General features: G+C 42.7%; 2 protein-coding genes across 3 annotated transcripts; both read right to left on the reverse strand.

Annotated features, from left to right (window-relative positions):
• Nucleotides 1-21,681: 21,681 nt before the first annotated feature.
• THFS (10-formyltetrahydrofolate synthetase) lies at nt 21,682-88,833 on the reverse strand. Of its 2 annotated transcripts, XM_086818212.1 has the most exons (6): nt 88,601-88,833; nt 88,311-88,474; nt 24,048-24,197; nt 22,558-23,733; nt 22,287-22,433; nt 21,682-22,185 (listed from the first exon to the last, which is right to left on the reverse strand). In XM_086818212.1, exons 2-6 carry the CDS (start codon nt 88,467-88,469, stop codon nt 21,910-21,912), a joined length of 1,908 nt encoding a protein of 635 aa, XP_086674338.1. In that variant the 5' UTR covers nt 88,470-88,474; nt 88,601-88,833; the 3' UTR covers nt 21,682-21,909. The 2 variants fall into 2 exon arrangements, with proteins under 2 accessions (XP_086674338.1, XP_086674345.1); XM_086818219.1 differs by lacking the exon at nt 88,601-88,833 and having other exon boundaries at nt 88,311-88,578.
• A 14,693-nt stretch (nt 88,834-103,526) lies between these two features.
• On the reverse strand, nt 103,527-119,369 carry LOC147641112 (uncharacterized). The gene is made up of 5 exons (XM_086818229.1): nt 119,044-119,369; nt 118,246-118,328; nt 117,900-118,112; nt 104,061-104,164; nt 103,527-103,965 (listed from the first exon to the last, which is right to left on the reverse strand). The coding sequence occupies exons 1-5, from the start codon at nt 119,231-119,233 to the stop codon at nt 103,788-103,790; spliced, it is 768 nt and encodes a 255-aa protein (XP_086674355.1). The 5' UTR covers nt 119,234-119,369; the 3' UTR covers nt 103,527-103,787.
• Nucleotides 119,370-144,179: the final 24,810 nt, after the last annotated feature.

Here is a 144,179-nt window from a genome sequence, read left to right on the forward strand (position 1 = left end):
GTCTGCTTCTTCAGTTGTCCCTCTGCATTTTTTTAATCACCTATAGTTAAAGGAATAGGGGGTGGAAAGCTTTTTCTCCTACCTTGTTTCTTGTGTGGCTGGTTTTCTGTGGATGATGTGATGAGTTATCTTCCTCAAGATTTATAACTGTGGATTTTCGACGCCGGCTAACAGTAATGTTATCACCAAAAAAGTTTGGTTGCACGTGCATTGGTGTGCCACTCACTACTTCCCCCACCAATCTGGTAGTGCTTGACGAACTTGGAGCTTTTGATGTTTTGGCCTTCTCCATCAACTTTGTTATCGTAGAGCCTGCTCAGTGATATTTGCCTTGGATGAATGCATACTTCTTTATGGATTGCAAGAGGGCATAGCGAGGTCTGAAACAGCTACATCATATAAAGAGATGATTTTCCTGAAACCCTCTCCTGCTAACCAACTTGCATGCTTCGTTTTTTCTGCTGGATTCGGCATGTGTGACACAAGCATTGTCGACATCCTATAACAAGAAATTAAGTTAATTATATCATCCAACTGCATTCTATAACCAGATAGTTAAGTTGACAATTTAGATTTAAAATACAAGCTATTCTTTTTAAGAACCAAGAAAACAATACTTACCCCTACAAGATTTTTCCTCTAATGGGGATATCTAATATGCCACCAACTAAGCCAACAATCCATGGCTAGTAAATTTGCATGAGCGACTTTACGGTTTATCCACCACGATCTAATGTGTCTGTATTTTAAAAGTGCCTCTGCCTCACTCAATGCACGTCATTGACAACATAGTCGCTTATGTTCTTCCTAAAATTCCTAACTACATATTGTACTGTATGGATGTTTAAGCTTTTTTCCCAATAAAAAAGACACAAATACTCACGACCTTCCAATATATTCTCTGGTCCATTGTTATAGACACTCCTAACTCCAGTTAGCTCCAGCCTCATTAGCCATGAAATAAAAAAATCTGGCTTGGAGAAGCCTTTTTGGACCACAATATTGTTAATCATCTCCCCCCCAGAAAAGCACTTATGCCATTGTGCCCTCCTCTTTCATTTCACAAGCTACAATTGTCATGAGCTTTTGCAGGCTGCATGCCATCATACGACAATTAGAAAAGTACTAAAATCAAGATCATTTTTTTTAAGAACTTAACAAGACCCAACTCTACCTTGGATCATATACATGTGCAGCCATTATTGTCCATCCTTGCACATGCCTGACGTGATTAAAATAAAACCAAGCCTTCCTCAAATCCTCATCTCCTGTTTGGTGCATATGGTTCACCAGATCTAAACCCGATGCAGGCCCTATGGTGGCTGACATTTTAAGCACACAACACTGGTCTGACTCATCCAAAGCTTGCCCAGGAAAACGACTACCATGGAGGAAATCAAAAGCACATTATCTCTTCAATTCTAGGATACTTGACTCTGCTCCTTACACAGAACTGTTGATCCTAGAAGCACGCACCATCCTCCTGAATCTACAAGAGAATTGGACCAATTAACAAACTATGTAAACGTTCATTCACAAGACCAAACAATTAAAATCAATCTGGAAAGAGCATTACCTTCTTTGACATTGAATTAGGGGATGCATGTGTTCTCATAATAGTGAAACTCCATGTTGCTAACAACCTCTGAAACTGCCTCTTCCACATGCTCTCTTATCTTTTGCAATGCCTACCTTGATGTGCCCCTTTTCACCTCATACAAATGTTCCCCTTTACGTATCATCAATCTCGACATATGTGGATCAGCAAGCATACAATAGTACACCGTAGCACTACACATTCTTCTATATACATGTTTGTTCTTATAGTAGAAACAAGCTAGTGATCCATATCCATCCGTTTTGTTAAGCCCAAAGAGGGAAGTTTCTATGTGAGCTTTCCTGTTATGTGAAAAATTACAAAGTTCTAATAAATACTCTTAGAAATCAAAGTTTACTAAAATTAAGCCAAGACAATAAGCTTACCAACCCATGATGTTGTATTCAGTGTGCCGTTCATAGTTCTGCTTCCACACAAGGCATAACTACACTCAAATAAGCCTCCACAAGAACTCTTTTGTAAAACCCCAGGAAACTTCACATGACTCTCTGCAAGTTTCACCCAACAATGGCCATCATGTGCTTGCTCCATTCCTTGCATTGGAGAGGCTGAAGGATCATGTCCATTTGGCAACTCAAAAGCCACATTACCATTATAGATTTGAGGAATCTCTTCTACTTTTTCAATATGTGTGCTTGCTAATAACAATCTACAAAGAACACTAGCATGAGATTCCTTAGTAGATAATAAGTATTTGACCACACTCTTCTGAAGTGGTGTACTTGTGGGAGAATCTCCTATTGTAAGGTCAATAATAACTTCTTTTGGGGTGCTTGCTGTAGTGTTGCGTGACTCTCCTATTATTGGAATAACAAGGTATTATATTGTTAAGTATAAGATGTTCTACACCATCATCTTATGGTTTGATTGCAAAAACTTTCAATCTAGAGTGAGGACATAATATTTCATCAAAATCATCAGTTTTAGTAATATAATAACGACCCTGTACAGTTCTAACAATAGGATCACTCTCCAAACCTCCCACAAAAATGTGAAAAGAAATGCTCTCCATGGCAAGAAAAGCTCTTAGAAAACCACCTCAGAAACACATAAGCTCTCAAAAAACCATCTCACAAACATACAACAAAGTAATGACAACAAATTCAAAGTCTAAACATGAATTCTATGCATATTAGTTTTTTTTTAAAATATACTCATTTTATAAAAATGATCATTATAAATAGTGTCATTAATACACAAAATCTAAAATTTATTTTTAATAATTATAATATACAATAAATGCATGCATAACTACCTCTCATTTAATGATTATTCCATAACTAATTCTTAGATAATGATTATTCCATAACTAACTATCATACAATGATTGCATAACTTTTATATCTTTGCCATGATCCCAATTTAAGTTTTAACCTTTTTATCATCTCTTTTATGATTCCATCCATTTTTATTTCAAATAAAGAGTACATCCTTGTATTGCCCAACAATGAATGGGAGAATTTGAAAAGATTCAAAATGCAACATCTGAGCATGTCTATCATCATCATCATGGTCATTATCATCATTATAATAATAAAGGTCTCTCCTTTAAGTTTAGCCACAATTACAAAGTTATGCTTACAAAGACAACTCATTAAAAGATAGCAAGTGGTAACTCTTCATCATTAGGAATGATGGAAGAAAATAATGTACTGCCTAACCCCCTTAAGTACATGTTAAGTTGGCACACACAAGGAAGGTGGACTACATGTTAAGCTTGCCCACTAAGGATTTAGTGGGCAGGGCAATGGTTGCCCTTATAGTGGATAAGCCTTGCCCACTAAGGGTGACAGTGGGAAAGCTTACCTACTAAAGGCGACCCGATCACCCTTAGTGGGCAAGCCCTACTAAGGGATTTCCCACTAAGGGCGGACGTCACTATTACTTACATATAGATGTATTGAACTTCAGTTTTTTTGAAGGTTTTGTAGATTTTTTAAATTGATCATCAAGAGAATGTAAAGGAGGTCCATAGTTACCACTTGTTTTTTATCAAGATCCCATGGCTACATGGCACCGTGGAACACGTGTTATTTGGAAGGAAGGGAGAGAGCACGTTATTTGGAGAGAGAGAGAGAGAGAGAGAGAGAGAGCATTATTTGGGGGGGTGCCCCACTACGGTTGGGTCTCCCTTAGTGGGGCACCCCCCCAAATAATGCGCTCTCTCTCTTCCTCCCCCAAATAATGCTCTCTCTCTCTCTCTCTCTCTCTCTCTCTCTCAAAATTCAAAACGCGCTCCCCTCCCAAAAAAAAACAAAGTGCTCTCTCCCTCCCCCCCAAAACAAAACGCTTTCCTTCCTTCCCAAAACCCTTCTCTCTCTTTTCAAAATAGCTTTTTCTTTCTTTCCCAAAACCCTTGTCCTCTCTCTCTCAGAGAATCTCTACTTTTCTAAATCCTAAGCTTTCTCTCTCTCACCAACTCTTTCTTCACTCTCTTTTTTCCTCTCTCTCTATACCTTTTTCTCTCTCTCACCAACTCTTTCTTCACTCTCTTTTTTCCTCTCTCTCTATACCTTTTTCTCTCCTCTTTTTTTTTAAAATTTATTTTTTCTCTTCTTCTTTGTTTGTTCCTTCTTTCTCTTCTTTCAAAACCCTAATTTTAACACCTCTATTTATATCTATCCCTCTATTTATATCACCTCTATTTATATCCATTGCTTTTCTGCTCTGTTTTGCTCTTATATCTTTTAGGAATCTTTCTTTCTTGTTTATTCTCCTTTCGTGTTACTACTCATGGCGCCTCCCTAATTCCAAAGAGGGACACAAGTATCCTTGATGTTCAGTGATACCAAGGTAGCTACTGGGACCGTTTTACATGTAGACCCCACCATGGATACTGTCCATGGAATTGCTTTGCCGCATGGTCATGTTGGCGTGTTGATAGAAGATGTTAAAGTGGGAGAAGTTCCTCTTCCTTTTTCCCTCGAAGATGGTGATATCAACAAGTTAAATTAAACCAAAGGATACATCATTGTGTGGCCAGCCAGAGATTGTGTAAGTTATTTTATCTCTCTCCACTTTTTCAATCATGCTCTTTTTAATGATTTTTATGAGAGCAATATGTCTTGTATATGTCGATGTGTTTAGATTGTTACAAACACATCAAATAAAACCCCACATCCAAAGCGTGCAAAACGTGTAAAGAGCACACTTGCTAGGCAAAACAAAGCCAAGAAGTGACAAGTACAAAGAAGACGGAGATGATGATTCCTCGAAGGAATCCAAGTCGAGTTGCTAAGTCTTAGAAGAAAGGTGCTTCTTCAAAAATCATTAAAGAAACTAAGGAAGTAGGAGAGGTGGACGAGGGAATTGAAAAAGAAGGTGAGAATGAAGAGAGTTTCATGGTGATGTCAGCGTGGATATGACTTTTGGGATAGCTTGTTGAACTATCATGTAAAGCAAGGGCAAGTGTTAGTAGAGTTTTATGTTGGATGTGGAGATTGTGCTATGGTAGCAAAAAAATTAGGCATGAACATTGTTTGTATTGACCTCAATCAGGATGTAGTGAAGAGTGTCTTGATGAAGATTTCATTGTAGTGCAGTAAACATATTTATTTGTGAATATTCAAGTGACTGGGTCATGATCTTATTTGTAACAAATGTTTATGATTGTGTCAAGAGAAAGAGGGCGAGATCAACGCATGTTGGGGTTTTGCAATGATGTTTCTATACGTACAAACCAATAAAGAATTGACATTTTTTATATTGTGTGGATGAATAAAGTAGTGAAGCGTTTATAGAATCGAGGATCTGTATGCAAAACATGAGTTAAGTAAGCTTTGTTGGGAAATGAGAAAGAAATATAGAGAGAGTAAGCAAAGAGAAGGATAGAGAGAGAGAGAGAGAGAGAGAGAGAGAGAGAGAGAGAGAGAGAGAGAGAGAAAGAGAGGGAGAATAAAGAGAGTGAGAGAGGTGTAGAGAGGAAGAATAAAGAGAGTGAGAGAGAAGTGTAGAGAGGAAATATAGAGAGAGATCTTGTCTTCTGAGAGGAGGCTCCTGAGCAAGCAAGAACAAAAGAGAGAGAGAGAGAGAGAGAGAGAGAGAGAGAGAGAGAGAGAGAGAGAGAGAGCAAAGAGAAGGGTAGAGAGAGAGAGAGGGGGGAAGCAAGAGTGAGCAAAGAGAAGGACTAGCAAGAGAAGGATAGAGAGGGATAGAGAGAGAGAAGGAGAGCCAAGAGAAGGATAGAGTGAGAGTTAGCAGAGAGAGAGAGAGAGAGAGAGAGAGAGAGAGAGAGAGAGAGAGAGAGAGAGAGAGAGTCAAAAGAAGGTTAGAGAGAGAGGGGAGGATAGAGAGAGAGAGTAAAGAGAAGGATAGAGAGAGTGAGCAACAAGATGTGAGAGAGAGAGAGAGAGAGAGAGAGAGAGAGAGAGAGAGAGTCAAAAGAAGGTTAGAGAGAGGGGGGAGGATAGAGAGAGAGAGTAAAGAGAAGGATAGAGAGAGTGAGCAACAAGATGGATAGAGAGAGAGAGATGAGGATATAGAGAACGAAAGAGGGAAGGAGGATAGGAGGTAAGAGACGGATAGAGAGGGAGATATAGAAGAGAGAAGGATAGAGAGAGTTATCAAAGAGAAGGAGAGAGAGAGAGAGAGAGAGAGAGAGAGAGAGAGAGAGCGAGAGCCAAGAGAAGGATAAAAAGAGGGGGAGAATAGAGAGAGAGAGAGAGAGTAAAGAGAAGAATAGAGAGAGTGAGCAAAGAGACAGATAGAGAGAGAGGGGAGAGGATAGAGAGAGGGATAGTAAAAAGAGAAGGATAGAGAGAGTGAGCAAAGAGATGGATAAAGAGAGAGAGAGGAGGATATAGAGAGCAAGAGAGGGAAGGGGCATAAGAGGTAAGAGAAAGATAGAGAGGGAGAGGAGGAGATAGAGAGCGAGAGAGAGGGAAGGATCAGAGGTAAGATAAGGATAGAGAGGGAGGGTGGGAGGGTGAAAGGGAGGGAGAGAAATGGACGGTGGTAATAGAAGAGAGAGTGTGTTAGCAAAGAGAGACAAGGATAGAGAGAGTGAGAGAGGGAGGGTGGGAGAGGGAAAGGGAGGGAAGAGAAAGATAGAGATGGAGGGTGGGAGAGGGAAAATGCATGAGGTGGAAAGATAGAGAGGGAAAGGAGGAGATAGAGAGTGAGAGAGGGAAGGAGGATAGGAGGTAAGAGAAGGATAGAGAGGGAGGGTGGGAGAGTGAAAGGGAGGGAGAGAAATGGACAGTGGTAATAGAAGAGAGAGAGTGTGTTAGCAAAGAGAGACAAGGATAGAGAGAGTGAGAGAGGGAGGGAGGGAGAGGGAAAGGGAGGGAAGAGAGAGGGGGAGGGAAGAGGGTGGGAGAGGGAAAGGGAGGGAAGAGAGAGGGGGAGGGAAGAGGGTGGGAGAAGGAGAGAGAGGGAGGGTAGGAGAGTGAAAGGGAGGAAGAGAGTGGAGAGAGAGGGAGGGTGGGAGAGTGAAAGGTAGAGAGAGAGAGGGAGGGTGGAGAAGGAGAGAGGAGGATCTCCTAGAGAGAGTGAGGGAAGGAAGAGAGAGAGTGGGGGAGAGAAGAGGGTGGGAGAAGGAGAGACAGAGTGGTGTGGGCTGGGCGGTGGTGGGCGGAGATGGTGGTGGCAATAGTTAGAGAGAGTTTGTTCAAGTAGAGAGAGAGGGAAGGCAAGAAAATCTCCCTCCAAAGATCCCTCCACACCAAGCTCGCTCGGTGACCATCCCCGCCTAGCAACACATGGGGATGCTAAGAAGAAGCGGATGAGGCTTGTTCGAAGCTACATGAATAGTTGGGAGGTCTTAGATAATCTCTTAGATAGAAGTGCTATAATCAAGTCTGCTATTAAAAACAATGACTTGTTTGAAGCTACATGAATAGTTGGGAGGTTTCTTCTTAGATAATCTCTTAGATAGAAGTGCTATAATCAAGTCTGCTATTAAAAACAATGACTTGATTGAAATGCTCAAGCTTCCAGAATGTGCAAGGCTTCGAAAGAGGGTAGTCGAGGAAGTTTGCAATGACTTTCATGACTTGGTCAAGCATGATGAGGTGGTGGAGGCATGTGACAAGGTTTCAATAAATTGGAAGGGATATAGAGCTATATCAAAGCTACTCATCCAAGGTATAGAGCCTTGTCGTCTTCATGTGTTCGGCTTACCCCGATGACATCATGTAGTAGCAAAGACACGGCACCAAAAAAATTTGGCTATTCTAGGGTTCATAGTTAAATACAAACACATGGATGGTTTAATATTTGTAGAGAAGCCAAAAAAAAAAGGAAATCAACATTCAAGTAATGACATGTATAATAATATATTTACATATGTTAGAAGGGTTCCAATCAGCCAACGGTGAAGTTTTATTAGTGCACAATAGAGGACTGTGAGGGTAATCTTATTTTTGTTATCAAGCTTGATGAGGCACAAATCCTTAAACATCATGATGGAGATTAAGATGGTGGTGAATAGCTATGGCGATGCAAATCTTATAAAATTTTTAAGAAAGTCTTGGCTTTGAAATAAGCAGCCCACACTATGTACCGAAAATTATTTTTCGTTAAGATAAACACTGTAATAAATTTTTTTAATACAAGTAGGGAAAATTTTCTTCTTCTTTAAAAAAGTCTTCTTCTTTTCCCCTTCTTCCTCTATTTCTCTTCCTGAAAGAGTTTTCCCTCCTTTTCCGGGTTCTCTTCTTCAGGCAGTTGTTCACCCTCATTTTTAGGACAATCCTCTTTGAATAATTATTTTCCCTCATCTTCAGGATTTTCTTCTTTGGGTAGCTTGCCTCTATGTCTCAATAACCTTTGGTGTTGCTAGCCTCCAAGAGTAGGGGTATTCAAATCAGGAACTGCCTTAGCATAAGCTGCATAACACAAAAATACCATGCCCTCGATACCTGTAACCCTAGACCATATCCAAATATACGTGTAACTTCTTTCTTCTCTACCAATATGATCTTTTCTACATTATGCTATATCTTAGAATATCCCTAAGTATGTTGATAAAACCTTTAAGGCCATTAATGGAATGTGTGGATCATTTGAATACTTCGAATGGTAAATGTGTGGATCATTTGAATACTTCATATGGTAAATGATCAGTTACACATTTGTAGGTATCTTTGAAATATAATGCCGAGCGCTAAATCTTTGCCAACAATAATACTTTTATCTCCACCTCGGCCAATCTATATCTGCTATCTCAAGCTACAAATAGAGGAAAGAAATTTACTCAACAAAAATAGAAACTTAAAGCACATGAATTCTCAATTTATTCTTATAAATACCTATTTGTTTTTATCTTCAACAAGTTGCCTATCCTCCCACAAGTCAATTGGACCTTGTGGAGGGATCTCTCGTTCTAAGCATGGTGTCTTTGGTGGATCTCTTCCCATATTAGAAATTCCCATGCTTTCTTGAATAGCTTCAAACTCTTCTTTTTCTATGTGGGGAGAGTTTTTTCTTGTTCTTCAACTTTTTTAAGACACATTTCTAAAGCCCTTGGTGCATTAATGAAATTGCTTCCTGCTTTTGTTATCAAGCACAAGCATCCCCAAGGCAATAGTCTTCTCTTAAATTCATAAGCTTATGAATATCTGTGAGGAGTACAAAATGTTTACTATCCTTGAGTGGAAAGGATGGTAGGCAAGGGACAGTGATCTCCTTCTCTCACATGTATAGTAACATCATTCTCCTCAGGTACAATTGAGCTTGCCTTGAAATTGCAACATTAAAATCCCTGCTCAATATTTCTTTCTTTTCCTTATCTAGAACCCTTTCTATGTCATTTAGTTCTTCTTGATTTTCAATATCCCCTAGAAATGCTATAGACTATACAGCAAAAGTGTCAGGATTACTCTTTCCAACATCCTCAATGCTGACATAAAATCTTCACTTACATCTAGTTTTCTCATCATTTTTCTATCTTAGACATTCTTATGTTTGATTTTATTAGATGGCTAGAACAAAGAAGACAACAAGGAAGGTTAGACCATGTCCAGGTTTGGCAGAGAAATCTGCAAAACAAGTGAAAGTAAAGTATTAGGGGGAAAGCTGAAGAAGAGGATCAACCAGCATTTGAATGCCCTCAGAGAGATAAGGAAGGCCCAAAAGCATGTTTATCTTCTCATCCCTAGGCTTATATTCACAAGAATTGCTAGATATATTTGTGATGATTTGAAGCTTGGAATGAGATGGGCCTCCAATGCCATATGTGCCATTCAAGAGGATGCAAAAGATTTTACTATAGACTTTTTTATAGACAGTTACATTTGTTCTGCCCATGCCCATAGGATCACATGTAAGGACAAAGACATGCACACATGCAGACTTATAAGATATAGATTTGAAAAGCTCTTACATCCTATACCACTCAGTGATTAGGGCCTTTAATATCTGAAATGTGCCACAAGCCAGGAAGCTCAAGGATGCAAGTATTAAGGTTGAAGATATCACACATGACATGGATACTAGAACTGCAGATCATGCCAAGGCTGAGAAGAATAAAGATAAGATATCTTCTGAGGAAGATAAGAAAATTGAAGAAGAAAGAATAATGGAAGAGGACCTATTGGATCTTGAGAAGAACAACCTTCAAGATTCGAATGATGTACTTGAAAGCCTTGTTGTTCAACTAAAAGATTTTGTTGATGGTTCAGAGAACCTTGATATAGAACCATCAAATATATAAATGTTGGCAGACAGAAACTGAGAAATAAATGATATAGTGATCCTGATATCTCTCAAGTATGTAAGCTATCTTTTTTTGCAAATGTTATTGTAGTTTTTTTTGAAGATAATATATTAATTAATTTAGTGATTTATTTTTTGTAGGCTTCTTCTGGCCACCCTACCCTATTATCCTCTTTTTTTTGTTAGGTCCTATAGTCTTTGTTTATGTAAGAGACACAAGCCCTTACTTTAGTAGGCTCGAAGAATAGTTGATACAACTTTGAAAAGGTGCAAGTAAGTATTTCATTTTTAATTTCTTATTTTATTTTTTATTAAACTACTAATCTATCAATGATCATTTGCTTCTCTTTCTGTTGTGTAGGAGTCATTGGAGTGTGTTTATAATTGATCTAAAGAAAAGAATTTTTAAATTCCATGCTTGGTATGAAAGACTTGTTTCTTAAATTCCATGCTTGGTATGCATGGAGAAGAAAAATTGTAAGTGTTATTAATATGGTGGTTGTGTTTAATTACCTAAATGGTATTAGATTAAATAATGTATGTGTTTGTTTTTTTACAGGGCATCTAAGCAAATAATAAGCACTCCATCAATAATAAAACTCCACATCAGTTTTTCATTTTGCCAATATGTTATCTAAGTATCAATAACAGCTTTTAAAGTTTTAGTAGAGCTTTTGTTGAGAGTTTTAATAAGAACTATTATTGCTATAGGTTCCGTTTACAAACTAATGGAAGCTCATGTGGATGGAGAGTGGTAGCAAATGCATGGAGATACATGCAATCAAAATTTCCAATAGACATATCAAAAAGAGTATTTGTGAGTATACATGCAAACAAAATCTCCAACAGACATATCAAAAAGAGTGGTTGTGAGTAAATATATAAATTTTTCTTAAACTTTCATATCATACTAATGTGTACTAAGATTTATGTCATAATTCTTTGTAGTTTAGAACTTCATGATGTTATATAAACATATACATATGGCGGGTGAGAGGAAAGGCAATTAGATTAATGCTAAAAAATCATGCAGATCTTCCTGTAGATCTATATTTACCACCACCAGTAATCCCACCTAAGATGAAAAAGAAGCCATTGAAAAGGAAAGGATTTCCATCGGTGTCTCAAGTGAGATCTCCATTGAAATTTGGAACATTTTCAAAGAAGGAAATGATAGACACAGAGAAGAAGGGAAAGGCTTCTAGGAAACACAAACAACCTACAAAAAAAGAGGCCAAGCTAAATAAAATTAAGGATTCCAGGCCATTGGATTCCTAGCCAACCAAGGAATCCGATGAGGCCAAAGATTCTATGGACACCAACCAGCCAAAGCAAGAGCTATAGGAGTAGAAAGGATATTTGGTCTCAATGACTTGTATCCAACCAACTCGTATAGATACCATTGTAATAAATATATATATATATATATATATGAAATTAATATTGAGTTCAGTTTCTTGTTTATTAACATTGGTCATCTTTTCTTATATATCCTATATAATATCAATAATGTTGAATACCTATTTTACAAAATGAATCCACAAGAGACAAGATAAATGGGTGATTCACACCGTGGAACACTTAGAACTATCTTACGCCGTGAAACACTTCAAAATGGTTCACATCGTGAACTGACTCTAGCAGTTCATGTCGTGAAACAGTCACAAGTCCTCTCCACCAATCACAAGCAGACACATGGCATATCCATTTAAGCTAGCCGTCAGATGAATGGCTGAATCATAAATACTTCTTCTTTCCCTTTTTGTGCATTTATCCTCGACCTCCTCCATGTGATCATCTTGCATTCGATCTTCATTGCATGTTGGGTTGCGTTCGTGTTGGTGTTTGTCCCTTCCTCCTTGCTTTTTTGTGACCGTCAATAATCAAGCAAGAGCATGTTCTCCACCTTTGTTTGCTTCATTTGTATGAATAAAATCATTGTGGGTAAAGTTTGAATACATTTCAGTACTCCTAATCAGTTATTCAGATCTCCTTAATCTATTTCATATGTTCCTTTCCCTTCTTATTTTTCAAAATCATCAATAAATTGCATGTAAAAATGTAACATATCCCCCCAAATCGCCTCCCTAGGGCATGAGCTCTTAACCCATGAAATAACAGTCTACTATTTCACGAAAACCACACTAATCCCTCGGGTGGGATAACATTGCACCGAGCACTTAAAAATCGTTGTTCATATCACACATACATCACTAACACTCCTCCACTGATAATCATGACACACCCAACTCTGTTGTTTCACGAATTAATAAACTACAACTTCACGTGCTAAGCCTCTCACGACTTAAGCATCTCATGTCTCATGGCTTAAGCATCTCACATGCTAAGCTGCTCATGTAACTAACATTTCACAGATTAACCTCTCAAATGCACTGGCCACCTTCCAAGCATCGATGAATAGAGTATTGGCTCCTTTTCTATTTAAGTTTGTGCTAGTATTCTTCAATGATATATTAAGCAATTCAACTCAGCTAAGAGGGTTTTTGGGATTATCTTCTTTCTATATGAGTTTTATGGAGAACTATGCAGCATCGATAGGCGGCACCTCTTAATACCGATCTTGGACATTTGGTGGGAGAGAACGGCATAATGGCGGATCCAAAGAAAGTGGCATGTGTCAAAGATTGGCTAACACCAAGAAATTCAACTCAACTAAGAGGGTTTTGGGATTATCTTCTTCCTATACGAGATTTATAGAGCTCTACAACAACACCTCTTACCAATCTTCTCAAGATAGAAGCTTTCTTTTGGGATTCCATTGCTAATAAGAGTTTCAATGAACCCAAAGCTTTACTCACTTCAGTCCCCCATTCTTGTGTCTTGCCCCTGACTTTTTAAAGACGTTCTATGTGAGAGAAAATGTAAGTGGAAGGGGACTTGGGACTGTTTTATATCAAGAGCATGGAGTCATTGCATATGAGAGTAGAAAAGCTTACTAACAAGGAGATGGGATTGCATTTTTATGAGCAAGAGATGCTTACTATTCTTCATGCCATCAAGAAGTGGTATCATTATTTTTATGCTGCCCATTTCAAGGTGAGAAGTAGAGTGTTGAAATTTTTCTTATCCTAACCAAACCTCTCTCCCAAGTAAAAGAGGTGGCTAGCCACTCTTCAAAGTTATGATTTTGAGATATCATATACATTAAACGGATTCAAGAGGAATATCTTTTAAATGAGGGTGCTGCCCATATTTACAGGGAATTACAACAAGATGATCATGAAGATATCCCCTATTACAAGCTTCACAACAACCTCTTATGGTACAAGGATAAAGTGTATCTTATTTCCACATCATCCTACATACCTACGGTGCTTCATGAGATGCATTATTATCCACTTGCAAGTCATCTTGGTGTGCTAAATACCTATGACAAAGTGAGCAAGAGTTTATTTTGGCATGTGGAGAGATGTCAAATTTTTTTTGATAGAATGCTCATCATGTCAAAGGAACAAGGATAGTCATCAACTACCTAGGGGTTTACTTTATCCCTTCCCCATTTTGGATGGAAAGTGGACCCACATCTCTATAGATTTTATGATGGTTCTTCCCAAGACTAAGCATGGGTGGGATCAAATATTTATGGTGGTTGATAGGCTTACCAAATCAGCTCACTTCATTGCTTCTAAGACCACGTATGGAGCATCTCAAATTGCCAAACAATTCATAGAGAATGTGTTTAAGATACATGGCTTGCCACTTAACATAGTGTGTGATAGAGACACCAAATTCATGGGAAATTTTTGGAGATCTTTGTATGAGAACATGGGTACACAAATTACTCCATCTACAACCTCTGATCCTCAAATGGATGGTCAGATGAAGTGTACCAACAATGGCTTGAGGTGTATTTAAGGCATTATTATCATGACATATCTTCATGGGATGAATGGCTATATCTTACTAAAATTTATCATAATTTTAGCAAGAATTTGAGCATATGCATCTCCCTTTAAGGCTATTTATGGGTATCAGTGTGTGTGCCATCCATAGCCTTCCAAGAGGACAAGGTGATCAGCCCATTGGCTAAAGAAGAGTTGGAGAGAATGAGGCAACTTCTGCATAGAAGCTTTTCTTATCAAATGGAAGCATTTACCCTTGGATGAAGCTATGTGGCAACCACTTTCTTATGTGCAATGGAAAGGTCTATGTTTCTTAACCATGTGGTAGGATTTCCATCAACTTTTTACCTCTTATATGGGGAGATATACATTCTATAATTTTCTAGACTTTTTGCCTCTTATATGGGGAGATATAAATTCTATAATTTTCTAGGCAAATTCTACAGAGGAAAATTTGAGAGTCTTTTCTCTTTCTTAATGGACTCCAATGGCTATTATGATGAGGGGATGTTTTGAGATTGTACATACTGATTTGTACAACCCATTTCAAGGTGTTTTCAATCAAGGAATTGCAAAGGCTTTTAACTATCACATGGATGTCAAGATAGTCTCCTACATATGAGTTGATGGTTTTTCTTCATCGGATTGTCAAAGCTTGAAGTTTTCTAAGATTGATTGAAGGATTATTCAATCATGTCCTCGGAGACTTTATTCATGGGATCATGTGAAAGACCAAGGACATTTCTTTTCTTATAGTAGTTGGAGGATCTAGTTCTACACCGACTATGTTATTTGCATGGCTACTTTTGGGATCTTTCCATTTGGAGCTTTTATGGTCTTATGGGTGGACATGATGGAAGCTTCACTTCTCATTGATGCATAATCGTATGTATGATAGATTTTGAGAACAAAATTTGTGGGAAGGGATTGTTTGTAATGAAGTAGCAACTTCATTAGTTAGATTTAGGGATTATGGTCATGGGCTCAAGTATAAAAGGGGACTCATGGGCCACTATTCTATCTTTTTTTGGACATTTGATCATTTGGAGCCTTTAGCTTTCAAACTTTGGCTTATGGAAGGCTATTTCCATTCTCTTAGTAAGAAATTAACGCACTTAGGTATTGTGGCTTTTATATGAGATTATCTCCTTAATACATGCATTAATCCATGGTTATTTCTTATATCTGAGCTTCTTAATCTTGCATTAGTGATTATTCACTACAAAAGGAGGTTTATCTTCATATCTCGAACCCAAAGAATATTTGAGAGACTTTTTGTACAACTTTCTTTAGATATAAGTGAAATAGTACCTGAACCTTTTATTAGAAACTTTGCATCATTGTCCACACTGCCACCATAATGTCATCTCCCATAGGATTTAGGGAGGAATATTGAATCCTTACAACTGGTCATGTGCCTAGAAGCCCCACTATCGATGATGCAAGAATCATCATGCTGGAATATTTATTGTCTTAAATATTACACACTTTTTGATGCACACTTCTTCAATGGTAATAAATAGCTCTATTTCTATAGCATGATTGGATTCTTCCTTGGTCTTTAGAGTGCCACTCTTGGCATCTGCTTTCTTTTTCAATCTTTAACTAGAAGCCCCACTCTTGATGACCAAGAATCATCATGTACTCGAATATTAGTTGTCCCATTACACAATTCTTCATGCATTTTTGCAACTATTGCTGCTAGCTTATTTTTCTTGCATTCTTTCACTATGTGCCCTTTCTTATTATTATAATAAAAGCATTTCAAAAAATTTCTTCTTATTTAAAGAGTTAAACTTCTCACCCTTCTTCTTTGTGCTAAACAGAGAAAGCTTTATCTCCACCACTATGATCTCGCATCCTCATCTCGAAGTAATGAACTGAACTCCTCAAATGTGAGAGGAGTAGGCCTGCCAACATTCAAAGGTGTAACAAAACTATCATACTTAGGCAAAAACACCCTTAGAAAGAAATGAGTGAGATTTAGAGAGAGCATAGAGAGCCAGTGTATACGAGACCACAAATCCCTCAAGGATTCAGAATCTCAAAAATAGGCTTCACTAACAAGAGAAGCTAAATGAAGGTGAAACGGTGGAGGTGTTTCTCACCACAGAATCAAAGATCTTTGTGATCAAATGGTTGCAACAATTGACATGAATGTTCCCATGCTTTAGTTGTGGAGACATGGTACACCACCATGGTCGCACACTATCTTCCATACTAGTGATGATGGTGCACAAAGTATATGAATCTCCTTGTCTCGGACACATGCTAAACCTTCATGGTCACTATCTTCCATGCAAGTGACGATGGTGCACACAAAGCATCTGAATCCCTTCATCTCCAAGCTTGGATAAGGTCGACAAATAGGTGGTACACACCTATATCCCTTGTTGGTGGGGGGACACCAATAACAATGAAGTTTTATATTGATTCGGAGCTTTGATACCATATGCAAGAGGATACAACATGTAGTATATAAAGGAGAACACTCACAAGAGGATACAACATGCAGTGTATACAAGAGAACACTCACAAGAAGTGGGATCTTTCACAACATGAAACTTAAAAAAACTCAAATTGCACAATAACAGATATAGAGAAGAATTCTGTATTACTGAAGTGATACAATAGTAGATGGCAAAGCCACATGTCACACCCATGTGCTCCTATGAAGGGAGATTTGATGGCTCATCTAGAACCACTAAGATAGAGGTTGTATGCTAGTATACGCTAGGGAGTAACACTGATGAGACTGATGAATTGTGTGGAAAAGGGGACTATCACTGTATCTATATAGGCATGTATATGATGTGGGGCGGCCATGACATGACCGTGTAGGTCCATGGTCATAGTCGATGTCACCATAAAGATGAACTAGAGACTGCATAGCCATTTTCATGCCTCCCATGGCCTTCTAGGCTCATCTTGGGCCCCTTCGGGCGCAAAATGAGCCTTATAAAGATGAACTAGAGTCTGCATAGCAATTTTCCCACCTCCCCATGACCATCTAAACTCATCTTGGGTTTGGGCCTTTTAATGTCAGGATCGGATGTTTGTCCAATAGTAAAGTCTGCCTACTCCATTCTACCTACTCTACTTATGTGGACCATTATGAGAAAATAGTCCAATGAAGCATCATTTGGCTTTTTTGGTAGTGTCCCAAATTTAATCCACACCGTTGCTAAACCATCTAGCCTCCTAGGCCACCTTCCCATGTGAACAAGGATGTCGGGAGCTTGGGTTGCTTAACCATGGTATACTCGTCATATAAACATGAGCTCACCAATGCTTGGATAATTCAATATGAGGGTGGAGCACTGATATCCAACAGAGGTATTCCATGAAAATACTCTAGGAAAACATTATCATATTCCTCTAATAGCAAATACATGAAATTTGTGTGACACATACCATTATCGTTTCTTAAACATTTGATTCTCATATTCATTTGATCCTCAACCATTACTATAAATTTTTGAAAAATGCCAAACACATCAAATTTTGGCTTCAAAAAATAATCCCATGTATACCTTGTGTAGTCACATAAATTTGAGGGAGTATCTGCTTCTTTGAAGTATTAAGGTCTAAGCTAGTTCCCATACATCTGTGTGAATAAGATCCAATGTTCCTCTTCCTCTTATTTATCGCCTTGGCTATTTTCCCATACATGCCTTACAAACTTTGATGGCAGTAAGTCAAATGTCGAAAACCATGCGAACCGTATACATCATTTTCATCAAAACCAATGAATTAAAGCTTACAAGACCATACTTTTTATTCTCTTATTCTATAATAGGCATTTTTGTGTGATTTACATTCAATGAAACTGATGCAATAGTCAACCTAAAAATCATATCTTTCATGATATAGTTTGATGCTCTCAATATTTTAGTTTCTCCCCCTTTGGACTGTTATGCTTTGAACAAAGTTCTCATGACCTTCCCATGATCCATTCATCACTATTGACACAAGTTCTCTCAAGTCCATTGTTTCTCTTATGGCTATAAATTGATTGTGCAAACCACCAACTTAGAATTTGTTGAATATGATTTATGATAATAAGTGTGTGATTCTTCACTCATATGTGCCTTTATAGTATTCCTAGACATCCCTTTGTGTATTCAAGCCACCTAGTTAACTTAAAATAATGTCCTAAACATTTATTCTACTCCATTTGATTCCTTTTATGGTATCAAAGCTATCCTATTTGGGCATGTGAATCCCTTGCTCAAGGTAGTCTTCTAGGAAAGAGATTGCCTTGGAGCAAGGCAATCTTCTAGGAAAGAAAACTCTTCAAGGTAGTCTGCTAGGAAAGAAGACAAACGGGATTAGAGTTCTTTGAAACTTCTCCATAGACCTCAACTACAACAAAATCCTCTTGTAGCAAGATGGTCTCTTCTTCAACGACAATAAAGCTCAAGGTTTTGAACATGGTATTAGAGCGCATAGGGCTGCATAGAGAGAAAATCAAAGTGGATTTTTTGAAAGAGTGTGTAGACAATTTGAAGGAGGTGGAGAGCCCAACAAAATAATCTTGGTAATAAAGTAAACATCAAAAGGGTAAGAATAAAATCAAAGCTATGGTAAGCTCACATACACAACTTGAAGCTAGTTCTAGAAATGAATGGAAGCAACTATGGATGTGGACGTTTAGAATGGAAGACATCATAATGATGATTGTTGGAAAATAACGGTGGGTAGAGAAAGGAGACATGTGACTAAATTTAGAACACTTGAGTAGGAAAGAAAGCAAAAATTTGCATTGCATCTCATTGGATAGCTAGATTGCCTATCACTCGTGTAACAAATGAAGATAAGAAAATGCAAGTATACACACGAAGAGTGTAGATCACACACATCAAAAATGCATCAATAATAATAAACTACAACATGCTATAGCCATAATACGCCTAATGCATATTTATATACAAATATGGGGAGGCAGAATAGAAAAGCACATGTGTAGAGTAGGTGCCACACCGAGTCAAGATAATCCTATGTCACTATCGAATAAAGTTCTTGAGAAGTTTCACGTAGGTGGGTGGTACAAAGTCAACCAAAAAAAAAACAAATTGGCCAAGTGTGCTACTATGAAAGTCTACTTTGATATGTGCTACTGCTTTCCTAAGTTTCTCAACCTTTGATTTATTGAAATCCCAAATGCTAAGATTATAATCCAATAACTCATCATAAAAACTTCAATATAAAGTTCTTGACCAAATTAAAGATTTGAAATAATGACATACAATTGTTAAAAACATTTTGCAGTGATCAAATCATCTATTACACATGATAAATTAGTTTCCAAACTTGATAATGCATTAAGAGAGGAATGCCACAACTTCAAACATGACTACATCAACAAATCACATTAGTCAGACATAACAAAAACAAAGAACATGCAAAGAGAAAGATGCTTGTAGTACTTCTTGACTCTTCGTCAATAGTTGGATCTACATCATCAATTTGCGTTATTTCGATCTTCATCAACATTAACCTTGACATCAAGAATCGCCCCTGACATTGGAACAAGAGCCATTCCTTACACGTATCTCCGCTCAACTATATTTTACATTTTCAAACTTATCAACTCTTAGAGAGAATGATACTCTGTATATCATTAGAACATTTGAGTGGATACATTTGAGACAAGGAATAAGATAATTCATGATTTATCAAGTTGCCTGCAAGTACAATTGTGTAATTCATGAGGGTTATTAGATTTATGGTTGATTAGATAGAAGATATTAGTTGTGTGGAAGTGGAGTCAATCAAAGAGAAATCACAAGAGAGGGGGAGATATCATGGAAAAGATTATAGGACAAGGGGCATGTCTTTCTATAGTTATAAATATGTATTTACACTTTATTATTTGAAACAAACAGAAACAATCAATACAAAAGTTTTAGTTGTCTCTCCCATGTTTGTTCCAATGGCTTTTGTCATTTGTGTGTATTCATTCTCATGGATATCCCAATCCCCAAAATCTAAGAAGGTTTTGTTTTGTGTAAAATTTTATCAATGCTTTTATTTTAATTACTGTAAGAAGATATTTGTTTGTTCATCATATTGCTAACCTTTGCATTAAGCTGACAACAATTTGGCATCAATAAAGTGTGTAGAAGGTTCTTCATGGAAAAAGAGTATCGAACAGCAAATTCTGCCAAAAAAACTATGCCACAATTTAATTGTTGTGGCACCCATCATTTTGATAATGATTTTTTTTTTTGGCCAATGGAGGATAGAGGGTTGCAAATGGAGCTGCCAAAAAATTATACCTACAATTTCATAGTTGTGACACCCATCATTTTGGTCGATGGAGGATACCAGGTTGCAACAGGAGCTGATTCCATGGTGCTGCTTAGGTGTAGAAGACCACAAGGAATTTAAGCCCAATTTAAATAAACCTAAAAGTTTCGTATATAGCCCAAGGGTGCACCCTAAGTTTCGACTTAGATGTGAAATAAGCAAATATTACAATGAATGGCAGTTTAAATGGTGCCTACATTACATATAAACTAGAATGTTTAGGTTGTGCCTGGTTGTGGATTCTCATAAAATGAGTAATTCCAAAGAAATTTGAAATGAAATCATTTACTCTAGTTGACTTATGAAACCACTTGTATAATGTTTTGAGAACCCGTTGGTCTTTTGCTAATCGATCAGGGTGGGCTTTTGTTAACCAATCAAGGCACTAAACAGGTTGATAATTCACTCTCAGGTTGATGCTCCAACTAAAGTTGTTATAGAAGAAAGAAGCTAGTCACTCTTGCTTTGCAGGATCCATATTACTGATTTTGGTTGTGTTGGCACTAGAATAGGATAGCAGCAGCATGCTGTGGTACATATAAAAGACGTTTAACAGCCTCTAAATTTGTGCAGCAATTAGTATTACATAATTCTTCTTTTAAAGAATAACATATACATGCAAAATTTAATCCTCGTCCCGTTAATACCAATACTCATAAAGTAAGCATCAATCTTCTGGTACCATGGTACCATGTGCGAGTGGGCCTGTTTCAACCCCCACATAAACTACACACCAGCTTACTAAAACTCCTTGTGTCCGTGTTAATGGCTGCTTTTTTCCCCTGACTTCTTGCTCTGCATGCGTAGCTTTCCTCTCCGCAAGCTCCTTTTAGTTGCTGCCTCCATGCCTGCACGACATGCTTGATGCAGGGCTTGATACACTGAGTTTGGGTTCACGTCTCCTGATGTAACCTCTTCGCTATCCTAAACCAAAACAAAACCAACGCTTCTCACTGGGCTTCATGACTCTTTTCTAGACCTTTGAAACTCCGTCTTGCTCTTTCTATTAAGTGCCAGTTAGTTACAGCTTGTAGGAGGTGTTCCTATGCTATCCAAAAGTTCTCTTTGTACAAGGACCACCTGACAAGAGAAAGCTCTCATGAGTCATATACATGAGAAGGCGTTTCTTTCTACAATATAAGTTGCAGAGCTGAGAGGCAGATACACCTTCATACGACCATAAAACGACCATGCTGAGATGCATAGTATTTTGGGAGTGTGTGCCCTCAAAGATAGTTACACGAAGAATATATATTTCCCACATGGATTGTTACATGAGGGAACTAATCTCCACATGGACATAATGTTCTCAGCAATCCAAGACATAACATGATTCGGTCAGTGTCAAATCCCAACTCAAAACCTGTCTCTAATGAGCTTATACACCAAGGATACAGAAATATCAAGGAACCAGAAATTCTTTCAAATCTTTGAATGTCAAATGTCATATTAATGCTGTATCTATGACAGGCCCAGAACGCACCCAGTTTCTAGGTCCAAATCAATGTCATAGAAGCATGGGCGTGTGGGCAAGCCGGGCATAGTGCTCATGGTTCCAACCAATGGATAAATAAATCCAGCACCAATGCTGGCTCTCACATCCCGAATAGGTATTGTGAAACCTGTCGGGGCCCCTTTCAGAGATGCATTATCTGAGAAGGAGTACTGTGTCTTTGCCATACAGATTGGAAGCCCAGAAAAGCCCTGTCTGGTGTAGGTTTCAATCTGCTTTTCGGCCTGCAAAAAAAGAAGGGAAAAGCCAGTACAGTAAAACTTCGCTAATAATTAGCACTAACAACTTGAGAAAAACAATAAACGAACAGCCATAGTGTACTTGCCTCTGCTGAAAACTCCACACCATCTGCACCATATGACTTGGCAATCATCTCTATTTTCTCTTTGATGCTTAAATGAAGCGGGTATAGAAACTTTAGAGGGGTCTGGTGCTGCTCACATGCCTTCTCCACGGCAAGGCCAAGATCCACCTGTAGAGAAAGCTCTAGTTTTAGACCATGCAAGGGCCACAAATGCACAGAAACATGCAAAGGTCATGTTTCTTGTTCACGTGAATGTAATCCAACAACACCAGAACACACAGCAGAGACCCACCGTGCCAGCTCCACCGTGAGCATGATGGGTGCAGACAACAGCCTCAAAAGCTCCAGCATCTAATGCCGCTTCCTTCACAGCTAAAAGCTCAGCTGCTGTATCCGTTGCAAACATGTTAATCGCCACCACAACATTCACACCATAGAACTTGGTGTTCTGTATGTGTCTAGCCAAATTAGAGCAGCCAGCCTTCACTAGATCCACATTCTCTGATTTGTAAGCATGATCCAGAGCTTTTCCAGCCACCACTTCAGGCCCTCCCCCATGCATTTTTAGAGCTCTCACAGTAGCCACAATCACCGCACATTGAGGAGTCAGTCCACTGTATCTGCACTTGATATTCATGAATTTCTCGGTGCCTATGTCAGCCCCAAACCCCGCTTCTGTGACCACAAACCCACGCTCCCCTACCAATTTGAGTGCAATTTTATCTGCCACGACAGAGGAATTCCCATGTGCAATGTTGGCAAAAGGGCCTGCATGAACCAGTACCGGTGTGCCTTCCAATGTTTGCATCAACGTTGGGTTGATTGCATCTTTCATCAATACTGTCAAGGCGCCTCCTACCCCAAGATCATCAGCAGTCACTGGCTCACCTCCCCTACTTGTTCCAATCACCATTCTGCCCAACCTCTCCCGCATGTCTGCAAGCGATGTTGTCAATGCCAGCACTGCCATGATCTCACTGGCCACTGAAATGTCAAAGCCAGTCTCCCGCACCATGCCTTTCTCCTCAGGTCCTTGCCCAACCGAAATTTTCCTCAGAAAGCGATCATTAACATCCATTACTCTCTTCCACGTTATTTGCTCTGGATCAATATCAAGTCGTGCAAATCTCTTCATCTCTGCGGGAGTAAGTTCCCCTGGATTGGTCTTTTCAATCCCAAGATTTTTGAGGCGTTTGAGCATGATGGGAGCAAACGAGCGCTTCCCTCCTTTGTCAGTAGGGCAGAGCCTATTGAAAAGGGCCTTATCAGATTGAGTTGCCTCATGGAAGATGCGGGCGTCTATGGCAGCAGCAAGCAGGTTATTTGAAGCAGTGATAGCATGAATGTCGCCAGTCATATGCAGGTTGAACTCATCCATGGGAATCACCTGACTGTATCCACCTCCAGCTGCTCCACCCTTGATACCAAAAGTAGGCCCTTGGCTCGGTTGCCGAACACAAGTGACCACCTGCACATTGGGTACCCATCCTCACCTCAATTCCTGTCCGATTTCACATGAAGATAATGTGCCAGAAAATCAGGGAGAGCTTGGGCATAACAGAAACTCTAGAGGGGATCTAGTTATTGTTAAAAGACTCTAGAAAGACATACATTAGCTATAGATCTGCAGTGCAATTACAAAAACACAGTGATGATAGATCGCAATACGAGAAGCGGAGATATGAGGGGGTCTAGATTTATGTTCAAGTGATCCTGTCTGTATCAACAAAATGTACCACTAAGGCATTTTGTAGATGTTAAAACCCATACAAAAGAGGTTACCTTTTTACCGAGATGTGCTCCGAGGGCTTGGCAAAGACCAACAGTCGTCGTTGATTTTCCTTCTCCAAGAGGTGTAGGGGTGATACCACCAACAACAACATAGAATCCATCAGGTGAATCTTTGAACTGATCATGAGTAGTGAGAAGAACCTGAAAACAAGAGGGCATTGAAATTTGAGCTACCCTAAGAACAAATCTAAGAGTTCTAGATATAATTACACAGGAAGAAGAAAAATAAAGGAAAGATTTCTATTTTAGAGACTTGGAATTTTTCTTTTGAGGCAGAGCCTTTTCATTATAAACAAAGACACAAGTCTTCCCAAAAACATGGCCCTACATAGCAGAAAATAAGACACACCGCCACCAGACTTCACAATAGTGAAAATTGGAGTGGACTGCAGCTGCGAATGTCCTTGCGACAAAATAGCGACATAGCTCCCAAGTTTACCCTAAGTTGGATAAAGGCGCGTCCCTAAGTTGGAGCAGAAGAGGCCTGTTCCTAAGTTGGGAGCCAGGTAAGTTATCAGTTTTGCACACTTCCCAAGGCAGCCATCAGATGTGCACTGATCACAAAATGGAGGAGGAGGATAGTATGGCCTATAGGTAGCCACACGTGTGGCTTGTAAGACTAGTAGTGCTATGCAAGTGTTATTGGAGAGAGAACAGCAATGGAGAGAGAGAGAGAGAGAGAGAGAGAGAGAGAGAGAGAGAGAGAAATGCTTGGGTCGGAGAGAGAGCAACAGGGTTCGCGCTACTGTTTTTCTGTGCATTTTAGGGTTCACGCTACTGTTTTTCTGTGCTTTTTAGGGTTCGCGCTGCTCAGCCCTCTGGTGCTTGCGGCCAGAAGCTGCCCACTTGCTGCTGCTGCTGCTGTTGAGAGGTGGCGGGGAGAGAGAGAGAGAGAGAGAGAGAGAGAGAGAGAGAGTGTTCAGTGCAGACGGCCTTGCCTGCAGCAGCTGTCCCGCACCTCCGTTGCCCTGCAGCTCTGACGCGCTAGCAGTCTCCTCACCGTTGCTGTCTCCAGCGCGCCACCGTCTTTAGCCCGTCTCTTTCTGTACGTTGCCGTCTGCTTCCCACTGCGAAGGTCTCTGTCTGCAGCTACTTGCAGGTCAACTATTGCAGGGTTTCCGGCTCTAGGGTTTCAGGCAGCAGTGGAAGAAGATTAAAAAATAATAATAATAAATAAAAAATAAAAAAATAAAAATCAGGTTTGCAGGTTTTCTCAAGGGTGCAGCAATGGTTCAAGCAACTATTTAAGGGTTTGCAGGTGCTGAATTAGGGTTTGAGAGAAAGGGTTTTCTTTGCTTTTGTACATGGATTTGGATGACCCGGCTGCTGCTGTTGGTGGCATGGCTGCCAAGAGCCTTAACATGGATCTTATTGAGGAGATGATCGAGAAGGATGTGGGTTATGCTTCAGATGCCTCGGAGCAACAAAAACGTCAAAGGCTTGATGTTGATGCAAGCTACACTCTGGTGAATGTTGGAGAGAATGCAGAGGAAAGTTCTCAGGTACCTTCTCCGGAGTTTGCACGTTTGCTGCAGATCACTGGTAAGCTTCTGCAAGAATATGTGAAGGCAAATAGCGTGCAAATGGCTGCAGTAGATAATGGTGGTGTGGCTGATGTATGCATGGAGACTCCTTTGTTGCTACAACAGCTAGCAGATTTTCATGATCGTGCTGCTATCTTCTTCTGTCACCATTTGGCCACCCGAATGGTTCACTCTTGCTTTCACACTATGTACATATTGGATTGGTGTCCATGGCTTATGGAATGTGCCTATGCATGTGATTGACACGTGTCATGCTGTATAGTTGGATATGATATTCCGCTGGGACTTGATGTTATCATGCCCGGAATATCTGGAGGAGTTGGCTTTCCGCTGGGACTTGTGCCTTTGTGTACATGCCCGGAAACGCCTGGAGGACTTGGCTTTCCACTGGGTCTGGTATCGCATATACTTGCCTGGAAACGCCTGGTATTATATGGTTTCATGAACGGAAATCGCTCATGCCAATGCTGCATTGCATAGCATCTTTATGTGCCTGCCTGCAAATAAAATTGCATGCTGTTTTCATGCGTGCATGACCTATGTGTAGTTCCGGTTAAGGGGACGCCCGCCCGTGAACCGTGCGTGTGAAACTGTCTGTTGACATGGTTGTGTGGCATGTGAATAGGTGGTAAGTATTACCCAATCTAGGCTCAAATAGCCCTTAGGACTTAGCCAATATTTATAAGTGAGTGCGTTCCCATTTCATTAAAGTTTGGGCGCCCAAAAGTCACTTATAAATTATGACCGCTTCCAAGTTCACACTCACTGAAGTCCCGAGGCGGACAAGACTCAATGTCCAGGACCTGATCCTCCCCTTTTACTCATAAATGGGCATCTCCCCATGTCCTCTCACCTGATTGGACCCCAATTCACTTATTAAGAGAAATTCGTGTTTTCTCTTCATGAGGATTTTTGGAGGCTGAAAACTCTGTTTTTTCCACCATTTGTCTCCATTTCCAAGCTCTCCATAGCCATACCCAACTTGCTAGGGTGTTTTCCAAGCTTCCAAGAGTGTTTCTAAGTGCTAATCACTCTCCTACTCACTCCCAATGACTGAAATTCAGCAAAACAGCTCTCATTTTTGCTGTAATTTCTGGTCTTTTTGCTGAAAACCCTAATTTCAGCCTTCCTTTCTCAAGTTGAACCATAGGGGAAGCTTTCCCAGGGTTCCCTTCATCCTCTTGAAGACTTTTGTCGCGAAGGATTGAGTGTGGGAGAGATGGAATTAGGGTTAGGTCATGTGGGAGACATACACAGTGAAGAAGAAGAGAGAGAGAGAGAGAGAGAGAGAGAGAGAGAGAGTTGTGGGGATAAGTCAACTCATGAGGCATGAGTGTGTGACTCCCCTATCACACATGTATATTGCACTAGTACACATAGTGCCTAAGTACATTAAAAGTACTAAGTGTACTATGTACTATAACTTATGGGCTTGTACACACTATAAGGGTGGGCATAACGCCTTTACCCCAACAACCTCCCACTTAAAGGCAAAGTGCCCTTAAATGAAGGAAAAGAAAAATCAGCATGTACATGATAATATACAAGGCCATATCAAGGCTGAAACTGGCCTCATCCAATGCCCATCAAGTGTCTGCAATGAGCAAACCGCTCCGGAGGCAAACTCTTTGTCAACAGATCAGCCGGGTTGTCATCCGTATGAATCTTAACAAGCTGAATTTGCTTGTTCTCTATCACACCTCTGATGAAGTGATACTTCACATCCACATGCTTCGTCTTTGCATGAAAGACAGGGTTCTTTGCCAACTGGATGGCACTCTGACTGTCACAATGCAACAATGGAATATCCCCTGTATAGCCCAAATCAACCACTAACCGAGATAGCCATAATGCCTCCTTGCAAGCCTCTGTGGCTGCAATATACTCGGCCTCTGTAGTAGATAAGGCTGTGCACTTCTGCATCCTGGATATCCATGACACAGCACCTCCTGTGAATGTAAACACATAACCGGTAGTAGACTTCCGGTTATCTGGATGACCGGCATAATCCGAATCCGTGTAACCATGCACTAATGCATCCTGTTTGCCAAAGCAAATGCACAAATCCTGTGTGCCCTTCAGGTATCTCATAACACCTTTCACTGCTTCCCAATGCTTCTTGCCAGGGTTGGCCATGTATCTAGAAACCACTCCCACTGCAAATGCAATGTCCGGCCTAGTAGCAACCATGGCATACATGAGACTGCCACAAGCTGAAGCATACGGAATCTTGGCCATATCAGCCCTGTCTCTATCCGACTGTGGGCTGTCCATAGCACTGAGTTTCACATATGGAGGCAAAGGAGTACTAGTCTTCTTCCCCCCGTCCATATTGAACCTCTGCAAAACTTTGCCAATGTATTCCTTCTGAGACAAATACAACACATGCTGATTTCTGTCCCGAAGTATCCGCATACCCAAGATGTGATTTGCATCACCCAAATCCTTCATATCAAAGGTTTGATGCAGCCTCTGCTTCAAGGTATCCATCTCCTTACGAGATTTCCCGGCAATCAACATATCATCAACATACAAGATGAGGATCAATAGACTGCCATCCAAAGCTTTCTTGGTGTACAAGCAGTGATCTATGTCACTTCTCCTGAATTTTTGAGATTTCATGAATGTATCAAATTTATGATACCATTCCCTTGGTGCCTGTTTGAGGCCATAAAGACTCTTTTTCAGCTTGCATACAAGCTTCTCCTTTCCACTTACTGCATAACCCTCTGGCTGCTGCATATATATCTCCTCATGGAGATCACCGTGAAGAAAAGCAGTCTTCACATCCATCTGAATCAAGTCCAGATCATCATGCGCAACCAAAGCTAACACAGCTCTAAGTGTGGTCATTTTGACCACTGGAGAGAAGATTTCATCAAAGTCCACACCATATTCTTGCTTGAAGCCCTTAGCCACTAACCTGGCTTTGTATTTTGGCTTTGCATCTGGTGCAACTTTGAGCCTGTAAACCCATTTGCATGGCAAAACCTTCTTGCCTGCAGGCAAATGCACCAACTTCCAAGTTCCATTTTTATGCAGAGAATCCATCTCTGACTTCATGGCACGCTCCCATAGAGCCTTGTCTGCCCTCTGTAAAGCCTCTTTATAACATGAGGGCTCCCCACAGTCAGTAAGCATCAAGTAGTCAACCCCTGGAACAAACCTGTCAGGGACTCTGGAGGGTCTAGTGGACCTCCGTACCCAATGACCATCATTTGCAGGTTGCTGTCCAGCCTGCATATCACCCATTGGTGGCTCCTGTTCCATGCCATAAGGCTGAAAAATCATGCCCGGTATCTCCTCTAACTGTGGTATATCCATAGGGATATCTTCTGCCATCTTTGGCTGTCCATTTGGACCATTTTCAGCACCATTTAAGGGCTGGTTTTCCTGCTGTAATGGCTGATTTACAGCCCTTTGTTGTTGTCCATGATGTCCATCATCATCAAAGATGACTCTGCCAGGCTCCTGTTGCCTTGCAGGCTCCTTATACATGCATGTTTCATCAAAAATGACATCATTGCTGCATATAATCTTTCTATTCACGGGATCCCAAAGTCTATACCCCATTTCACCTCTGTCACCATATCCTAGGAATATGCATTTGTGAGACTTAGGATCAAGTTTGGTGCGCATTTCCCTGCGTATGTGCACGTACGCAACGCAACCAAACACTCTCAAGTGCTTGTATGACGGAGGCTTCCCTGTCCATACTTCCTCTGGCACTTTCCCACCAAGCCTCGTGTTAGGTGACCTATTTATAAGGTGAACGGCTGTCATAACAGCTTCAGCCCAAAAACCATGAGATAACGCAGCATGTGACAACATAGAACGGACCTTCTCCTGAATGGTCCTGTTCATCCTCTCTGCTGTCCCGTTTTGTGGAGGATCATAAGGAGTAGAGAGCTCCCTCTTGATGCCTTTAGCATCACAAAAATCCTGAAACTGTTTGGACGTATACTCTCCACCATTGTCAGAACGCAAAGCCTTCAGTGTTTTGCCAGTTTGATTCTCAACAAGAGCAACAAACTTCTCAAACACTGAGAATGTATCACTCTTCAAACGAAGAGGATAAACCCACACCTTGCGTGTGGCATCATCTATAAAAGACACAGTATTTTGCCCCTCCCAAAGAAAGCTGAGGCATCTCACATACATCTGTATGCACAAGCTCTAACTGAGCATCTTTCTGTCCAAGAGCTTTCTTGTGGGGGCACTGTAGTTGCCTACCATATATACAATGCTCACAAAACTGAAAACTTGAAAACTTTAGAGAAGGCAAGTAACCCAAACGAGACAATTGCTCCATTCCTTTGACACTCATGTGTCCCAACCGGCTATGCCACATAGAAATTTCCGGCAGCTCGGTTGCATTTACATTAGCATGGTGACAAACACCTGCATGCATGAAATAAAGAGTGTCCACCTTAGAGCCTCTGGCAACAACCAGTGAACCCTTACTAATTTTCCACTTTCCACGACCAAATGTGGTAACATAATCAGCATCATCAAGCTGTCCAGTAGAAAGCAGATTCTTCTTGATCTCAGGCACATGCCTGACATCATGGAGCATAAGCTGTGAGCCATCTGAAAACACAAGCCTCACATCACCTCTGCTAAGAATCTTGCATGCATGGTTATCACCCAAATAAACCACTCCTTCATTGCCAGCAGTATACCTGACAAACAAGTCTCTGCAACCTGTGACATGAAAAGAGGCACCTGAATCAATGATCCATGAGTGCATACCATGACCACCTGTAAGAAGTGAATGGGCATCAAGTGAAGAAGTAAATAGGACCTCATCCTCACTGCCACCTGCATGCGACACATTGATTTCTTCAATCTTGACTCCACTTTTGCCCTTTGGCTTTACATCTTTGGCTTCATCTTTCTCTTTGTCTTTGCATTTTCCCTTTTCTTTTTGATCATTTTTCCATTTGTAGCATTGCTTTTTAATGTGTCCCTTCTTGCCACAATAATGGCATTCCAAATCCTTTTTGGAGCGAGACTTGCTCCTTCCCCGTTCTTGGCTTTCTTGAAGAAGAGCACCCTCAACATCTGCATATGACAGCATAGCATTCGAATTGCTAGTGGCTGTCCTGAATGTGTCCCAACTCTCTGGCAAAGTGCATAACAAAAAAGTGGCTTTGAACTCATCGTCCATTGCCAACTTTTGATTAATGACCTGGCTGACAATACCATTAAACTCATTTAGATGGGCTGTCATAGACGCCCCTTCCTTCATCTGAAGACCTATGAGTTTCTTCAACCAATACACTTTGCTTGAGGCACTTTGTTGGGCATACAAGTCCTGCAATCTCTGCCACATTCCCCAAGCTGTCTTCTCTTCACGAATGCTGAAAAGTAATGAGTCTGACACAGACAACATGATAGTAGATCTTGCCAGCTCATCCATATCTTCCCACTCTTCAGCCGTAAGAGAAGCGGGCATTACACCCCTTTCTTTGATAGGCTTGTGCTGCTTTTTCTGGAGCAACACATTGTAGCACTGGGTTTGCCAAATATCATAATTATGCGAGCCTTCAAGCTTCTTGATGTGAAGCAATGAAGAGCTCTCACCTGTGGTTGCCATAGCAAAGTGCAACCTGTCAATGCCTGACTCCCTGCAAAATGTGCAAACACTGCACCAAAAGCACACAAAGTGCTCACGGTTTTTCTCCCAAGCTTTATCTCCCACTGCGGAAGCACAAATGCAACTTTTCTCCCACTTTATGCGATGAAATCACCAAAATCTGGTTGCTGCAGATTTTGGACAGCACCTTAAATGTGCTCTGTTGCCCTTCCAAAGTACTGTACAACAGTACCAATTGCTCACAAATGATGTACCAAACCTGTACCGGCAAGTACAGCAGCTGAAATTGAACCTTTTGGTCACTCAAAACAGTGTACAGCCATGCCAAAACTTGCACAAAGCTGTGCCAAATCTGTACCAGCAGGTACAATAGCAATAAATGCTCTCCTGGCTGTCCAAATGAGTGAAAATCAGACTTTTACAGTCCTGTACACTGCATACAACAGTCCCGAACAGAAATTGGGCAAAAGCCCCTTGACTGCAAGCTGATTTTTGAGGATTCAAGGCATAAATGTCTTGCCTGCTGCTTTGCCAAGCTCAACAAGCATACAAACTTGAAAAGCCCCTTGATTTAAGATCAATTTCTGATCATACAAGGTACATTGACGCACATGAAGGCATCCAGAGTGTTCACGATGCTTCCCCCTGGCCACATATACATCAAATACATGAAAGCCCCTTGATTCACAGGCACATTGAGTGCTTGTAAGGCATCAGCACATTATCCACAGCATCAAATGCGATCGCCTGCATGCAAATCAATCCAATCGACACAAAAGCCCCTTGATTTGCACTGCAATTTTGCCCAAATGTGCGATTTCTCACATCATACAGCATGTATGAGTGCTTAATTGCACAATTACATCAAAAGCCCCAAATTTCGACATCCAATTTCCTGCAAATTGATCCTGATTGTGACCAATGTCACCCAATTTTGCCAATTTTGCTCAAAATTGAGCAATTCGGCACCTGTACCTGCTCAATTGATAATTGTACTTGCTCAATTGCAAGTCCCAAAAAAAAAATTGAGGCAAATACCTTGATTTCTGATTTTCTGTTGCAGGAAAGGGGGGTGATGAATTTGGTGCTGCTGTATAGATGATGCTGCTTCACGGCCAGGGCAAGTGTATCGACGAACATGACCTTCTTGCTGGGAAAGTCGACTCGTGGGTGAAGGTGAAAGGAAAGTCGTGGAGGACAGCTCCCATCCTCATCTGCTCTTCATAGCGCTGGCAATCATGCCTGTGCTCGGGCCAGTGCAGACGCTGGTGATAAGGTGAGCAATAGCGAACCGCACCGCATGCGCCACAGTGAATGGAAGGTGGGCTTTGTCGGACTGCACCTTGGGTGACGTGGACCAGCGCTGTCCGCCCTGCCTTCGCTAATGTGTTTCCGCTCGTTGACGTATTCGCCTAGCGCTTGTTGACGTATTCGCCTAGCGCTTACACGATTAGAGTCGCTCACGTAGCCAGCTTGTTGTATTACGCCTTCGCCTAGTAGCGCTTGAACGCTTAGCTACCACAGCCGAACTTGTGTGTAGCCTTCGCTTCACGCAGACAGCCCAGCGTTCAACACTCACACACAGAGAGAAAAAATCAGCGCTTGAACCTTCTTCTCCTCTACAGCAAACTCGACACCACCAGCCTCTACAACAAATTCGACACCACCAGTTGGAAGTTTAGGCTCTGATACCAGTTGTGTGGGAGAGATGGAATTAGGGTTAGGTCATGTGGGAGACATACACAGAGAAGAACAAGAGAGAGAGAGAGAGAGAGAGAGAGTTGTGGGGATAAGTCAACTCATGAGGCATGAGTGTGTGACACCCCTATCACACATGTATATTGCACTAGTACACATAGTGCACTTAGTACATTAAAAGTACTAAGTGTACTATGTACTATAACTTATGAGCTTGTACACACTATAAGGGTGGGCATAACGCCTTTACCCCAACAGATTGCGGCAAATCGAAGATATCAACACTTCTAAAGTTTCCAACGCGAAGGCTTCCGCTTGCAACAACTTCTATGAAGACTGGTAAGCTAATTGGACAATGTGTTGTCATTACTTACTCAGTAGAAGGGCAGGACTCCTTGTTTAGCCGCCCTGTGTAGTATTTCTCTTGTCCTATGTGCTCTTGAAGATGTTGCTACCTTGCTTGGTAGAACATAGAGCCAATGGTAGAGAATATGGGCACTGAAGTCGGGCCCGGGCATCAAGGCAGCTCCTTGGTGATCTACATCGACATACCATTGTTTTCTAAATGCTGAATTTCATATGCATTGGCATGGAGGATTTGGCAATGGATGCCCGTGAAGCTATCTATGTATTGAATTTCTCCAATAGTAATACAATTTACTCAAGGGAGGGGTCGGCCGTTCCGGCTCGTTGCGTCTCTTGTCAATTCAGCAATTTACTTCTTGTATATGAGCAAGTGTCCTTCAAATCTTAGTGTATTTAAGTGTATTGATTAGCATTGTGTTCAACCAAGTTACATTGGTATCAGAGCATACGGTTCTCTTTCACTTCTATCGTGAGAGACGATCACCGTGAACACTAGCTATCTCTACACTTAGAACATTATGGACAGCCATACAATGAATGTTGGAGATGCTAATACAAGAGGCAGGGACAATGAAATGCATGCCTCCAATGCTTTACAAGATGAGCAAACTCATGTGGTGCACAATAGGGAACATGAATATGTGGGACAACCGTCCTGCGGCAAAGAGAAGATGCAAGAAGAAGAGTCGATAGTCTTGAGGACTGAATTTACTCGTATGCAGGCTCTTCTCCATGCACAACAAGAAGAATTGAATCTCTATCGCCGCGAGGATCCATTGGTACATGACCGTTTGAAGGCCAAGAAAGCTGAATCTTATAGGGATCATGCAATGGCAATGATTGCTCAAGAGTTGCACATGCAACCGAGGGATGCAGCACGTGCATACTTGGCTCGTACCGAGGATACCTATGCAGAAAAGGCAACCATCCCACATGTCTTGGAATCCCCACAAGTGCCCGAACAAGAAGTTATGTCTAAGAGGATGAATCTCCATGCTATGGGAGAGGAACGATCAGTGACTTCACGCCATGCAGGAATATCTCATGTAGCCCGTGAAGGATACAATGTTTATGGCAGTGGTCAAAATGTATGTCAAATGCCATTGCCGGCTGAAAATGTACATGCATAACACATGCAACATGGGCTGCAATTTTCTGTTGGTGCAGGTATTCCGCGTATCTCTCATGCCACTCATGCCTTCGAGTGTGCTCGTGAGGGAGAAGCTATGGCTGATAAATGTATCAATGCATGTTGAGGGGCCAGCCATGCCTCATGCTTACAGGGCACATGTATCTATGCCTTATGTATCACCTTTTGGTCCAAAAATGATGCCAGTCACAGGGGCTGTCCCAATGGACAAACATGGGGGAAAACATGTTGAGATACAACATGCATCAAAGTCTCGTGACTTCAAAGCTGGAGACAAATCTGTGAAGTTTGACACATATCATGGAGAATACGATGCATCAAAGGCACTTGCTTTTATTGCCCAGTTTGATATTGCTTTCAGTGATGAGGATTTCACTCAGAAATCCATGATCCGGCATGTAAGCATGTTCATGAAAGGCACTGCTGCCCATTGGTAGCTCACGGAGAAGCTCTCACCGAATCCCGTTAGATCATGGGAAGAGTTCAAGGAGAGGGTTTATGCTCAATTCTTGCCTCCCAATGCATTGAATGAGATAACAATGAAGTGGGATTGGGTAAAGCAAAATGAGGGGAAATCGGTAAATGCATATGTACAAAAGTTTTGGAAAGTGCTCTTGGAGGTGTCTCCATTTATGCATGTCACCGAGGCGGAAAGGAAGAGAAGGTTTCAATCGGGATTGCATCCCGTGTACAAAGCGGGATTACAAATGTATCCTGGTCATACCTTACACCAATTAATCGCAGCCGCCACCGCCACCGAGCAATTGGAACTCAAATTGAGTCGATCCAATAAGGCTAAACCCTCATTTCAAGGCAAAGATAGGGCTGTCCAAAGCCTGCAAAATGATGGACAGCCACCTAAAAGGGACCAAAACCAAGCCAAATCAGATCCAAAAGCTGAAAATAAGTTTGCTAAAAAGCGCTCTTATAAGCCGGCAAACTTTGGTCTTAGTGCTGAGAAGAAGGAGCAATATATGCGTGAAGGCAAATACTTTACTTGTGGCAGCACTGAGCACAGGGCAAGAGCATGCCCAAATAAGAAGAACAAAGCTGAAAATGCTAATGTATTGAAGCCTAATGTGCATATGGTTCCGGATGTGCAGGGCAACACTTCCCATGATAGCAAAGATAGGGTTGTATGTAAAGCTTGGGGACAGCTCAAAGATCAGCCCGCTTTGTTCATGTTTGATGATTGTGCATCTGGAAATTTCATATCCACTCAGATGGCAGCTGCTTTGGGTAGTGAAGTGGAGGACATGGGTCCTCAAATTGAAGCAGGGGCTGCCTTTGTTGGTAGAGAAGTGCAGGTCATGCCTATTTTTGGCAAGTTGCGCATACACATGCAAGGCTATGTGGATCATGAGGATTTTCTTGTGGCGCCTTTGAATGACTGTGATGTATTGCTTGGAAAGCCTTGGCATACACGTATTGATCCGTGCAAGGCTTACAAGACTAACAGGATTACCTTCATGCATAAAGGCCGAGAACATGTAATTGATGCTGGTGAAGGGGTGATACCATTCCCCTTGTATCTCATGTACAAATTAAAAAAGTAATGAAAAAGAGTATTTTTTGCGTACTTGATTTTTGTAGAAATCCTGTTGAGAAAAATAATGTACATGTAAACACTCTTTGTAATGATAGGCTGAAATTTTTGCAAGAGCACAACGATTGTTTTGCTGATGAGTTACCACCTGTACGACCGGAAGATCATCGCATTGATCTTGTGCCGGGTAGCTCACCACCTAATAGGCCAGCCTATCGTATAAGTGCATCCCAAAAAGAGGAGATCATGAAGCAAGTGAATGAGCTTCTTGAGAAGGGTTTGGTTCAGCCAAGCTCTTCTCCATATTGTTCACCCGTCCTCTTGGTTCAAAAGAAGGATGGATCCTTTCGTATGTGTGTGGATTATAGAGCTTTGAATAAGCTTACCATCAAGAATAGGTTTCCGATTCCACGCGTAGACGACATCCTTGACAAGTTGGATGGATCGGCATGCTTTAGCCGAATTGATCTCAAGAGTGGATATCATCAAGTGCGTGTAGTGCCTGAGGATGTACACAAAACTGCTTTCAGGACAGCATTTGGGCTTTATGAGTATCTTGTTATGCCTTTTGGTCTTACAAATGCCCCGGCTACATTCAATAGAATGATGGATCACATATTCCGTGGGTACAGGAAATTTACAGGTGTCTTCTTTGATGACATACTAGTCTTCTCGAAGACCGAAGAAGAGCATAAAGCTCATTTGGCTATTGTTTTTGAAGAGCTCCATAAGCATAAACTCTTCATAAATGCAAAGAAGAGTGAGTTCTTCTTGTCAGAGATACATTATCTTGGGCATATTGTGTCCAAAGATGGAGTGCGGATGGATCCTGCAAAGATTGATGCAATTCGGAATTGGCCCGAATTGAGTTCCGTGCATGAGATCCGCAGTTTTCTTGGATTATGCTCTTACTACCGCAGGTTCATTCGGCACTTTGCATGGATTGCTTCTCCTTTGCATGATTTGACAAAGAAGAAGGCCGTGTTCAAATGGACTAATGTAGAGAGAGATGCATTCCTCAAATTGAAAGATGCAACTACTCATGGTCCAGTGTTGATCGTTCCCGATTTGCAAAAGCCTTTTTGTGTGGAATGTGATGCATCTGGAAATTGCATAGGGACTGTCCTTAATCAAGAGGGACATGCCGTGGCTTATGAGAGTCGTAGATTGCATGATGCAGAGCTATCTCTTGGCATTTATGAGAAAGAGCTCTTGGCTGTAATTCATGCACTTACTATATGGAAACATTACCTTCTTGGGGCTGATTTCACTGTGAAGACAGATCACCAGAGTTTGAGGTATTTTCTTACTCAAACTAAGTTGTCAGAGAAGCATATGAGGATGGCCAATTTCCTCTCTATGTTTCATTTTCAGATCTTGCACACCCCAGGAAAGAAGAATGTAGTGGCCGATGCATTGTCACGAAAGCCGTATGTAGCAGCTATCTTGGTTGCCTCTCATGGGGACTTGTCTACCATGCATGATTTGTATCACACGGATGCTAATTTTGCCACTATTTGGGCTGATTTGATGGCTGGTCATGCACATGCCTCATATGTGATCAAAGAGAGTTATCTCATGAAAGATAATTGCCTATGTGTGGTGTCTGACATGAGGCAAAAGGTTGTGAATGAGTGCCATGCTCCTCCATATGCTGGTCATAGAGGCATAATGCCTACTACGCACATGATTGAGCGGTATTTCTTTTGGCCAGGTATGCAGAAAGACATAGAGGCACATGTACGTGCATGTATCACCTGTCAAAAGGTCAAATTTGATAGGCAAAAGACACCAGGTTTGCTTCAGCCATTGCCTATTCCCACGCAGCCATGGGAAAGTATTACAATGGATTTCATTATGGACTTGCCACGTACCCAACAGGGTAATGATGCAATTTGGACAATTGTGGACAGGTTTAGCAAGCAAGCTCATTTCTTGCCGGTCAAAAAGACCATCAAAGCTGAGCATATGGTTAAAATATATCTTACACAAGTGTTCAAATATCATGGAATGCCGAAGTCCATTGTGGGGGATAGAGATCCCAGGACTACAAGTCTCTTTTGGCGGGCCTTATTTCATAATATGAGCACCAAATTGGACTTCTCATCAGCTTATCACCCTCAAATGGATGGGCAAAGTGAAGCTGCGAATTCAGCTGTGTTGGATCTCTTGAAATGTTATGTGGCGGATCAGAAGTCTTCTTGGGAGAAGTACTTACCGCTTGTGGAATTTGCATACAACAACACGGTGCATGCATCTACAAGGAAAGGCCCCGTTTGAGATTGTTTATGGTAAGGTGGTTTTGCCACCCATCCTTCGCACAAAGGATGAGATATTTGCAGCTGATGAGTATGTAAGAGACTTGGATATTGCTTTTGCTCAGGTGCGGACAGCCATTGCAAGGTCACAAGACAAGCATAAAAAGGCTACCGACAAGCGTAGAAGGCAATTGGATGTTAAAGAGAATGATTGGGTATTGCTGAAATTTGAGAAAGCAAGACTTGCAAAGAGGCCTGGCAAAGAGGGTGCATATCCTAAGCTTGCAACCAGGTACTATGGGCCTTTTCGAGTGATCGAGAAGATCAATGAAGTGGCTTTCAGATTGGCATTACCTAGTCATTGGCACATACATAATGCTTTTCATGTGAGTCTCCTTCGAAAGTATGTAGGGCCGGAGCCCACTGAAATGGTCATTGAGGATCCACCAGAAGTGGATGAGCTTGAGGAGATCTTGCAGCCAGAGCAGATTGTGTATCACAAGGAACGCAAGCTTGCTGCAGGCAAAGTTGTGAGGCGTTACCTTGTGAAGTTTAAGAACTATCTTCCCATTGATGCTAAATGGGTAGATGAAGAGTTCTTCAAAGATTGCCCGCATGTGCTTCAGACATACTTGGATGCATTTCAGTTGCGGACAACTGTTTAGAAGCGGGGGGGAATGTCACCATTTGGCCACCCGAATGGTTCACTCTTGCTTTCACACTATGTACATATTGGATTGGTGTCCATGGCTTATGGAATGTGCCTATGCATGTGATTGACACGTGTCATGCTGTATAGTTGGATATGATATTCCGCTGGAACTTGATGTTATCATGCCCGGAATATCTGGAGGACTTGGCTTTCCACTGGGACTTGTGCCCTTGTGTACATGCCCGGAAACGCCTGGAGGACTTGGCTTTCCGCTGGGACTTGTGCCTTTGTGTACATGCCCGGAGACGCCTGGAGGATTGGCTTTCCACTGGGTCTGGTATCGCATATACTTGCCTGGAAACGCCTGGTATTATATGGTTTCATGAACGGAAATCGCTCATGCCAATGCTGCATTGCATAGCATCTTTATGTGCATGCCTGCAAATAAAATTGCATGCTGTTTTCATGCGTGCATGACCTATGTGTAGTTCCGGTTAAGGGGACGCCCGCCCGTGAACCGTGCGTGTGAAACTGTCTGCTGACATGGTTGTGTGGCATGTGAACAGGTGGTAAGTATTACCCAATCTAGGCTCAAATAGCCCTTAGGACTTGGCCAATATTTATAAGTGAGTGCATTCCCATTTCATTAAAGTTTGGGCGCCCAAAAGTCACTTATAAATTATGACCACTTCCAAGTTCACACTCACTGAAGTCCCGAGGCGGACAAGACTCTATGTCCAGGACCTGATCCTCCCCTTTTACTCATAAATGGGCATCTCCCCATGTCCTCTCACCTGATTGGACCCCAATTCACTTACTTATTAAGAGAAATTCGTGTTTTCTCTTCATGAGGATTTTTGGAGGCTGAAAACTCTGTTTTTTCCACCATTTCTTTCCATTTCCAAGCTCTCCATAGCCATACCCAACTTGCTAGGGTGTTTTCCAAGCTTCCAAGAGTGTTTCTAAGTGCTAATCACTCTCCTACTCACTCCCAATGACTGAAATTCAGCAAAACAGCTCTCATTTTTGCTGTAATTTCTGGTCTTTTTACTGAAAACCCTAATTTCAGCCTTCCTTTCTCAAGTTGAACCATAGGGGAAGCTTTCCCAGGGTTCCCTTCATCCTCTTGAAGACTTTTGTCGCGAAGGATTGCGGCAAATCGAAGATATCAACACTTCTAAAGCTTCCAACGCGAAGGCTTCCGCTTGCAACAACTTCTATGAAGACTGGTAAGCTAATTGGACAATGTGTTGTCATTACTTACTCAGTAGAAGGACAGGACTCCTTGTTTAGCCGCCCTGTGTAGTATTTCTCTTGTCCTATGTGCTCTTGAAGATGTTGCTACCTTGCTTGGTAGAACATAGAGCCAATGGTAGAGAATATGGGCACTGAAGTCGGGCCGGGCATCAAGGCAGCTCCTTGGTGATCTACATCGACATACCATTGTTTTCTAAATGCTGAATTTCATATGCATTGGCATGGAGGATTTGGCAATGGATGCCCGTGAAGCTATGTATTGAATTTCTCCAATAGTAATACAATTTACTCAAGGGAGGGGTCGGCCGTTCCGGCTCATTGCGTGTCTTGTCAATTCAGCAATTTACTTCTTGTATATGAGCAAGTGTCCTTCAAATCTTAGTGTATTTAAGTGTATTGATTAGCATTGTGTTCAACCAAGTTACATCTTCTTTACTGGGCGTATTCCGTTGTTGCCTCGTCTTAGAGCATGGTTGGGCCGCTTGGTGTCGCCTGAGGCACTTGAGGAGATTTATGATGGTCCGAGAGGCTTTTATGAAATACTTTTTCGCACTTAGGAAGCCCGTAGGGCAGTCTTGGAGCAGGTGCCACTCTTTTTGGATGGGCAGTTGGTTCATGTGGTTCCGTGGAAGCCTATGGCAGAGTACCAAGATATGTTGCGCCAGGCTTGCCCAGTTTGGGTTGAAGTGAAACAATTCCCACCAATGTTTTGGCGTGTAAAACAGATCTCATGCGAGGTATCGGTGATGTCTTGGTGGTGCCTCGAATGACATCTAGAAACCGAAATCGTCTATGCATGTTATGGGATACTGGGAGACCTAGGCCGACACATTTGCGTGTCAATATGGCTGGGCTGCAACCTTTAATGTATGAATTGGTGGGATACATTTGCTGGCCACTGTTTCAAATGTGGTAAGATGGGCCACTTTTTCTCCGAATGTCCTAAGAAAGAACAAGTTGTTGTTACCAAGGATATCGTTGATGGACAGTTGCCCGTGGAAGATGAGCATGATGCTCCTGTACATGATGCCCAGCACATGGATGTACATGTGGATGTTCAGAATGAGGTTGAGCAGCCATGGGTGGAAGTACGTGGTAAAAAGACACGATTTGTTTCCCCGCGGGGGGATTTCTCAGATGCTGTTTAGCGGGGGCCTTTGCGTACTCATCAAGGACCCTTACATGCATATGCTCGTCGCCCTTTGGGTTCAGGTGCCCAAAAACAAACCAGGATTGAGAGGCCGGGAGGCCAACTTTCTCAGGGTACAGGGACTCTTGGGGTGGATAGAGTAGAACGCTATCCTATTAGAAGTCGCCTAACAAAAGAAGCACAACAACAATTGCCTCTTATGTTTGGTTCGAAGGGTGAGGTCATCTCGCCATGGGATGGTCATTACCCTTTGGCACGTGCTCGGGAACTCCAAGGGCAGTCTGAGATCACAAATACCATGTCTAAAAATGCAATGCTTCAAAAGGTTCGTGATTTGGCAGATTGTCCTGGGCCTAGTACACGGCCTTGTTGATTCCTTTTCCGGGAACGCTTATGAAAATTGTACAATGGAATGTAAAGGGTATTTCTTCGCGCCAAAAGCAGTTCAGGCTTTGGCGTACAATTTTTTATCATGATTGGGATGTTTTGTGTGCAGTTGAACATAAGCAGCATAAGTTGGCTGTCACCATTTGGCCACCCAAATGGTTCACTCTTGCTTTCACACTATGTACATATTGGATTAGTGTCCATGGCTTATGGAATATGCCTATGCAGGTGATTGACACGTGTCATGCTGTATAGTTGGATATGATATTCCGCTGGGACTTGATGTTATCATGCCCGGAATATCTGGAGGACTTGGCTTTCCGCTGGGACTTGTGCCTTTGTGTACATGCCCGGAAACGCCTGGAGGACTTGGCTTTCCGCTGGGACTTGTGCCTTTGTGTACATGCCCGGAAACGCCTGGAGGATTGGCTTTCCACTGGGTCTGGTATCGCATATACTTGCCTGGAAACGCCTGGTCTTATATGGTTTCATGAACGGAAATTGCTCATGCCAATGCTGCATTGCATAGCATCTTTACGTGCTTGCCTGCAAATGAAATTGCATGCTGTTTTCATGCCTGCATGACCTATGTGTAGTTCCGGGTAAGGGGACGCCCGCCCGTGAACCGTGCGTGTGAAACTGTCTGCTGACATGGTTGTGTGGCATGTGAACAGGTGGTAAGTATTACCCAATCTAGGCTCAAATAGCCCTTAGGACTTAGCCAATATTTATAAGTGAGTGCGTTCCCACTTTATTAAAGTTTGGGCGCCCAAAAGTCACTTATAAATTATGACCTCTTCCAAGTTCACACTCACTGAAGTCCCGAGGCGGACAAGACTCAATGTCCAGGACCTGATCCTCCCCTTTTACTCATAAATGGGCATCTCCCCATGTCCTTTCACCTGATTGGACCCCAATTCACTTACTTATTAAGAGAAATTCGTGTTTTCTCTTCATGAGGATTTTTGGAGGCTGAAAACTCTGTTTTTCCACCATTTCTCTCCATTTCCAAGCTCTCCATAGCCATACCCAACTTGCTAGGGTGTTTTCCAAGCTTCCAAGAGTGTTTCCAAGTGCTAATCACTCTCCTACTCACTCCTAATGACTGAAATTCAGCAAAACAGCTCTCATTTTTGCTGTAATTTCTGGTCTTTTTGCTGAAAACCCTAATTTCAGCCTTCCTTTCTCAAGTTGAACCATAGGGGAAGCTTTCCCAAGGTTCCCTTCATCCTCTTGAAGACTTTTGTCGCGAAGGATTGCGGCAAATCGAAGATATCAACACTTCTAAAGCTTCCAACGCGAAGGCTTCCGCTTGCAACAACTTCTATGAAGACTAGTAAGGTAATTGGACAATGTATTGTCATTACTTACTCAGTAGAAGGGCAGGACTCCTTGTTTAGCCGCCCTGTGTAGTATTTCTCTTGTCCTATGTGCTCTTGAAGATGTTGCTACCTTGCTTGGTAGAACATAGAGCCAATGGTAGAGAATATGGGCACTGAAGTCGGGCCGGGCATCAAGGCAGCTCCTTGGTGATCTACATCGACATACCATTGTTTTCTAAATGCTGAATTTCATATGCATTGGCATGGAGGATTTGGCAATGGATGCCCGTGAAACTATGTATTGAATTTCTCCAATAGTAATACAATTTACTCAAGGGAGGGGTCGGCCGTTCCGGCTCATTGTGTGCCTCTTGTCAAATTCAGCAATTTACTTCTTGTATTTGAGCAAGTGTCCTTCAAATCTTAGTGTATTTAAGTGTATTGATTAGCATTGTGTTCAACCAAGTTACATTGGTATCAGAGCATACGGTTCTCTTTCACTTCTATCGTGAGAGACGATCACCGTGAACACTAGCTATCTCTACACTTAGAACATTATGGACAGCCATACAATGAATGTTGGAGATGCTAATACAAGTGGCAGGGACAATGAAATGCATGCCTCCAATGCTTTACAGGATGAGCAAACTCATGTGGTGCACAATAGGGAACATGAATATGTGGGACAGCCGTCTCGTGGCAAAGAGAAGATGCAAGAAGAAGAGTCCATAGTCTTGAGAGCTGAACTTACTCGTATGCAGGCTCTTCTCCATGCACAACAAGAAGAATTGAATCTCTATCGCCGCGAGGATCCATTGGTACATGATCGTTTGAAGGCCAAGAAAGCTGAATCTTATATGGATCATGCAATGGCAATGATTGCTCAAGAGTTGCACATGCAACCGAGGGATGCAGCACGTGCATACTTGGCTCGTACCGAGGATGCCTATGCAGAAAAGGCAACCATCCCACATGTCTTGGAATCCCCACAAGTGCCCGAACAAGAAGTTATGTCTAAGAGGATGAATCTCCATGCTATGGGAGAGGAACAATCAGTGACTTCACGCCATGCAGGAATACCTCATGTAGCCCGTGAAGGATACAATGTTTATGGCAGTGGTCAAAATGTATGTCAAATGCCATTGCCGGCTGAAAATGTACATGCACAACACATGCAACATGGGCTGCAATTTTCTGTTGGTGCAGGTATTCCGCGTATCTCTCATGCCACTCATGCCTTCGAGTGTGCTCGTGAGGGAGAAGCTATGGCTGAAAATGTATCAATGCATGTTGAGGGGCCAGCCATGCCTCATGCTTACAGGGCACATGTATCTAGATTCTATGCCTTATGCATCACCTTTTGGTCCAAAAATGATGCCAATCACAGGAGTTGTCCCAATGGACAAACATGGGGGAAAACATGTTGAGATGCACACACATGCATCAAAGTCTCGTGACTTCAAAGCCGGAGACAAATCTGTGAAGTTTGACACATATCATGGAGAGTATGATGCATCAAAGGCACTTGCTTTTATTGCCCAGTTTGATATTGCTTTCAGTGATGAGGATTTCACTCAGAAATCCATGATCCGGCATGTAAGCATGTTCATGAAAGACACTGCTGCCCATTGGTGGCTCACGGAGAAGCTCTCACTGAATCCCGTTAGATCATGGGAAGAGTTCAAGGAGAGGTTTTATGCTCAATTCTTGCCTCCCAATGCATTGAATGAGATAACAATGAAGTGGGATTGGGTAAAGCAAAATGAGGGGGAATCGGTAAATGCATATGTACAAAAGTTTTGGAAAGTGCTTTTGGAGGTGTCTCCATTTATGCACGTCACCGAGGCGGAAAGGAAGAGAAGGTTTCAATCGGGATTGCAACCCGTGTACAAAGCGGGATTACAAATGTATCCTGGTCGTACCTTACACCAATTAATCGCAGCCGCCACCGCCACCGAGCAATTGGAACTCAAATTGAGTCGATCCAATAAGGCTAAACCCTCATTTCAAGGCAAAGAGAGGGCTGTCCAAAACCTGCAAAATGATGGACAGCCACCTAAAAGGGACCAAAACCAAGCCAAATCAGGTCCAAAAGCTGAAAATAAGTTTGCTAACAAGCGCCCTTATAAGCCGGCAAACTTTGGTCTTAGTGCTGAGAAGAAGGAGCAATATATGCGTGAAGGCAAATGCTTTACTTGTGGCAGCACTGAGCACATGGCAAGAGCATGCCCAAATAAGAAGAACAAAGCTGAAAATGCTAACGTACAGAAGCCTAATGTGCATATGGTTCCGGATGTGCAGGGCAACACTTCACATGATAGCAAAGATAGGGTTGTATGCAAAGCTTGGGGACAACTCAAGGATCAGCCCGCTTTGTTCATGTTTGATGATTGTGCATCTGAAAATTTCATATCCACTCAGATGGCAGCTGCTTTGGGTATTGAAGTGGAGGACATGGGTCCTCAAATTGAAGCAGGGGCTGCCTTTGTTGGTAGAGAAGTGCAGGTCATGCCTATTTTTGGCAAGTTGCGCATACACATTCAAGGCTATGTGGATCATGAGGATTTTCTTGTGGCGCCTTTGAATGGCTGTGATGTATTGCTTGGAAAGCCTTGGCATACACGTATTGATCCGTGCAAGGCTTACAAGACTAACAGGATCACCTTCATGCATAAAGGCCGAGAACATGTAATTGATGCTGGTGAAGAGGGTGATACCATTCCCCTTGTATCTCATGTACAAATTAAGAAAGTAATGAAAAAGAGTATTTTTGCGTACTTGATTTTTGTACGAGATCCTATTGAGAAAACTAATGTACATGTAAACACTCTTTGTAATGATAGGCTGAAATTTTTGCAAGAGCACAATGATTGTTTTGCTGATGAGTTACCAAATGAGTTACCACCTGTACGACCGGAAGATCATCGCATTGATCTTGTGCCGGGTAGCTCACCACCTAATAGGCCAGCCTATCGTGTAAGTGCATCCCAAAAAGAGGAGATCATGAAGCAAGTGAATGAGCTTCTTGAGAAGGGTTTGGTTCAGCCAAGCTCTTCTCCATATTGTTCACCCGTCCTCTTGGTTCAAAAGAAGGATAGATCCTTTCGTATGTGTGTGGATTATAGAGCTTTGAATAAGCTTACCATCAAGAATCGGTTTCCGATTCCACGCATAGACGACATCCTTGACAAGTTGGATGGATCGGCATGCTTTAGCCGAATTGATCTCAAGAGTGGATATCATCAAGTGCGTGTAGTGCCTGAGGATGTACACAAAACTGCTTTCAGGACAGCATTTGGGCTTTATGAGTATCTTGTTATGCCTTTTGGTCTTACAAATGCCCCGGCTACATTCAATAGAATGATGGATCGCATATTCCGTGGATACAGGAAATTTACAGGTGTCTTCTTTGATGACATCCTAGTCTTCTCGAAGACCGAACAAGAGCATAAAGCTCATTTGGCTATTGTTTTTGAAGAGCTCCATAAGCATAAACTCTTCATAAATGCAAAGAAGAGTGAGTTTTTCTTGTCAGAGATACATTATCTTGGGCATATTGTGTCCAAAGATGGAGTGCGGATGGATCCTGCAAAGATTGATGCAATTCGGAATTGGCCCGAATTGAGTTCCGTGCATGAGATCCGCAGTTTTCTTGGATTATGCTCTTACTACCGCAGGTTCATTCGGCACTTTGCATGGATTGCTTCTCCTTTGCATGATTTGACAAAGAAGAAGGCCGTGTTCAAATGGACTAATGTAGAGAGAGATGCATTCCTCGCATTGAAAGATGCAACTACTCATGGTCCAGTGTTGATCGTTCCGGATTTGCAAAAGCCTTTTTGTGTGGAATGTGATGCATCTGGAAATTGCATAGGGACTGTCCTTAATCAAGAGGGACATGCCGTGGCTTATGAGAGTCGTAGATTGCATGATGCAGAGCTATCTCTTGGCATTTATGAGAAAGAGCTCTTGGCTGTAATTCATGCACTTACTATATGGAAACATTACCTTCTTGGGGCTGATTTCACTGTGAAGCCAGATCACCAGAGTTTGAGGTATTTTCTTACTCAAACTAAGTTGTCAGAGAAGCATATGAGGATGGCCAATTTCCTCTCTATGTTTCATTTTCAGATCTTGCACACCCCAGGAAAGAAGAATGTAGTGGCCGATGCATTGTCACGAAAGCCGTATGTAGCAGCTATCTTGGTTGCCTCTCATGGGGACTTGTCTACCATGCATGATTTGTATCACACGGATGCTAATTTTGCCACTATTTGGGCTGATTTGATGGCTGGTCATGCACATGCCTCATATGTGATCAAAGAGAGTTATCTCATGAAAGATAATTGCCTATGTGTGGTGTCTGACATGAGGCAAAAGGTTGTGAATGAGTGCCATGCTCCTCCATATGCTGGTCATAGAGGCATAATGCCTACTACGCACATGATTGAGCGGTATTTCTTTTGGCCAGGTATGCAGAAGGACATAGAGGCACATGTACGTGCATGTATCACCTGTCAAAAGGTCAAATTTGATAGGCAAAAGACACCAGGTTTGCTTCAGCCATTGCCTATTCCCACGCAGCCATGGGAAAGTATTACAATGGATTTCATTATGGACTTGCCACGTACCCAACAGGGTAATGATGCAATTTGGACAATTGTGGACAGGTTTAGCAAGCAAGCTCATTTCTTGCCGGTCAAAAAGACCATCAAAGCTGAGCATATGGTTAAAATATATCTTACACAAGTGTTCAAATATCATGGAATGCCGAAGTCCATTGTGGGGGATAGAGATCCCAGGACTACAAGTCTCTTTTGGCGGGCCTTATTTCATAATATGAGCACCAAATTGGACTTCTCATCAGCTTATCACCCTCAAATGGATGGGCAAAGTGAAGCTGCGAATTCAGCTGTGTTGGATCTCTTGAAATGTTATGTGGCGGATCAGAAGTCTTCTTGGGAGAAGTACTTACCGCTTGTGGAATTTGCATACAACAACACGGTGCATGCATCTACAAGGAAAGGCCCCGTTTGAGATTGTTTATGGTAAGGTGGTTTTGCCACCCATCCTTCGCACAAAGGATGAGATATTTGCAGCTGATGAGTATGTAAGAGACTTGGATATTGCTTTTGCTCAGGTGCGGACAGCCATTGCAAGGTCACAAGACAAGCATAAAAAGGCTACCGACAAGCGTAGAAGGCAATTGGATGTTAAAGAGAATGATTGGGTATTGCTGAAATTTGAGAAAGCAAGACTTGCAAAGAGGCCTGGCAAAGAGGGTGCATATCCTAAGCTTGCAACCAGGTACTATGGGCCTTTTCGAGTGATCGAGAAGATCAATGAAGTGGCTTTCAGATTGGCATTACCTAGTCATTGGCACATACATAATGCTTTTCATGTGAGTCTCCTTCGAAAGTATGTAGGGCCGGAGCCCACTGAAATGGTCATTGAGGATCCACCAGAAGTGGATGAGCTTGAGGAGATCTTGCAGCCAGAGCAGATTGTGTATCACAAGGAACGCAAGCTTGCTGCAGGCAAAGTTGTGAGGCGTTACCTTGTGAAGTTTAAGAACTATCTTCCCATTGATGCTAAATGGGTAGATGAAGAGTTCTTCAAAGATTGCCCGCATGTGCTTCAGACATACTTGGATGCATTTCAGTTGCGGACAACTGTTTAGAAGCGGGGGGGAATGTCACCATTTGGCCACCCGAATGGTTCACTCTTGCTTTCACACTATGTACATATTGGATTGGTGTCCATGGCTTATGGAATGTGCCTATGCATGTGATTGACACGTGTCATGCTGTATAGTTGGATATGATATTCCGCTGGAACTTGATGTTATCATGCCCGGAATATCTGGAGGACTTGGCTTTCCACTGGGACTTGTGCCCTTGTGTACATGCCCGGAAACGCCTGGAGGACTTGGCTTTCCGCTGGGACTTGTGCCTTTGTGTACATGCCCGGAGACGCCTGGAGGATTGGCTTTCCACTGGGTCTGGTATCGCATATACTTGCCTGGAAACGCCTGGTATTATATGGTTTCATGAACGGAAATCGCTCATGCCAATGCTGCATTGCATAGCATCTTTATGTGCATGCCTGCAAATAAAATTGCATGCTGTTTTCATGCGTGCATGACCTATGTGTAGTTCCGGTTAAGGGGACGCCCGCCCGTGAACCGTGCGTGTGAAACTGTCTGCTGACATGGTTGTGTGGCATGTGAACAGGTGGTAAGTATTACCCAATCTAGGCTCAAATAGCCCTTAGGACTTGGCCAATATTTATAAGTGAGTGCATTCCCATTTCATTAAAGTTTGGGCGCCCAAAAGTCACTTATAAATTATGACCACTTCCAAGTTCACACTCACTGAAGTCCCGAGGCGGACAAGACTCTATGTCCAGGACCTGATCCTCCCCTTTTACTCATAAATGGGCATCTCCCCATGTCCTCTCACCTGATTGGACCCCAATTCACTTACTTATTAAGAGAAATTCGTGTTTTCTCTTCATGAGGATTTTTGGAGGCTGAAAACTCTGTTTTTTCCACCATTTCTTTCCATTTCCAAGCTCTCCATAGCCATACCCAACTTGCTAGGGTGTTTTCCAAGCTTCCAAGAGTGTTTCTAAGTGCTAATCACTCTCCTACTCACTCCCAATGACTGAAATTCAGCAAAACAGCTCTCATTTTTGCTGTAATTTCTGGTCTTTTTGCTGAAAACCCTAATTTCAGCCTTCCTTTCTCAAGTTGAACCATAGGGGAAGCTTTCCCAGGGTTCCCTTCATCCTCTTGAAGACTTTTGTCGCGAAGGATTGCGGCAAATCGAAGATATCAACACTTCTAAAGCTTCCAACGCGAAGGCTTCCGCTTGCAACAACTTCTATGAAGACTGGTAAGCTAATTGGACAATGTGTTGTCATTACTTACTCAGTAGAAGGACAAGACTCCTTGTTTAGCCGCCCTGTGTAGTATTTCTCTTGTCCTATGTGCTCTTGAAGATGTTGCTACCTTGCTTGGTAGAACATAGAGCCAATGGTAGAGAATATGGGCACTGAAGTCGGGCCGGGCATCAAGGCAGCTCCTTGGTGATCTACATCGACATACCATTGTTTTCTAAATGCTGAATTTCATATGCATTGGCATGGAGGATTTGGCAATGGATGCCCGTGAAGCTATGTATTGAATTTCTCCAATAGTAATACAATTTACTCAAGGGAGGGGTCGGCCGTTCCGGCTCATTGCGTGTCTTGTCAATTCAGCAATTTACTTCTTGTATATGAGCAAGTGTCCTTCAAATCTTAGTGTATTTAAGTGTATTGATTAGCATTGTGTTCAACCAAGTTACATCTTCTTTACTGGGCGTATTCCGTTGTTGCCTCGTCTTAAGAGCATGGTTGGGCCGCTTGGTGTCGCCTGAGGCACTTGAGGAGATTTATGATGGTCCGAGAGGCTTTTATGAAATACTTTTTCGCACTTAGGAAGCCCGTAGGGCAGTCTTGGAGCAGGTGCCACTCTTTTTGGATGGGCAGTTGGTTCATGTGGTTCCGTGGAAGCCTATGGCAGAGTACCAAGATATGTTGCGCCAGGCTTGCCCAGTTTGGGTTGAAGTGAAACAATTCCCACCAATGTTTTGGCGTGTAAAACAGATCTCATGCGAGGTATCGGTGATGTCTTGGTGGTGCCTCGAATGACATCTAGAAACCGAAATCGTCTATGCATGTTATGGGATACTGGGAGACCTAGGCCGACACATTTGCGTGTCAATATGGCTGGGCTGCAACCTTTAATGTATGAATTGGTGGGATACATTTGCTGGCCACTGTTTCAAATGTGGTAAGATGGGCCACTTTTTCTCCGAATGTCCTAAGAAAGAACAAGTTGTTGTTACCAAGGATATCGTTGATGGACAGTTGCCCGTGGAAGATGAGCATGATGCTCCTGTACATGATGCCCAGCACATGGATGTACATGTGGATGTTCAGAATGAGGTTGAGCAGCCATGGGTGGAAGTACGTGGTAAAAAGACACGATTTGTTTCCCCGCGGGGGGATTTCTCAGATGTTGTTTAGCGGGGGCCTTTGCGTACTCATCAAGGACCCTTACATACATATGCTCGTCGCCCTTTGGGTTCAGGTGCCCAAAAACAAACCAGGATTGAGAGGCCGGGAGGCCAACTTTCTCAGGGTACAGGGACTCTTGGGGTGGATAGAGTAGAACGCTATCCTATTAGAAGTCGCCTAACAAAAGAAGCACAACAACAATTGCCTCTTATGTTTGGTTCGAAGGGTGAGGTCATCTCGCCATGGGATGGTCATTACCCTTTGGCACGTGCTCGGGAACTCCAAGGGCAGTCTGAGATCACAAATACCATGTCTAAAAATGCAATGCTTCAAAAGGTTCGTGATTTGGCAGATTGTCCTGGGCCTAGTACACGGCCTTGTTGATTCCTTTTCCGGGAACGCTTATGAAAATTGTACAATGGAATGTAAAGGGTATTTCTTCGCGCCAAAAGCAGTTCAGGCTTTGGCGTACAATTTTTTATCATGATTGGGATGTTTTGTGTGCAGTTGAACATAAGCAGCATAAGTTGGCTGTCACCATTTGGCCACCCAAATGGTTCACTCTTGCTTTCACACTATGTACATATTGGATTAGTGTCCATGGCTTATGGAATATGCCTATGCAGGTGATTGACACGTGTCATGCTGTATAGTTGGATATGATATTCCGCTGGGACTTGATGTTATCATGCCCGGAATATCTGGAGGACTTGGCTTTCCGCTGGGACTTGTGCCTTTGTGTACATGCCCGGAAACGCCTGGAGGACTTGGCTTTCCGCTGGGACTTGTGCCTTTGTGTACATGCCCGGAAACGCCTGGAGGATTGGCTTTCCACTGGGTCTGGTATCGCATATACTTGCCTGGAAACGCCTGGTCTTATATGGTTTCATGAACGGAAATTGCTCATGCCAATGCTGCATTGCATAGCATCTTTACGTGCTTGCCTGCAAATGAAATTGCATGCTGTTTTCATGCCTGCATGACCTATGTGTAGTTCCGGGTAAGGGGACGCCCGCCCGTGAACCGTGCGTGTGAAACTGTCTGCTGACATGGTTGTGTGGCATGTGAACAGGTGGTAAGTATTACCCAATCTAGGCTCAAATAGCCCTTAGGACTTAGCCAATATTTATAAGTGAGTGCGTTCCCACTTTATTAAAGTTTGGGCGCCCAAAAGTCACTTATAAATTATGACCTCTTCCAAGTTCACACTCACTGAAGTCCCGAGGCGGACAAGACTCAATGTCCAGGACCTGATCCTCCCCTTTTACTCATAAATGGGCATCTCCCCATGTCCTTTCACCTGATTGGACCCCAATTCACTTACTTATTAAGAGAAATTCGTGTTTTCTCTTCATGAGGATTTTTGGAGGCTGAAAACTCTGTTTTTCCACCATTTCTCTCCATTTCCAAGCTCTCCATAGCCATACCCAACTTGCTAGGGTGTTTTCCAAGCTTCCAAGAGTGTTTCCAAGTGCTAATCACTCTCCTACTCACTCCTAATGACTGAAATTCAGCAAAACAGCTCTCATTTTTGCTGTAATTTCTGGTCTTTTTGCTGAAAACCCTAATTTCAGCCTTCCTTTCTCAAGTTGAACCATAGGGGAAGCTTTCCCAAGGTTCCCTTCATCCTCTTGAAGACTTTTGTCGCGAAGGATTGCGGCAAATCGAAGATATCAACACTTCTAAAGCTTCCAACGCGAAGGCTTCCGCTTGCAACAACTTCTATGAAGACTAGTAAGGTAATTGGACAATGTATTGTCATTACTTACTCAGTAGAAGGGCAGGACTCCTTGTTTAGCCGCCCTGTGTAGTATTTCTCTTGTCCTATGTGCTCTTGAAGATGTTGCTACCTTGCTTGGTAGAACATAGAGCCAATGGTAGAGAATATGGGCACTGAAGTCGGGCCGGGCATCAAGGCAGCTCCTTGGTGATCTACATCGACATACCATTGTTTTCTAAATGCTGAATTTCATATGCATTGGCATGGAGGATTTGGCAATGGATGCCCGTGAAACTATGTATTGAATTTCTCCAATAGTAATACAATTTACTCAAGGGAGGGGTCGGCCGTTCCGGCTCATTGTGTGCCTCTTGTCAAATTCAGCAATTTACTTCTTGTATTTGAGCAAGTGTCCTTCAAATCTTAGTGTATTTAAGTGTATTGATTAGCATTGTGTTCAACCAAGTTACATTGGCTAGCAAAGCCTATGTATATAAGGGGTTTCATGTTTTCTACAGCGGACATCCTGCTTCGCAGTCAGGTGTTATGTTTGCTGTTCGTTCGCAGTTTCAGCCTTCTCTTGTGATTCAAGATGTTCATGGAAGATTTCTAGTGATACAGATTGTTTGGGATGATTCGCCTTTATGGTTGTTAGGGGTGTATGGTCCAAATAATGCTCGTGCACGCCGTTTGCTGTGGAATGACTTGTGTGCTCTTTCAATCTCTCATCCTGGCTTTGTGATGGGAAACTTTACTATGTGTGTCTCCGGGGAGCAAGCCACGTCGCCTCATTCGGTAATGGATGGCCCGGAGAGAATGGCGTGGGAAGCTTTTGCAGCAAGGTCGCTAAAACAAGACATGTGGTCTTGGTTGCATCCAGATGAAAGGGGTTACACTTATGCCTCACAACAGTTTCGGGGCACTTATGCTAGATTGGATAGGATGTATATTTTACATCAAGATCTCTTTTTGCCAGAGGTTCTTACTATGATGGTTGATCAACAGGTTTTGTCGGATCATTGGCTGCTTGTGTTTGAAATGGTCTATCATCCTGTGGATGCATATAAAGGCTTGTTGGGACGCTTGCCTTTGCGCTTAAATCACACTTTTTTGGAGCATGAAGTTTTTGATGTTTATATACGTCAGTTGATACGACATTTCTCCACAAGAGTGTCCATGGCTGATTATCATGCTTGGCCAGTGTTCCTTACCAACACTCGGAAATTGACGCGGCATTATGGTCTTGCTAATGCCTCTATACAAAAACAGCATGTGGCTCTTCTTGAGTCGCTTTTAAAGGGCTTGCAGGCGTTCATGTTTACTGACTCTATGGATGCTGAAGTTATGGATGCCATAGAATGGCTGAAAAAGGAGCTATCTAGGGTGCAGGAAGCACAATATGTTCGCTTTAAACTACTTGCACGTCTTGATGCTTTGCGGGATGCTAACTGTCAATCTCATTGCCCGCTTCTATGATAAGTTGCATCAAAAACATATGCGTGAGAATATTGTTAGGCTGATGGATGCCCAAGGCAACCTTGTTACTCAACCTTCTGAGGTTATTCAGCATTGCATCAGGTTTTATGAAGATTTGCTTGCCCCTCGAGAGGATGTCTCGCCGGCTGTCCTGGCTGCAAGGGAGTCATTGTTTGCTGAAGTACGATATCAAGTTGACCCTGATGTAGCGGTTCAACTTGATGCTCCTGTTACTCAAGGGGAAGTGGAAGCTGTTCTCTCCAAACTTCCCATGGGAAAGAGCCCTGGTTGGGATGGTTTGACAAATGAGTTTTTCCGAAAATATGCTGATCAGCTTGCAGAGCCTTTGACGCTAATTTGTCAAAGGGTTTGGGATGAGGGATATATGCCTGCCGATTGGAAGTTGGGCATACTTCGTTTGTTGCCCAAAGTCCCTTCGCCTACTTCTTTGGCTCAATGGCGCCCAATCTCCCAATCGCTTGCAGAAGGTGCTTCCTACTCTTATTCATCCATATCAATATGGATTTGTGCATGGCAGGAATATTTTGCATAATATTCTTAATGTTCAAATTGGAGTGGATTATGCCAAGGCAAAGAAGCAAGAGATTGTGATGGTGCAGTTGGATCTTGAAAAAGCTTTTGATCATGTCAGCTGGTCTTTCCTTTCTCAGTTAATGACAGCCATGGGCTTTGGTCCCAAAATGGCTAATTTGGTGTATTTACTTGGCTCTGGCTCTATCACGCGGATTATGCTCAATGGAGGACTTTCGGATGGCATTTCTTGTAATATGCGGAAGCTTCGGAGAAGGATCGGTACTTCAAAACTCAGAAAACAGCACTCTTTTCGCGACGGAATTAACGCACAAACTGAAAGACGATGTGCAGAAAATAGAGAGAGAAGGGGGAGATGGAGAGGACACAGTATTGGGTCCCAATTACCCTCTGTAGGGCCCCCACCACGGATGGTGTATTTGATTTATTAGAATGATGTAAATCTGGAAACAAATACAAAGTACTTGACCTTTTCTTGGCTGGAAAACCTGCCCTTGACCTTCAGTCCTTCACCCCTTAGCTTTAGCAAACCCTTGGCTGTCCTGGCCCTTGAATGCTTGAGGCTCTTGGTGAATTATGAGATGGATGAAATGAATTATGACTTGGGCTTTTATACCCCTCATATCATGCAGTCGGCCTGCTCATAACAGCCCCACGACTGAGTCTTGAAATAAATAGTGTTCAAACTTTAATAAAGTGCTTTCACACCTGTTTAGAGCCTGTCCAGCCTGCGCAGCCTTCTGGGACAGCACTCTGGCTGCTGGGCATTCAACGCAGAGGTGTGGGACTGCCCCCCACACCTGGCCGCCTGCTGTCTAGGGCTTTACCCTCTGTCGGCTGCCTGTCCAGAGGCTCTGGAGCTGGCCGACTGCCCCTCCAGCCCTTGCCTTGGCTGGTGGGCAAAGTCTTGGGCTCTCCTGGCCCCTTGGGGGTGGTTCTACACCTCCCCCATGCCCATCTAAGTATGCACATGCAAACCCTAGTCCTGGGGTAGCCCTATGGGCTGACCCCATCTCTACATGCAAACTACATGCCTACAGATGCCTGGCATCCAGTCGCAAACCAGATACTCAGCACATCTGACATCATTCCAGAGGGAGACTCACAGCGCGGACTGGCACTGCTTCATGTGCAGGACAATGCACACCTGACCTTGGACTCATGTGCAGGACAATGCACACCTGACCTCGGACGACTGAGATGGATCCCTGGCTGACTCGTCCCGGACTGGGCTCACATGGGACCAGTTCACCATCCCAGGTCCTGCACCTTCTGTACAGAATGTCCACGTGGCATCCAAGTGCGGGATGCACGTGACATCCCCTTCTGCTTAACTTGACGGAAGCTGCATAGCCTCCAAATAATCCGTCAATAAAGCCGGATAGTCTTCGAAGAATTCCTTGTCGAGCCATACCGCTTCATGAGTTCCTCGGTCTTGAAACTTCGTGAGGAACTGTCGTAGTCTTCGGCCTGAGCCATGCTTGAAACGGTGCAGAAGGATCTGTTCTGGAACCATTACTTCTGCTTCATCAATGATGTCTGGTTCCGCTTCGTCTTTGACCTCTGAAGGGGGTGGACCTGCATATGGCTTTAACCAACTGACATGAAATACATCGTGCATAGTCCAACTCGGAGGTAGCTTTAACTGCATAGACACCTCATTAATCTTTTTCCGGATGGGGAATGGTCCGAAGCTCCTGAAAGACAACTTTGGGCATCGCTTGCCCACTTGCTTTAATCTTTGCTTCATAATCCGAAGATATACCCAATCTCCTTCCGAAAACTTCATGTCCCTTCGGTCTTTATTGGCCTGTCGAGTGTAGGCCTCTAGCCAATCTGTCTTTGACGGACTCTAAGATCTCCTGGTAAGACTCCGTCACTCTGTTCGCCTCCGGTACTGAAGACGACGTCCTGGTTAACAACGATTGGAAAGGCCTTCCAAACGCTGCCTCATATGGAGTCCTGCCAATAGCTGAAGAAAAAGAGTCATTCAGAACAGCTTGAACTAAAGGCAAAAACGATTCCCACTTACCTTGCTGATCGTGGACATAACACTTCAGCACATCAAAGGCCAACTGGTTGTATATCTCTGTCTGGCCATCTGTCTGTGGGTGGAATGCACTGGAAAAATTCAACTTAGTACCAAAATTATCAAACAATGCCCTCCAAAAATGACTGGTAAACTTGGCATCTCGGTCTGACACTATGGTCCTAGGAATCCCACCAATCGGGTACCAATGCCGAATGAATAGCTGGGCAACATCCTCGGCGGTCACATTGGCCCTGCAAGGAATAAGCATCACAAATTTGCTGAACCTGTCAACAATAGTCAAACACTGTGTATTACGCTTACTCGGACTGGGAGGCAGATTTGTGACAAAGTCCATCGAAATGTCTTGGAAAGGACTCTCAGGAATTGGCAAAGGCTGTAACAACCCTATCTTCTTTCCACGAGGAGCTTTCACCTTTTGACAAATGTCACAGCGTTGTACATATGTAAACACATCACGCCTCATCTTTGGCCAATAGTATTGCCGTTCTAACTTCTCCAGAGTCGAATTCATGCCCCTATGACCACCTGTAATGGCGTCATGGGCATCATGGAGAAGAGCTGCCCGGAATGATTTCATGACACACAGTCGGCCTTTGTAGTAAAGCCAACCATCGCGTATCAGAAAATGGCATGGTCCTGTGGCATCCAACGCCTGTTCCCACTGCGTACCGAATTCCTCGGAATCCGCGTACGTGTGCTTCATGTCTTCTAGTCCTGTACCAACAAGGTCCAGTCTAGTGGTCTGAATCGCAGAAACTTGTCCCTTCCTGCTTAAAGCATCGGCCACTGGATTGGCCTTTCCTGGAAGGTACTCAATCATACCACCGAACTGCTGGAATATCTGACTCCAGCGGTGTTGTCGATCACTCCACTGTGCACTTGGCATCGTCTGAATCCAGCGCAATGCCTGATGGTCAGTGCGAACCTCGAACTCACGGCCATACAAGAAATGTTTCCAATGTTTCAAGGCCTGAATGACTGCTAGGAGCTCACGATCGTAGACTGAGTAATTCTTTTCAGCGGGCAGTAACTTACGAGACATGTAAGCTACTGGATGACCATTCTGTTGCAATACACCTCCAATTGCGATGTTACTCGCATCGGTGATCACCTGAAATGGTTCGTCCCATGAGGCAAGGGCTAAACAAGGCGCTTCTGACAAAGCCACCTTGAGGTTCTGGAATGCCTCCAGCGCTCGTGGAGTCATTCGAATCTTTTGCCTCCTTGTTTTCACTCCCTTTAGCAGATCGGTGAGGTCTGCCGAGAGATCACAAAACTTGTCAATGTGGGTGGAATATGCCTGGCATATACCCACAAATGATCTAATGTCATAAGCAGTCTGAGGTACTTCCCAGTTAACAATCTCGGCCACTTTAGCCGGATCAAGTCGAATGCCTTCGGCACTGATTATATATCCCAAGTAATGTACCTGGAACAGATAAAATTCTGACTTCTTTTCATTGACATAGAGCTCGTTGCTTTCCAGCAACTTAAGGACTTTCTCCACATCAATGTCATGCTGCTCAACTGTAGCTGAAAATATGAGTATGTCGTCCAGAAATATGAACACACACACTCCAATCAACTCCCGGAAAATACGCATCATCATGCGGTTAAATGTGGCTGGGGCGTTCGTCAAACCAAATGGCATGACCACAAATTCATAGTGGGCCCGTTCTGTACGGAAAGCTGTCTTGGGGATGTCCCCCTCAACAATCCGAACCTGGTGGTACCCACTCTTTAAATCCAATTTAGAGAACACCTTAGCTCCATTCAGCCTCTCGAGAATATAGTCAATTCGAGGCATCGGGAATCTGCTCTTGATAGTCAGCTTGTTGAGTGCACGATAATCGACACACAACCGAGAAGACCCATCTTTCTTCTTGACAAATAAGATCGGTGCTGCAAATGGCGACACGCTGGGGCGGATGAAGCCAGCTTGCAACAATTCTTGGAGTTGGCGGTCCAACTCCGATTCCATTGCCTTAGAAAGGCGATACGGGAACTTGCTCGGGGGTTCCGATGTCACGTGCATCCCGCACTTGGATGCCACGTGGACATTCTGTACAGTAGGTGCAGGACCTGGGATGGTGAACTGGTCCCATGTGAGCCCAGTCCGGGACGAGTCAGCCAGGGATCTATCTCAGTCGTCCGAGGTCAGGTGTGCATTGTCCTGCACATGAGTCCAAGGTCAGGTGTGCATTGTCCTGCACATGAAGCAGTGCCAGTCCGCGCTGTGAGTCTCCCTCTGGAATGATGTCAGATGTGCTGAGTATCTGGTTTGCAACTGGATGCCAGACATCTGTAGGCATGTAGTTTGCATGTAGAGATGGGGCCAGCCCATAGGGCTACCCCAGTGTAGGTATTTGCATGTGCATACCTAGATGGGCATGGGGGAGGTGTAGAACCACCCCCAAGGGGCCAGGAGGGCCCAAGACTTTGCCCACCAGCCAAGGCAAGGGCTGGAGGGGCAGTCGGCCAGCTCCAGAGCCTCTGGACAGGCAGCCGACAGAGGGGTAAAGCCCTAGACAGTAGGCAGCCAGGTGTAGGGGCAGTCCCCACACCTATGCACAGCCTGCCCAGCAGCCAGGAGGCTGTCCCAGAGTCAGGCGCAGGCTGGACAGCCATCAGACAAGTGTGAAAACACTTTATTAAAGTGTGACCACAATTATTACAAGACTCAGTCGTGGGCTGTCCTGAAGCCAGCCGACTGCATGCTGTGAAGGGTATAAATACCCCAGCCCATAATCCCATTATTCATCTCACAATTCACCAAGAGCTCCAAGCATTCAAGGGCCAGGACAGCCAAGGGTTTGCTAAAGCTAAGGGGTGAAGGACTGAAGGTCAAGGGCAGGTTTTCCAGCCAAGAAAAGGTCAAGTACTTTGTATTTGTTTCAGATTTACATCATTCTAATAAAGCAAATACACCATCCGTGGTGGGGGCCCTACAGAGGGTAATTGGGACCCAATACTGTGTCCTTCTCCATCTCCCCCTTCTCTCTCTATTTTCTGCACATCGTCTTTCAGTTTTGTGCGTTAATTCCGTCGCGAAAAGAGTGCTGTTTTCTGAGTTTTGAAGTACCGATCCTTCTCCGAAGCTTCCGCATATTACAGTGGTATCAGAGCCTACTTCAAGGACGAAGATTCAGCAAAGAAAACCAGAAAATTTTTCGCTCGTGTGGTTGGTTTTTAGACGCCGGTGGACTACCCTTTTCGGAGTGACTCCTGTCCCTCGAAGGACGGTTGGTTTTTAGCCTCCGGAAGCCTCCGGAAGTCTCCCACACAGATAGTGGATGGTCAGATTGCGTTCCGGAAAGGAACTGCATATTCCCGCTATGGCGAGCTTTGGCGACGAGAGAGAACCAGAACCATGGGACCAGAGTGCACCAGGCAGCCCAGCTCGAGCACCCGGCTTGAGTGTACAAGACATGTTCCAGCAGATGATGCGAGCAATCGCAGACCAGACAACCAAGTTGGACGAGCAGAAGGCGCGGATTTTGGCTCTGGAGGAGCGTTCTCGCTCTCCAGCGTCGCGTTTTCCATCTCCTCCTCCCTCTCCTTCCATACCCCAGATACCAGATCCTCGTCACAGGGACCCTCTCGAGGGGTCACAGCCGCAGTCAAGCTCCTTGCTTGAGAGGCAGATACGGGCATTGGAGATTCGACAACGAGAAGACGAAGCCATGCGACGAGTGGAACACGAGCGTTACCTCCGAGCTTTGGACGCCAGATTGACACCGGCGGCGCCCTCGAATCATTTTCCCGAGAAAATGAACTTCAGTAAGTATAATGGTAAACTCGATCCCACTACTCTGTATTCATGGTTACATCAATTTGAAGCTTACTTTGCCGCAGTTAGGAAATCAGATATTGACAAAGTGATCTTAGCCAGTTGGTATTTGGAAGGTGAGGCCATTCCTTGGTGGACTCAGTGGGCTCATGCCCACACCAGATCAGGTATGGCAGCTTATGGGTGGGACGAGTTCGTCCGTGACCTTAAGCAGCGGTTTTTACCGCCCCACTACCTTGAGCGACTCGAAGACGAGTTCAGGGGTGCGCGTCAGAATGCGCAACCAGTCCTTCAGTTTGCCAATAGAATTTCGACCTTGTGTCTACAATTAGGCTTATCTGATGCGGACAAGAAAGGGCAGTTTTTGTATGGCCTGGACACGCAAATCCAATGGGAGGTGCGTATGTTTAGGCCAGCCACCTTTGAGGACGCACTCTCGCTTGCGCAGAGTGCAGAAATGAAACACAATGGTGGCAAGCCCAAGACTTCCCAGCCGGCTTCTCCCAAGGCTAACACCTCGGGGGGCAAAAGCCAGAACCAGACGGGGTCTTCCCCAGGACAGAGCCCGGGAGCCTCTGGCTCCAAGAACTCGAACAATGCGTCTAAGCTTACTCCAGACCAGAAAGCGGAGGCAGGCAAGACAGGTGGCAAGTTGAGTGCTGAGGAGCTTGCTCAGTACAGGAAGGAGGGTAGATGTTACTTTTGTCACACAAAAGGACATACTTCTCGGGATTGTCCGAAGAAGCCTCCAAAGCCCGCCGCCGCCTCCACAGCTTCCGTGGTGAGCACAGCTCCCACACAGACCCCAGCGGCGACCCCTAGTTCTTCAAACCCCGGTGCTTCAGTTGGAGCAATTATTAGCCGGGAGCTCGAAGATAAGCAGAAGGGCGCCCATGACCAGGAGTATGAGCGCAACGAATTGCTCAAGTCCTTTGGCTACATAGGTGGCTAGAGAGTCGTTGTCTTGTTTGACAGCGGCAGTACGGAGGATGTGATCACGGAAGAGGCCGCTAGGCGTGCCCGTTTCGAGCTGACTCCGGTGGACAAACAAGTTGAGGGTTTTAGCACAGGTATGACTACGAGCGTCAAGTATGAAGCTTTAGGTGCTAAATTAGTCATTCAGGGCATAGAGTTTGTGCGTGATTTTATGGTTGCCCCTCTTGTAGGAGCAGACATAATTTTGGGTATCCAGTGGTTTCACAAGTTCCTTCCTGATGTCAAGTGGGACAAGCACACGTTCCAGATTGATCGGAATGTGTCCAACACCCCTGTGACCATTAAGTGTGAGCCAGGTATTCCAAACTTTCCGCTCATAAGCCACTTGCAGGCTAAGCGAGCAGTCAGGAAAGGCGCACAGTGTGCGATGATTTACGTCCAGACAGCCCAGACGGTGGCCAGTGCTTCCGAGAAGTACTCGGTTCTCCATGAAAAGTTCCAGAAGATTTTTCTTCGGGACAGTCTCCCTCCCCAGCTTCCCCCGTCCAGACCGGAGGATCACAAGATTGACCTCCTCCCAGGCTCGGAACCCCCGAGCAAGTTTCCGTATCGCCTTTCTAAGGCAATGGAATCGGAGTTGGACCGCCAACTCCAAGAATTGTTGCAAGCTGGCTTCATCCGCCCCAGCGTGTCGCCATTTGCAGCACCGATCTTATTTGTCAAGAAGAAAGATGGGTCTTCTCGGTTGTGTGTCGATTATCGTGCACTCAACAAGCTGACTATCAAGAGCAGATTCCCGATGCCTCGAATTGACTATATTCTCGAGAGGCTGAATGGAGCTAAGGTATTCTCTAAATTGGATTTAAAGAGTGGGTACCACCAGGTTCGGATTGTTGAGGGGGACATCCCCAAGACAGCTTTCCGTACAGAACGGGCCCACTATGAATTTGTGGTCATGCCATTTGGTTTGACGAACGCCCCCGCTACATTTAACCGCATGATGATGCGTATTTTCCGGGAGTTGATTGGAGTGTGTGTGTTCATATTTCTGGACGACATACTCATATTTTCAGCTACAGTTGAGCAGCATGACATTGATGTGGAGAAAGTCCTTAGGTTGCTGGAAAGCAACGAGCTCTATGTCAATGAAAAGAAGTCAAAATTTTATCTGTTCCAGGTACATTACTTGGGATATATAATCAGTGCCGAAGGCATTCGACTTGATCCGGCTAAAGTGGCCGAGATTGTTAACTGGGAAGTACCTCAGACTGCTTATGACATTAGATCATTTGTGGGTATATGCCACGCATATTCCACCCACATTGATAAGTTTTCTGATCTCTCGGCAGACCTCACCGATCTGCTAAAGGGAGTGAAAACAAGGAGGCAAAAGATTCGAATGACTCCACAAGCGTTGGAGGCATTCCAGAACCTCAAGGTGGCTTTGTCAGAAGCGCCTTGTCTAGCCCTTGCCTCATGGGACGAACCATTTCAGGTGATCACCGATGCGAGTAACATCGCAATTGGCGGTGTATTGCAACAGAATGGTCATCCAGTAGCTTACATGTCTCGTAAGTTACTGCCCGCCGAAAAGAATTACTCAGTCTACGATCGTGAGCTCCTAGCAGTCATTCAGGCCTTGAAACATTGGAAACATTTCCTGTATGGCCGTGACTTCGAGGTCCGCACTGACCATCAGGCATTGCGCTGGATTCAGACCATGCCAAGTGCACAGTGGAGTGATCGACAACACCGCAGGAGTCAGATATTCCAGCAGTTCGGTGGAATGATTGAGTACCTTCCAGGAAAGGCCAATCCAGTGGCCGATGCTTTGAGCAGGAAGGGACAAGCAGCTGCGATTCAGACCACTAGACTGGACCTTGTTGGTACAGGACTAGAAGACATGAAGCACACGTACGCGGATTCCGAGGAATTCGGTACGCAGTGGGAACAGGCATTGGATGCCACAGGACCATGCCATTTTCTGATACGCGATGGTTGGCTTTACTACAAAGGCCGACTGTGTGTCATGAAATCATTCCGGGCAGCTCTTCTCCATGATGCCCATGACGCCATTACAGGTGGTCATAGGGGCATGAATTCGACTCTGGAGAAGTTAGAACGGCAATACTATTGGCCAAAGATGAGGCGTGATGTGTTTACATATGTACAACGCTGTGACATTTGTCAAAAGGTGAAAGCTCCTCGTGGAAAGAAGATAGGGTTGTTACAGCCTTTGCCAATTCCTGAGGGTCCTTTCCAAGACATTTCAATGGACTTTGTCACAAATCTGCCTCCCAGTCCGAGTAAGCGTAATACACAGTGTTTGACTATTGTTGACAGGTTCAGCAAATTTGTGATGCTTATTCCTTGCAGGGCCAATGTGACCGCCGAGGACGTTGCCCAGCTTTTCATTCGGCATTGGTACCCGATTGGTGGGATTCCTAGGACCATAGTGTCAGACCGAGATGCCAAGTTTACCAGTCATTTTTGGAGGGCATTGTTTGATAATTTTGGTACTAAGTTGAATTTTTCCAGTGCATTCCACCCACAGACAGATGGCCAGACAGAGATATACAACCAGTTGGCCTTTGATGTGCTGAAGTGTTATGTCCACGATCAGCAAGGTAAGTGGGAATCGTTTCTGCCTTTAGTTCAAGCTGTTTTGAATGACTCTTTTTCTTCAGCTATTGGCAGGACTCCATATGAGGCAGCGTTTGGAAGGCCTTTCCAGTCGTTGTTAACCAGGACGTCGTCTTCAGTACCGGAGGCGAACAGAGTGACGGAGTCTTACCAGGAGATACTAGAGTCCGTCAAAGACAGATTGGCTAAAGCGCCAGAGGCCTACACTCGACAGGCCAATAAAGACCGAAGGGACATGAAGTTTTCGGAAGGAGATTGGGTATATCTTCGGATTATGAAGCAAAGATTAAAGCAAGTGGGCAAGCGATGCCCAAAGTTGTCTTTCAGGAGCTTCGGACCATTCCCCATCCGGAAAAAGATTAATGAGGTGTCTATGCAGTTAAAGCTACCTCCGAGTTGGACTATGCAAGATGTATTTCATGTCAGTTGGTTAAAGCCATATGCAGGTCCACCCCCTTCAGAGGTCAAAGACGAAGCGGAACCAGACATCATTGATGAAGCAGAAGTAATGGTTCCAGAACAGATCCTTCTGCACCGTTTCAAGCATGGCTCAGGCCGAAGACTACGACAGTTCCTCACGAAGTTTCAGGACCGAGGAACTCATGAAGCGGTATGGCTCGACAAAGAATTTTTCGAAGACTATCCGGCTTTATTGACGGATTATTTGGAGGCTATGCAGCTTCCGTCAAGTTAAGCAGAAGGGGATGTCACGTGCATCCCGCACTTGGATGCCACGTGGACATTCTGTACAGTAGGTGCAGGACCTGGGATGGTGAACTGGTCCCATGTGAGCCCAGTCCGGGACGAGTCAGCCAGGGATCTATCTCAGTCGTCCGAGGTCAGGTGTGCATTGTCCTGCACATGAGTCCAAGGTCAGGTGTGCATTGTCCTGCACATGAAGCAGTGCCAGTCCGCGCTGTGAGTCTCCCTCTGGAATGATGTCAGATGTGCTGAGTATCTGGTTTGCAACTGGATGCCAGACATCTGTAGGCATGTAGTTTGCATGTAGAGATGGGGCCAGCCCATAGGGCTACCCCAGTGTAGGTATTTGCATGTGCATACCTAGATGGGCATGGGGGAGGTGTAGAACCACCCCCAAGGGGCCAGGAGGGCCCAAGACTTTGCCCACCAGCCAAGGCAAGGGCTGGAGGGGCAGTCGGCCAGCTCCAGAGCCTCTGGACAGGCAGCCGACAGAGGGGTAAAGCCCTAGACAGTAGGCAGCCAGGTGTAGGGGCAGTCCCCACACCTATGCGCAGCCTGCCCAGCAGCCAGGAGGCTGTCCCAGAGTCAGGCGCAGGCTGGACAGCCATCAGACAAGTGTGAAAACACTTTATTAAAGTGTGACCACAATTATTACAAGACTCAGTCGTGGGCTGTCCTGAAGCCAGCCGACTGCATGCTGTGAAGGGTATAAATACCCCAGCCCATAATCCCATTATTCATCTCACAATTCACCAAGAGCTCCAAGCATTCAAGGGCCAGGACAGCCAAGGGTTTGCTAAAGCTAAGGGGTGAAGGACTGAAGGTCAAGGGCAGGTTTTCCAGCCAAGAAAAGGTCAAGTACTTTGTATTTGTTTCAGATTTACATCATTCTAATAAAGCAAATACACCATCCGTGGTGGGGGCCCTACAGAGGGTAATTGGGACCCAATACTGTGTCCTTCTCCATCTCCCCCTTCTCTCTCTATTTTCTGCACATCGTCTTTCAGTTTTGTGCGTTAATTCCGTCGCGAAAAGAGTGCTGTTTTCTGAGTTTTGAAGTACCGATCCTTCTCCGAAGCTTCCGCATATTACATCCGAGCCTGGGAGGAGGTCAATCTTGTGATCCTCCGGTCTGGACGGGGGAAGCTGGGGAGGGAGACTGTCCCGAAGAAAAATCTTCTGGAACTTTTCATGGAGAACCGAGTACTTCTCGGAAGCACTGGCCACCGTCTGGGCTGTCTGGATGTAAATCATCGCACACTGTGCGCCTTTCCTGACTGCTCGCTTAGCCTGCAAGTGGCTTATGAGCGGAAAGTTTGGAATACCTGGCTCACACTTAATGGTCACAGGGGTGTTTGACACATTCCGATCAATCTGGAACGTGTGCTTGTCCCACTTGACATCAGGGAGAAACTTGTGAAACCACTGGATCCCTAAAATTATGTCTGCTCCTACAAGAGGGGCAACCATAAAATCACGCACAAACTCTATGCCCTGAATGACTAATTTAGCACCGAGAGCTTCATACTTGACGCTCGTAGTCATACCTGTGCTAAAACCCTCAACTTGTTTGTCCACCGGAGTGAGCTCGAAACGGGCACGCCGAGCGGCCTCTTCCGTGATCACATCCTCCGTGCTGCCGCTGTCAAACAAGACAACGACTCTCTGGCCACCTATGTAGCCAAAGGACTTGAGCAATTCGTTGCGCTCATACTCCTGGTCATGGGCGCCCTTCTGCTTATCTTCGAGCTCCCGGCTAATAATTGCTCCTACTGAAGCACCGGGGTTTGAAGAACTAGGGGTAGCCGCTGGGGTCTGTGTGGGAGCTGTGCTCACCACGGAAGCTGTGGAGGCGGCGGCGGGCTTTGGAGGCTTCTTCGGACAATCCCGAGAAGTATGTCCTTTTGTGTGACAAAAGTAACATCTACCCTCCTTCCTGTACTGAGCAAGCTCCTCAGCACTCAACTTGCCACCTGTCTTGCCTGCCTCCGCTTTCTGGTCTGGAGTAAGCTTAGACGCATTGTTCGAGTTCTTGGAGCCAGAGGCTCCCGGGCTCTGTCCTGGGGAAGACCCCGTCTGGTTCTGGCTTTTGCCCCCCGAGGCGTTAGCCTTGGGAGAAGCCGGCTGGGAAGTCTTGGGCTTGCCACCATTGTGTTTCATTTCTGCACTCTGCGCAAGCGAGAGTGCGTCCTCAAAGGTGGCTGGTCTAAACATACGCACCTCCCATTGGATATGCGTGTCCAGGCCATACAAAAACTGCCCTTTCTTGTCCGCATCAGATAAGCCTAATTGTAGACACAAGGTCGAAATTCTATTGGCAAACTGAAGGACTGGTTGCGCGTTCTGACGCGCTCCCCTGAACTCGTCTTCGAGTCGCTCAAGGTAGTGGGGCGGTAAAAACCGCTGCTTAAGGTCACGGACGAACTCGTCCCACCCATAAGCTGCCATACCTGATCTGGTGTGGGCATGAGCCCACTGAGTCCACCAAGGAATGGCCTCACCTTCCAAATACCAACTGGCTAAGATCACTTTGTCAATATCTGTTTTCCTAACTGCGGCAAAGTAAGCTTCAAATTGATGTAACCATGAATACAGAGTAGTGGGATCGAGTTTACCATTATACTTACTGAAGTTCATTTTCTCGGGAAAATGATTCGAGGGCGCCGCCGGTGTCAATCTGGCGTCCAAAGCTCGGAGGTAACGCTCGTGTTCCACTCGTCGCATGGCTTCGTCTTCTCGTTGTCGAATCTCCAATGCCCGTATCTGCCTCTCAAGCAAGGAGCTTGACTGCGGCTGTGACCCCTCGAGAGGGTCCCTGTGACGAGGATCTGGTATCTGGGGTACGGAAGGAGAGGGAGGAGGAGATGGAAAACGCGACGCTGGAGAGCGAGAACGCTCCTCCAGAGCCAAAATCCGCGCCTTCTGCTCGTCCAACTTGGTTGTCTGGTCTGCGATTGCTCGCATCATCTGCTGGAACATGTCTTGTACACTCAAGCCGGGTGCCCTAGCTGGGCTGCCTGGTGCACTCTGGTCCCATGGTTCTGGTTCTCTCTCGTCGCCGAAGTTCGCCATAGCGGGAATATGCAGTTCCTTTCCGGAACGCAATCTGACCATCCACTATCTGTGTGGGAGACTTCCGGAGGCTTCCGGAGGCTAAAAACCAACCGTCCTTCGAGGGACAGGAGTCACTCCGAAAGGGGTAGTCCACCGGCGTCTAAAAACCAACCACACGAGCGAAAAATTTTCTGGTTTTCTTTGCTGAATCTTCGTCCTTGAAGTAGGCTCTGATACCACTGTAATATGCGGAAGCTTCGGAGAAGGATCGGTACTTCAAAACTCAGAAAACAGCACTCTTTTCGCGACGGAATTAACGCACAAACTGAAAGACGATGTGCAGAAAATAGAGAGAGAAGGGGGAGATGGAGAGGACACAGTATTGGGTCCCAATTACCCTCTGTAGGGCCCCCACCACGGATGGTGTATTTGCTTTATTAGAATGATGTAAATCTGGAAACAAATACAAAGTACTTGACCTTTTCTTGGCTGGAAAACCTGCCCTTGACCTTCAGTCCTTCACCCCTTAGCTTTAGCAAACCCTTGGCTGTCCTGGCCCTTGAATGCTTGAGGCTCTTGGTGAATTATGAGATGGATGAAATGAATTATGACTTGGGCTTTTATACCCCTCATATCATGCAGTCGGCCTGCTCATAACAGCCCCACGACTGAGTCTTGAAATAAAAGGTGTTCACACTTTAATAAAGTGCTTTCACACCTGTTTAGAGCCTGTCCAGCCTGCGCAGCCTTCTGGGACAGCACTCTGGCTGCTGGGCATTCAACGCAGAGGTGTGGGACTGCCCCCCACACCTGGCCGCCTGCTGTCTAGGGCTTTTACCCTCTGTCGGCTGCCTGTCCAGAGGCTCTGGAGCTGGCCGACTGCCCCTCCAGCCCTTGCCTTGGCTGGTGGGCAAAATCTTGGGCTCTCCTGGCCCCTTGGGGGTGGTTCTACACCTCCCCCATGCCCATCTAAGTATGCACATGCAAACCCTAGTCCTGGGGTAGCCCTATGGGCTGACCCCATCTCTACATGCAAACTACATGCCTACAGATGCCTGGCATCCAGTCGCAAACCAGATACTCAGCACATCTGACATCATTCCAGAGGGAGACTCACAGCGCGGACTGGCACTGCTTCATGTGCAGGACAATGCACACCTGACCTTGGACTCATGTGCAGGACAATGCACACCTGACCTCGGACGACTGAGATGGATCCCTGGCTGACTCGTCCCGGACTGGGCTCACATGGGACCAGTTCACCATCCCAGGTCCTGCACCTTCTGTACAGAATGTCCACGTGGCATCCAAGTGCGGGATGCACGTGACATTTCTCTCACCCAATCTCTCCGACAGGGCTGTCCTCTTAGCCCTCTTTTCTTTGCCATTGCCACTCATCCTATGTTATCTCGCCTAGATGCTATGGCATCGCACGGTGAAGTGGTTGGTTTGCATCTCCCTCATGGCAAGCAATTGGTTGCTCAAGCCCTTGCGGATGACACTTTTATGTTTCTCAGGGCCGAAAAAGCCAATATAGATCGAGCAATGGAAGCTTGGAATAATTTTGCATTGGCTTCTGGGCTGAAAATAAATTCAACAAAATCAGCCCTCATTGTATGCACGGAATTTGATCTTGATGCATTAGGGTGGCAAGGCCGTGTGGTGCATACAGGAGACATTGTTCGTCATCTTGGGTATCCGGTGGGTGTGGATGTGGACCCCCAAGCGCTTCTTGCTTGGATTTCTGCTCAGATCTCGGATAAATTTGTGTATTGGAAAGCTCAAGGGTGGCCTATGCACGTGAGGGTTAAGGTAGCTCAGGTTATTATGCTTAGCATGATTTCCTATTTTTTGCCTTTGCTACCTTGGACGCACAAATCTCTTCTCCGTTTGGTTGCTCCCATTCGGTTTATGCTGTGAAAGAGGCAAGGAAATATTATGGGTCAAACATGGATAGCTTGGAATCACATTACGACGCCCAAAAGAATGGGTGGGGCTGCTTTACTGGATGTCTGCTTGCATATGGTGGCGCGTAGGTGGGCGCTTTTTCAGGATATGTGTTTGCAAGAGCAGCCTTGGGTATTCATGGCTCGTGACTTGATTGAGTTGGAGGGATTGTCACATGGACGGACACGTGTGCAGGCTTCATGGTGGGACATTGTGAATGCGGCTCATCCTGTCCGTATTCGCTCATCTCACATTTTATCGCATATTCTCCTTTCTTGGCATGAAGTTCTACTATTGGCTCGGTGGGATCCTGGTCATGAAAGATCACTTTTGAACTCTTTGCAGTTCGAAACTTTTGTGGAGTCGCGTGTCATTGTTTGGCCAGACAGAGATGCTTCACGCATACGACTCAACCGCATGGTCAGGTTAGGCTTGGTTAGAATCCGAGATGCTGTGATACCTGGTCGTGACAGGCTATATTCGTTTCGTCGTATTCGGCAGCACTTTAGGGTTCCTCGGACATTTCAGCCACTATGGGTTGACATCATGCATGCAGTTGAGCCTGTTACTCGATCAGCCTTGGCTTGATTGGGCACTATGTAAATCTGGTGACTTGATATCACTTTCAGCTAACCAGGTCTATCATAAGCTCGTATCAGAGAAAGATTGGGTTTCAGCCAAGGCCAATAAGGTGTGGGGATTGCACAAGTCTAAATCATGGTGGCAGAAAACTCTTATGCGTGGTTGGCAGTCTAAACTCCCTTACCAAGGTAAGGTTTTCATTTGGAGGATGTTGGTGGGAGGGTTACCTACACGGGATCAGCTCAGCCGTCGTAAAATTACATTGGCCTCTTGCTTCTTCTGCACGACATGCACTGAAACAGTTATGCATCTGTTCATGAGTTGTCCAGTGGCTCGTCAGATTTGGTCTTTTGTCTCTCGCGTTTGGGAGGCAGTAGAGAGGTCTACTGTTTCGGCTCATCAGTGGATATTTGGGATTTGTCCTCAAGTCATTACTTCGGACAGTCACCTTGTGATATTCCATTTCCTTAGATGAACAAGACTTTGGCATATTTGGACTACACGGAATGGGTTCATCTTTGATTCCTTGTCTGGAATACATGGGCACATTCTACGTATCCGTGGTTTGCTGCTTTGGCAGTTTTCTTCTCTTCTCTCGGCTCAGCTACTACTGGATACAGATGTTATTTCGTTATGGTCTTGGCTCGCTCATCTTTGATGCTTTTATCTGGGATGCTTATTTGGCTAGGAGGCTTTCTTATTAGTGTACAGGTTTGCATGGTCATGATCCTTTAGAGGATCTTTTGTGGGGGTTTTTTTTGGGGCCATAGGTTCTGTGTGAGCCATGTGGCTGATGTACTTTTTTACATATAATATAAAACACCATTTCACGAAAAAAAAAGAGAACAGCAATGGAATAGATTCAAGCACAAGCGCACACAAATTGTGTCCAATGAATGAGGACTAAAATGTTCTGAAAATACAAAAGATAATCAAAACCTAATCTCCCTAGTTATTGTAAGGTCTCCATAGACCTAATCAAGGATGATCTGACCTAGAACCACATACGGCTAGGGCTAGACGCACAAACCTAAGTTTCGTAGACCTGACCTAGTACGCATCGCATGACCACAAGGGATAGTGACTCGTTACCCAACCGTAGGTTCAGCACCTCAACCCACCCCCGACCTGGAGATCCAACTGCTGCGAGTGCGCCAGACCAAATGACCCCAACCTAGAGTCCCATACTGCAAGGCTGAGCCATCTACTACAGCTCCATGGCCCAACCGTCCGATTCCCCCTAGTCCTACCCGTGTCCTGACACTACTCCCCCCTTTTGGAAGAGTTTTGGTCTTCGAAAACAAAGGTAGGATATCGCATCTTGAGAGTACTAACGTCCTCCCAAGTTGAACCTTCATCCGGTCTATCCTTCCACTTAACTAGAAACTGTTGTCTAATTCTATGATGAGTTCGCTTCCCTTGAAAATCGAAGTGCGCTTTGGCTCGTGTGGTAAAACCGGAGGCTCAATTAAATCTACAAGAACACCTGTATCCACCACATTGGCATCTTCGCCTAGTCGTTTCCGCAGACATCTAACATGAAAAACTAGGTGAACCTTGGAATGTTTTGGCAGAGCTAACTTGTAGGCAGCTTCACCTACATGCTTAAGTATTGTGGAAGGTCCACAATACCTAGGCGACAACTTTGGCACTTTGCCCGTCTTCAAAGTTTCTGAACTCAGGGAAACTTTGAGAAATACTTGGTCACGTTTTTCAAATGTGACCACTTTGCGGTCTTTATCCGCATAATGCTTGTAACGATATTGGGCCCGTTAACATTTTCCTTAGTGATCTTCAACATATCATGATGATCTTACAGAAAATCTTTTGAATTCTTTCAGTAGCTAATCCCACAGCTACTGGAGATCGGGGTTAAAACCCATACATAAGCATGAAAGGACTAAAGCCTGTAGCAACATGCTTCACACTATTATAGGCAAATTCTAAAATTAGTAAGTAATCTTCCCGATTCGTTTGCCGTTTACTCACATATGTCCTTAGAATATCCTCGAGTACTTGGTTGACCCTTTTTGTCTGAGCTTATACTGAGCAGTGTGTCCAACCTTTTGAACACTGCTCGCCAAAAAAGACTATTAAACTTCCAATCTCTATCACTGACTATATTGGCTGGCAGCCCATAGAGTTGATAGATATTCTCAATAAAAAGCCAAGCTAACTCTGGCGTTTTCACCGTGGTTTTAGTCCAAATAAACTGAGACATCTTGGTCAACCTATCTACTACAACCCAAATGGCATCATGGCCTCTGCTAGTTGTAGGTAGACACCTACAATAAAATCCATAGAGATGCTTTCCCACTTACTATCAAGGATCTCTAAGGGTTGTAATAGCCCGCTTATCTTAAGACGCTCAGCCTTATTGACCTGGCATTTTTGACAATGCAAAACATATTCTTGGATGTCCCTGTGAAGTCCAAGCCAACAGAATTACCTTCTCACTAAGACATAGGTCTTCCTAATTCCAAGATGACTTGCACTTGGACTATCATGAGACTCATAAAGTATTTGGCGCCTAGTGTCAGAGTCTGAGGGTACACACACTCTTCCTTTGTGTAACAACTACCCATTATCAATGGAAAAATGCTTCCAACGATTAAGCTCGTCCCTAGAAAGAGAAGAGCTGGTTGTGGAACCATCATCTACACTCGCTACTACGGAGTGGGAGGGATCCCTGCGTGTAACAACTTTCCTATGCATATGACTCATCATGTTCGCACTTACCTTTGAGGGAATCTAAAAATTCACTTTTCAACTCCGTGAAACTCAACAAGTTAACTTGAGGCATACGACTTAAAGCATCAGCCACGACATTGTATCGGCCCTTGCGATACCTTAATTGAAAGTCGAATTCTTGGAGGATTTCTGCCCACCGAGCTTTACGACCTTTGAAATCAATTTAAGTTGTCAACCATTTGACGCTCATATGATCAAAGACAATCTCAAACTTAGCACCATAGAGATAATGTCTCCACTTCCCTAGAGCATAAATGATGGCATAAAGCTCACGCTCATACGCAGAATAATTCCACTGAGCTCTATCCAACTTCTTGCTCTCAAAAGCTGCTGGTCTTCCTCCTTGAAGAAGCACAGCACCAACTGCATGGTCACTAGCATCCGTTTCAACCACAAACAGTTGATTAGATCCACTATTACCAACACACGTGCGGTAGCTATGGCAACCTTAAGACAATCGAAACTTTGTTGTTGGTCAATATCCCAAACAAAGTTGTGACCCTTAGATTTTAATCGGTCCATCATAGGAACCGCTAGCTTAGTATAAGCTCGGATGAAGGAATATCTGTAATTCCTCCAGATTGGTTGGATGAGGCCACTTAAGAATTGCCTCTACTTTCGCAGGATCCATCTGAATTCCCTCTACCGAGATTATGTGACCCAAATAATGGATCTCTGAGGCAAAGAACTCATACTTGCTCTCTTTAGCATAAAGTGCGTTTTGCCTTAGCAAGTCAAACACTAATCATAAGTGTTGCAATGCAACTAAAGATTGAAATATCATCAAGAAAGACTACAATGAATCGATCAAGATACGGGCGTAAGACGCTATCCATAAGCGTCATAAACGTAGTTGGAGCATTAGTTAGACCAAACGGCATAACTAAAAACTCGTAATGTCCAAATCTGGTACGAAAAGCTGTCTTAGGCACATCCTCCATGAGGATGCGGAGTTGATGATAGTCCAATCTTAAGTCAATCTTGCTAAAGTATCGCACACCTTGCAGTTGATCAAAAAGCTCATCAACTCACACTTTTGTGTGTTGGCCACTTAGTCCTAGGCTTTTTTAGTACTCTCATTGTACTTTCATATTATTCATTCATCGAGTACATCTTTTCACCTCTCTCACGTTTTTTGTGTGCGCTTGAGCTTGTGTGTGTGTCTGTGTACAGGGCTAGCTTCCTCCATTCCCAACATTGGTATCAGAGCCTGGTTAGGGTTAGGGTTGCACCCTGCTGCCTACTGTACTGAGGATTGAACACGCACGCTCTCTCTGGTGAGCTCTTCTCTCGCTGGTGCACCTACAATACCTACTACCTGACATGTCCTGTGCCACCCCTTTGAAGCCCGACTCAGCCTGCTGTGCGCCACCCTGCTACGGCCTTGTGTGCCGACTGGAGCTGCTCGACTATCCCTGGCGAATCTGCGCTTGCCATGTGTCAACTTCTACCCAGCACCGACCTCCATCTTCTGCAAAGTTTTGACTTGCGCCCCTTTGCTGCCGCCCAACTGCAGATCTGTTTCTATGCGCACTGCACCTCCTCGAAATCTGTGCCGACTACAACAGTTCAGTATTTTACTGTTATTTCTATAATTTTTTCACAAATTCAAAAATTGCTAAAACAATTAGCAAATTGGCTGCATTAATTTTGGGGCCTTTCACCATTGAGCTTGAAATTGCAATATTGGGCACATATTGGCATTGATTTCCTCAGCTCTGGTGCATCGATGCACTAGAAATTTGGGGTTTTTGCAAAAATTGACAGGCACATTTACTTAGCATTGGGACATTTCTCCCAATTTTTTGGGCATTACAACATTTGGCATAGGTGACAATTGCACATTTGGACACTTTAGCAGATTTACAAGTGCAGGCTCAGATTTGGTCTAATTGGCTGCCTTAAAATTGGAGCTTTTCTGCATTGAGCCCATTTTTGCAGCATTCGATCCAATTACCTTTGATTTTATCAGGATTTCAGTACTTGCAACTCTTACAGGTGTCAGTTGATCATGTTTTTCACGGCACATCTATACATTTGTGGTTTGTTGCAATATATGTATGCCATTGTGGACACTTTGACAGATTTGCATTATTGTGCAGTACACTTCAAAATTTGGGACATGCATATGTATTTCTTGTGGTGAAGGAGTTCCCTTTCAATCCATTGACTATCCTGCTATTTATCTCCCGCATTCTTACAGTTTTGTTGGACATTGCCTACTCTTGTGGTGACCTATGATGACAGATTTGATGTGTTGTCATGGCCAACAATAACAATTACCTCTTTGGCATACTATCTCAAGAGGACAAGCTCAATGGGGATAACTACCCCTATGTGGGCTTATATGATGCGTCATGTATTGGTTACCAAGAATGTATGGCTATATATGGATGGCATCGAGAAGTGTCCTCTCACACCTGCTCCAGCCGAAGGTGAAGGGATTCCTGCTCACCCTCCTGCAAGTCCACCTCCTTGTCCTCCTCCTACCCAATAGCAGCGTACTTGGGATGCCCAGGATGCTCAGGCCCATGCGTTGATTGCTCTCTCGTGCCGCAAGCATATCATTCCGCACATTCGTTCCTGCACCACCGCAAAGGGTGCTTGGGATTCCTTGGTGGCGTTGTATTCAGGTCGCAATGAGACTCGTGTAGCTTACCTTCGGGACAAGCTTGAGACTGACTCCATGCTTGAAGGTGACTCTATCGATCAGTACCTTATGCATATGAAAGACCTTCGAGAGCAGCTCATTAACATTGATGAGGTCTTGACAAATGGCTATCTTGTTCAGACAGTCTTGTGTAATTTGTCCAACATTTGGCACCACTTTGCGGTTGTTGGCTGGCAATGCACCTGATGAGGTCACTTTTGACAACCTTGTGACTCTCTTGCTCAGTGAAGAGCAATCCCGTTTCAACAAGAACAACATGATGTTTGTTGAGTCAGCAATGACTGCTCTCTTTCATGGGAATCGATCTGGACCTAAACCTAGATCATCGAATCCTCCCAAATTAAAGGACAAGCCTAAAAAGAAAAAGAATTGTAATTATTGCAAGAAAACAGGGCACACACCAGAGGAATGCAGGAAGCGTATTGAGAGTGAAAAAAAGAAGCAGCTGGCATCTTCTTTCACAAGTGTCAGGCCAATTTGGCTATACATGTATCAGCCTTGATCATTACATCTTCATCACCTGCAGAGACGTCTTCTGATGCCGTTGCTTTTGATGACTATGCTCTATAGTCGGTACTTCTTGGTATGCATCGTCTGGCAGATGCATTTCAAGGGGGGATTTTACTTGCCCATATGCAGTTGGTGATGCCTCATGGTCACTTATGCTTGTTGACCCTTATGCTTGTCTATGTTAGATACTTTCTCTTATGTGATGTCTACTGGAGATGCCTTTTATGCGGCTTTCCCTTGCAGCAGGATTGTTTCTACAATGTTGACATTGTCACTTTCTCACATGTGATGTTTACTGAGAGTGCCTTCTACACACTTGGCTAGTGTTAGCTTGCCCTCATGGTTTTGACATGTCACATGTATATTATTCATTGTGGGATTATGCATCTTTACACTTGCCATACATGCCACTGATCATGGCATCGCTAAGAGTTTACCCATCCTCTCATAGCATTGGCTGATGCCCGGCCCTCGAGTCCCCACTTTTTCTTCTGATTTTCAGCTTTCCTCATTGCTGAATTTTTACTTTTATCAACCCTACCATTGCTGATTTTTCCTCATCGGACCTTCCATTGATGAGTTTATCTCTTGCAGCTTACATTGCATGTCTCACACGCATGACTTATGCATCCTGTTGCCTTTACACATGCGTATATCTGCTACATCTTCTTATGCTTATCACTGGTGTAGTTACAAAGCTATGCTTTGCTCTCTTGTTGTCATTGATGTGGATTACATGCAGTTTAGCTTGGCATTTGGATGCTTGCCTTCAAGTGGGGTATTATGCGATGCCTCTTGATTTGATGCAATTGATGTCCACATGATCTTTGACATGCGATGCGTTTATGTACTACTGTGCTCTAGCATTAGCACTATGACATTGGGGTTTCTCATTTTCCCCGTCATATAGTGCTTGCTTTTCCCATTAGCACTGCAGTTCATCTTTGCCATCGTGATCTCTCTTGCTCACTCTTACTGTGGAGCATAGTGCAGGGTAGCATTCACAGCTTTATCACCTTGCTACCCATTCACACCATTCACTTGAGAGGGGTTTGTTGGTCATGTCCACCCGGCCACCCGGCACTCCCAGCTAGTTCAAGTGTGAACCCAGCTTACTCACGAGCACTTTTTCCCTGTAATGGCTGGACACAAGTATTTTCCTCGTGTGAACACACTTTTGTGTGTTGGGCGCATAGTCCTAGACTTTTTTAGTACTCTCATTGTACTTTCATATTATTCATTCATCGAGTACATCTTTGCAGCTCTCACATTTTCTGTGTGCTTGAGCTTGTTGTTAGAAGTCATCTCCTGTCTAAATTTATACACCAGGGCCTTTGTTGTGGGTGTGCCCGCCCTTATGAGGTGTTTTCCCATTTTTCCCCACTCTCCGTATTTTTCCCCTATTTTCCCCATTTTTTCTGAGGCTTGGGAGGGCTGCCAGAGGGTGCCAAGAGCAGTACAGTGCTGGCCGACTGGATGTTTATCAGTCGTGGGCACTCTTGCTGCTGGCCGACTGGTTTTGATCAGGTTTTGGCACCAGATAGCTGGCCGACTGCATTTATGCAGTCGTGGACTTCTTTTATCAGTCGTGGGCTTCTCTTATGCTGGCCGACTGCCCTCTAGGGGAGTATATATAGGTCCTCAGCCCCCATACCTCATTTGTATCATTCCTCGGGATCTTCTTGTGTATATAGAGCAGAGTTACACGCCTACATCTCTCTCTCTCTTGTGCTGTTTTTCTGCCTGCGTTTTTGCTCTTGTGTTCCCAGATTTGGTCATCATCTCCGCTGCATATTCTGACATGGTATCAGAGCCCTAGGCTCTAGATAGGTCTTGGGATTTGTGTGAGCAAGAGGGGGCTGTTTTGTGGCTGATTGGTGGACTGTTTTGGACTGTTCGGGAAGAGGAGAAGCAAGAGGAAGGCGGGCTGATTTGCTGGACAGCCACTTGCAGGTATCAGTTCTTCTTTGTTCCCACCCACCCACCCTTTTCAGAGTACATCCCCGCTATGGCAGATCTGTTTGAGATGGCCGAGAGACACGTGAAGATTCCGACTCTCCCCACATTCCCGGTGGACCGTCAGTTGGACGGGAGCAACTACGGCATATGGAAGGTGATGATGGAATCCGTTCTGGAGTCCTACGATCTCGCCGATTTCGTCGTTGTTGGTGTTCCACGGCCGGAAGTAGAGGAAGGGGAGTTACCGTCAACCCGAAAGGACCGGGAGGCCCAGACGCAGATGTGGGATCGCATCAACGCCAGGGTCCGTTCGTTTATTTTCCTCAACTGCACACCACAGGTAATCAATCATGTCAAGCACATGACGCTGGCCAGAGGTATATGGCAGCATTTGGCCTCACTTTATAACAGGGTATCGCCCATGAAGAGGATTTCCTTGGAAGTACAGATGCGGGTTATGAGCCCTGCAAAGTCGTCGACGATGCGGGAGCATATTAACAAGCTGCAAGCTCTTCAGCAGGAAGTTCTTCAGGCTGGGAAGGAGATATCGTCAGAGGACATGGCCATCACGTTGCTGTCACATTTGCCCTCTTCGTACTCAGCATTTTACTCCTCTTTGATTACCAGTGGCAGGCTCAGCACCATCACGTGGGAGGAGCTTGTGCCCATGGTCCTGGACCAGGAGGAACGATTCACGAACCCTCCTCAGGGTGGAGGTTCGGAGGCCTTTACTGGCCAACGGTCGAAAGGCCGTAACTCGGGCAAAGGGAAGGCTTCATCGGAGAAGTCTTCTGAGAAGAAGTCCGACGCTGACCGCGAGAAACTGAAGGCAGAGAGGACCTGTAATGATTGTGGCGAGAAAGGCCACTACTGGAGGCAGTGTCCCAAGCGGAAGACCGAGAAGGGTGAAGACTCCTCAGCAATCATGAAGACTCCGGCTTTTGTGTACCTGGAGGTGATGGACACTGATGTTTCATTTTCTTCAGGCAGGGAGGAGATTGGAGGACTCTCCGCAACGGATACTCGGGAGTGGATTCTCGATAGTGGTGCTTCCAGGCACATGACTCCTTCCCGTTCCGGTTTACAGGATCTCTGCAGGTGTTCTGGTCATATTCTTACTGGGGATACGTCCACTATCCCAGTTCACAGTGAGGGCAGGATGGAGATAGTTCCCGATGGCAGAGGGGGGAAGCATTCCTCCCAGGTGTTGTATGTTCCGGCACTTGGTTTTCATCTGTTGTCAGTGCATCAGGTTTGCAAGACTGGCGTACGGGTGGAGTTTGATGAGCATTTTGTTGCTCTCCGGGACAAAGCAACAGGCCAAGTGGTTTGGGAAGGCGGAGTGGAGAATGGAGTCTACAGGCTTTCAGCACTCTCTCTCCCAGGTCCTCAGGGTTGTGTTGAGTGGCAGACTGGTCATGGCTACTCAAGTGTGGATACGCTGCAGGTGCAGGCTTTCCGAGACCAGGTGGTGGATAGCTTGCCAGTAGATGGCAGCAGTTGGCAGGAACTTTCCAGTACTGATGTTGGTAGTTCTTGTGTTCGTGAGTCGGAGGAAGCTGAACATGTCACTTATGCTCTGATGTCTCGTAGTGTTCGGGACATAGAACCTCCAGTAGATGAGGACGTTCTTTCCACGGGGACCTTTCGGAAAGCCAGGCAGGTGGCAGGTGCTTACTTGCAGAAGGAGGTGGTTTCTCCAGGCTTTGTGGTTCCGGATTCAGAGGGGGTGGTTGACAGGTTTCATCAAGTTTCCAGGACTTGCTTGTGCACCGTAACAGGTGTTGATCCTTGTGAGCAGTGTGATGTCTCTGTGACTCAGAAGCTGGATGGTTCATTGATCTGGTTGATGGACACCGGATTGGACGGGAGCTTCCTGATGAGGCAGTTGAGCTCTTGGTTGCAGATGTCTCCTCGGGAGGCAGGATTGCGTTTCCTGTGGTTTCTGCGACATGCGAAGGATCATGGACTCTTGTACACAGGAGGGGGATTGTTGGATGGAGTCCAACTCCGCGGTTGGAGTGACTCAGTTTGGGGAGGAGATCCGGACACGAGGAGATCTACTTATGGCCCAGGAGCAGTTTTACGGAGCAGGAGGAGGTTACATTGCAGGTTTGGGCTTCCACTGGAGGAACCCATGGTCATCCAGAGGCACTTTGTTCGTGAACAGATTGTTGCTGATGACATCTTGCTGGAGTTCTGTTCAACGGAGGACAGTACGATGGACCTCTTCACGAAGTCGCTCTCAGGATTTGCTCAGGCGGCACCCCAGCTCCCAGTGGTTGGTCACACAGCCAGGAGCTGAGAGGGGGTGTTAGAAGTCATCTCTTGTCTAGATTTATACACCAGGGCCTTTGTTGTGGGTGTGCCCGCCCTTATGAGGTGTTTTCCCATTTTTCCCCACTCTCCGTATTTTTCCCATTTTTTCTGAGGCTTGGGAGGGCTGCCAGAGGGTGCCAAGAGCAGTACAGTGCTGGCCGACTGGATGTTTATCAGTCGTGGGCACTCTTGCTGCTGGCCGACTGGTTTTGATCAGGTTTTGGCACCAGATAGCTAGCCGACTGCATTTATGCAGTCGTGGACTTCTTTTATCAGTCGTGGGCTTCTCTTATGCTGGCCGACTGCCCTCTAGGGGAGTATATATAGGTCCTCAGCCCCCATACCTCATTTGTATCATTCCTCGGGATCTTCTTGTGTATATAGAGCAGAGTTACATGCCTACATCTCTCTCTCTCTTGTGCTGTTTTTCTGCCTGCGTTTTTGCTCTTGTGTTCCCAGATTTGGTCATCATCTCCGCTGCATATTCTGACACTTGTGTGTGTGTGTCTGTGTACAGGCTAGCTTCCTCCATTCCCAACAACGGATACTTATTCTTTATCGTGATTGCATTCAAACCACGAAAGTCCAGGTATAAACGCATAGACCCATCTTTCTTCTTCACCAATAAAATTGGTGATGCCCATGGCGAATTGCTAAGCCTAATGAAGCCCCTGGCAAGGTGGTCAGCAAGTTGACGCTCTACCTCACTGGCTTCACTAGCACTAAGCCTATACGGAGGCTTGCAGACTGGTTTAACATCCTTGAGTACTTCAATGGCATGCTAGACATTGCGCTCAAGGGACAAACCAGACAGCAAGTCGCTTGGAAACACATCATGAAATTCAAGGAAAAGACTTTACAAAGAATTAGAAGCTTGTTGAGTGAGCTTAGGAAAAATTTTAGTTTATTCATTATTATACATAGCACTAACATGTTGTTCACATATGACAGAATTGAGAGATTCAATACTCAAACTAGAATTAAAATCACCACCACTAGCATCATGATAAGACAAAATTGAAGGAGACATGTAACACAAAGAGATTTTCTATTTCATGAGCATGTACAAGGCTCTCCACTTCAGTAGAACAAATGAGTGGAGATGGGGGCACATCGCAGTCACCTGGCAAACGAACTTGTTTACCATTGACCTCAAAATCAAAAGTATTATCTAGATAACTACGAGAAAGAGATGGTCCTAAATGAAACAACCATTCACGACCCAAAATAACATCAACTCTCGTAATATGCATAACCTGAAAATCTAAGCGCATTTCATGTCCCTGAATACTGAGTGGTACTTGCTTAACCACTCCGTCCCATACATGCTTATCATGCCCATTAGCAAGAGATACCATGTATTTATGATTACTAGGGCTTTGTGGTAATTTTAATTTTTTAACCAAGTGATAATTCAAAAAGTTATGTGTAGCCTCATCATCAATCATGACACGAACTCTTCGTCCGTTGATGTGTCCATGTATCCGAACCAAATCATAAGGCCCGAAAGAGGGTACCCACATCGTATAGGTTATTACACAACACTCATGCGTGGCATCAGTATGGCATACTTGAACTTCATAAAACTTTTAAGAAGCTTCAAGTGGCAAGACTGGCACCGTGTGGACTGCCTTACTACCGCCCTTATCGACATCTTTGCCACAGTTCTTTGGACAATTCTGTTTATCATGATCTGCAACCATGCAAATAAAACATAATTTTTTCTTTTTAGGTCGCTCAAAATCTTGTGGAGACGGGGGACCCCTTGGTCCCTTGGCCTTCTTAACCGCATCATTATCTTGTTTGGACCCCTTCCGTTTGTTCCCCTTAGAACTATAGAAATCGGATGCTCCAACCCAAGGTGTCTTGGCCATGCGTTTCTTCTCAATATTATCATCAAAGATCTGCACACTTTTTATGGCCTCTTCTAAAGTTTTAGGATATTGAGTTTTAACCTTAGTCTTATATTCATTATCTAGACCACGCAGAAAACCTCGTACTTTTTGAAAATCATCCAAACCCTGAAGCTTGAGAATGATCTCGCGATACTTAGAAATATATTGGTTCAACGTAAGACCTTAAATCTTATAGTTGCCCCAAGCATTCCAATTGCGATCCTTCTCGTTCCCAGGTAAGAATTCTTTCCGAAAAAATGCCTCAAAAGCAGCCCATGTCGTAGGTCGATCGCTCCGCTGAGACTCATCCACCACTTGTAGGCCTTGCCCTCAAGCGTGAGACTTGTCTCGAGTGCACGAATAGCATCAGGAGAACGCTTCAAAAGGTGCAAGTCCGTCCACTTTTGTAAAAAAAGTGTTCACTGCATCTTTATTACGCTCCTTCTCTTCCCCGCGGAACACAGAAGGCTTCATGCTCTTAAGCATAACCGCCACTTCTTGATCCCCGAGCGTTTCAGTGTCTTGAGTTGGCCCCCAAGGAGTAGATGTCCCTGGAGTATCAACCGGGACACTCCGAAACCCTGAACTAGCGACCAACTGCTTAAGAGTCTCTTGCATGGTCTGTAAACTTTGAGAAAGAACAAGTAAACTTTGTTCAATACGCTGTGTGCATGATTCTAATAAAGTATGTGCATTGAAATCCACAAATCCGTGATCACCCGCATCCAAATCAACCATATTGGTATCCCCAAAGATGGATGACCGCCATGCTCCTGACCCTCGGGGTGCTCGGATTCTTTTAAGGTCATGGTAACAAATCAAATTCGAGTGCAAGATGAAGATGAGTACCTCACCAAAACCGGCTCGGCCTTGTTGTTGATTGCTCTTCGCTCTTGTGGACACCCCTCGGTACTGGAGTTGTGGTGTTGCTTCCGCCGATACGAGAGAGAGAGAGAGAGAGAGAGAGAGAGAGAGAGAGAGAGATGCTTCTCTCCTTCCGCCGATACGAGAGAGAGAGAGAGAGAGAGAGAGAGAGAGAGAGAGAGATGAAATGAAATGAAATGTTATATTAACGTCTTCAAAAGGCCAAAGTGACCTAGGCGAGAGATGGTCAGCTGCTGTGTGACGCCATCTGAAAATAGCGGTGCTAGCGGCTAAGAACAGCCGTTGGCCGACTGTGTTGCTTTTACAAAAAACGGCAGCTACTATGTGGCGCTTGTGTTATGCACCGACTGTTGTGTGGGGCTTATGTTATGCACGAGCTGCAGATGTACGTGGCCGACTACGCTGTTGGCTCTGCAGAGTATGCTTGGCTATTGTGCTCTCCTCGCGGTCGGTCGGTTGATAAGCGGGGCTATTATGGCTTGTAGTCGGTTGGGTGCGCCTGTAGAGATGCGCTTGCAGAGAGAGCAAAAGAGAGATTACTTTCCTATGCGGCTATGCGCAACTTCTTCCACGGCTGTAGCGCACAACTTCTTCTCCCACAGTTGATGCGAACAAGGCGAGGAGCTGTTGCGAGGGATGATGGTAATGAGAGCTTCCTACGTAGAGGAAAGTAAAGGATGGATGCATAACCAGCTCTGATACCAGTGAGAGGCCTCCATGAGACCTGCTAGAAGAGAATAGGACAACTCTCCACCCAACTGCTGCATATAGACCCTAGCCAGCTAAAATAGCCCTGGCCGTCCACACATGTCTAGACTCCCCTGAACTGCCCTATCCGTGTCTTGACACTACCAATGCAGCAACAAGTTGCTACGCAACAACAAGCTCCAAGTGCATCGGATGCAGAATCGGGCATTGATATCACAGATGCACACCTACTCCTACTCAGGAGCAAGTTAGATGGGATGGTAGAGATGCACAAGCACATGCACTGCTCGCATTGTCTATGAAACAGAGCATAATCCTGCACATGTAAGATTGCCAAGCACGCTTGGGATGTGCTTGTAGTGCTATACCATGTGTGTAATGAAGAATGTGCTGCCTATCTACGCAAATAGTTGGCAAAGTTTGAGCATATGAATGAGGGAGACTTGATGGATGAGTTTCTTACAGAGATCAAAGATTTTAGAGAGCAGCATTGATGAGATCTATCCTAGCACTTCTTTGGCGCCTACTGCCCTCAATGCATTGCCGGATACTTACTTCTACTATCAGAAGGGCAATGATTAAGGATTTGCACCACCTCTCATGGACAGCTTGATGGATATGTGAAAACTGAGATAGGAGTCTGGCAAAGTTGGGATGTGCTTGTAGTGCTATACTAGGTGTGTAGTGAAAAATGTGTTACCTATCTACGCAAATAGTTGGCAAAGTTTGAGCATATGAATGAGGGAGACTCGATGGATGTGTTTCTTACAGAGATCAAAGATTTTAGAGCGCAGCATTGATGAGATCTATCCAAACACTTCTTTGGCGCCTACTGTCCTCAATGCATTGCCGGATACTTACCAAGGTTTTGCTTCTACTATCAGAAGGGCAATGATTAAGGATTTGCACCACCTCTCATGGACAGCTTGATGGATATGTGAAAACTGAGATAGGAGTCTGGCAAGGAGTTGAGGGTAGTCGTTGCAAACTGCTTATCCTCTATGATTTCATCAATGTTGAGGAGCTGTTCTTTGAGATCCTTCACCATCGTCAAGTGATCTGCCATTGAATCTCCCTCATTCAACTTGAGGTTATCCAACTGCTACTTCATGGAAAGTACTCTTGGCTGCTTCATTACGGGTTTGGTACATGGCTTCAACAAGGACCTCCCATGCGACGTTGGATATCCCGCATTACCAGATGTGAGGTATGATAGATCTCTTTACTAAAAGGGCAATTACTAACATGGCTTGGGCATCACAAGAATCCCACCTTCTTTGATCTATAGTAGGTGCTTGTGGACTAGCTGCTGGTGCAACCACTTGAACGACGATCCTAGGATTTGTGGGTGGTTCTGTGGAAGGAGGACAAGGTCACATTTTCCATAACCCCTTGGCTATCAAAATACTTTTGATCATAAAGCTCCACAAAGAATAGTTTGACCCATCCAGCCTATGGAAAGAAAACCCAACACATCTTGACCCCTTTGAGCCATAATCCCCACACAACTTGGTCTCTCACACCTTGCTCCCCCTTAGACCAAAGAACTCTAAGTGCCCCCAAATGATGGTAAAAGAATATGAGATTCACAAGAATGTGTAAAGAACACCGAGATTTGAACTGAGGTTAGATGCAACTACCGAAAACACGAAGAACAAGATGTGAATTTGAATGAGCTAAACTCTGGGAAGTGAACAAGAGATGTTTCGGGATGCCTATCATGCTCTCACTTCAATAATGTTGTGATTAGGGAAGAGTTTGGGAAGGACTTTACAGAGGGAGATAGTGGGATTGCATGATTGCAAGTGGCACATCAACCCCTCCCCTCTTGAGGGTGCAAACAATCCGATGTGGCGAATATTGCTCTAGGAGGACCGCCCCCTTCCGACTTCAGTGTGTAACATGCTAACTTTATGAGAAAGCTAATTGATGAAAGTTAACGCTACGCAATAGATATTAATACTAATCACATGAGCAAAACTAACACAGAGAAGTAGAGAGAAGGAGAAGAGAGAAACTCTTTACCAACCTAGTCCTATTGCTGCCCTTAATCTTGGCTCTCTGCCCTCCGTCTTCGCTCGGCAACCTCTGTCACTGAATGTTAAAGTGATAAGTAATAATAAACCAAAACCCTTCCTTTTATTTGGACAACTTCATGTCAATTGCAGGTCGGTTTTCAGTTTTCAAACCGTAAAGCATCATCAAAAAGGTCAAAACATGTTCATATTGTGCCCAACTTGTGTCCCAACCATCGATGCATGTCTTGGGCACCCATGGGGCTACCAAAACAGCTTGAATTGGACAATATATTTGGCCTCATGAAAGCTACCATCAGGCACTCCAACTGCTTCAAGTATCGGGCTGTAGGTTCTTCATGTTCATATCTTCTTTCTTCCCGTCTAAATCGGTCTTCACATTCCTTGAATGCTCGAAAATACTCTTCCCACAAAGCTTCAGTGGACTCCCAGTTTGTTGTTTTTCTGCACTAATCAGCCCACAAACCCTAACCCTAGACTTCTGCATGCTTCCTAGACTCCCCAGAACCATGCTATGCTGAAATCTAGACTTTCTATCACTATACTATGTTGAAAATACGCAAAATGCTGATGCAAAAAATGCAAAAAACATAAACCCTAACTTCTCTTGCAAACCCTTCAAACACTAATCCTAATTTTGCATGCAAATCCTAGCATCGATGCAAAGCTTTCGGACTGACATGCGAACTTTATGCGGAAGCTAACAAAGAAATAGAGAGAAGGAGAAGAGAGAGACTCTTTACCTAACCTAGTCCTCCTGTATATTACTAAGTGAACAAGTGAATGATTAGTGCACTCAGTCTTGGCTCTCTTGCCCTTGGTCTTGACTCTACAACCTCTCTCTCTCAATGCTAAATTGATGAATAATAATCAACCAAACCCTTCCTTTTATATAGACAACTTCAAGTCGGGTTCAGGTTTGTATTGAGTTTTCAAACCCCAAAACATCATCAAAAAGGTCATAAAACATGTTCATATTGTGCCCAACTTCGGTCCCAACCATCGGTGCATGTCCTAGCCACCTCTAGGCACCTACGGGGCTGCCGAAACAGCTTGAATCGGGCCATATTCTACCCCTAAACTTGTCCAATACAAAATTGCAGGTTGGCTCATGTATACGGGCTTTCGTCTCTAAAACCACCCAAGTTGGCTCGATATTCAAGTCTGACTTACAAGTTACCATGCTGGACCAGGTGTCAATGTCTTTCTCTCTACTTTGCTCCATCCTCCTCCCGTGCCTTTATGCTTGATATCTAATGATTTCAACTAACCTTGAGAGTCGTGGGAGGGGAAGCGAGACTTCTCTACCAAGTTATTGCTTCATGCTAGCCCATGACTTAGTATGATTGAAGCTCCTACGCGAGATTGAGCAGCATACATGGGAGTTATTTTGAAGCGTGATGCTTGAGGGGGATGGGTACCTTTCAGAGTTTCTCACTTGTAAGGAATAATCATGTCTATGTGGCACCAAATTAAGGTATGCTCCACAAGATTGCATGAGAAGCCAGCTACAAGGTTCACAAGACACAAAAGCAAGCTCTTAAATTTAGGTTGGATGATCGATACCAATTGGTGGATCACTAGATGAGATGCCCCACACCTCTTTACTGATTCCTCCAGAGAACCGCTTGCAGCTTGTCAATAAGCATTTATCTTGTGGCAATGTTTGACTCTAGTGTAAAGGCAAAATGGATCCAAGTACCTCTCATTCTGCAGCGCCCCACTACTTGACAGAATCAGTGCCGCAATACACAATCTATGGGGCGACGGCATGGTAGATTTGAATTTCACAGGACATGCAATGTATGCTCCATGGAGGTGCGGGAGAGAACAGCACATTGTTTCAGAATGACCAGCTTTTGCTACTGTTCATTACGTCCTTGAGGGATGTGTTGATCCATATGAAAGGGCTGTAACCGTGAGGACCCGAAATTCACAAAGTTGGACGTTTTCATTGTCATTATACAGACAAGTACTTACATGGTCAGGTCTCATAGGCAATATTTGGCCTCAGAAGACGATCATATAATGCCTCTCTCTCTCTCTCTCTCTCTCTCTCTCTCAACCCTAACCTTAGCCTTGGCTTTGCCGTAGGGTTCATAGTGGTGGGGCTCCAGGCCAAGCTCCGATGCAATGAGGCTAATGGGGAAGGGCTCCACAGAGTTGGCGATGTCAATGTCTGCAGGGACAGGCGACAAAACCTGCAGCTTGCGAACTGTAGAGGGCGCCATTTTCTCTGCTCACACAAGGCAAAACACACACACACACACACACAACTCCTAAATCAAATATCTCAACAGGAAAAAGGACCAAATTGAACAGTGAAAGTGGCCAAAATACAAAACAGTTCTGGAGCTCGAACCTGAAACTGCTCCCTGTGGATGATGAGATCTGTGTCAAACTTGGCCCTCCTAATGCTTGCTCCAAGGTCACATGTATCATGACCATGTAGGGGACAAAAGCCTGCTGGCCCTTTCTAGGACGCCGCCCACGCCCCCTTCCTTTGAGTTTTTTACTCAGATGAGTTCACAAAACCATATCCAATGATGGACCCCCAACATTTTCATTGAAGATTAACTTTTCTTTTTTTAAGTTGATGAACAAAATTCGAGACATCTTAAATATATTATTTAGCTCAAAAACCTACAAAACTTTGAAAATCTGAGTTTCATGATCTGCTTTTTTTTTTAGGGATAAGGTTTTTGTCCAATCTATGAAAGCCACCTCAATTTGAATGTTCCTCTTTTTGAGATTTGGCATTGGTGTTTCCATGTTCTTCCATATGCGAGGAGAGTGAAAGTGCTTTGGGAGCGCGGCCTCCTTACCCTGGGTTAAAGCCTCGAGGTCATCATGGTTATATGTGTAAGGGGCCTTGTCCAACAAGTTATTGACTTTGCTTTGTAAAATGTTGGTCTAAGCAATACTAAAATATGTGCTTAGAGAATAACTCAAAAAAATAGTGAGAATTAAAATATTTTAAAAGTAATTTTAAAAAGATTAATCCCCCTTTTGTTGTCTCCATTTTTTTCTCTTCTTCTTCGTGGTCCCTTCTCTCACTCTCTCTCATCTTTCTTCCCCTTCTAAGCTTACCTAGTTACCAATCATTTTTTTAATAAGACCTTGCTTTGGCGAGATGCACTCTAAGATATGTGGATGGTTGGCTCAAAATAATTAAATGCAATAGCGAGTTATCTCAAAAGCTCATTGAGGAAATGGAGGAAACTATAATCATTGAATAAGAGCACTACATCTATTTTTGAATGTAATGACAAGTATTTGCAAGTCATTATACACATGGATGCACATTATATGTAATTTGACATTCTAATGATAAGATGGCACTTTACATATAATTGAAGCTCATTGTTGTGTTACTATTTTATTACATGAATACACTTGAGATATGGGAATGTATTTATAATTATTTTAGTTTTACTTTGCATTTTGAATTTGAAGTTGATTGAGCAAGCACTCGCATCTTGTAAAACTTCTATGCTAGCATATGATGGTTGCTCTCTTACATGTCTTGTAATATAGGAAGTCCCTCATTACATTTAACACATTGTCTTCTATGGTACATTATAGACACGTGTTGGAAGGTCGTGGCCTGACCGCGTACATCCCACATGCATAGAGTCCCAAGCAATAGGATCATCTATAAGTAATAGAAGACTAGGGCCATTCTCATCCCCCCTCCACCAATTTTTATGGCTTGGAAGGGATTAGAGTGTTGGACATTAAGCGTAGTGGCATGAACACTACTGGGATGGGTGACCTCTCGGGAAGTGGCCTCCAATTTCCAACAACATGGTCTTTTATTAGCTTCATAGGTGTTGTGTATGCTTTTGACTATGGTATTATCTCCAGTGAAAAGTTACTCTTTTTTCCCACCAACACATCCAAATTTTTATAACATTTGGCCATTTTATATCAAGTTCTTTTAATGCATACGTTATCAAATGTGTGACCTCTATCACTTTCTATTAACATGCAAAAGTTTAGAACTTTAGAGACTCTCAATGCAAAATCTAGTAGCTTTCTCACAAGCTTTTTCATTGTCCATGGGAATTTGCACCACCTTATGAGGACCATTTTACATTTTCTAGATTTGTTTACACCTAAGGCATCTATTATTAAGTTTATAAAGGAAAATCTCTTAACATCACCCCATTGATCAAAATGAATTTTGAGAGCATCCAACAAATGTCTCACCTTATGTTGCACCTCAACTTTCTCCTTTTCATAGCCACTATCCAAAAGATACATTTTGTCAAAAGAATAAAGTTGAAAGAGTTAAATTACCTGTGAAATTCCATCGTTTGGATATTATCCAAAAAACACATTTGTCTTGTGGGTTAAGAAGGTGGCTAAAAACCCAACCCAATTTCTCCATATAATGACATGCTTAAATTGTATTTTTTTATCATCCACCATATTAAATGCATGCCCCCCTTTTTAAATTATCTTGTGCATACATACATAATTTTAAACAAGGCTTTGTAAATATGTGCAAGCTTGTACACACCCCTTTATTGATTCTTGCAAGCTTAGACTTGAAAGTATACGCCTTGGGAAATACTTTTTCTTTGATGTCTTGTAAAGCATGAAAAGCTTTACAAAACATGTGCAAGCTTAGACTTGAAAGCATAGGCCTCGGGAAGTACGTTAATATCGTGTAAAGCATGAAAAGCTTTTATCCTAGACTCAAGCAATTGATATTGTTAGAACTCTCTATTTTGGGCAAAAGGCAGTGTCATGCAAAGGAAAGCACACATTTGGAGGCTATGACCTATTATTGGAATAAAAAGGTACAAAATTAATCATGTGTGGGGATAGGCCACACACATTAGTGGGGAAGAAAGCACACATTTGGAGTCTATGACCTATTACAAAAGTATAAAAATAATCATGTTTGGGGATAGGCCACACACATGAGGGATGAAGATTGCACCCATGCAGAGCTAAATATTTTAAATGTGCTATTTTTAAGCTTGGTTTATGTTGATTTTTTTTGCAATTGCTTTATGTGTTGATTAATTCGTATGTTTGAGAATTTGATTCCATAATTACCTTGAGGGAGATTCCCGTGTCAGTAGTATTAGAGCACATGCTAGGTCAATTTGTAGAAGAAATTTGAAGAAAAGAAATTCAAATTCCAAAGGCTTGAAAACTAAGGGTGCTTTTAACCCTTGGGTATTTACCAAAGGTAAAGAAGGAAACCACCTCTGCGAGCTCAAAAACACTTTCTTCACCAAAATCACTTTTTCTCCTCTTACTCTCTTTTAAATCAATCTTCATAGATATAAAAATAAAGTAAGGGAGTCGTCAAAACTACTTTTCACGCCTCTAATTGAACAATTTCATAATCAACCCTCAACCAAGGACTCTAAGTGGCTCAAAAATATCCCTCCCTTCTAAGGCTTAAGAAGATTAAGCTACTAAGCTTAAAAGCTTGAAAAAGCTTCAAAATGCTTTTATGGAATTTGTGCTAGTTTGTGAGTCGAAAAAAAGAATTTTTGGCCTATTTTAAGCTTGAAAAAGCCCAAAATTACCTCACAATCCTAGACTCTAGGTTTTGCAATATTTTTTAGATTGCTTTTTTCTCCAACTTAAGCACTAAGTTAGACTTCTCAATAGCTTTCCATCCGAAAACGAGTGGACAGATTGAGATTAACAATAGCACTAACTTAAATTTTCTTAGAGCCCATGTTACCCAACAACCAACTTCATGTGATAAGTACATTCATTTTCTACAATTTTCATACAGCAATATCTCTCATTCACAACATCACGCACCCTTTTAGATTGTGATGGCAAAGCTCTACCTATTCAAGATATGAGACTTTTCCACAAATCAAGCTGTTCGTGAATCAATTCCTTGTAGTAGTTCAAGTAAGGTATGTGACTCTATTGGTAAAAACTCAAGAATAATATGTTAAGAAAGCAACCCAAAAATGTAAAGCCATATCTTGTCATAAAAATGATTATGTACTTTTGAGAATTGGGTAATGCAGACTTAAAAGTGTTTAAAAATTTATAGCTATCAAACTTACACCAAGATTTTATGGACCTTTTAAGGTTATTCACAAGATTAATGATGTTGCTTATAAGTTAAAATTATCTTCTCACTAGTAGGTTCATAACTTATTTCGTGTTAGTTCTTTTACGGGATCACTTTTCACTCATTATGTTTATGAGAATCCACCTTTTATTGAGAGTGAGAAAGAAGATATGATTCCTGATGCTATCATTATCCAACAAATTACATCTATCCCCACACTAGTAATCACTATGTCAAATATTGTTGACTTTTAATAACCATGCTCATGAAGATGCCAAATGGGTGTCTGATTTTTTTTGTGTGTCTTCCTTGAGGTCCTTCATTCTTTTCAACAAACACACAATTGAGGGTAATTGCAAAGTCAAGTAAGAGGGAATGTTATGAGAATGTATTTTAAGCCCTCTTAAAAATATTATTTTACCCACTTAGATAATTTGGGGACGCTTGGATTGTCTTTGCATTGTGCCAAATTATGTTGATATCAACCATTATAAATATTCATACATTTAGTGCACATTGACATATGCTTAGAGCCTCTAGTGTTTGTTATATGTGATTCGTATGGTACAGTGATTCCTAGAGTACTTATGCTTGATGAACGTGTGTGATCATTTGTTTTCCTATCAAATATACATTGGATTTACCAAACTATTTGTTGGATACTTTATAGGAGGTGAGGAGGACTAAGAAGATTGAGGTGAATGCACATACATTGTTACTTTCAAAGGCATTTATAATTAAATTGAACAAGCTTTGTAAATATGTTACAAGAAGATTGAGGAGAATGTAGATACATTGTTACTTTCGAAGGCATTTACAATTAAATTGAATAAGATTTGTAAATAAGTGCAAGCTTGTGCACAGCTTTTTGCAAGCTTAGACTTGAAAGCATAAACCTTAGGAAATATTTAAACTTTGGTATTTTGTAAAACGTGAAAAGTTTTTATTCGTCTTTTTCCTCTTTTCTTAGGTAATTGATATTGATTAGACTCTATTTTGCACAAAAGAGAGCGCCGCACCAAGAAAAGCACACTTTTTGTCTTTTTGAAGGTTGTGGCCCATTAGTTCAATAAAAAGGATAAAAATACTCATATGTGAGAATAAACCACACACATGAAGGGGGAAAAGATTCCACCCATTAATAGTCTCATGTAAAGCTAAGTATTTTGAATGTGTTATTTTATGTACTATTTTCAAGCTTAGTTTATATTGAATTTTCTACAATTACTTTGTGTTGAATGGTTGCTTAAATCATATGCTTGAGAAACTGAAAATATGCTTTGTGTTGAACGGTTGCTTAAACTGTGCAATCTACTACTTTAAGCAACTGTTCAACACATTCAAGGGTACCATGGACAATTGCCCGTTTTGCACACTTAAGATGTTAAGAATTGTATTTTGTGAGACAGGTTGCAGTGAAGCAACTCGCCTTAAGAAATCTTGGAATATATAATCGATGCCACATCGTTCACATATGGGTTCCAAAGTGTCAATGATTGTGGGCATGGAAGTATTCCAAACTATGCAATCTACTTAAATATTCTTGAATGGTTGCGAAGGTAATCATCTAGTCTTCTAGAGATACCCCAAGTACTCCAGGTAAATGCAGCCATGCCATCTGAAAATTTTTAAGTAAAAGTTTTGGTTTTTTATTAAAATCATCTTCTAATGGTAAGCTAATTTTTATACCGAAGGTTCTTATGGCCTTAGTCCATAAAAAGAAACATTCTCATCAATATCAATGTTTTTACAAAACTAGTCCTCTTGCCTTTTTCTAGTCTTTCTAGTTCTCGGTCACATAATATTAGTGAGCGCTACCATGCCGACTACCCTTAGATATACACATTAGCATGTAGACTTTCTGGTGTGGTACAAAATAAGTGAAGACTTCATACACTCTCTGATACCACGATCGATCAATGAGGGACCCAAGGAAAAACTACCTCTTGTATAACTCATATTGCGACGAGTGCAACCATGTCGGCTGCCCTTAGATATACACATTAGTATGCAGACTTTCTCACGTGGTACGAAATAAGTGAAGACTTCATACACTCTTTGATACCACGATCGATCAATGAGGGACCCAAGGATAACTACCTCTTATATAACTCGTTTTTCCAATATCATGATGAGGAAAATATTTCTCTTGAATTTTGGATTCTGCATTGGGTCCACGGCATTGTCTCCCTATGCACATACAAAGTCTACACTCTTTTAGTTCCAAGGAGAATAGATCTTCTAAGTTACTTTGCTCATTTGGGATGAACAATCCCACAAAATATTTTGCTAGCTTATTACACTCCTGCACACCCTTTGATGCAGGGTGATCGAATGCAAATGCTATCATTTCATCTTCCATGGGTGATTTGGGGATTCCAAACAAGGATGGTCTAGCTAGAAGTGGGTGTTGGGCTATCTAAAAAGAAGAAGAAAATCGAATGCAAATGCTATCATTTCATCTTCCATGGGTGATTTGGGGATTCCAGAAGACAAGGATGGTCTAGCTAGAAGTGGGTGTTGGGCTATCTAAAAAGAAGAAGAAACTCATTTCATCAAGCTTGATGAAAATTGTAGATTTTAGAATAAGACACACATAGTTCTTTATGTTTTTAGATTATTGGCTCTATATACGATATGTGAGACTCCATCCCCTACATATATAATAATCTAGCAGAAGCAAGGTTCAAACTAAGGGTAGTGCCTCACCTGGGGCTTTATATCACATTATCTTAATTCTTGGATAACCCAATATCCCAAAAAGGTTTGTCTGGGAAAATCATTTTACAAGGGAAATGCATATAATTCCACCAAGTTGTTCCCTTCATAATTCCCACGAGAAAATCCCATTAGCGGCTCCCTGAGTCTTAACTCCTTGATTATGAGGGGAACTACTCTATTGTTATTGTAATTCACATGGAAATTAATGTATTTTACTTGGGCCTTTTGTTCAAAAAATAGTATGGCCTCAGTATAGGGTCTCTTCATTGGCTAGGTGGGGATTCCACCAAGGCATTTTATTTTTCTTTTATCATTTCCTCCTTTAGATCTCTTTGATCGAGCCTAGTCCCTTCCAATACCATGAATCTAGCCAACCTCTCCATCACTCAGTTATGGATCCAGTTTTTAATTAGAGAGGGTTTCGCTTGCGTACAAGAGAGGCAACTCTCCCAAGTCCCATAGTCGACATTGGTTTTCATGCATATAATTAAGTACAAACACCTCTTTCCTAAAGTAAGACATTACTTTCTATATCTATTTTCATCGAGCTTTATACCATTATAAATTCAGTTATATGTATCACGTATTCAACATCATCTTGGAATCTAATAAGTTCATCTCGTGATAGTGTAACCTCAAACCAATTCCTTTAGGTCCTCGTAAGCTTCAGACCAATTCATTCAGGTCTTTGTACCTTTCCTTTTTTCCTTAATCAAATACCAACGTGTTACGACCTCAGTAGATGTGAGTCACTAAGAAAGTGTCCCTTGTTCATCGACATGACTGTATATGCTCTACCAAGGGGTCACATCCTTGATAGAGACGATTCCCATGACCACTACATGTGTCCACATGGGCAACATAACCAATGCGTTCTACCTAGGAGGGCCTACTCATGCAGTAGTGGATGGTCCTCTTATGGGAAACATAACCAATGCGTTCTACCTAGGAGGGCCTACTCATGCAGTAGTGGATGGTCCTCTTATGGGAAAGATTTCATTCTTTCCACTGAGGGTCTATCTTGGACTACCTCCCTTCGTTGTGTCTGACTACGTAATAACAATATTCATGCTTAAAACCATACACTTAAAATAAGGCACAATGCCTTCGTTGTGTCTAACTACGTAATAACACTATTCATGCTTAAAACCATACACTTAAAACAAGGCACAATGCCTTCTATTAATTTTATAAGGGTGATCAAAGTTTTACTTTATTCTTGGGTTTCTACCAAAACTTCCGTAAGCCTTATTTAAGTTTATGTGATCATAGGTGCACACCTAAAAATAAGATTCTTTCCTTTATAAAAAATAACCACTTTGATTGTAAATAATTAACTAAAAACGTTAAACACATAATCCAACTTAGATAATTTTATATTATGTGGAGTGTAAAGCCTTAATGACTTTGCTTTGAGAACATCTGGCGACAATTAGTGTTGCTCACAAAACATACCCATGAACAAACATTGTGGCAATACTTTCATATCTCATAAATCACTTCTTATGCTTTAGGAAAGCTTTGAACAATGTGTATTAAGTGTTAAGACTACTACCACTCTTAAGAACAAGCATCACTTTATTGAGAAAAATGGAATCAATCCCCTTCTAATCATCGGCAGGAATTAACATGAAGTCTACTAAAAGAGCATAAAATGACATTACATATTAAGGGTTACATGTTCTTGATTTCCATTTATCATTGCATGAGACTTTTACCCTTCATTGCTCTAGGGTCACTTAATGAACCATAAATTTTCAAGACTGCATATTTCTATGAGGAGAATAACCCACCGTTAAACCCACTTGATCACATCTCTTATTCAGCTTACAAGCATTGCTTTAAGGGAAGTTGGGAGGGACATCCCCTAACCTTCCATTCACACAAGTTAGAGAATTTGATAATCATCAATCCAATCTCAAGGATGAGTCCTCACTTTCTAACTTACCTACTTCCACTAATGTACAAGATTTTCTTGAAGGAAGGAGATTATACCATGCTATCTTCTTAAGTACGTTCAATGTATTAATCAACACCTTGTAACCAATAGGACAGCCATATCATCACACCAATGAATCTCTTTGAGTGACTCCATCTTTCTGAGACAATCTCATCTTTGTTGAGCTTTTGCCTTCTAAGAGAGGGATGGCTCTAACCACATCAAACAGGCAAGAATACAAGCCATATTGTATGCTTTTTTATGAAAAGAAATGAGATCTAATTAATTCATCCTCTTGAGTATGTTCAATCTGAGATATCCTTTTAATCAACACATTGTAACCAATATGTAAGCCATGCCATCACACCAATGAATATCTTGAACATCCCCATTTTTATAAGACAATCCCCCATATTTATTGAGGTTTTGTTTCACAAGAGGGAGGATCCTAACCACATAAAAGGGGGAAGAATACTAGATGTTTTGAATGGAAGAAATGAGACCTAACCATGTCATCTTATTAACCATATACCGCCTACATTAAACATGCTAACAGTTAATGGAAAACAAACATTCTAGTCCCATCAATGGTCTCATGAACAACCCAAATACTACATTAAACATGCTAACACTTAATGGAAAACAAACATTCTAGTCCCATCAATGGTCTCATGAACAACCCAAATACTACAAGACAAATGCCCCTTTTTTATGAGGCTTCAATCTCATAATAGGGTGACATTTACTCACACAAGCTCTTACTTCAATCCAAGTATTCATCAAGCTTACACATTAATTCAAATATCTAAGCTTACCTCGATCCAAGTATCTAAGCTTACCTCGATCCAAGTATCTAAGCTTACATCAATCCAAGTATCTATGCTTAACCGCTCACTTAAGAGAGCTAAGATCAATTTATTACATTTCAAAAAAAGCAACTATTTTTTACAAAATGGAAGATAAGCTTTTTGTTAAAAGCTTGTAGATCACACAAGAGAAAGCTCTGATCCTGCAGTAATCAAGAACCAACCTAGGATAACACTACCCAAGCAATCTCAACATTAATGGTAGGCAACAAGTGAAGTAGATGATCACAAGGGTGAAGGTAGAAATTTGTGCAAACTTTCAGCCTGCTTTGGGAGTGATGAAATTTAGCAAGAGCCTTATAATACTCATGGGGTGCTTAGAAATCAATAGGAGAAGCTATTGCAACTTACCTTAATGAATTTGGTAAAGGGAGGAGTTTGCACCAAGCCTCCAAGAAAGCAATCTACTGTGAGGCCAAGATTATGCATGGGCTTTCGGCTAATGCCAATTTATAAGCACTTATTTAATGCTTAATTACCACACCGTCACTACTTCACATGGACTCCTTACTTCTTTACATGGGGGTGTATTAACTACTAAAAGACCTTTTTCAAGCATGTGGCTTCATTCTAGAATCCTCCAACTCATGGTTTAAGAGTAACAAGGTTTTCAAATGGTTCTCAACTAAATTCCAAGGTTAACAACCCATACTTTTACATAAAGGTCTAAAACCCTTTCAAATAATTTAGATTCATGGTGCTCCCTCTGAGCTGTGGTTTTCAAAATTATCCCCGTGCTTATTTCCCAAGGTCTAATATACCCGAGTATGGCGTCTTGTCCTTATTTAATCTAAGCAAACCGCTTAAATTTCTTATTTAATGCAAGTAGAGTTTTTAAAGGAACAAGGTGATGGTCTCCTCTAGCATCCATCCTCCTTGACTTTGTATCTTTTTATTATTTGTGGGGGTCTAGGCTAGCCAAGCAGCCTTTTATATGCTCCAAGGCATTAGTTCTGAGTAGATACTACTCTCAAGCCTCTATAGTGGTGCAATTCCTTATGGGCTAAAAACGAGGATAGCTATCCCATAAGTTAGGGTCTAGGGTTAAAGTCCTTTGAAAACTGAGACAATATTTTGGTTTCCACAAGGGCAGGTCCTCTATAGGACCTTGGAACAACTATTGTTCACTTCGGTCTTTAAAAAAAAATAGCTCTTATATGATCCTTCCCCTCACTTAGGCCAGTTAGGGGGGTTCTATATTCTACCCTTATAGAAGTTATTTAAATATTTGGGAAACAAATCTTGAGATGTTACATGACTATATTTGGCTTCTAAATGAATAGAGTCAAACTTCATGGTTTCCACCCAAAACTTGTACCTTAAAAATATATCTCGTTTGAGTTCCAAACATAGTTTTGTCTTCACATATGAGTTCCCAAGATTAAATAAAATTTCTTATTAGACCAAAATTCAAAGTTTATTTTTCTCTCTCTAAACTTGTTTCTCTTCGTACCTTCTTATTGTTCAAATGAAGGATTCTGATCGTCGGATTCTTCTAAAATGTTCATAATATTAGATAACATATCTTAATAGATTACATGACATGAAAATAATCAAACGCACACGATTAAGATACCTGCCACACCTACTACTAGTAGGTGGCCAGTCTAGTCATAATTTAAAACTCTAATATTCTCACTCATTCATTATCTGGTTTGTGATATGTTTGCCCCCTTAAGTCCCTAGGATCAAAAGAAATCTTTCCTTTCAAATAATTAAAAAAAAACTTATTCTCTCTCTCAAAGTTAATTTTCTCTCTCTAGATTCTTACTTGATAAATGAGAAGATTTCGACTTACTTGTAGGGAAACTTATAGGGGGATATCTTACGTGCATTCTTAACAAAAAATATTCTAATGCGTTACATATTGACTCCTTATAACTTAATCATTTGGCCTACACGCCTATAAAACCAATTAAATAGTTCATGCAATGCATTGCTCTTTGTCTTGCCACCTCCATGCCATGTAGTCCAAGAGTATACATCCATGCTTGATAGTGTGACTTTCCATACCCTACGTGTTCCACACTAAGTGGCCCCATTTTCTTGCTTGTTGACAAAAGATGGCCCGTTTGCAAAAAGTATATGCTACAAAACCGATATAAGGGTTTACATAAGAAACTATTTGTCAAATTTCATTATTTGACACATAAGCTTACCAAATAATAGGTAATGTCCTTTTCTCCCCATGCCTCTACAATTATCTTTATGAGCTTGTTGATTTCTAATGTGCAATCCTCCGTATAATTCTCTTGCTCTCTTGCCTTTCTCAAGAGCTTAATGTAGTTGTCCAACTCTACCCACACTTTTACCTTGAGATTGACCATGTTTAGATTTATTTCTTGAGATCATGTGATAAGATAGATCTCTCCACCATTACCACATTATTATCACATGTCTGATGTTTGTTATAATGGTTATAAATAAATCTTCTAGCCTTTGCACCTCCCATAGACACGTCCGTCTCGGTGCATTACATGTAAACATGCCCCCCATTTTGGGAAGAAAACTCACACATTGTTCAATGCATGCATCTATGCCAACTCTAGCGATAAAGCTTAATCAAGTAAGCATGTGGTGCTAGCTCTAGTGGTAAAGTTCAAGTAAGCATATGATGCCAGCTCTAGCGCTAAACTTAACTAAGCATAATCAAGATGTAACCTTGGTGTTTTATCTAGTATCCTTATCTCTGCATGATGCAATGTACATATGTGCATTCTCTCTAGCTTATATTCAAAATTGAATCCCAATCATGATCCTCAAACATGAGATATGATTCATCATGTTGAGGCTTTTGTGCATCTTCAGGCTCTCTCTCTTTCTTTTGCCTTGATGCACATGCAAGTTGACAAACTTGCTCTTTCTTTTGCCTTAAGGCACATGCACTTGCACTTGTACCTTTTAGGAGTGTGTAATTTCATCGTATCTCCAATTTGAAGATTGTATTGAGCATCTATAGAACTTGATTGATTGGTGTCTTCCATGGTTGCCATGCAATACAAGCAAGGGTGTGTTGCATTTTCACTTCCTAAAACACCAAACATGCACTTTAAGGCTTTGAAATTAGCACTCAGATGATGTCACTCTACCAAGAAGTTCCCTACATCTTCCACTTCATCATATCTCTAGTTGGAGGATTGTATTGATCATCTATGGAACCTGATTTCTTCCATGGTTGCCATGCAATACAAGCAAGGGTGTGTTGCGTTTGCACTTCCTAAATTAACACTCAGATGATGCCACTCTACCAAGAAGTTCCCTACATCTTCCACTTCCAGTAGCTATGCTTTATTTTGAAGATAATATATCGATTTTCACTTTGTGATCCTATACATTTGAGGGATCATGACTCTCCTATACATTTGAGGGATCATGACTCTCCTCTAGCACTTACATTGACCCTATCCATTATAGCTCAATTTTTTATTGTACTCTCCTCTAGCACTTACATTGACCCTATCCATTATAGCTCAATTTTTTATTGTACTCTCCTCTAGCACTTACATTGACCCTATCCATTATAGCTCAATTTTTTATTGTACACTAAACCCATTTGCATTCGTCTTTCCTTGGGAATCATCTAAAGTTCTATTTGTTTAGTAAAATACTCAGTCTTTCATTGGGAATAATCTAAAGTTCTATTTTTAGTAAAATACTCAGTCTCATCTTATAATGCTCAAGAACTTGAGCCTCATCAAGATTAAGCACAAAGATACACTTTCCAATTACCCAGAAAAAGTTAAGATACTAAAGCATGCCTTATTATCTAATAGTATTGAAAAGGAGTATTAAAAACAAAAATAGAATACTACATCACATGTGATTGTCATTTTGTAGAACTTACATCACATGTGGTTGTCATTTTGTAAAACTTTGCCCTTGTTGGTTGTACTCTCCTCACATCATTGTTGAAAACATTGTTGTACTCTCCTCATATCTACTTATTCGAACACATGACTAGTACTGCAAAGCTAGATACAAATTTACATAGCGATATAAGTAATTATAGGTTGTAAGCAAGCACATATAGATTCTATGTGTGCAAATAAATGATGAGCTACTTGCATAGTCTATTGGGAATCACCTTGGATATGAACTTCGTGGTCGCATGAGCATCATGGAACAATGAAACATGCCATGATGCACGACTCCCACAAATGCAAGCTAATGCATAGAGTTATGTACTCATATGTTGGTAACATAGAGGTGTTGCTTATATGTAGGCATCTATGCCTTGCAATTCTTAGAAATGTTGACTCAATGATGGGATTTTGAAGGCATCTTGGGATGGCTAGGAGCCATGCAAAGATCTCAAGATAAGTATGTTATGTCTTGCATCTTCAAGAAAAAAAGTGAATCAAAGGGAAGAATGCTACTAGGTCATGTTGTCATGTATCTACTAGGCATGGACAAGTTAAAGGAAATATGAAGGTCTCAAGCAAGTACCTAACTTTGGAAAGAAGAGTCATGAAGTTGGAAAATGGCCTATTTTCTAGGCTAAAACAAGAGACACTCTCATCTAAGTTGGATCTAGCATGTTCCTAAGTTCAACCAAGTTAGCTTGTCTTTAAGCTAGGACAAGAATTTCCAATTTAGACATTGCCCTAAGTTGGGATGCAATGTTTCTAAGTCGAGACATGATAAATATGATCTTATGTTAGATGTGGCTTGTTTCTAAGTTGAACAAGAGAAGACTTGCTCATAATTTAAAAGCCAAGGCACAATAAACAATAATATTCCCCTAACTCCAAAGCAATAATCCATTCATATAGCACTCATGGATTATGTTCCAAACCCATGGGTATGATTACTCATAGAGATCCACATGGCAACAATGGGTATAAATGGTCATACAGATTCCATGGTGTGAACATTTTGTGGACTTAGATGAATTCCTACATATACACACATAGGTTTATACCAGTGCCTAGCTCCATGATGCTTAGTGTACAAGTTAAAAGATGGAAATTTTCTCGAACAAATGCCTTTTGCATTGTGCATAAATCATATGCACGCATGAACGTGTTCTTTGGCATGAACATTGCCTTGTTTTATTGCCAGAGGGATGTTTTGTTGCCTATGGAGGAGAATGCATGATTGTGTTGGGGCCTAACACATTATTTCTTGTGTGCTTTTGTAGGTGGCAAGCTTCTCTCTTAAGACCCTTTTCATTTTAAGAGGTTTCTATGATCGAATGTGTCTAAGAGGTAGACAACATTTTTAATGAATAATGAACGTTGGACAATTCATTAAACCAAGGACCCAAAAGATGACCTCAAACCTCGAAAAAAAACATTTTTTTTAGAACCAAGTAAAATAAAGACAATCTTCAAAGGTTACCAATCTTTACTATTCAAAAACAACAAAACTATTATATGCCGGGATTATAACTAAATTGCATAAAAAACTATCCTTGTCAGATAATAACAAAGACAAACGTCCACGGGCACCAAACATTTGGGCATGGTTGTGCAGAGGTGGAATCGAGTCCACCCTTTTTTTTGGGGGTGGGGGGGGGGGGATTAGCTTAGCCCCTACAGAGTGTGTGTTATTCAAGTGTGATTAAACATGTTTAGAGTTAAGTCCTCGAAAAGATCCCTGGTCCCTGTGATCACTCTGTTACACTAGGTGGTTACTATGGGACAAGGGTGTAAGCCTAGACAAGCGAGGTAGTATTCCAAAACACAAGGACTAAATTGTCAACTGCTAATCAATGAGGTGGATGCTTTATTCAAAAATCTGGCACTTTACAAGAAGAGAGAAACTCCAATCAATTTTTCCTTACTCTAACACTATCAAAGCCACAGATATTATTACTATGACACAGTGTTTCATACTGCACAATCTTCTAACTCCTTTATAAAAAGGACATCTGTAGGCATTTTGTAGGTTCAATACCTGCCTGCTCACGCTGAACCTTTTACTTCTCCCAATCAGAGAACCTACATGCGGGTGTTGGCTACTAGTGCGAGTCATTAGACGATCTTGGTAGTGAAAGCTGTGAACTGCGTTGCCTTTCCTGCTCCTTGCGAAGTAAGTTTTCTGCGTCCCTCAATGCCTTCTGTCTTTTCAGCTCAGACTCTTGAGCACATGACCTGATTTGAGTCGCAAACAAATACAAGGCTTTAGCTGCCTTTTTCCTGGAATCATTACATTACAATCATGTCAGCCAGATACAAACGCTTTTCTTTCATTCACTGCTGCCACTTTTCAGAATTTGAACCAGTGCCTCTACCTTGCATCGGCTGTACCAGCAGTAGCGTGGATCGCATTCCCAATCACACGAGAGGCAGCTTCTCTAAATATTGGCTCTAGATTCTGCCACTCTATCCCAATCGTCTGGACGAAATCAACAAAATGATGTCACAATCCTTCTGAAACAATTGGCCATGTTTACATTTGATTTATTCAGGATAATCAATTTTTTACAGGGCTTTCAAGGTGCTCTACCTTTGGCTTGAGATCTCTTTGTTTGATGGAGTCTTTTTTAAAGTACTTAAAATAGAAACCTTTTTTTGTTGAAAAAAATAAGGCAACAGATCTGGAGGGCTGTTTCCTTTCATAAGATTGGGATATATCGAACCTTCCAAATTATTCTCAACAACAAATACACACAAAGAAGAAGAAGGAAATTGAGAGTATAATTACACCTTTTTTTAATATAGTTTTTATATTCTAATCTATTATTATTATTGAAGAAGCGTTAGAGTGCCGCCAGAGCAGGGGTCACAGACATCGGAACCACCCAGCTACGGCTCTTTTGGCATAATAACACTTATCCTCAACAACAAATACACACACCGGAACCACCGGGCTGCGGCTCTTTTGGCATAATTACACTTATGCTCAACAAATACACAAGACACTATAGAAAAAGGATTGCAAATAATATAATAGGACAAATATCCTAAATTTTACATTCGAACTCCTCACGTTGTGGGTTCTGAGCCCGTAGTGCTTGAAGGTTCTGTTTTACTCGTGCAAGATTACTCATGCGATTCCCACGTAGCACCCAGTTTCGGTGTAGAAGCTATCTTTCGTGGAATAAGCATTATTCAATAAATTTATTGAATGTAATGGGAATAAGGTAGCTCCGTTCAAATTAAAATTTTCAGTTGAATTGTTTTTCTCACCCTGATTCCTAATCGGAAATGTATCGTTAACCACGACAATGATATCCTAGTTTTTTAGAGATAAATCCGTGGGGGTATGCCACTACCCATTCGCACAATTCGGGACCAGAAAGCTGAACAAAACCCAAGTGGCTTTTTTGGTAATCGATCCGATGAACCGACTCGATTCTTAGGGGGCAATTATATAATCGGTAGGTGATTTACCAGGGTGGGTGCACTTAAATCCCCTTCCCAAAAACTTTATATGAAACCGTTGGGGACGTTGGGACTCATCTGCTCTTCCGAACTCAACCAACTATCAATATCTACGGCGTTAGGAACTCCCTAGATTGTAAGTTCGAATCTCTTCTATGTAAGCCATGGCACTTGTGTGGGGCGTAATAATGGGGTTGTAAGTTCGAATCTCGCCATGGCACGTGTGTACTCGTCTGTGTGGGTGATAACGTCTATACTCGTGTGTGGTGTTTACTTTGCCAGATCGAAAGGATCGTTCTACTTTCCAGCCAAGATCGAAAGGGTCGTTCTACTTACTGAGTAATTACTGAAACAAAAAATTTAGCAAGTTATGGTTTAATTCAAGAAAATTAGCTTATAATTATATCCAACCTTACAAATTGAGGGAATAATTCTACTTATTCTCAACGATAAGATAAAGTATTGTACAACAAATCTCCTAAATTTGACATTCGCCTGAGAGTAACTAGTAAGTTATGGTTTAATTCAGCGTATAATTTTATTTTAGTTTTAAGGGGAGAGAGAGAGCCAAGCATTACTTATGTTCTCAACACTACTTTATAAAATGCCACTGACAAAAGTAATGCCCTTAAGATTACGTTATTGCCCTGCAGCTCCTCTCATTACACCGCACCCCCTTCCTCTCGCGCGAGATTACACCGCAGCCAAGCGACCCTCGGCCTCCTTAACAAACGAGTGTGAGACCCCACGGCAATTCCTCGCCATCAATAAAGACGGAGAGAGAAAGAGAGAGCCTTGATTGGTGGTAGATGCATGCTGCCATGGCTCCCAATTAGGAAGAGAGAGAGAACCCCGATCGCGAGAGACACAGAACCTTCAAGAGGAAATATATGTTGAACAATCCCCTGGCTTCATCCGTAATGGCTTCAAGCATGTTTATCTTCTGCGGAATGCTCTTTATGGCCTTAAAGAGGCTCCGCAGGTGTGGTACCAAAAGACTGATGCTTTCTTTTCTCTCTCATTCCTTTGAGAGAACTCCTGCGGATAGTAACCTTTATGTTTTGATAGAGGAGGATCACATTGTGATTATCATTTTGTATGTTGATGATCTTATTCTCATTGGATCCCGCACTGCTATGATTATGGATCTTCTGAGTCATACCTTTGAGTGTGAAGTTAGATGCGATTGAGGTTGGAAGTATGAAATTGGAATTTACGGATTAGAGGAAAGTAAGAAATTGATGGAATTGTAGGAAATTTCAACAACTAGGTGTGAAATTAGATGCATTTGAGGTCGAAGCATGAAATTGAGATTTATAAATTGGAAGAAAGTGAGAAATTGAAGAGCTAGTGGAATACTTGGAGAAATTTTCAACAATTACATGATAAATTAGGTGAAATCGACCAAGAAGCTGAATTTGGATACTTGTAACAAATTTCAACACTTCGTTGTGAAATTAGATGTAAGAAGTCACATTTGGGCATAGTCACAAGAAATGATTCATCTACTTTATCATTTCATCTTTATGGGAAATTTAAATGGAGAGAAGAAGAAAGTGAAGAGGGGAATAAGAAGAAGAGGTGAAGAATAATAACTTTTTTTAATTTAAAAATACCAAATTTTGGAATTATCAAATTTGGGCAAAATAGCATTTTGTTTGGAAGTGTTTCATTTTGTTTCAAGACGTTTCATTTGTTTCGTGCTTCGTAGGGACAAAACTTAGTAGACGCCAGATCTTGGGGAGGTTGACTGGAGGAGGATGGGAGCAAGTCATGATGTTTTCATAGATGATTCGGAGTAAGCCTTCAATGCCCCACTCCATTATTCGTACAAAGTTGGGAGCAGCCCCCCTTGGTAGTTGATGTCCTCTTCCAGGCAGTGATCTTTGTAGAACATATCTATATCTTGGACAGAGGCAAGCTTCCTCTAGCACAGGGTTTGGTATGCCAAGGTTACTAAGTGGTTCCTCTCACATGGGCTTCATATGGATCGCCTGCCCCAAATCCATTACAATTTCGATGCACTATTACCTCTCACCCACTAGGACATTAGCCAAATTATCCAAGCCAACCTCTTCAAACTAGATTCCATGTCTCATGATTTGATCCACTGCAAATTCCTATGAAGATGCAATTTTACCAGGAACACTTTATGAGGCTTACAGAGGACGGCTTCATTGAAAAGCTATCTTTATAAACACATGTCACATGCAATCAGCCAGATTAGACTTTCATCACCTTGCATAAGGGTGGAGACGTGACATGCAGAGGGCACTACTAGAGAACAGCATTTGCTGATTCTACTGAGGTTGAGACAGAGAAGCCCTATCTTTGCAGATGCCCAATGTACTATGAGATACGAGGAAGGTTTTATTGCCTCCTTAAGGACAATTTGGGCACCTGCCTTGGGTCATTAAGTTCCCAAGCCAGTGATGTCTGGGACTACCTGATTGAGTTGTGCTGCCACAAAGATAGCTATGCAAAGAGGCATAGAGGCAGTTCCCTAATACCTCACAGCGCACCATCACTAGTTTCTTTCATCTGACCTAGGATGGAGGCCCTCATCGACCATGAGATAGCCTTGACCCCGATGCCCCTACTCAACGGACCAGGCAGCGCACACTGACAGCACATGTGCCACATATGCCACCCCGCCTAAAAGGTGTCTCCCTTGACAAAGCAATTCAGGTGCGGCAAGCTAGACAGCTTAGGAGATGTTCTGTCATGTGCATGCACATGGACATGCAGATCCTGAGCTATTCTCTGAAAGCAAGCAGAAAACAGATGCATTAGGGCATGAGCAGGGCACGGGGAATCCCAAGAGGCACTTGTAGGAGCAGGATCAGGTTGGCAGGCACTGGATGCTTCTGGACTGGCCGGCGCAAAGATAGCATTTAATGGTTTTTTACTGCTGGCCGACAGGAGTCAGCCAGCATGTGGGGTCCCAATGCTCTATAAAAGGGCTCAGCCCATAATTTATAGATCATCTCAGTCCTGTAGGGGCTGGATCATTAGAGTCAAGAACACCTTTTTAAGGGCAGCCTAGGGCTTGCCAAGACTTGTACACTTTTTGTACAATATCAATATGCTAATAACACAACTCTCCTAAATTTTAGGAGTGTGGTTCTTTGATTCTAGGATAATCTCCCATTCCCAAAGCTTGTACTTTCCAAATATTTAGTAGACATCCTGGAGTCCACTAAACCCCTTTCATATTGGGAAATGTCCAAGCTAGTGACATCCTCCCCAGCTTCTTAAAAGTTGTCCGCAACTTTAAGCTTCAAGCCATATATTCAAGATATAATCATGTCCCATTAAGTGGGCGAGACAAGACAGTCTCAAAAATCCAATATAATTGAAGAATCCATGTCCCAAAGAAATGGGTGAGACTAAATAAGTCTCCATAATACCAATATCAAAATCATGTCCCAAAATAAATGGGCGAGAATTCCATGGAAGATATGCTAGACACAGGCACAAGAGCCAATTGTGTCTCAATCACCAATATCAATGAGATAATCATATGCCAATGAAAATCACCAACCAACTAAGACACTTAAATAAGTGCCTCGCACAGAAACATGTGCTGTGCACACAAACTGGTGCCATTCAAGAGCACAAACCATGGTGACAGAAAAACTAGTTCTCCATAGTTCTGGCAATCCTTTCTCCCAATCCCAACAATTCCCATGTTCTCCCATACAATCCCAACTCTGATCAACAAGCATGGTGTGGAAACAATGAAACACTCACTCCACAATCGCAACACGAATCCACGTGTATGGTGGAGTGTTCATTGAATTGCCCTCTCACAATCCCAACATGAATCCACATGCATGGTGAGATAAATAATGAACCTCTTGGCCTCTGTATGGGGAGATAGTGATTCTAATATGGCTTAAAAATAAATAAATCCATGTCCCAAATAAATGGGTGAGACAAAACAGTCCCATAAGTCCAGATATCATAATCATGTCCCAAGTAAATGGGCAAGACAAATCAGTCCCTTAAGTCCAGATATCATAATCCATGTCCCAAGTAAATGGACGAGACAAAATAAGTCTCCTGCCAACAAGGCATCGGTCCACATGACCCTTGGTATAGACATAAGTCCCGTGCTAACCAAGCGTCATGTCCACTTTACCACTTGCACTCTGTGTTAGTACTCTGACCACACACCTTGGATGAGAGGTGGACTCAAGTAACAAGATAAAACAATCACTCGCAAGCATAGATAGCCTGGTGTTCCATAAGCATTTTTGCTACACATAGTTTATAGGCATTTCGGCCACCAATAGTTTGTAGGCATTTCGGCCACCAACTCACACTACCCTCTCAAGTGCCCATGTTCCCTTCCATTTGCTTTCTATTGTTCCACTCAGATATGGTAGAAACAATCTTCAAGAGAGCACGTAGGACAAAAGAATACTACACACAGTATGTTGTGCTCGACACTACTCTCTGAAGTGCCCATGTTCCCTTTCATCTGCTCTCTATTGTTCCACCCACACATGGTAGAAACAATCTTCAAGAGAGCACGTAGGACAAGAGAACACTACAGAGAGTATGTGAACCATGAGTTTCATAAGTCCAATGCATCCCAAATAAAGGGAGCCAAAAAGAATAATCCATAAACCTGAGGATAGTTCCAAATCCCTAGAAAAGGAGTCCAAGAATCCATAGACCTGTATACCATAACTCTTACCACATGCTCCGTGCTGACGACACACCTTGGAGTAGAGGTGGACTTTTATCCATAAAAGCATCACATCCTTGAGATATCCAAATATTTCTTCTCGATAAACTAGGACAGATTCGTCCCTAGAAATTGCTTGTGAAGCCCAATATCTATATAAATCTCGTCCAAGACAGAAATCTCCATAGATATAATCCATCCCAATAAAGGGAGCCACAAACAATGTTTCCCTGAAACCATCTCAAGGCAAACAACACCACCTTTCTCCTTGCATGGCTATACAAGGGTTAGTGAACATCAAAAACATTTTATAGTAAATAGCAAAAGCACCAACTTTGCAAACTCAAAGTATACTTAGCGTTTCTTTGCTAAGTTGGTCATGAAGCCAAAAGAAATATCTCATCACCATATCCTTAAGATATCCTGAGATATATCTCCATATAGCTTGCGTGTAAGCTTGATAATATAATCCACAATATCCATATGGAAAGAGTGCTAAACGTGTGCACATAAAGCCAACTCCATGCTTCGAAGATAAATTTTGTGAATTCATAAATTCTTAGACCAAGCTGTCTATTGCTCATGCTCTTGCTTCATAGGCTCTGAAGTGGCTGGCCATGCTTAATAGCAATGATGGTAAGTGTGGTCGTCACTTGAGATCTTTTATCCTCCTTATTGATAAAAGGAAGCCTATGCTCTGATACCAATGTAACTCGCAGCAGTGCCCGGGGGACTAGGACCTTTGACACACTTGTTGATACCATCAATGCATATTAAAACATTTAAACATGGCCACAGCCTTAACACATATCCAGCATCACTTTGCATGAAACATATAAGCCGGACAAAACGTCCACAAATGCTGAAAATGGAGCTTGCACATGTGACACCGCATAGAGGCCGGAATGGGCCGACTCCCCCCTTGGAGTATTTTATTACCCAAGGAGAATAATATCATGTACAAGCTTTAAGGGCCTTCCTCTCCCCACAGGAGATGCCAGATTATCCATATACAAATGCCATAACACAACCCAACACGAGGCAACCAAGCCAGAACACAGGCTGTAGAGATGCCGAGCCAACAATATAATCCATATACCTCTGTGTGGGTACTGATTCTTCCCCAAAACCACGAGTCTTCATGCAATAGAGCTGGTACAACAGGTTCAACTCTCCATTCAACCGGTACAGTAGGTATAGTGGCTGGTACAGCTGGTACAAGGATTGGTTCAGCCAGAACAGAGGATGGTACAACAGGTACAATGGCTGGTACAGTAAGTACAAGGGCTGGTACAGTAGGAAGTCTCCAAAACAGTCCCCAACACCTGGTATACTTCATGGGCAGCCTTCAAGAGACAGAAAGAGAGTAGCCATCATTAGGGCATCCTGTAACGGTGGTAGAGGCTTGTGTGCAGCAAGAGAGCCTCCATTAATGAAGAGAGAGGGCTCCAATTTATAGATTTGGGGCTCCCATGAGTGAAAATGGAAAGAGAAGGCTATGATGACAAGTGGAGAGCTACACAATAGCTGGAGTGACAAGTGTGAGGAGACTGGTCTCACTTTGATCCACTTTCTTGCCACATGTCCCAATCTAAGAGATGGGTTCTCCCATAATCTTTACCTCTAAAAATATCCCAACTACTAGACATTCTGTCATAGGCACTTTGCCAACTCTTGGTATCTACTCAATTCCAGATGTAATGACGCGAACAGAATTTCCATCGGAGTCGGGCCAAAAATAGCAACTCTCCTAAATTTTAGGAGTGTGGTCCTTTGATTCTAGGATAATCCCCCATTCCCAAAGCTTGTACTTTCCAAATATTTAGACATCCTGGAGTCCACTAGACCCCTTTCATATTGGGAAATGTCCAGGCTGGTGACATATAGCCCCTCCATGGCCATTCCATGGCTGGTGGGTACAGCCAAGGCTTTCTTGGCCCCTATGGGGGTGGTTCTACACCTTTCCCCATGCCCACATTTGTCCTTGGGGTAGCCCTATGGGCTGGCCCCTTTCCTATATGCAAATCCTAACTGTCTACATAGTGATCTGGCATCCAATATCATACCAGATACACCAGAACCACTGATATCATTCCAAAGGGAGACTCACAGCGCAGACACTGTTTCATGTGCAGGACAATGCACACCTAACCTCGGACGACTGGAATGGAACCTTGGCTGACTTGTCCCGAATTGGGCTCACATGAGACCAGTTTTCCATCCCAAGTCCTGCACCTTCTGTACAGATATATCTACATGGCATCCAAGTGCGGAATGCACGTGGCATCCCCTTCTACTTAACTTGACGGAAGCTGCATAGCCTTCAAATAATCCGTCAATAATGCCGGAAAACTCTTTGTCAAGCCATACCGCTTCATGGGTCCCTCGGTCTTGAAACTTCGTGAGAAATTGTCTTTGCCTTCTGCCTCAACCATGCTTGAAACAGTGCAAAAGGATCTGTTCTAGAACCATAACTTCTGCTTCATCAATAATATCTGGTTCCGCCTCGTCTATAACTTCTGAAGGGATCGGACCTGCATATGGCTTTAACCAACTCACGTGGAACACATCGTGCATAGTCCAACTTGGAGATAGCTTCAACTTCATTGAAACCTCATGAATCTTTCTCTGGATGGGAAAAGGTCCAAGACTCCTGAAAGACAACTTTGGGCATCGCTTGCCCACCTGCTTCAACCTTTGCTTCATAATCCGAAGATAAACCCAATCCCCTTCCGAAAACTTCATATCCCTTCGATCTTTATTGGCTTCTCGAGTGTAGGTCTCTTGTGCTTTAGCCAACCTTTCTTTTACTGACTCTAAAATCTCCTGGTAAGACTCCATCACTCTGTTCGCTTCAGGTACTGAAGACGAGGTCCTAGTCAATAGCGACTATGCGGACAGTAACCTACGGGACATGTAGGTTACTCGATGACCATTCTGTTGTAAAACACCGCCAATTGCAATGTTACTAGCATCGGTGATCACCTGAAATGGCTCGTTTCACGAGGTAAGTGCTAGACAAGGCGCTTCTGATAAAGCCACCTTGAGGTTCTTGAATGTCTCCAACGCTCGTGGAGTCATTCGAATCCGTTGCCTTCTTGTCTTGACACCCCTTGGCAAATCGGTGAGATCCGCCGAGAGGTCAAAAAACTTGTCTATGTGGGTGGAGTATGCGCTCGTTGTCATGCCTGTGCTGAAATCCTCAACTTGTTTGTCCACCGAAGTCAAGGCGAAACGGGCACACCGAGCGGCATGTTCCGTGACCATGTCCTCCGTGCTACCGCTGTCAAACAAGACGACTCTCTGGCCACCTATGTAGCCAAAGGTCTTGAGCAATTCACTGCGCTCATACTCCTGGTCATGGGCGCCCTTCTACTTATCTTCGAGCTCCCGGCTAATGATTGCTCCAACTGAAGCAATGGGATTTGAAGAACTAGGAGCAGCCACTGGGATCTCTGTGTGAAAGATCCATGCCCCCTCCGCGCAACAAATTCTGGGTTGCTAGCAACGGAAGTAGTACTTCTTGCACAGGGCAAAGTCTCTCACTCGAGGCCTCGCCCAAGCATATCCGAACAAGAGGCTAATCTCTCGATTCTTCCAAAACCGAACCCGGAAAAACTTCCCTCGCCTAGAAAGCACGGGCGATTCCTCTAGGAAAATCTATACTAACGTAGTCAAGAGCCTTAACTAACCAAACTGATTCGATCAAACCTGTAAGTCACATAGTCCGACCAAGGGAAGAGACTTACACTTGGATCATAGAGACCACCGCTTTTTTCCTCGTTAAGAGGCACAGGCGTTGATTCTTTTCCATAGAACAAGGACTATCCGGAATTTACTTCAACTATCATAACTTAACAAAATTGAATCTCATTTTAGGGATCCATCAGTCCAGCCTAACCCCATCCAATTCCATGGGTTAGCCAACCGCCCAACCACTGTACTGATAGGATCCATTTAGAAATTTGGTCATGAGTGATGAAGTGTTTTGTGTGCGAGTGTTTGTTTCACCGCCCGTCAGATTTCTGAAGGCCAGTTTCATGGTTCCATTGCCGGGATATCATCTACTTTCTCAAGGAGGCGAGCTCGTGGTTGTCACATCAAAAGCTTCAACATGTGGAAGGTGAAAAGGAAGTGCAGGATACGGTGAAAAGGAAGTGCAGGATACAGTACAGGATTGTGTGTCTTTGCCTATATGAGGTGAAGAGCAAAAGCTAAAGATGAAGCTCAGGAGAAAAGACACCAAGGACAGGAAGTAGTCAGCTAGGAACAAGATGCAGTTGAAGTGTTATGGTGCAAAATATGGGTTAAAGGCTATGGCTTTCGACATTTTGTCACCAGTGGTATCTTCATGGAAGCTTCATGGGTTCAGAAGGCAGTTTCTTTCTATGTTTAGCAGTGGTGATCTTCTATGCTTCATTGGGACTTGTGCTTACCACTTGGGTGGAGTGCAAGCAGGTTTTGGATGCCTATGGATGTATCAGATGAGGCTCAGCCGGCAGTGGAGGAACTTGATGAGGTTCTTATTCCCAAGCAGATACTGGCACACCAAGAAGGAAAGGTACAAGGTAAAGTTTCCCGTCGCTATCTTGTGAAGTTTAAAGAACTATTCACTGATGGATGCGAAGTGGATGGAGGAGGGTGACTTAGCAGATTCACCTCAGGTATTGCAGCTTTATCTTGATGCCTTTGAGTTGGAGCCGACTCTTGTGACGGCTCATTCAGGTTCAGCAGAGCATGGGTCTGGAGCATTGCCTGATGCTCAAGAGGGGGGTAGCATCTCCACTCCCTTGTTATAGACAGGCTCAGTTTTCATCTAAAAGTCGCTTGGTGACATCTTTGTATTCACCCGAGGTACTTGAGGCTGATAGTACATCTGCTTATGGGACTTCTATGATATTGTGTACTAGTCACATGAGATGGTAAAGTTGGGTATGGTTCACAGTCGGCCACACCATGAACTATAACTACAACTATGGATAACTTTGTCTACGCCTATGGTTAACAGAGATGGTTTTTGCCTTTGGAACTAAGGTATGACTGAGGAAGATTGGGATGTTGATCTGTCATATGGTTCTGGCTGTTCTTGACCACAGGATTGGTCAATTGGATATTGAGATGATGCTATTTGTGGAGTTGGTCTCCTTTGGAATGGCATGGTTTGGTTGAGCTCAAAGTTTGCAGCAAATTGAGCTAACACTTCGAGACTTTATGGAGGGCATAAGTCTTGCGAGCAATCCTAGAGTTGATTTGGTTCATATATGGATTAAACTCTATCTGTGCATGTATTTATACACTTTCTAAGGTATTATGGTATTCTGGTGCCATTGGATCCTGGTACCTTTGAGAATACATTGAGCAATACTCGGGATGTGTCAGGATGAGATGCATGTATATTGGTATGATACATCAGGTACTTTACCATGTTCATGGTGTATCACTGAATGTGGCTCCTACGGGATGGCCATGTGCAGAGTGGGTAAAGCATCAAGAGGGACATATGTGGAAAGTACTTAGTGGATGTATAGTTTAGATGCATTGAGTACTTTCATATGCTCATGTTGTACCATCACTTGTGGGTCCTGCGGGATACCCATGGGTGTAAGGCTTGTGAGCAACCCTTAGACTGTTACTTTGGTGTAGGTAGAGCATCTTGAGGAGCATATTGTTTGCAAATGCATATATGTGTCATGCATATGTGTGTCATATGTAGAATGATGCATGGTTTTGTTTTTGGTTAACACAGGTAACGTGTTTCCACTTGGTTTTAGACTTTTGCTGCAGATACTGAAGGAACAAGCAAGAGTTGTTTGTCACTCTGACGTGACGGTTTGACCTTATTGTTCAGGATGACTGTTTCATCACCCAGATACACTGGAGGGGCATTGCTTTGGTCATATGGGAAATCTTTCTTCATTGAATGCTTACTGTGTTATTGAGTGCAATCGAGGACGCTTGCTATTTTTCAAGAGGGGGGTATGTTACGGCCTTGTGTTTTTCCCTCTAGACAACGAGCAGGTGGGCACGGGCACGAGCACGGGCACAGGATAGACAAGTGTGAATAGGCATCAAGTTTGGGTATGAAAAAGGAAACCAATATGTGGCCAGCCCAAGTGTGAAAGGGGACAAAAGGGATCTTGAGGTTATAAGGTTTTTAAAACCTTTGATGATAAAAATAATAATATTGTTTTTAGAGGCATGCGTTTTTAATCCTTGCTTTTGGCTTTTTGAGAAAAACGATTTGAAATCGCATGTTTATAAAAGGCGAAGCTTGGCGGAGATTCAGGAGGGCCGTGTGGTGGTCGCCGTATGGATCTTCAGGGGTGGCCGGATGGTTTACGTGGCGCTGCTGCACATGGGCGCTACTGCGCATGAGGTGGTGGTGGTGGTGCTGCTGCTGGGTGCAATTGCCGCCGCCGGGTACAGGTGCCGCCGTCGGGTACAGTTGGGCCACCAGGTACAGCTGCCGTCGTCGGGTACAGCTACCGCCACCAGGAGCTGCTGCTGTTGCCAGGAGTGCTGCTGACCGCCAGGCACTGCTACGCATGGTGTTGCTCTTGCTGTTGACATTGGGCGCTGCTACTGCCAAGTGCCGCTGCTAATGCTGCTGCTGCCGCCGCTTTCATAGTGCTATATGCGCATCCAACGACCAGATAGGTGGGCAGCCAGGCAAGCTATCAGTTAGGTGGACAGCCAGTTGGGCAATCAGATGAACGCCAGGTGTGGAAAAACGGTACATAGGATGGGCACACAACAATGAATTTGGCCAGGTACTGGTAGTCGTGGAACAGGTTACTTGCATGACAGCCAGGCGGGTTTTCTTGCACTAGGGAGTAGACCGCATCACTAAGGCATCTCCACAGCCAGACTGGACAGGCTTAGACCAGCATGATGAAAGCGGGTCTATGGGTTTTTGGCATCGTGATCGATGGTGCATATGTGGATATATCTGTCATGGAAACAGGACATTGGTCTTTCGAGAAGAAACAGGACTTTGGTATCAAGAAAACAAGACTATGGTTTATGGATACAGGTCTTTGGTTTCATGAGGAAAGCATGTCTTTGGATTCATGTGAACAGGTTCTAGTTTTTCTCGAGGTTACATGCAGGCTGTGACTATAGGAAGGACATGTGGCTTGGTACAGCCCTACTGCTGTTTGGGAAAGGGTTATGGGATCCATGGTTGAGATGGAGAAGACCTTTTCAAGCAGGGAGGTGTCGTACAGGTGTGCCTTCTCTATAGAATGCTTTATAGTACTAAGCGAGAGTTCTTATTTGGAAAGTCTTGGGGTGAAAAGCTAAAAGGGATCCTATTGGTAAAGGATTCTACAAGTTGTACTGTGTACTCATATTTGATCAAGTAAAGAAATACCGCAAGGGGCGCCACTCGTTTTGGGGCCAATCGGTGTCCTTGTACTATTTTGCAGGAGCATTCTAGCTCCCCTATTTGTTTTCTTTTCCAGGTTCCCATGGGTGATGAAGTGTTTTGTGTGCGAGTGTTTGTTTCACCACCCGTCTGATTTCTGAAGGCCGGTTTCACTAGGCTTATTATGTCCAAACAACGGGGGGCATAACAGCCCCGTCTTACTACAGTAACTGAGGCTGTCATTGCAGATTCAGAAAGTGTCCCCCGAGTTAGGTTCATTGTGACTAACCCTAACATTCACTAGGACCATTAAGGTTACAATGCCCAGAAACTGGAAATCAGACACACCAGACCAGTGCCTAGTATGCAGATCAGTGACAAGTGGAAGGCTTGTATGCTAAGTGACAAGTCTACCATGCCAAGTGGTGAGTCTGCTATGCAAAGTGGCAAGCCTACATCACCTGCGTCTTGGTACAAGAAAATACTTGGTTTGTTCCAAAAAGGAACATCAACCTGACAAAAGCCTAGTTTCTAAGTCAAATTAATGGTATTTTTACAGAAAGCTTTGTAGTCCCAAGATCTGCCTACATCTTTAGGGTTTCCTTTCATAGACATCAATAATCTTCCATTTCTTCTACCTCTGATCAGAATAGAAAAAACCACATCATTAAGCCATAGCTTTACCTCAGCAGTGATAAGCACAGCATAATAGATGTCATGAACCAAAGAATCTCGATCAAAGTGTTCCTTCCCCGTCCTGGCCTTGTTTAAAAAGTCCTGCATGCTTTGTTGGAATTTCCCTTTCTCAAAATCTCCATATTTAAGGCACTCATCGCACACAGAATGTCCAAATGCAGTGACAACATCAATAGGGACACTACTTTTCTCCGTGTCTGTCTGTCACCGAAAAAAAAAAGAAACAGCATGAGATAAGAACTAGCACCTATGGATTATACACTATGGATTATACATCACCAGGTAATACTAGCTTGCTTGAACTACAAATGGCAACTCAGTGCATAAGATTTACCAGACGTTTTCCTGACTGCAGGGCACTTGCAACTACTTCATGCTTGTAACCAGCCATGTAGAGGAAGTACACTTTTTGCAGAGCTGCAACTCCCAAAGGATCAAAGGTACCAAGCTCTTAGAATAAGCACGAGAAATCGAATCATGTGCATAAGGTTTGCACATTGGCTCTCACTTAGACAAGAAAAATTAGTAGAAAAATGTAATGACTAACCCAAGCTATCACAAGGCTGAGAAAGTTAGCAAGCGATTAAAAAGTAATGACTAACCCAAGCTATCACAAGGCTGTAAATTAGAAAGTAATGACTAACCCAAGCTATCACAAGGCTGTAAACCATTAGAAAGTTAGCGATTTCTCTTTTAAGACACGATTTCATTCAACTGCTACTGCACATTTTTGCATATTACTGTAGTAATCTTTGTCAAAACCTTCCATGAGGTAAGCCCTTGCCTAGATTAGAACACTAGGCTACAAAACACCTGACCCTGGTGAAATCACATACAACAAACGTACACATGCATGTGTATGTATGCACGTATGTCCGTTGTATGTATGTGTAGGTATAAATCTATATATGTAAGTATGTGTGTATGTCTCTATATGGATGCTGGAATAAAACACTACTTGAAAGAGAAATTTAATACTAGATTAAGTACGTGCATGTGCGTGTGCACACAAAATTGAGCATGTTTGTGTGTATATGTGTGAGTGCGCGCTTGTGCTGGCATGGATGTGAGTATGTATGCTGAATAAAAACGCTAGAAAAACCTGCTCTTCAGGTAGGGCGGACCAAAGTACCTTCAACGAGATAGTCTGCTGGTCTAAGGCCTTTGTTTTTGAGCTCTGCAAGGACGCTGCTCTCGTGTTTGCTGGCATAACCCTTCCTGGCTTTACTAACACCACCTGAGAGGACAGAGAGGCCACTCCTCGTGGCACTGACAAGCAAGCCAACGCCCTTCTTGGCCGCAACCGCCGCAGTTCCAGACATTTTTTTGTTCCAACCAGCAAGTTCTCAGAGAGAGAAGTGCCGTTGCATTGAGCAGGCAAGGATTTGTTTGAGGTGTTGCTCTGCTGTTTTTGCTGTAGATGATGAAATCCCTGCTCAGCAGAAGCTTTTTATATATGTTTTCCAGGTCGGACTGCCTCGAGAAAGGTATCAACATCAGCGGAGAGAAGATGGGGAGGCTGGTGGATTTGTTGTTTGTCGACACTCCACGCTTTTCAAGTGATTCGCATTCTTTACTCGAAGTCGCATTTTCAATTATTTTTAAAAGTAGCTTTCATCGTTTGTTTTGTTGGCATACGCTTGAGCGTACCTGTGTGTGTGAGAGAGAGAGAGAGAGAGAAAGAATGTGTGTGGAAAGAGAGAGAGAGAGAGAGGGGAGGGAGAGCTCAACAAAAAATTCATCTAATGGAGACTCATGCACACATAAAGGCGAGTAGTTTTATTTTGATTTTCTATTTATACTTTGTCAAGGGAAAGGGATGCTTTTGAGAAATTATTTTCAAGGAATCTAAAGAAGGTGTGAACACAACAAGAAGTAGATCACCACACAAACGTGTTGGAGCCACCTCCAAAAGGATGCCACCAAAGCTCCCATCTAGTGCTGACCTAGTAAAACATTCATTGCAAGGAGTAAAACCTACCTTGAAGGGGTGAAAACCTTGTATCTACCCTCAATCAAGCCAATTGTTGTGCAAAACAGTCACAAAGGTCTTGTTAATGACACACTATGAGGAGGCACAAGTACATTGAAAAAAAAAAGAAAGGGTTCTCCACAAATGTTAATGACACACTATGAGGAGGCACAAGTACATTGAAAAAAAAAGAAAGGGTTCTCCACAAATGTTGATGATAACTCAACATTCCAAGATAAGATTTAAAAAAACTATAAAGGTTCTTTGGTAGGCTTTGCCAAAATTTGAGAAATATTTTGGCTTAAATTTGGATGTAATTGTCTTCATGCGAGTATATAAATCAACTATCAATGGTGATACGATGCTCGAGTTTCTAGCCATTGGTGTAGGAATGGGCCAACTAAGCTCACTATTGCATGTTCTACAACCTCATGGCCAAACTACCTTGAGCTCCCCCGAAAACCACATTTTGCCTTGACAACCCACCTCTATGGCAATGTAGAAACTAGCAAAAAGATTCTCAAAACAACTTGTGCATCACATGTGGTTGTTTTCCTTACATTTTCCTCCCCCAAATGCATGGTTTTTTTTTGGAAAAATGGTCACTAAAATTGTTTAGCTTGGTGTTGAAGAATTGCAACCGGAATCTTATTCTAAGAAAGATTGTGGAAGAGTAGAGAATTCACAAGAGTTAATTCAACCATAAAAACCATTGCTTTGTAAGCTTCAACTAAATCAAATCAATTGAAATTTAAAACACAAAATTAAAAATACTTAGCTCAAAACCATATTGGGTGCAATCTTCCCCCCTCTTGTGCGTGGCCTCTCCCCACACAAGAGTATTTCTTTACTAGCTTTCTTTTTCACCAAAATTAGGCCATAGCCCCCAAAATATACAAGATGTGCTTTTTAGAGAGCACGGCACTCTTCTTTAACAAAAATAGAGTGTCAAATATTGGGACTAGGGTAAAGCCATAGGCTTTAATTAAATTCCACATAAATAAATGTATCTTTCCTAAAGTTCAAAATGGAAAAATCATTTGATAAGGTTACAAGCTACTATGCTTGCCAAAAATGAAATGTGATGAATCAAGACATTTCTTCCAAAGTAAACTCTTCAATTCCCATAGTCTTCATCACCTGAAAATATAAGCCCAATTAATTATTAAATTAATTCCACAAATATTAAACAGGCACAAATCATCACCAACTCATGACTACCAGGCGTAAGTACCCCAGGAATCACCCTGCCATACAAACCTAACTGAAATAATCATAGGTGGCCTCAAACATACATCATATACCGCACGTATTAATATTTATAGTGGTGTCACCCACGATATTAACCTAGCCGGCATGACGCAAGAGTAATCTAGGCGTCCCCAAATTACTCAAGAGGGGATAAATAATATTTTTCTAGAGGACTTAAAATATATTCTCATGACATCCCTCTTGCTTGAGTTTGCAATTGTCCTCAATTGCGGATTTGTTGGGTTTGAAAAGAATGAAGAATTTCAGGGTAAACTCGAAAAAATTTCTCAGGCATCCATTTAGCATCTTCTTGAGGATGATTCTTGAAAGTCAAAAGATGACCCGGCCTAACCAAAGGTTCCCTAATCGTCGTCCTCCCCCAACCTCTTATATGGTACTGTTGTCTTGTCAAAAGGTGCAAACTCTATTGTATCTCGTTAAACCCAATCAAATGTCAATCCTTAGTTAAACACAATGTCATACTTGGACATACCAAAGGTTCCCTAATCGTCGTCCTCCCCCAACCTCTTATATGGTACTGTTGTCTTGTCAAAAGGTGCAAACTCTATTGTATCTCGTTAAACACAATCAAATGTCAATCCTTAGTTAAACACAATGTCATACTTGGACATATCATCTTTAAGAATGGCATCTCCACTAATGAAAAAAAGACCCACATGATCTTAGAGTTGCCACCACCTATCAACTAAGGGGTTTTTAGCCTTGAGGAGAATTTTGGAGCACAAGTTTGTGTCTTTAGCCTGGCTATTTTCTTGTGGATAGTAAGGTGTCAATTTTTTGTGCACCACAAGGAATCCCTTGAACAAGAACTCCACCACTTCATTGATAAAAATATGTACCACGATCGCTCACTTTTTCTAGTGGGAAAAACTAAAAAATGGATAATTACATTCTTATAGAACTTGTTAGTAACTCTCATGTCAGATTTTTGCATTGCTTTGGCCTCACCTTGTTTGTGAAATAGTCTATGATGATGATGATAAAACATGCCTAGGTTCCCTTGGTAGCAAGGCTAATGGGACCAACAAAATCTAAACCCGTAGTAACTCTCATGTCAGCCTTTTGCGTTGCTTTGGCCTCACCTTGTTTGCGAAATAGTCTATGATGATGATAATAAAACACGCCTAGGTTCCCTTAGTAGCAAGGCTAATGGGAACAACAAAACCTAAACCCCATTTTTAAAGGGTTGGTCAGAAACTACTAGGGTTAGGGGTAGTCGGTCCTTCTCATGGACTATGGTGAACCTTTGGAATTTGTCACGGCTATAAACTCAGTTGTGTCTCCAATGTGAGTTTAGGCATTGCATGCAATGTAAAATTGCATATAGAATGAGAGAAATTGTTTACAAGTATTTTATAAACGGTGCCACCAAAATCAAGTAGATATAGTTTGATGATGTAATTTCACAATCCTAATCACATAGAGTAATATAGATAGAGTTAGTGATGGTGTAGTTGCACTCAATGCCATTAAGTTGACGACTAAAAAAATTCACATGGAAATCCATGTTATGCTCCCTTGGCTTTGCTAGTAAAGGTTGAAGTGTCCCTTGGGTTTTTAGCCTTGAAGACTTTGTGCACTATTTTCACCAAGATGGTAGAAGCATTGAGGAGAATTTTGGAGCACAAGTTTCCCTCGGCTCTATGGACCTACCACATGGCATACAAGGTGGATTTTAGCCTATCAACATCACACATTTCTAGCTTGCATTTGAGCTTGATGCAATCATGACAATGATACACTTGGTTGCAAGCCTTTGAATTGTCTCTTAATATAAACTTAAGGGAAAGCCTCTCATGAAGAGGTTAGTTACCTTAGAGCAACTTAGTGAGAAAAGACTATGATCTACATACGGATTGATGATTAAAAACTAAGTGTAAGTAGTTGTTTGAAGACCAACTCAAGTATAAATGTATGGAGGTAGGAGATTGCTAATGTATAGCATCAAAAACACAAAATAAAAACTTAGATATAGAGACCAAGGTCCCAACCAAGTGATAAAGATTGCTTCTCAGGGTGCAATAAAGATAGATACCCTAGATGGGAAGGAGATGGAAGGATACTTCAATGGTAGTAAGCTGAAACGCTACATTAACCTCTCACCCAGGACATGCTCTTGCAAATCCATAAGAAAAAAGAGGAGAAGCAAGAGGCTGACAAACGAAAAATAGAGGGCACGTCTTGTCTTCCAACAAAAAGACCCATCGGAGGTCATAAACCCTCCAGCGTATAGATCTCTATACATGCAATCGATCTCCATGATGCGGCTGAAATAAAAACACCCATGGAACTGGCTTGCCTTGAGCTAGAGTTCCCCCAAAAAGATAATCTAGTGAAATGGCCAGCCCTTGTTGACACTAGGGCTACCCCATCGGGGTTACCCACAATGTTTTATTGTGGGAGATGTGGACCTCGTTAGGCCATAACCCACCCTCCACACCTTTTGATGTGTGACCATTACTGCAATAAATAGCTCCTAATATATAATCATTGGTTGTCTTGAAGTGAAATTTATTTTTGGATCTAAACTTGCATCATGCAAGTTTAATGTGACACACAGGTACATTGAAAGAGAGCATTATCCTTAGGGGAGGGGATGGATTGTTAGATATTTGGTAGTACTACACTGTGAGGTCTACATTGTGAGGTCATCTATTTATGCCATGGGTACTTTTATCTCGCTATGTTTTTCCCCATGGCCATCTAGGTGTGAATGAGCACCTTAGAATTAGCTAGTATATAAACAACCTCGGTTTAGGATTACTATCCATTTTTGTACTTCATTGTACCTTAAGCTATTGCTATGGTGAACTAGTCTTCTACACTCTCTCTCCATGAGTGAGTGAGTGTTTACAACTTTTCTTACATCAAAGCTAATAGTGCTATCAGAGCAAAGTTTGTCCATAGCTTTGTTTTTTGGTTCCTTCTTCACTATGTGCAAGCTTCAATAGCTTGTGTTCAAGCTTTCAATAGAGCAAGTGGTAGCTATTCAGACAGTCAAATGTAGGTAGTGCAGTACAAACATGCAGCTCAATTAATCATTCAATCAATGGAGTTTCGTTAATTGTAACATCTATTTCTATCATTAATTGACGGCCGTCAATTTTCATTGACAAACAAGAGAGATCCATCATGGATTCTATCAATCACCATCTATCACAGTGCAACATGTGGTAGATAAAATCTTCAATCATTTGTGATTTTTTAATCGCTCAAAACAATTCAATTGCCCATGATTAAATAATCACTCGTCTAAATAATTAATGACTTCTCTAATCATTGATTTCTTCAATTGTTTATTTGGTAATTCTATCTTCTCTAGGTTTTTCCAATCATTGATTGCACTAGTTCACTAATCACCAACTTCTCCAATGGCTACACAAAGCAATCGCTCTCTGATTTTTAATCTCACGGCTTCTTCAATCGACCAATTTAAATTTTCCAATCTTAATGATTATCCTTTGCCACTCGTCCAATTCAACTTTTCCAATCATCTGATTAAACTTTTCCAATCATTTGATTGAGTATTTTCCAATCGGTGATTTCTAATCAACCAATCATACCACTGTGATCGTTACTTCTCTAGTTGTCCAATCGGGTGATTTTTCAATAGTCCAATCCATGATTTTTTTTCTAATTACCTGATTGTACCTCTTCGATCGTCCATTTTTACAATCGTCCGATTTCACCTTTTTTAATCGGTAATCTAATCAGTGATTCCTCCCACAATCTAATCATCAAATTCTTTAACTCCAATTGTCTAATTGGAGACTCTGATCAGTGATTTGAGTGAGAATTTTCAGTAGCCTTTCAAAGAGTTCAAAACAGGCAAACTTTAATTCAAGCTTTATTTTAATGTCTTTCTTTCTTTAATTCAAGCTTTATTTTAATGTCTTTCTTTCTTTAATTCTCTACTCAATTCTCTAGCAATTAGGTATGGCCAACAACTCTGCACAAATGATTTATTTGGTATTCTTTCCAAAGAGGATAAATTAGATGGGTCAAATTACTCCCTATGAAGTTTTATAGTAAAAAAATATGCTACAAAGGGCTTATGGGGGCATTTCAATGGTGGGTAATGACCCCCACCATGCCCACAAATTGCTCTTTCTACTACTGCTCAAAGGGGTCAGGGTCAACAGAGCCAACAACAAGTTCCTCAAATTACTATTGAGACGAAAGAAGATGGGATTCTCATCATGCTCAAGCTTCGACATTGATTGCTTTGTTAGTTAAAGGGTTTATTGTTCTGCACATTTTCTTTTGTAGAACATCCATGCTTTCTTAGAACACTCTAAAAGTTATGTATCAAGCTAAAAATGATACAAGGATTGCCTATCTTAGAAGGTAACTTGGCAATGAAAATATGCATGAAAAGGAGTCCATGAATAAACATTTAATAAACTGTAGGACTTAAGAGAACAACTTCTCAATATTGATGAAGTCATTCTCGAAAAGGATATGATTAACATCACTCTTAATTCTTTGCCTAAATCTTATATGGGTTTTTTAATACTTCCCTCTATCTTTCTCATTAAGAGGTAATGCATCCCTTCTTACTTATCAAGAGCTTGTAACCTTACTATTACATTAGGAACAGTCTAGAAAGAATAATGTTTTTGAGAGTTCTAGAAGTGATGAAGATTAACAACCAACGATAAGGGCAATAAATTTTAGTGGAAGACTAATTCCAAGAAAACAGCTAAAGAAGGTTACTTACCGGTATTGTAAAAAACCCAACCATGCAATTGAAAAGTAATTTAAACTTCAAAGAAGAAGAAGAAGAAGAAATCCAATAAGGGTTCCAATAGTTCTGTCTTTGACGATAAGAGTTCTAAGAAAGAGGACTTTGCTAATGTCATCATCCAGCAAGACTACTCACTTATGGCTATTTGTAGAAGTGATGAGGATTAACAACCAATGATACGGGCAATAAATTTTAGTGGAAGACTAATTCCAAGCAAACAGCTAAAGAAGGTTACTTACCGGTATTGTAAAAAACCCAACCATGCAATTGAAAAGTAATTTAAACTTCAAAGAAGAAGAAGAAGACATCCAATAAGGGTTCCAGTAGTTCTATCTTTGACCGATAAGAGTTCTAAGAAAGAGGACTTTGCTAATGTCATCATCCAGCAAGACTACTCAGTTATGGCTATTTGTAATTATAATCCTAAAAAAGTTGCATGTCTTAGTGTAATTGTGTGAGCTCTTGCCCCACGTGGCGGAGCTAGGGACTTTGCCAAGCACCGTGTGCGAGCTACGAATGGCTGCAAGCATACAACCAGGAAACCAGCAAGCTCAAAACAGGGAGCAATGGTGTGTCACTCACTGCTCAGACTGTCGTCGTGAAGGATTCTCGCACCTCGATGAAGAAGGAGCCATCGCTGCCGCTCTACCGCCTCGCCTGCCGTGCCGCCACACAATGCTCGATCGCTACACACACACACTCTCTCTCTCTCTCTCTCTCTCTCACACACACACACTCTCTCTCTCTCTCTCTCACACACACACACACACGCTGGAGAAGGGGATGGAGAAGATGAAGCAAGAGCACTGCTTGTATTCAACACTTAGAGAATGAGAGGTTTTAGGCTACATTTGACTTTTATATGTGACCTGGCCATTCACACATGGGCACCCACACATGGGCAGCCGATCCTAACCCTTATCCTAATGAGATTCAATGTGCGCCTCTCATCGGCGATCACCCAAACCCCTTACCCTTTACATGTGGTGCCAACAAGTCCGGCCCATGACTCAGAATACGTAAAATAATTATATGACGTAAAAAGTAATATGTCTCAATGTCCACCATAGGTTAACATGCCCCCTTCCTGATGTAGATTCCGTTTTCGAAAGCTATGGTATGGTAAGCTCGACAGGGTTTGCTGTGGTAGACTGTATCTGCAAAACAGGGAAGTAGAGTGAAAGCATGCTTGGTCTTCAAAAGATATAGAGTGTATCAAAAATAAAATCAAGCATGTTAGACCATAATGGAAGTATGCCATGAGAACCTAGTTTAAGAGGTCACATTAAGGAGCTAGTGTAGCAAATTAATAGGAGTTTAAAACTATTGAAAGTAATTCAAGAGTTAGCAAGGTGTCGAAGGTTAATCAGGTCTACAAACAACTGGCCTAAGTCAAGGAAAATTACCAAGCTTAATAAATAAACAGATAACCACAATGTGTCTATTCTAAGAACAAGCTAATCCCAAGAGCCTAAGGACACAAGAAACATCAGAGTCATAGGAGTCTTTTGCCTTTATTTATTTTATGCACGTGATAATCTTTACAAACAATGGCGACCTCCCTAAAGCAAAACTAGCATCGACCCTGGTGCCATGTTTACCACAAGGCCTTCTCTAGGAATCTACTAGCTCACCTTAGCCCCTACCAACCCAGGGCATCGGTCTGGAGTGGAATACTCCTCGCCTACCAAGTGTCAATAGGGCGATAGGCCGACATGAAAGCACATAACAGACATACATTGCCATTTTTTGTAGGCCTTTCTTTTTATTTTTTTATTTATCTCTTGGGATTTTTGCTCCCAAATTATCACGCGTTCTTACATCCTTTCGATGACAAAGGGGGTTCAAACCATCTTAATGCTTGAACAACCTGGCCGTGTGTGTTGACCTCTAAGATAATCATATTCCAAGGTTAACTAAAGACATTATGCATTCCCAAAGAATATCTAAAATAAGGTTAAACTCAATTAATTATTTACACTAACACCTTATGCAACTTCAAAAACTAAGTAGTGCTTGATAAATTCCATGTGGTCATGTACTATAGTTCATGCAATTAATTGAACAGTAAAAATGAAAGAGAGTGGGCATGGAAGAATTACACCTGTATTTTGGAGATCTCCTTGATTTGATGAGAAATGCATGTAATTTGATGTAGATATCCATGTATGAACATTGCAGCAGTCCCAGGACTATGAAAGCGAACCTACCTCAAACTTTTCAACCTGTACAATTAACTAGCAAGCACTATACTTCAAGAGGCACATCAGTGGGAAAAAATAAGGACTCGTTTAAGGACATAAAACTAGAAACAACTTGAAAACACTACCCTACCTACCAGTCACCACACTAATACTGAGGATCAAGGTAAGAGGTTGTAGAGTTATGCCTGTAGCCCTAAGACTAAGCCTCTATCTGCATCATCCAAATAAATAAAATCAGCCTCGGTAGTGCCATGAGTCTCATCCGTCCATTCATCATCAGATATATCTTCTTCGTCCTCCCATCCACATAGACTCATCAAGAATGTAACTATGCGAGGATAGTCATCCTGTGGAAAAGTAAAAACTTGGGCTATCGGGGATACGTCCCCTACAGAGTAGGGGTCAGTCATGGTCAATAGGCAAATTAGCTATCGGGGATACGTCCCCTACGGAGTAGGGGTCAGTCATGGTTAATAGGCAAATTAGCTATCGGGAATACGTCCCCTCTACGGAGTAGGGGTCAGTCATGGTCAATAGGCAAATTAGCCATTCTAATTTCTCAACATTTCCCTCACTGGCTAGTACATCTATATGACCCAATTCGGTTTTAATTACAGGATATCACATGTGAAATATCTGAGAAAGGTACAGATGATACCTCTCACCAAAGGTGGGAGTGGATGAAGTGTGGGATGCTCGTGCATCTACCATATCTGCAAACACAGATATAGCATTAGTAGGTTCATGAAGATAGGTCAATCTTGTTTCTAATTGTGTGCGGATAACTCTCCTCTTAATGTGCTCTTGCTCTTTTTACTATTTTTTTTCTTTTCTTTTTTGTGTATGAGGCTATTTGTATACATTCCCTCGAATTTGGGAGTACATGGTCAGGGGAGAAGGTTAGGGAGGAAGCAATAGAATGTCAAACGTGAGTACATGCTACCCCCTTCCTTAGGTAGATCATTTTTTTTGCAATGATGTTGTAGCCCCTTGGAACCAATTTATCCAATGGGTTATAGGTGTGGTGATGTGGGCAGATAGCTTTTTATGACCCTTGTGGCCACATCAAGTTGCAGAGATGGTAGTATACACTTCCATGAACGAACGAAAGATATGGCTTCCGATGATACATTTACAAGGGGAGACGTAGACTCATTGGTTTCTTGGTGGGTATTGACAAGGGTAGGTGTAGAGCGTGCAGAAACTTCTATGTCAACGTGTGAATGGCATGAGAAGCTAGAAGCTTCCTGTGACTCCCCCCTTCCTGAGCTAGGTGGTATTGATCGATATCGTTTGGGAATCCAAAGTAGCTCTAGAAGAAGTGGTGTGGAGTACTCCGTTACGTTTCCCTTACCACAAACTTGAATTGTCATTAGGGTGGCAACATTTGGCTTACAAGATTTTATAGGCGATGCAGAGGAATTCAGATTATGTTTAGGGACCCAAATCTGGTCATTCCCTTCGTAGTACCCTTGGGCTGCTAATAATATTTTAGGAATCCAACGTGATGTTACCTTGCCTTTTCTAGGGCGGGTAGCTACTTTCCTACTACGAGGCTTCTTGTCTGAACGAGATTGAGCAGTAGAGGTAGCCGATTAACGAAGCTTTTGGGACCCATTTGTATGTACTCTTCGATAAAGTAAGCAGAGCCTTGGGGACCACACTGCATGTCTCCACTCTTGGCGTTGAAGTGTTAGAGGGGTGGCAAACAATCAAAGATGGTGTAGCCACTTGACTTTGTGATTTTTCCTTATCCAACGTTTTGTCCAAACTTGATGGCTTAGGTGCGGGACCGTGAGTGGTCAGGCTGAGAGCTAGTTCTTGTGTTGTAACTCGCCTGGTTGCCCAATTAATATCGCACTTAGTGGCTAACATCCATTTGCGCCCTAAGTTTATAGTTTCCTCAATGGTACCAGCAGGCATAACCAAAAAGCTTTGAACCACAGTCCCCTTGTCATAGGCAATAGGAGTGTACAGAATTCCCGAGACAGTGGTTTTCTTCTTATTGATACCCTTAACTTGGATGATACTCTTGGATAAGGGTGGTTTTCCAAGTTGACACCACACTCCATATGATAGCAAATTGTATTGAACTCCCGTATCCAATAATGTATTATATAGCACCTTCCCGTAAGGACTCTGTAGCTCAATCGAGTATCGTAGAGGCGGGTGAGTTTCTAGTTAATCCTCCTCTTCTTCCTCAAAAAATGCTTGCGTAATCCCCAAGTTGGCCTCTCGTTGGTGCCTAACACGCTGCTGACGTTCTTTAGCTTCAACTCTCGCTTGTATCTTCTTAATCTCAGCTTGTTCTTTAGCTTCAACTCTCGCTTGTATCTTCTTAAGCTCAGCCTATTCTTTAGCTTCCTTCTTCTGATGGATTGCATGTAATTCCTCTTGGCTTAGGGGGTCATAGTATCTTTTGAATTTACTCCCATTGAGAAATCTCCAACGGTTTCAACTCCGTCGAGAGTCTCCACTCGGATGGTACCTTGCGGGGTAATTTCACATACTCTATACGGTCCCTTACCAGTATATTTTAGCTTCTTCTTTTCGTTACGCACTCCATACATCAGGACTTTATCCCCAACTTTGATGTCCTTGTTTTTCAGGTGGCGATCAAACCATTTCTTCCTTCTATCCTTCTCTACAAGGGCATTGTACACCGCCAATTGTCTTTCTTCGTCAAACCGCTCAAGGATATACAAACGCTTTACTAAGGGATTACCATCCCAGCCCTCTTGAGTAGCAACACGAAGACTAAGAATGAAAAATTTCCACGGCATGACTGCTTGTTGGCCATATACCATCTTGAAATAGCCACTTTGTACGCAGTACGATAGGCCCATAAAGCTGACGTAAGCTTTAGATCCCAATCCATGCAATGAGCCTCAACTGTCTGTCAGAATAATAGAGATTAAGGTCTTGTTGGTACTCTCGGCTTGGCCATTCGCTTGCAGATAATAAGTAGATTTATAATGGAATATCATGAAATTTGTTGTGAGCTCCTTAATCACTCCATTTATAAAATGCGTACCATTGTTGCTCACAAGTTCAAAAGGACAATCGAAGCATGTGATTATATTTTCAAAGAGGAACTTGGCTGTTGTCCTCGCATCTGTCTTACGTGTCACTTTCGCTTCAGCCCATTTGGTCACATAATCATGAGTGGCCATAATAATATAGCGAGATTGTGTGTTACGGGCAGCTAGGCTAATTGGACCTACAAAGTCTAAATCCCACTTTTCAAATGGTTGGTTTACTTTAATTGGATGTAGGGGCATCCGATCTTTCCACTAGGGTTTCTTGTAGTGTTGGCATTCTCACAACCCTTCACAAAAAGTGATGTATCTTGGAACATAGTGGGCCACCAATATCCTGATTGCAATATCTTTCGCGCAGTTAAGTCTCCTGAAAAGTGACCACCGGCTATGCCCATATGTGCCTCTTGCAAAATATATAGATACTCATCCTCTCGGGCACAACGCCTAAGAACGTCATCCTTTCCTCTTTTGTAAAGAGTCCCGGCCATTAGGCAATAGGGTTCACATTCCTTGATCAGTTTTCGAGCTAGATCTTTATGAAGCTCTTTGGGTAGAAAACTATTAACCAAGAAGTTAACAATCTTCTCACTGCATTCAGGCATTGTCTCCACCATGAACAAGGAAGTGTCAGGTAAGTCATCAACATCAACTCCCGTGGGAGTTTCACCATTAGGTATGCGAGACAAATGATCAGCCACATGTTTTTTGCCAGGTCTCACAACAACAACAGTGAAATCAAACTCGAGAAGAATCAACAACCATCATGTGATTCTTCCTGTGAAGCATGGTTTATTCACTAGATACAACAATGCTTGATGATCCACATAGAAAACAAATTTGGTGGCAAGAAGACAATAAGGAAATTTCTTTACTGCATATATCATTACCAACCCTTCTTGCTCCGTAGTGGTGTAGTTCATTTCAGCATCGTTCAACTGGCGACGACGACGACTGGCAAAGCTAATGGGGTAGTCTAGTTTATGTTCTCCAGGTTGAGTTAGTACACACCCAATAGCAAAGTTTGATGCATCAATATGCACATGGAAGATTAAATCATCCGAGTTAGGCATTCGCAAGATTGGAGCACTCGCCAGGGCCTTCTTTAATAACTCATATGCACGGTCACAATCTTCGGTCCAAATAAACTCGATGAGAAGCTTGTACAATGGTCGAGCTATCTTAGCGAAGAATAAAATAACCTTCGATAATGACGAACATGGCCCATAAAGTGCTGGACTCCCTTATAGTTGGTGGATGGGGGCAATTCCAGAATGACCTTGATTGTACTTTTATCGGTGGAAATCCTATTTTGGACACTATATGTCCTAGAATAACTCTGTGTTTAACCCAGAATTGGCATTTGAAAGGATTCAATGAGATGTGATATAATCTACACCTTTCAAATACTTTTCTTAAACACATCAAGTGCTCGTCTCCCAAGAGGAATGAACACAAAGATCATCTACGAAGGCTTCACAAAAGTCCCTTAGATATTCCTTAAAGGCTGTGTTAATCAATCGTTGGAATGTTGCAGGTGCATTGGTTAAGCCAAAGGCTATGACACGAAAGGCAAACTCTCCAAACTCCATTATAAAAGCTATTTTAGCTTGGTCCTCTACTGCAATTGTGATCTGATTATAACCAGAGTATCTGTCTAAAAAGCTATAAGCCTCCTTGCTTGCAACTCTTTCAAGCACATGTTCCGATTACGACAAGGGGTAATGATCTCTTCTGGTGGCTGCATTAACCTTTTTGAGATCAATGCACACTCTGAGTTTCCCATTCTTCTTTGGTACAATGACTATCGGAGAAACCCATTCTAAGTGCTCAATAGGGTATATGAATCCACATTTTATAAGCTTTTTAATTTCCTCTTGTACAATCTTTGCATACTTAGGATTCATTGGGTAGGGACGTTGCTGGACTGGTTTAGTAGTGCTAATCATTGGAATTGTGTGTTGCACCACAGAGGGTGGAACACCCTTCATATCATGGTATGTCCAAGCAAATATGTCCTTGAATTTTTTAAGAAGCATCTTTAAGTGTAGCTTCTTCTGTCTTGGTGAGGTCTTGAGCAATAAAAATTGGTTTAGACTCCTCACCTGGATCTGCTAGTTCTATCTCCGCCGGGCCATCGTAGACACCGCTACTCCCATTGGTAGGCGTTCATTGGGCTTTTGTGTAGACGACTTTATGTTCCCCATGGTAAAAGATTTGAAATGTTTGGGTGCGGGGTGTAGGTCTACCGGTTCTTGTTGTGCCATGCTTTTTTCTTTAAATTCTGCTTCCTTTTGTTGTTGAGCTAACTCTCGGTTTTGATACCTTCTCGCAGTACAACTTAGTTTCGGCTTCTCTTCGATTTCTAATTGGGCGATGTCATGAGGTTGCGGACTACACCACATGACACTTTGGAGGTATTCTTCCCAATTATCCACTAACTTACGCAATGAGCGTCATATGCTCCTACATAACTAAGCCATTCTGCAGTGGATCTCTCTTTGTTTATTCTAGCTCGTACATTAGCTCGATAGCGTTGTCGCTTATGTCTCGTCTTCTTCTTACCTAGTTTTTGATTTTTGTTTATATCAGATTCACTCACTTGATCAATCTTCACTTGTGTCCCCCTCACTCTCGGATGAAATGCAAGAGGTTACTGTCCTAGGCCTTGAGCACGTGGCTTCCACACTTGGGTGAATATTCAATTCATACCCCCTATCAGGCTTAGAGTTAGTTTCTTCTTGACATTCAGACTCAGAGTCACATTGGTTAGAGTCCACTACTTTTAGTGTCAAGGGAGTTTGCCACTTTCTTGCCATCAGAAGTCAAGTGCATAACACCTATCATGTTTACTGGCACTAATGGTAGCATATCTGGTCCCTCAGGTGTTACCTAACTTGTGCCTCTATTTCCCCATGTGTCTATGGTTGCCGCTAGGTGTACCCAATCTACGTTATCTGACTCAGTCATGCCCGGTGTAGGACATCCATATAAGGAGAATCTTCCCCATCATCGGTCTCTTTTTTGCATGTATAGCAATACTTTAATGGGGCTGAGTGAATAGTGGTATTCGATTGATTATCAATGATAACCTTGCTTCCTAAAGGATGCGCGCGACCATTCTCAAGATCAACTCGAATGATAGAGTCCTGGAATTATAAGTAGACATGGTTTTTCGACCAGTCATGCACCATTTGTGCTTCCCTCATGAAAGGACGTCCTAAGATCATTTGATATGACATAGGATGCTCAGAGAAATCCATTACAATGAAAGTATGCCTTACCTTGTATCCCAGAACCTTGATCTTAAGGTCCCTTAGCATTCCAATAGGTTTAGCTATAGTTCCGTTTGCCATCTTAACCACTATGTTTGTGACTTCTAGGTGAGGTCTTCCCATAGATTCCCAGCAATTTTTAGTCACAATGCTCACTCCAGCACCACCATCATCAAGGATTCCCTTTAGAGTTAATCCCTTGGTAGTAATGGGGAGGGTTGCATTAGATTCGTCACCTTCAAAGTACTGTCCCAACTTGTTAATAGGTATTTCAACGACCGAGTCTTCATCTAGGTTGGGCTGTAGATCCAAATGTTTCTCCACATCTTGAAGCATGTCGGGTCTATCCATATTTGCAAATTGTGGTAACCCTACCTTCAGTTCTCCATTGAGAAATGCCCGAAGAGCTAAGAATAGCTCAGGATCTCCGTATAACTTGGATATGATCGTGGTTCTGATTTTAGAGGACATGAAATCCATTAGTTTGGACACATTCAATGGTACTTTTTGAGATATCGGCCCTTGACTAGGGAATGGTGAAGATGGAATCACTTCCTCTTCGTCGATGGGGTCAGGCATTCCCTCACTAAACATTCTTTCAAGCAAGAAGGGTGTCTGCCCACTTCCTGATGTCCTATCCTCACTTTCTTCCCGAATGATACTAGGTATATCTAACGGTTTATGGCTCCTGTGAGGCTGAACTTGTGTAGGAAACACTGTGTGTGGGATCTTGATTTTTCTAGGTTCTGGCTCCGGTTCTCTTTGTGTTTCTTTCACCAAACCCCTTAAGTGTTGCACTCGTTCAATCTCCTCTACTGGGTTTGGGTAAGTCCCAATCTTTTTCTTGAGGGTTTTTGGCCCACGTGGCTTGTCTTTGAGAGTCTCAGTCACTCTGGGTAGCCGAGAGGGCATTATCTGATTTGGTTGTGGGGCAGGAGGAGTTTCCTTTTGTTTTATGTCTTTGCTTGATTCTCCTTCATTGCTCTTCCGAGTGGGTTCCTCCCTTAAAGTAGTGGCTTTGGTCTCCATGGTTTCTATTGTATCAGATATATACACAAGGTTGTCTCCTGTCCCTATATTAGTCTTTGAACTAGGTTTGGAGCTTGTGGCATTAAGCGATCTCTTCTGTCACGTTTCTTTTTCTTTGCTCGAGCAATTGATGCAGTATCCCTCTCTTCAAGAATGTAGTTTTGATTTTGAAGCATTGCCTGTGTGACTACATTTGCGAGTGCCTCATTGGTGACCTCAACCAAATTTAATGGCGTAATCTTGGGTGCACTTGGATTATGTGGACATTGAGCAATCAAATGATCTATGCCACAATGATTACATGTAAGTACCGGCATTCCCGACGTGCTCCCTTGATTTGGTTGCATTTGAGTAGCGATCTTCTGTAGTCTATTAGGGCACTCCGCTACATGATGCGGTCCACCACAATCGTAGCATTGAAGAGGTGGTCTCCTGGCAAAGGTATTAAGGTTTTGCCCTCTTGTGGCGAGAGCAGCCGCTTGATATATAGGCTTGACTTGCCCAAAATGATCCTCCATGTAGTACTGGGGAGCCATTTCAAATGTATCATTCCCATATGGAACAGTGGGGTCTATATCCTCTTCATAATCCCCACACGCACTATGTGACTCACAACCCATCTGGTTTATAGGGGTAACCCTCGCGGATGCAGAGGTTGTGGTCCTAGCACTGGCGGTGGTAACGGCATAGACTGGACTAAATTTGGGTTCCTTGGAACTATGTGTTGTGGTGGTTGCTCAACAGGTGGTGCAGGCATCAGTGTGGGTACTTGAGGTGTGTTTGACCAGGCTAGTGGTGTAGGCATCAGTGTGGGTACTTGAGGTGTGTTTGACCAGGCTAGTGGTGCCTGATTTGCTAACATACGCTTAAGTACTAGGCAATCCTTAGATTGATGGCCATACTTACCACATGTATTGCAAGTCTCATTGAATTTAACTCTGAATGTGGGACATTCACTCGTGCTATGTGGTCCTAAGCAAACCGAACACCATTGTTGCTCTCTTCTTGGGTACATATGGCTATTTTGAGGAGCTCGATTATCCCTAAAGTATTCTTAGAGAGCCTTAGTAAGGTCAACTATAGACATTTTGGATATCTTGGGCTCCTTGTGGTGGCAATAGGTTTTACAGTCATTGGCTCGTGCCCAGATACTTCAAACTAACAGACTGTCTTCGAAGACACCTTTTTACCTGCAATCATCAAGTTGTCTTCCAACTGGATTGCATTGGCAGTGACTGCTTCCCACGTCGTAAGACCTCTAATGACTAGGCCATTGTATATGTCCTCATGGCGTAATCCTCGGCGGATGAATCTATCAAGAAGTTGGTTGTTATTGAAGCGGCAGCGAGAATTTAGATGCTTTAGTTGACTAATAAAGTCTCTCACTGACTCTCCTTCCTCGCGTTCAGCTTTTTGGAGTTGAGATGCTACACCCCAAAGCACACCCTCACGTATGTATTCTTTCGCTCTTCAACCCTTAAAGTTCGATACCAATCTCCGACTTTTCCACTCAAGGTTAAGCCTAAGGCTTTACACTTATGTAGCTCATTGTGCTCTTCCAAGGAATCACACACGTGTTCAAAAACTTCAATGTGCTTCCTAACATCTTCGTTACCACCACTGAAGTTCTGAGTGAGCTTGGCAACTTGTACCGCCTTGCTTCTAGGCTCTCTCTCAGGTATGCCACACATGTTTTTCACAATAGGTCGTCCGATCGTTTGAGCAAACGCTACTAGATCACCTAAGTGAGCAGGCATAGCTGGTGGAGGCACTTATGGGATGGCCTGGTTGACAGGAGTTGGCATTGGTCTTGGTATGTATGCAGTTGATGCAGGATATGATATGTGACTAGGCATAGCTCCTCTTAGATAAGGGTTCTGATAAGGCATTCGTGGAGCATACACCATTGGCATAACAGGAGGCGTAGGAGCTATATGAGCATGAGTAGCGACAGGTACATATGGTTGATATGCACTGGTATGCACTGTTGTAGGTACTGTACTACTAGGTAGCAGTGTTGTACTAACTACAGTGGGTGCACTTTCCGTCATGCTCATCATTGGAGTAGGCATTGTGGATTCCCTAATGGAAAGTTGAACCAAAGTTGGAAAGCTAAAGTTACTTCTCATGGGCTCAACCTTGCATTGAGACTCTAGGCGAAACAACATACGAAGGATCTACGGGACTCACCAAGGGAGTCTCCAATTGCGAGAGGGTTGGTTGTTTAGCCTTGCCCGTATCCAAAAATCTCATAGGGCCAGTTGAAACTAGGTTCACTTCCCTATTCTGCCTCTCGAATTGGATAACTTCACATATCATTTGTTGTTGTTCATCTAGATTGGTGGCACTAGATGTAGATCATATGACTTCTAACCAACCTACATGGTATGCGTAACCAACCTACATGGTATGTGTAACCCGTGTATAGGTCAGTTAGAGTCTCCGTGTGTAGGTCATATTCTCAATTTTCATTGAGAAATATCCCATCTAAACTTGGCATGCCAAAAGGTTCTCTTGAAGTGGACGCAATGTCACTTCTTGTGGTTTGACTTCTAGGGGCCTCTACTTTAGGAAGAGCGTAAGAAGGTGGTAGCTCAGTAGGGCCTTCATTACATGAAGTGGGTAGAATATCCACATGGACACTCTTTGGGAGGGCAGGGTTTACATGAGATGTGAATGGTGAATCTACTTCCCCACCTCCTTCATTTACTTCACTTGTCGTCGCAGGTTCAAAGCGCATAGCTCTACTAAAAGTCTCTATTAGACGACTAAACATGCTAGATCCGGGTTGTGGGGCCCAAACTGGCACGTTTTGGCTTGCTTCCTTAGAGTTTTGGGTAGGATGCCCTTCCATGAATTCAGAGTCAGAGGACGATTCACTAGCCGCTATTCGTGGATCTTGGGTTGCACTTCCTTGGGTTCCAATTGAAGGCCAAGATGCTAACGTGGAGGGATGGTGTGAGCCTGCGTAAACTAAAATGCTTTCTAGTTGCTCAGACTCTAGAACCCAACTAGAGCGTAGATGCATGTGACGTGGGTATCCTACGGGCATTGGTAACTACCCTTGAAGCCCACACAAGTGGTTTCTCAGGTGTTTCGCACCTCGTTTTTACTTGTTTTTGTCTTGTTTTCAACCCGTTTTTACCCCCTTACTTATGGTCGAAACTGGACTAAGGCGTGCGATAGCTCAAGAGACGAGCGTATCGTTCAAGGGGCCCTAGTGTGCTTTACAGCACAGTGTTCGTCTATCCGGAGCCCGTGGCCTTCAGAACACTCTATTTGTGCCTAGGTGTGAGGCTTAAATTAGAAAGTCCAAGGGTGCCTGTGGGGGGAAATGTGAAGGCTTTGTCCCACATGCCCACTTCACTCCTTGGGGGGGTAGACTATATATAGAGCTTCACTCCCCTTAAGCTTTCACTTGAGGGAAAGCTATGGAGGCTCACTCTCCTATATATATATATATATATATATATCAAAAGACCAAGAATCGAGACTGGGGCTGATCGGGGGTTTTTCTTTTTAATTTTTTTTTTCAATAAAAATTTTCTTTCCATGCGGGTTGGGTTGATTTAATTTTTTTTATTTTTATTATATATATATATATATTTACTTAAAAAATATTTTTAGAAAAAAAATCTTAAGGATAATGTTTTAGCTCATGTGAACCTAGGACTGGCCACTTGCCATCGCAGCGCTCTCTGCGGGCTGCCGCATAGCGCGCAACAGCTCTTCTACCCTCTGTCTACACGCGCACATGCACACACTAATAGCTAACACACATAACTAAAATGTGCTAAAAATGAAGAAAATAGAACTGAAAAATGACTGAAGAACAGTAGCAAACACACACACAGCTCCACAAACCTGCACACAACAACATACACACAAACACACCTCTCTTTTCCTTTCCTGTAGGATAAAATAGACTTCAAATAGTAGCCCGAGCTGCATCTGGAGCTTGGTGCAGGGCATTGGTGCAGGGCAATTCCCTGACACAGCGACGCCAAAAATGTGTGCTCTTGCCACACGTGTCAGAGCTAGGGACTTGCCAAGCACCGTGTGCGAGCCACGAATGGCTGTAAGCACACAACCAGTAAACCAGCAAGCTCAAAACAGGGAGCAATGGTGTGCCACTCACCGCTTAGATCGTCGTCATCGTGAAAGATTCTCGCGTCGCGACGACGATGAAGAAGGAGCTGTCGTCGCCACTCTACCGCCTCGTTGCCACCGTGCCGCCACGTAATGCTCGATCGCTACACACACACACACACACTCTCTCTCTCTCTCTCTCTCACACACACACACACACACACACACACACACACACACACACACACACGCGCTGGAGAAGGAGATAGAGAAGATGAAGCAAGAGCACTCCTTGTATTCAACACTCAGAGAATGAGAGATTTTAGGTTACATTTGACTTTTATATGTGACTTGGCCATTCACACATGGGCGCCCACACATGGTCGGCCGATCCTAACCCTTATCTTGATGAAATTCGAGGTGCGTCTCTCATCGGCGATCACCCAATCCCCTTACCCTTTACATGTGGTGTGCCGACAAGCACGGCCCATGACTCAGAATACGTAAAATAATTATATGATGTAAAAAGTAATACGTCTCAATGTCCGCCATATAGGTTAACAAATTATCACTAACACTTGGTTTCTTTGATAGTGGTGAGCACATGACTTCTTAAAGAAGTTTGGTCAAAATTTTAGAGAATGCACAAAGTGACCACACTGTTATGTGCCAATAATACCTCTTACCCTGTTAAAGATATTGGTGAGATTGTTCTCACTGCCTATTTTGGTGGAGATATTTATCTTGAAAATGTACTTTTTGTTTCAAGAATTCACAAAATCTACTTTATGTACCCCTCTAGCAAAGGGGTCATAATGTTGAATTTTCATATGATAAATGCATTATCCGTGGGACAGAGAATAGTACAAACAAATTATGCTTACTAGATTGTTTAACCATAAGTGGTTTATACAAATTATACATGTATGATAAGTGTGATGTTGCTTGTCTAATAACACTTCTAATGTAATGAAAGATGCCTAGTTGTGGCATGCTAAGTTTAGCCACACTTCTATTTTGGTGGTTTGATGCTTTTACAACAACACAGGATGTTCGAGCATCTTCCTCACCTTGATCTAGCACCAAGATATGTTTGTGAAGGATGCATCCTTAATAAACTTGTTTGTGAAGGATGCATCCTTGTCAAACTTGCTCACCAATCTTTCTCAAAGAATGTAGCAAGATCGAGCTGATCACAAATTACAACTCATACAAAATGATGTGTGTTGGAGGAAACTTATATTTTATTAGAAAATTATAATAAATTTGGTTGGTCTTACCCCATGAAAGAAATAGTAGAGGTATTTTCTCATTTGCAACATTTTGTTACTAAGGTTGAAAATGAAATTGGCTTAAAAATTCAAACTCTCCATTTTGATAGAGGGGGGGAATATTTGTCCAATGCAATTAAACATTTTTTGGCACGAAAAGGCATTAAGCATCAGTGTATAACTCCTTATATACCATAGAAAAATGGTGCTGCTGAGAGACGTGACATGACTCTTATGGATATGGGTAGATATATGGTTAAAGGTCAGTAGCTTTCACACAAGTTTTGGATGTAAGTAGTTCTATGTTTTACTTATGTGCATTGCCCCACTAAAGATTTGAAGACTGTCACTCCTTATGAGGCTCGCTTCAACCAGAGACCTATGTTGAACAAATGCATGTTTTTGGTTTATTACTTGTGCCATTGCTGATTCTTAGCATATGCATATGTACTAATTCACCTCACGTGTTTGATGGTTTATTACTTGTGCCATTGCTAATTCTTAGCAGATTTTGCCTGCTAATCCTTGTATGATGCAAAGGGGGAATGCTTAATAAATTGATGCACCAACTTCAAATCAACTAGAAGATGCAATAAATGCTAAAACATCAGTAATCAATGAATCTAGAGTTATGCCTATATGGGTTAGAAGCACCTTTTAAGATAGCAATTTTTTAACTCCTTTGCAGAGTAGAACCAGATCCGATGCTCGAACCACTTCTTCATAGATATTGCTGAGTTTGCATTTCTTAGTTCTCTACATGATGTAAATGAACTTGAGTCTTTTAAAGAGGATCAAGAATATCCAAATGGGTGAAAGCTATGTAAGCTAAAATTAATTCCATTCAAAAAATGGTACTTGGGATTTAGTGGATCTACCACTTGGCAAAAGAGTGCTATTGGTAATATAAATGGGTTTTGAAAGTCAAGAGAAAGGCACATTGAGCAGTTGACAAATTCAAGGCTAGACTTTTTTTAAACGGTTATGCCCAACAAAAAAGGGATTGACTATGATGAGACTTTTGCTCCACTTCTTGTATGACCACTATATGATTTGTTATTGAATTGGCCATCATGGCTGGAAAGTGTACCTAGTGGGATATCAAAAGAACATTTTTGAATGGTGACTTGTAGGAAGAAGTTTATGTGAGTCAACTAGAAAGTTACGTCCCACCTGGTCAAGAATAGAAGATATACAAGTTAATAAAGCTTTATATAGCTTGAAACAAGCTCTAAGAGCTTGGTAGCAGAAGATTCATGCCTATTTGACTAGACATGGATATTGAAATAGTCTTATGGAAAGCACTTTATATGTGATAGAGAACAAGCAAGACTTTCTTGTTGGTCACCACTCTCTATGTAGATGACATGTTGTGATAAGTACATGAGGATTTCATTATAGCCTTTAAGGCCGACCTTGCCTCAAATTTTGAGATGTCAAATCTTGGTCTTTTGCACTACTATTTGGATATATAGCAAGACGATGGTATAGTTATTAAGCAGTCAAAGTGCATCAAGGCACTACTCAAGAGGTTCAACATGGAAAGTTACAAACCCATTTGTACACCAATGGAGCCAAAATCGTGTAAAACTTAGTCTGTAGGATGTTGATGAACCATTTTACATAACCACTTATGATAAAGCTGATGGATACATGATCTATTTGTGTAACAACCACACATCTAGTATGGTGTGTCACAACTTTCAAAATTCATGCATTCCCTAAGCACTAAGCATTGGTAGGAAGAAACATGTCTTCAGATATGTACAAGGCACTCAAGATCTTGGATTATTCTATGCCAAGGGGAGTTATTTAGAAGTGCAAACCTTCAGTGCTTCCGATTGGGTAGGTGATTATGATACATGGCAGTCCACATTTGAAAATTGTTTCTTTCTTAGCAATTCGTGAATATCTTGGCTAAGCAAAAAATAACCAACTGTGGCAAACCTCATCCTATGAAGCTAAATACATAGCAACATTGTCACTGCTACTATGATAGTTAAATGTGTATGGTTGAGAAGATTGATAAAGGATCTTTGTATCCCTTTCAGATACCCTTGCTCCTATTCTTCACTGATATAGTCAGAGCGCAATGGCAATTGGCAAAGAATCATATCTTTCATGCCAAGACTAAGCACATTGAAGTGCATTATTACTACATATAAGAGAGATCACTTTGATCTATTGTAGCACACAGGATAATGTGACAAATCTTTTCACTAAAGCTTTATCATGTGAAAAATTTGAGGCCCTCCACAAAGCTTTGGGGCTCTTCTCTTTTAGAGATGTGTCTGCAATCTCTGTAAACCACACATTTGTACTACAGGGAGGATTGTTAGATATTTGGTAGTACTACACTGTGAGGTCATGTACTTATGCCATGTGCACTTTTATCCCACTGGGTTTTTTCCCATGGCCATCTAGGTATAAATGGGCACCTTAGGGTTAGCTAGTATATAAGTAACCTGATCCTTGGTTTAGGGTTAATGTTTATTTTTGTACTTTAGTAAACCTTGACCTATTGCTTCAAGTGAACTAGCCTTCTACACTCTTTCTCTCCCTTGTGTTCTCTTTAATCTGTGAACATTGAGTGAGTGAGTTTTTGTAGCTTTGCTTCCATCAAAGCTAGCATGGATCGCAGACGGATTGCATCATTATCAGAAGAGCGAGTGAAGAAGGACCACGACGCCTACATTCCCCTTTGGAATGGTTATTGTACCTTGGTGGATGAGGGCACCCCAAATTTATCAATATCCCAAGCCTCATCATTCACTTACAACCACCATCACAGGTAACCCCACTATCACTAAACAACCATCTTACCTCATTGCGTTGTCCCCACCCCATCAAATCATTATGGAGATCCAAAAATTTGCTGGACAAAGACCACCTCCCAAACCTTAACCTCAATAACCCTTAAGGGAGGTCACTAAGAGAGAATGAGTATTCAAGAATACCATGGCTAGCCAAAAACCTTGCCAATGAAGACAAAGACCAGCTCCCAAACCTCAACCTCAATAATCCTTAAGGGAGGTCACGAAAGACTGGAAAAGAAAAGCATGTCCATCAATGAATATGCCTTAAAGATCAAGGGCATTGTTGAATCCCTTGGGTCTATCAATGTATCAGTGGAGGATGATGATTTAGTGAGTGTCTGTCTGAATGGGCTTGGCAAAGAGCCCAAGCCATTCAAGACCTCCATTGCAGTTAGGGAGAATATTCCCAACTTTCGGGACTTGATATCTATGCTGATCATAGAAGAAAAGATTTAGGTGAGGATTCTTCTTCACAAAGCAAGAACACATCGGAACAGGCCTTCTACTCTAATTCAGGTAGAAACAGAGGTAGAGGCCGTGGTCAAGGCCAAGGTG

Source organism: Cibotium barometz, chromosome 2, assembly GCF_041138505.1.
Source record: "Cibotium barometz isolate CiBa-2024 chromosome 2, ASM4113850v1, whole genome shotgun sequence".
Lineage (NCBI taxonomy): Eukaryota > Viridiplantae > Streptophyta > Polypodiopsida > Cyatheales > Cibotiaceae > Cibotium > Cibotium barometz.

What these genes read in the sequence shown, in the direction of transcription:
- LOC147641112 (XM_086818229.1), bottom strand. Translation starts at nt 119,233, where the DNA reads ATGTCTGGAACTGCGGCGGTTGCGGCCAAGAAGGGCGTTGGCTTGCTT. An exon ending in TGCAGTCAGGAAAACGTCTG is followed by an intron (nt 118,113 to 118,245) that starts GTAAATCTTATG and finishes TTTCGGTGACAG; the next exon opens with ACAGACACGGAGAAAAGTAG. An exon ending in CTGTGCTTATCACTGCTGAG is followed by an intron (nt 104,165 to 117,899) that starts GTAAAGCTATGG and finishes GATTTCGTCCAG; the next exon opens with ACGATTGGGATAGAGTGGCA.
- THFS (XM_086818212.1), bottom strand. Translation starts at nt 88,469, where the DNA reads ATGGCGCCCTCTACAGTTCGCAAGCTGCAGGTTTTGTCGCCTGTCCCT. An exon ending in ACGGCAAAGCCAAGGCTAAG is followed by an intron (nt 24,198 to 88,310) that starts GTTAGGGTTGAG and finishes TCTTGTTTTCAG; the next exon opens with GTTCTTCTCACTACTCATGA. An exon ending in GTGTGGAGTTTTCAGCAGAG is followed by an intron (nt 22,186 to 22,286) that starts GCAAGTACACTA and finishes CTTTTTTTGCAG; the next exon opens with GCCGAAAAGCAGATTGAAAC.